This window comes from Suncus etruscus, chromosome 7 (genome assembly GCF_024139225.1).
Source record: "Suncus etruscus isolate mSunEtr1 chromosome 7, mSunEtr1.pri.cur, whole genome shotgun sequence".
Classification (NCBI taxonomy): domain Eukaryota; kingdom Metazoa; phylum Chordata; class Mammalia; order Eulipotyphla; family Soricidae; genus Suncus; species Suncus etruscus.
Genome location: NC_064854.1, coordinates 53,900,480 through 54,042,071, shown reverse-complemented (window position 1 = coordinate 54,042,071; position 141,592 = coordinate 53,900,480). Strand labels below are relative to the sequence as shown.

The 141,592-nt window shown below is 47.6% G+C and overlaps 5 protein-coding genes across 6 annotated transcripts in view; 1 reads left to right on the top strand and 4 right to left on the bottom strand.

Moving 5' to 3' along the window:
* Positions 1-8,844, bottom strand: part of GLUL (glutamate-ammonia ligase) — an 11,179-nt gene extending 2,335 nt beyond the window's left edge. The window contains exons 1-5 of the mRNA XM_049776536.1: positions 8,722-8,844; positions 5,177-5,355; positions 3,218-3,379; positions 1,585-1,731; positions 1,168-1,295 (exon numbers count right to left, since the gene is read on the bottom strand). Coding sequence (XP_049632493.1) covers positions 1,168-1,295; positions 1,585-1,731; positions 3,218-3,379; positions 5,177-5,342 — 603 coding nt within the window. The 5' untranslated portion in view covers positions 5,343-5,355; positions 8,722-8,844. The remainder of the gene's footprint in view (positions 1-1,167; positions 1,296-1,584; positions 1,732-3,217; positions 3,380-5,176; positions 5,356-8,721) is intronic.
* A 17,500-nt stretch (positions 8,845-26,344) lies between these two features.
* On the top strand, positions 26,345-63,575 carry RGSL1 (regulator of G protein signaling like 1). Its single transcript, XM_049777580.1, has 22 exons — positions 26,345-26,357; positions 28,810-28,892; positions 29,608-29,682; positions 30,702-30,831; positions 34,031-34,135; positions 35,579-35,740; positions 36,984-37,311; positions 37,342-37,999; positions 38,925-38,987; positions 39,729-39,951; positions 41,026-41,133; positions 52,814-52,922; positions 53,774-53,967; positions 54,068-54,185; positions 54,643-54,757; positions 56,867-56,996; positions 57,455-57,623; positions 59,281-59,419; positions 59,696-59,820; positions 60,866-60,972; positions 62,919-63,007; positions 63,417-63,575. The coding sequence occupies exons 1-22, from the start codon at positions 26,345-26,347 to the stop codon at positions 63,573-63,575; spliced, it is 3,402 nt and encodes a 1,133-aa protein (XP_049633537.1).
* Positions 63,576-66,259: 2,684 nt separating this feature from the next.
* RNASEL (ribonuclease L) lies at positions 66,260-82,087 on the bottom strand. Its single transcript, XM_049776463.1, has 6 exons — positions 80,626-82,087; positions 78,723-78,805; positions 77,751-77,956; positions 75,799-75,931; positions 67,598-67,734; positions 66,260-66,461 (listed from the first exon to the last, which is right to left on the bottom strand). Exons 1-6 carry the CDS (start codon positions 82,085-82,087, stop codon positions 66,269-66,271), a joined length of 2,214 nt encoding a protein of 737 aa, XP_049632420.1. The 3' UTR covers positions 66,260-66,268.
* A 9,592-nt stretch (positions 82,088-91,679) lies between these two features.
* On the bottom strand, positions 91,680-95,978 carry RGS16 (regulator of G protein signaling 16). Its single transcript, XM_049777579.1, is given in 7 exon segments — positions 91,680-91,718; positions 92,091-92,126; positions 92,128-92,244; positions 94,019-94,185; positions 94,380-94,441; positions 94,969-95,052; positions 95,851-95,978. Coding segments are annotated over 7 exon segments (549 nt in total). The 5' UTR covers positions 95,895-95,978.
* An 18,272-nt stretch (positions 95,979-114,250) lies between these two features.
* Positions 114,251-141,194, bottom strand: RGS8 (regulator of G protein signaling 8). Of its 2 annotated transcripts, XM_049776610.1 has the most exons (8): positions 140,981-141,194; positions 132,185-132,262; positions 130,933-131,020; positions 129,147-129,256; positions 128,045-128,146; positions 126,802-126,866; positions 116,884-117,050; positions 114,251-115,499 (listed from the first exon to the last, which is right to left on the bottom strand). In XM_049776610.1, exons 4-8 carry the CDS (start codon positions 129,170-129,172, stop codon positions 115,317-115,319), a joined length of 543 nt encoding a protein of 180 aa, XP_049632567.1. In that variant the 5' UTR covers positions 129,173-129,256; positions 130,933-131,020; positions 132,185-132,262; positions 140,981-141,194; the 3' UTR covers positions 114,251-115,316. The 2 variants fall into 2 exon arrangements, with proteins under 2 accessions (XP_049632567.1, XP_049632568.1); XM_049776611.1 differs by lacking the exons at positions 132,185-132,262; positions 140,981-141,194 and adding an exon at positions 131,377-131,502.
* Between the last annotated feature and the right edge of the window lie 398 nt (positions 141,195-141,592).

Sequence of the window (141,592 nt, the reverse complement as noted above, 5' to 3'; positions counted from 1 at the left end):
TCTGTGCTTGCCCCCCACCTAAGTGGAAGAAAAACACAAATATGAAAGGATGGAATCAGAAGCCAAGCAGTCTCAGGTACATAGGTGGCATTAAAAAAGGACAGAACTAGGGGCCAGAGAGATAGCATGGAGGTAGGGCGTTTACGCCTTGCATGCAGAAGGTTGGTGGTTCGAATCCCAGCATCCCATATGGTCCCCCAAGCCTGCCAGGAGCAATTTCTGAGAATAAAGCCAGGAGTAACCTGAGCACTGCCGGGGTGTGACTCAAACACCAAAAAAGAAAGAAAGAAAGAAAGAAAGAAAGAAGGAAGGAAGGAAGGAAGGAAGGAAGGAAGGAAGGAAGGAAGGAAGGAAGGAAGGAAGGAAGGAAGGAAGGAAGGAAGGAAGGAAGGAAGGAAGGAAGGAAGGAAGGAAGGAAGGAAGGAAGGAAGGAAGGAAGGAAGAAAGAAAGAAAGAAAGAAAGAAAGAAAGAAAGAAAGAAAGAAAGAAAGAAAGAAAGAAAGAAAGAAAGAAAGAAAGAAAGAAAGAAAGAAAGAAAGAAAGAAAGAAAGAAAGAAAGAACAGGACTAAATATTCATACCAAAGGCAACAATAGAATTGAAAGACCCAAACTTTAACAAACTTTAACTCCAACAACTTTAACAACTTAAAATGAGCCTGTTATACTGGCAGGTTGGGGAAGAGGGGAGGGGATGGTATGGGATGCATTTGGAGAACATTGATGGAGGGAAGTTGGCACTGGTGGTACTGTTGGCCCTGATTCACTGTATGTCTGAACCCCAACTATGAAGGACTTTGTAAATCACAATCATTTCAATAAAATAAAAATTTAAAAAATAAAGGAAATCTAAATTTAATAAAAAGCATAAAATAAAAAAAATAATAAAGAATGGGGCTGGAGTGATAGTACAGCGGTAGGGCATTTGCCTTGCATGCAGCTGACCCAGGACAAACCTAGGTTTAATCCCAGGCATCCCATATGGTCCACCAAGCAGGGGCAATTTCTGAGCGCATAGCCAGGCATAACCCCTCAGCATCACTGGGTGTGGCCCCAAAACCATCACAATAATAATAATATTAATAAAATAATAATAAAGAAGTTTGGTTTTAAAAACCCCATATGCTGTACCCAAAGTCTTCCACATGCTGGGGTGGGGGCAGGGTTACCTGAGCAGGCATCACTTCAGCATTGGTCCCCCCGATCTTGATGCCAGCATATAGGCAGGCCCGGTAATGAGCTTCCACAATGTCACGCCCATAGGCTTTGTCGGAACCTACACCGCAGTAGTAGGGACCTGTGGGGAGGGAGTAGAGAAGTCAAGTTGCGTAAGACAGAGAGGGATCCTGTAAGCTCCGGGACTGTGTCGGAGCAAGGTCTGGCAGGTGGGGCTCCCTCTGGACCCTAAAAGTCTTCAACACACTCCACCTCACCGTGACTACGACTCCCCGCACAGATTTCAAACTACACACACAGATTTGGGAGAGATGAAAGCTGGGTCAGCTAATGTGGGACATTCGCATAGATTTTCCCAGGCCTAGGGACTCTCCTTGCAAAGTTGAGAGGGTACGGGAGGGCAGCCTTACCTTGGGGCCCAGGGAAGCCATTGGAGGGCCAGCCGAAAGGGTGCCCATCTGTGCCCAAGAGCGTGTACTCCTGTTCCATCCCAAACCAAGGGTGCTGGTTGCTCACCATGTCCATGATGCGTTTACAGGTGTGTCTTAAATTGGTCTCTATTAGCAATGAGAAAAAAGTTATGTTAGGGAGAAGCCTGGAACAGCCAACAGTGCTCGAAGCTGACTTTGGAGCTGCATGAGTCAAGCCCCATTGTTAACCAGCCAGAGCGCCCCATCCAAGCAAGAGGGAGGCCAGGGAGACACTTGTGAGTAACCACTATGGAGGGTTGGAAGGACTCAGAAAATAAAAAACCATGATTCTAACTAAAGTGGGTCACAGCCATACTATGCCCAGTGGAGCCAGAACACAAAGCACAATCTCAACTAATCTGCAGGCCAGCCCCCTGCCCCCCACTGGGAGCAAAAGTCAGGGGCTTAACCCTTTTATTCACGGGACAGCTACGTCCAGGCAGCAGGATGGTCCCGAGGATCTCAGGCTTGTGTGCCAAAGCAACAGACAGTTGGTCCTGAGAATCCCATTTTTAGCAGTTTCCAGACTGAGTGCGGGGCTTTAAAATACCAGCTTGGGACAAAGAGAAACGTCTCCTTCCTGCTTAGCTCTTCTTGGCCTCCTCAGTTTAGGGTCAGAGCCAGACTCTAGCGTTGGTGTTCAGAAAACCATACAGTCAGTGTTGGGGAGAGGAGAGAACCCAGGGTCTCTGGCATGCAGAGCTCTTTAGGCAGTGCTCCTGTCTACAGAACTCTCTAGCTCCACCATGGGATTTAAAAAAATTAAAACCAATCTCAAGAACAGCCTAAGTGAGCGCTAGAAGTTTCCATTTGTACAAGCTGGAGAACTGGAGAACCTGTGAAATTGCTGGCATCCTAGGCTTCAGTGCTCTGACCTTTGCCACAGCATGACGTGACTTTCAACACACAGGCTTCTTGGAACTAGCTTGGAACCAGGCACTTGCTATTGCCAAAGTGGCACTGGCTGAGGACAGAAAGACATGCCAGGACACCGAACCACCATTGAGTTGCAATGGGTTGGCTTGGCTTTGGGAACAATGAAACAAAAGCCCCAGGCTGGGAGCATGGAGCAGGTGGGGGGTTGCACTGTGGGGCCTTGTGCTCAGATTTATGCCAATGGCTGATGAGAGAAAAAGACAATGGCCACATGCTGGAGACACAGCTGCCCAGGATGAATGGGCACATATGAATGCATGCAGTGAGCCAGACCAATGCATATGATGCGCTGATGCTTCCCACTGTAAACTTGGCCGATACAATCATTCCTTCTAGCAAGTTCAATGCCAGTGGGCCAACTCCACAACCAATACCCTCTTAGCCTTGGAGTGGGTAGAAGGAAATGTTGGGGGATTCTGGAAGAATCTGAGTGAGGCCATGCATAGACAGTAGCCAAAGATCATCCTGCTGTTGAGAAGGCAGGAAGCCCAGGAAGCTGTGGTTTCAAGCCTTGCACCCTCCCACCCCCAAAATCAGGCCTGACAATGCTCCTCCCCCACTTCTGGGTAATCCCTCCTCACCCCCCCCCCCCAAGCAGCAGTCCTGCTGCATCCCTGTCCCCAATTCCCATGCACACCTGCTGGTTTTCGGTTGTACTTAAAGACCTCACAGAAGATCAGTTTGTTGGGATCCTTGCGGAAAGGGTCCCGAAACATGGCAGCTGGGACGAGATACATGTCACTGTTGGAACCTTCAGACTGGAAAGTGCTGGAGCCATCAAAATTCCACTCAGGCAACTCTGTAGGGTGGGGGGACAGACAGACACACATGGGGGTGAGGCCAAGTGGGTGTGCATGGGAGCAGGGAGCTGGGCAGAATAGAGACATGACCAAGGCAGCCTCTTGTTTGTCATCCACAGCAGAGCCCCATGTCTGGGAGGCCAGATGCTGGGAACACTTCCTATCCGGGGACCCATCTTGCTGCCTTAGTCTCACAAAAACCTCAGTCTGGAGCAAAAACACAGCAGGGAAAGTGTTTTCCTTGCACCTGGCCAACCTGGGGTTGATTGGCATTCCCTGAGCTTACCAAGATTGATTTCTGAGTGCAAAGCCAAGAGTAACCCGAGCACCGCCGGGTGTGGCCCAAAAACAACAGTAACAACAAAACAAAACAAAAATAACAAAAAAATGTGGACAAAGGACAGCATCCCGGAAGATAGAGCCATTCAGACTTAAATACACTTGCCCTCTTTCTAGTCTAGAAGGCTGAAGAAAGTACACCAACGCATCATAACGGAAAACAACCAACCAAATTAGTCCACTGACAAACCAATTTCAGGGCTCAAAGGGAGAAGCCAAGGGTTGTGCACAGGCACACATGTGGACAGGGAGAGCCTTTCCCATCACTGGGGGCTGCAGGAGCACCTCTGAGGTAGCCCTGGAGGATTCCAGCAGGGCTGGGTAGAACCCCCACTCCCTGAAAAATTGAGGGCTAGAGAATCCAAGGGTTAACGACAAGTAACTTGCATGTCACCAGCTATTTATCTGTGGTTTCTGGCACATGTGCCCCCCTGAACTTTGCCAAATAATGGGCAAAACTGCGGATAAGCTGATCAGACAACAATTGGAATCTCAGGGCCAGAAAGATAGCTCAGCAGGTAGGACGTTTGCCTTGCATGCAGCTGACCTGGGTTCAATCTCCAGTATCCCATATGGTCCCTTGAGCCCACTAGGAGTAATTCCTGACTGTAGAACCAGGAGTTACCCCCTGGGTACTGCTGGGTGTGGGCCAAAATCCTAAATACCCTACCCCCACCCCCACCCCCCAAAAAAGGCTGGAGCAATAGCACAGTGGATATGGTGTTTGCCTTGCATGTGGCAGTCTGGGTTTGATTCCAGCATCCCATATGGTTCCCCAAGCCTACCAGGAGTAACCCCTGAGCACAGCAAGGTGTAGCCCAAAAGGCCAAAAAAAAAAAAAAAAAGAGGAAAAAAAAAGAATCCCCTTCTAGAAGCTTAGCTTTCCCTGCCTCTCCAAAGTCAAACAAAACAGAAACCACTTCAGGGCTTGTTTGCTTTGCATCCAGAACCCCAAAAGCAGTGAAATCTGCAATCCTAGTCCAAGAGTTCGCAAAGCAGATGGTCAGCCTAGCATAGTGGTTCCCAAACTGAGTTCCTGAGGGTGACTGGGGGATCCCCAGCAACTCTCCCACCCACCCACTCCTAATTTTGTCTTCACAGGACTGGCTGGATCACAGTGAAGGTTCATTTCGAGCAAGTATTTTTGGATTAGATTGGATTTTGGTTTTTGGCAGCATCCAGCAGTGCTCAGGGTTGACTCCTGGCTCTGCATTCAAGGATCACTCCTAGTGAGGCTTGGGGGACCCTATGGGATACCAGGGATGGAACCCGGTTTCTTGGTTGGCCCTGCATAAGGCCAGTCCCCTCCCCATTGTGCTATCACCTTGGCCCCCAAATAGGAGCTTCATTTCAATCAGGGTTCCCTGTTGCCCTGCTCTAAAGACAAGGAGATTGCAGGTGTGTGTGTGGGGGGGTGGTATAGGCTAAAGGAAGACACCCCCTTACCCCCCACTCACCTTCCACACTCTTGGGCTCGCAGTCAAGTGTCCGGGTCTTGCATCGCAGGCCCTCACCAGTGCCGTCAATCCAGATGTACATTGCTTGGACCTTCTCGCCTTGCGGCAGGGACATGTACATCTGCTTGATGCCTTTGTTCAGATGGGAGCTTGTGGAGGTTGCCATGCTGGAAGATGTTCTTGGGAGAAAAATAAAAACGCAGATGAAGCCCTTAGCACTCCCTAAGCCTAAGAAGGCCCTTGGCAAGGCCACAAAGCAGTGATTGTTTTGTTTTGGGAAGGGTGTTGAGCATTTTATTGATTATACCTGGAAGGGAATTCAAGATTTTTAAATTTGTTTGGGGCCACACTTGGTTTACTTCAGGTTCTGAACTCAGTAATCGGTCCTGGTGAGGCTTGAGGAACCTTGAGGTGCTAGAGATTGGACCCAGGTTTACCATGTGCAAGCAAACAACCTCCAACTGTACTATCTCTCTGAATCTCCAACCCTATTTGTTTATTTTGGTTTGGGGGGGGGGGTCCACACCCAACAGTGCTCATGGTTTAAGTCTGGCTCTGTGCTCAGGGGATCACTCCTAGCAGTGCTCAGGGAACCATATGGGGTGCTGAGAATAGAACCCCAATCTGCCACAATCAAGGCCAGAACCTTCCCCCTGTGATTGTTTTGGCATCTCAAGATTTTTATTTATTTTTTGTTTGTTTTTTGGCCACACCTAGTGACGCTCAGGGGTTACTCCTGGCTATGTGCTCAGAAATCACTCTTGGCTTGGGGGAACCATATGGGTCGCCGGGGGATCCAACCACAGTTCATCCTAGGCTAGTGCATGCAGGCAAAGGCAGACACCTTACCGATTTGCAGAACCGCTCTGGCCCCTCAAGATTTTTATTTTTATTTATTTATTTATTTTTGGTTTTTGGGTCACACCCAGCAGTGCTCAGGGGATCATATGGGATGCCAGGATTCGAACTGATGACCTTCTACATAAAAGGCAAATGCCTTACCTCCATGCTATCTCTCTGGCCCCAAGAATTTTATTTTTTTTTTTTTTTGGTTTTTGGGCCACACCCGGTGACGCTCAGGGGTTACTCCTGGCTATGCGCTCAGAAGTCGCTCCTGGCTTGGGGGACCATATGGGACGCCGGGGGATCGAACCGCGGTCCGTCTCCTAGGCTAGCGCAGGTAAGAATTTTATTTTTAACTAAAAATTCCATCCAAGCTTGAATCTACACGGGAGGCCTGAGCTTTAAGCTTTTGACATAGCTGGGAGGCAATTTCTTTGCTAAGAAATTTCTTTGCCATTTCTTTGTTAAGAGGAAGCCCAAGAAACCCAGAAGTTCAGAGTCAAAATTCCTGGAAGTAGGATCTGGGATCTGAGTTCTTGGAGGCAGCCTAGAAAGGGTTGGTGGTCAAGTTTTCTCCCTTAGTCTGAATCATTGTAGCTGATTCCTCAGGCCCCTAAAAACAAAAACTACAACCCACTTTGATGGTAAGGGAAAAGCAGGCAGCTAAAGAGATTTAAACACTGGAGTCTGGAGTAACAGTACAGTGGGGAAGGCACTTGTTTTGTACAAGACCAAACTGGGTTCCAACCCTGGGATCCCATATGATTCTCCAAGCACCACCAGGAGTGATCCCTGAGTTCAGAGCCAGGAGTAAGCCCTGAGCACGGCTCAGTTTGGCCCCTCCAAACTAAAAAAAAAAAAAAACAGTCTTCCTACTAGACATAAGAGATTTAAGCAAGGTTTAAATACCAAACTGCAATCCAGGAATACCCCCACCCCACGAAGTTTTAGCCCATAATTTCTAGAACCTGACCATTCCTGAGCCCCATGGGACCCACTTGGTAAAAAAAAAAAAAAAATACAAAAATCCCCACTTGGGCCGGAGCAACAGTACAGTGGGGAAGGCACTCGCCTTACATATAACAGACCCAGCCTCGACCCTTGGCATCCCATATGGTCCCCTAAGCCCCTGAGCACCACCAAGTGTGGCCCAAAAATCAAAAAGAAAAGAAGAAAAAAAAAAAAATCCCAATTTCTGAGAACAGAGAAGCTTCGCAGGGCACCAGCCCAACCTCACAGCTCTCAACCAAACACAAATCCCTGAGCCCCAAACCAGTTCCCCACAAGAGGAAACACCCTCCCCGTGCCTCCCCCTCCGGGTCCGGGGTGTCTGGGAAGGAACATACTGTCCTCCAATAACTTGGGCTAGTGTCGTTCTGAGGCGGTTTTTCATGGGCAAGTATCCATGTCTGGCTGGGTGAAAACAGAACCACAGGAGTATCCGGTTCTTCTCGGGCTGGGTCCAACTTACCCCTTCAAGGCAGACCAAGGCCGAGAAGAATCCATTCCTGACCCCCTCAAACTCCTATTTAAACCCATGAGGCCCCCCTCAAACCTAGAAAGTCCCTTATTCCCTGAATGCAATTTTGGCACCCGGCTGTTTCTGGGTAAGGGGAGGCGGAACAGTGGGGTCATGAGGTGCATCAGCAGAGAGCTGTCCAAGTTCACAGAGTGTGTGTGTGCGGTGGGGTGGGGTGGGGGGTCCCCCACTTCACACTCACCCCATCCACAGTACGTTAACCTCCCCCCTGTCCCTTCTGTGGTGCTTAGAATGATGTCGCCTCTCCAGCTTGGTGCTGTCGGCCTCCTCCTCCAGGAATGGGTGTGAGCATTTTCGGGGTGTAGGCGACTGGCACTGGGAGCGACAGGGCGAGGAGCAGTCAGAAAGTTCCTTGTGGGCCGGCGGCGGCGGCGGGTGCAAAATGCTGCAGGGTGCCAGCTGCTGCTGGCCTAGGCCGCGGGTCTTGCACGGGTTCCTCTCGCCCGGGCTCACGGCACCACCGGGGCTCATCCCGTAGGCCGCAAAGCCGTAGTAGTTGTGCGGCGGGGGGCCGGGGGGCTGCTGCGTGTCCCCGTCCAGCTGGGGGTCCCCATCCTCCTCTCCCAGCGGGGCTTTCGGCCAGACTTTACGGCAGGGGGGAGCGGGGACACCCCACTTCCCGCCCCGCGGTGGTGGGGAGCCCGGGTAATCCACCTTGATGATCGATCAAACCCCTTGGGAGGGAGGGGGCCCACTCCAACGTCCCCCCCGTGCGGATCTCAGGGACGAGCCCGCCGCCACGGGGCCATAATCCCTCCGAGGCGGGGACGGGACGGACGACGAGGCTAGGGCCGGTAGTGGGGCCTCCCTCCGGGCCGGCCATGCCAAGCCCCCGCGGGAGCCCCTTTGTTCGGTCACAGAGGGAGCCCCCCCTGGCACCCCGACTCATCCCGGGGGGCCACCCCACACACACATCTGCCTCTCCCAGGCCTCTCCAACGGGCGTCCACTAAGAGCTCCCGTCTGGCTCCATGCACCGAGCCGGGGCAGCCCTCGAAGCCCGGAGGAGGGTGCATGCATGCAGGACGCACCCCGCAGGCCGGCCGCCAGGGGCGACGCGAGTTGATCAAAACAAGCCCCCGCCCAAGCTCGGGAACCAGACCCGGGGCTTTGGGACTCAAGAGGGCCTCCAGGGCCGGTGTGCATCCCTGCGGGGCGCTTACCTGGAGAGCGAGCCGATTGCAAGAACAAGGGACGCAGGCGACGAGGACCAGGCACACGCAGGGCCGCGGGCAGAGAGAGAGAAGAAACGAGCAACCGGTCACTCCAAGCCCATCCTCCGCTCTGCACCGCCTGGCGCCGCCGCCGCCTTTTATAGGCCTCCCGGGCCGCGCCCCCTAGAGCTCTGATTGGCTCCTCGAGACCGGCGCGCGGCCTGAGCGCCGCGGCTATTGGTCGAGCGCAGCGAAGGGGCGGGCCAGCCTCTAGGGGAAGAAAGAAAGGGAAAGGGCCGCGGGGGAGGGGTGCTTGCCCCGCCCCCTGCCCTGCCCTGCCCTGTCCTGCCCCGTGCCACCCGGCCCTGCTTGCTTGCTGGCCTTTAGGGACCAGAGTTTTGCAGAAGCATCTTGGTTGCAGACCCCAGAGCGCCCCAGAGCTAGTGGGTGTTAGAACCCACTAGCGCTCATCTATCTTTAACTGTGCCTTTTGTTATTGGGGATCCTCCCCGTGCCCCCCCCCCTCCATCTTCTTGGCTCTGTTTGCTCCAGTGAAGTGGGCAGCGCTGGGCCTGGGCATTAACTAGAAGTCTTGGCTGAGACGATTCTTCTGCAGGGCCTTCTCACCTCCCTCAGCCCGCAGCCCTCAGCGGGATCACATCAGGGGTCTGATGTGAGTGAGGGGTTCTGCATGAGGGGGAACTGTTCCTGGAGGATATGATCTTTCTAGAGAGGTCTTGTGGGCTTTGGGGAGACGGTGTGGGGCTCTGTTTGATCCAGCCGGTTCCACCTGTAAGACTTTTCAACCTCTCTGCGCCGGTGTTTCTTCATCTGCAAATAAGGGGGTTCAAGGGTTTTTTTGGAGTTAGCCCACCAGATCTGAAATTCTGAGCACCAACCAACGGAGAAGCTGGAAAGCTTCACTTGCAAGCTGTCTGTGCAGTTCCAAAGTAGTGTCCCAAATGGTCCCTTAAAACTTTCTCCCTGGCTTTGCTCCTCAAATATTGAATGGCGTGTTCTTTTGAGTGTAGGAAAGGACAGGGGAAAAAAAAAGGTTGGAGCAATAGGACAGAATGACTGCCTTGCATGTAGCCTGTAGTGGTTTGATCCCTGGTACCCCATACGGTCCCCCCCCCAAAAAAAAAAAAAACCCTGAGTGCAGAGCCTGAGAACTCTGAAAAAGTAAAAGAGAAAATAAATTCCCACTTTCTTATCTCAGTCTTGTTTGAAACATGCCTATGTGAAAGACAAATTAAAGGGATCATGTATGTACCATGCAGGATCACATATATACCACGTGGGATCATATATATACTATGCACCACACAGACACAATTCACCTCCTGGTGGCCTTGCCTGCCTCTGCTTGTGTGGGTCACCTGCATTCTCTGATGGTGCCAAACCTAGATTGTATCTGCCAGGCACACCAGAATTAGAGATGTGGACATTTTTCTGGGGGAAGTCAAGCTGTCTTGCTTCCCAGTGCCTTTGGAAGAGGAAAGGAAGATGTTTGTTCTTCTGGTTAGTTTTGGGACCACAAATATGGCCAAAAGATGTTGCCTGTAATCACACACACACACACACACACACACACACACACACACACACACACAGTTGGCTTCTCTGCCAACATTCCTGGAAAAGTGGGACAGGAGATAGCATGGAGGTAGGGTGTGTGCCTTGCATGCAGAAGGACGGTGGTTCCAATCCCAGCATCCCATATGGTCCCCCAAGCCTGCCAGGAGCGATTTCTGAGCATAGAGCCAGGAGTAACCCCTGAGCGCTGTCGGATGTGACCCCCCCCCCCAAAAAAAATCAAAAAACATTCCTGGAAAAGTGAGTCAGTTTTTAGGTGATGCAGGTGACATTTCCTTGAGCTTTGGGAATGTCTCAGTCTGGGTGGCAGTTGGGCTAGGTAAGGCCTGGTGGGAGCTATTTGCTTTGTCAGCTTCCTCTGGATTCTTCAGACTGAAGGGAAAAAGTTGAGTTTCTGATCCATGTAACCAGAAACTTTCATCTGGACTCCAGATCTGACTATCTTTGTGTCAGCTTTTTAGGTAACAAGTTTGAAGCTTCAGTTTCCTGGACTGCTCACCCATTCTAGGGCCAAGATGATTTCTGCGAGGGTCAATACAAAATGGTCTATGAAAGAGCAATTAGGAGAGAGCCTGGAGCTCTATCCTGGAAGTGATCATTGTGATTCCCTAGAAGCTCTGAGGAAATAGAATTCTTCCTCTCCCCTCACACAGCCCAATCAATACAATTTGCTATTTCTATGGCAGATGCCACTGTGAATTAGAGGAAAAGAATGGTAGAAAAAGGCCAATTTCTCTCTCTCATTTTTTCCTCATACTGCCTTGAGTTCCAGCAGTGGCCAAGAAAAGGGTGTCGTTTTGAACAATGTTTCTAGAATCCCAGCTGCCTAAACACCAAAGTCTGCTCTGTGTGTCCTCACCAAGGCCCCAGGGGGGACTGCAGCCTTCCAAGAAAGTGTAAAAGTACAAGCAAGAGTACAGAGCCAACTGTTTTTTTTTTTTGGGGGGGGGTGGGGGTTACCCTGTGTTGCTGTGTGAGCACCCACTTGCCTGGCTGTACCCCTCTGCCCTCTGAAGCAAGGTATTCGTCCCTGTGCCCTCCAAGAGTACCCAGGGTGGTGTTCGATAACGGCTGTTTGTTGACCACACAAGAGTCTTGCGGCACCATCAAGAGAACAAATGCTTTGAGCTCTGATGATCAGCATGGAAGGAGATTTGCTTTGATCCAGTCATGTGACTAGGGGTGGCCCAAAAGGGGTCAAGCCTCTGCTTCTAACCCAAGAAGTTTTAGGTAACTGAAACCCACCAGAGAATCAGCCACTCCCACCCCCCAAGGAGCTCGAGGCCTAGAAAGGGAAGCTCAAAAGGGTGAAAAAAAAAAAGCAAAAGATCCTTCAAGTCTCTGCTCACCCCCAGATACTCATTCTGTACTTTTGGAGAAGTTTCAGAGAGCCAGGCCTATCCCGGCCAGTTTAACTCTACTGCCCTTAGCTCTCCCTCCTGCTTTTCCCCAAATTGCCAGCTGCCCCAATGTCTTCTGCCCCATCCATGAAAAAAAGAGCATTAGAGGGTCTGAGTTTGCCTTGCATGCGACTGTCCCAGATTTAGTCCTTAGCCTCCCATAAGGTCCCCTCTGAACCCACCAGGAATGCTCCCTGAGGGTAGAGCCAGAAATAACCTCTGAGCACTGCCCAGTATGGCCAAAATACAAAAGCACAAAGAGCATTAAAAGGCTTGAACCCACAAATTGTCTGGTTCAGGGTACAGGCTGTCTCTGAGCACAGGGCAGGAGGAGGTTCTAAGCTCTGAGGATGCTTTGAAGTTACATTTCTCTCCGGTAACACAATAACCATGTCCCAGAAGTGGGTGGTTGTGGGAGGGCAGAATTACAGGTGAGGTTGATTTCCCAATCTGCATGGGGTCTAAAAACAATTTCTTTTTTCTTTTTCATTTTGAATCACACCTGGCAATGGGATTACTTTGGGCTCTTCACTCATGAATCATTCTGGATGGTGCTTGAGAGACCATATGGGTTGTTGGGAATTGAACCTGTGTTAGCCACATGCCAAGGCAAATGTCCTCCCTGCTGTACTCTGGCCTCTCAATCTTCATCTCTTTTGTGGTTAGAAATAAAGACCTTGGTTGTTTGTCTTGTGTGTGGCAACCTGGGTTCAATCTGCAGCATCCCATATGGTTCCCTGAGCACCGCCAGGAGTAATTCCTGACTACAGAACCAAGAGTAATCCCTGAGCACTGCCAGGTATGCCCCCCCAAAAAAGAAAAAAAGAAAAGAAAGAAAGAACGAAAGAAAGAGAGAGAGAGAAAAAGAAAGAAAAAAGGCAGAAAGAGAAAGAGAGAAAGAAAGAAAGAGAAAGAAAAGAAAGAAAGAAAGAAAGAAAGAAAGAAAGAAAGAAAGAAAGAAAGAAAGAAAGAAGGAAGGAAGGAAGGAAGGAAAGAAAGAAGGAAGGAAGGAAGGAAGGAAGAAAGGAAGGAAGGAAGGAATGAAGGAAGGAAGAAAGAAAGAGAAAGAAAGAAAGAAAGAAAGAAAGAGAGAGAGAGAGAAAGAAAGAAAGAAAGAAAGAGAGAAAGAAAGAAAGAGAGAGAGAGAAAGAAAGAAAGAAGAGAGAGAAAGAGAAAGAAGAGAGAGAAGAGAGAGAAAGAAAGAAATGAAGGAGGGAAGGAAGAAAGAAGAAAGAAAAGAGAGGGGGGAAAGAAGCAAAGGAGGAAATTTGCTCAATTCAGTCCCCAGCCTGAACCCAGTGATGTTTCTTTATATCTTTCTAATTCTTTTTTTTTTTTACATCTTTCTAATTCTTGAGATGATCGGACTGATCATACCCGGGACTTCCATGTTCACATCTCAACTCGGGGACCCTGAAGAGAGCTTCGTAGTAGAGCACTTGGCTTGCAAGTGCAACTCAAGTTTGAGTCCTTGAGTTTAACCCTCAGCACTACCTTACATGCCTCTGGTATTCTCGTAGCCCAACACTGCTTTTGGGAATTCCTGGTACTACCACACAGTATGTGATCTTCAGGCATCCTCACTATCAAGTGACGGGACACACAGAACCAAGAAAATGGGACCCCCAAATAATTGCCACAACAACCACCAAAGAAAAGGAGTAGATTTGCCTTGCATGAGGTTGACCTGGGTTCAATCCCCAACCCTCCATTTGGCCCCCATACACTACATAGGATCCCAAGGATCAACTCAGGGCCACTACATGCAAGGCAAGTACCCTGCTTGCTGTACTATCACTCAGGCCCAGACAGGTAAATGTTTAAATTTTGCACTCCCAGCTTCATTGTTTTGTGAATCTCAGGTTTTTGTCCTTCAATTCTGCTTTTGTTTAGTTTGGGAACCACACCCAAGCCTTGCTCAGGGACTACCCTTCGGTGGGTGTAGGGCAGGAAATCTAGAGAGATGGGGTGGTGGATTATAGCTGGGATCGGTCACAGATGAGGATTAAATCAGGGCCTTTAAGTGGCCACAAATTTGGGGGTTTTGTGTCAGACACATGCCAGGTAAGCATATGCTCTGGCCCCCAAATTTTGGTTTTTATTGTCTGTGAATGGAGCTAACTGTGTCCTCTAGGTGGCTGGAACGATTATTACAGAATTTGTTGAAAAAAGTTTGGAGGGGCCAGAGCAGTGGTGAAAGCAGTAAGGCTTCTGCCTGGCCCTCGCTAGCCTAGGACTGACTTGCGGTTCGATACCCCGGGGTCCCATATGGCCCCCCAAGCCAGGAGCGATTTCTGAGCGCATAGCCAGGAATAACCCCTGAGCATCACCGGATGTGGCCCCAAAACAAAAAACAAAACAAACAAAAAAAGTTTGGAATTGTGCGCCGTGGTCAGAAACACACACAGATTATCCTAAAGTAGAGCCCTTTCCCTGCAGCCGCCCCCTAAGAAACTTGATCTGGAACCCCAGTCTCTCCACACCTATCCCAGTATATCTGAATCCTGGTGTATTTTCTGTAGGTTTCATATTCTCAAAGACAAATTGTAATGCAAACAAACAGACCCAGGCAGTGAGTTTGGAGACGTGGGCAGTCCTTGGACTCTTCTGGTTCTTTCCTACTTCCCTCACACCCGCTCTTGTTTACCAGTCTTGAACCTCAGGCGCATTTGTGTGGGTGCGTAGTGCCCCCTGCTGGAATTCTGTGAGGCAAATCAGATGGTTTCATGAAAGAGGCCCGACACCACCTCCTTTGGGGGGAAAGGGGGTCACATCCAGCAGTGCTTAGAGCTTACTCATGGCTCTGTCTGAGCTCAGGAATCAATCCTAGTGATGCTCTGGGAACCTATGGGATGCTGGGATAGAACCTGGGTCAGCCACATGCTAGGCAAGCACCCTCACCATGGTACTGTTGCCTGGGTCCTTAGTAAGTAATCTAATGTCAAGGCTCAGAATACACAGCGTGGCTGACAAGAAATATATAGTCTGGGTCACTGCAATGTCTTCTCATTTGTAGTCAATCTTCTCATTATTTCTAGCCTCCCCAATACTTCTCTTTTGGAAAGCATCTGCAAACCAGAGCTGGTTGCTAGGGAAACCAGCTTGTATCAAAAATGGAGGGGGAGAGTTCCTCCAGGGAGGAGAGAGGGAGATAGTCCATTTCTGACGACCAATGATTACATTGCTCACACCAAAGTAATGAGTTTCATAAAAATACAAGGGAGGGGCCAGAGAGATAGATAGGACATTGAGGAGCGCTCTCAGTTGATTTGGGCTTGATCCTTGGCATCTCATAGGGTCTTCTGAGCTCATCAGGAGTGATTCCTGAGCCAGAAATAAGCCCTGAGTACTATGATTTATCGCCCCCTCCACGCGCGCGCGCCACACACACACACACACACACACACACACACACACACACACACAAATAACCATGGGAAGAAGACTTTGGAAGAACTTAAGGTTGACAAACAAGGAAGATTTGAGGAGATGGAGGCATGAAATTTGGGTGCCTTTTCCTCTCCCCAGGCCTCCTTCCTATCTGGCAGTTCTTAAATAAATTGATGGTTTTCTGGACATCGGTTTCTTAGGTTCAAATGCCATTCTAACAAATTCACCAAATTTGAGGTTGTGCCCTGGGCATCTGCATTAAAGAGCCAATAGACCAGACGCACATGTAACAGGCTGGGCTTTAGGCTGGTGTCTCAGTCAAAGGTGGTCTTGGGATCCAATTTCTCCCGGAGAGAGGGAAGAAGAGCTCCAGACCCCGCTGCTGCACCTGGTTCAGGGGAAGTGTTCCATTAAATATTGGTCCTGGAGCCGGAGAGATAGCACAGCGGCGTTTGCCTTGCAAGCAGCTGATCCAGGACCTAAGGTGGTTGGTTCGAATCCTGTTGTCCCATATGGTCTCCAGTGCCTGCCAGGAGCTATTTCTGAGCAGATAGCCAGGAGTAACCCCTGGAGCACTGCCGGGTGTGGCAAAGAAAGAAAGAAAGAAAGAAAGAAAGAAAGAAAGAAAGAAAGAAAGAAAGAAAGAAAGAAAGAAAGAAAGAAAGAAAGAAAGAAAGAAAGAAAGAAAGAAAGAAAGAAAGAAAGAAAGAAAGAAAGAAAGAAAGAAAGAAAGAAAGAAAGAAAGAAAGAAAGAAAGAAGAAAGAAAGAAAGAAAGAAAGAAAGAAAGAAAGAAAGAAAGAGAGACAAAGAGAGAGAGAGAGAAAGAAAGAGAGACAAAGAGAGAGAGAGAGAAAGAAAGAAAGAAAGAAAGAAAGAAAGAAAGAAAGAAAGAAAGAAAGAAAGAAAGAAAGAAAGAAAGAAAGAAAGAAAGAAAGAAAGAAAGAAAGAAAGAAAGAAAGAAAGAAAGAAAGAATAAAGAAAGAAGAAAGAAACTGGTCCTAAGAAGTGTCTGATCAGGGATGGAATGATAGGACAATGTATAGGGCCTTGCCTTGCATGTAGCTGACCCAGGTTCGATCCACGACATCCCATATGGTCCCCCAAGCACCACCAGGAGTGAGTTCTGAGTGTAAAGCCAGGAGTAACCAACCCCTGAGCAATGCAGAGTGTGACCCCAAAACAAAAACAAAAACTAAAAAGAAGAAAGAAATGTCTAGCTTTAAGTGTACATGCAACCTCCATTGATTCCTAATAGTTTTGCACTAGCTGGAGGTTGCTTTGAAGAAACACTGGGGAAGATTAAAGAACTACAGTAAGGTGAGCAATTCAGAAACAGGTTCCATGATCCCAAAAACGAGGAAGACAGTAGATTACTGAGATCTGGAATCTGCCTTTAAGGTTCTTTGGTGTCTTCTGGAACATCTCAGATCTGTCCAGCATCACTTTTAGAAGGTTCTGGAAGCACAGGAGCTGGAAGCAGCTCCTAAGCACCAGGTATAGTCTTAAAACAAACACCCTGGGGCTGAAGCGATAGCACAGCAGATATGGCATTTGCCTTGCTCACAGCTGACCAGAATTCTATCCCAACATCCCATATGGTCCCCCAAGCCCTCCAGGAAGGAATACTGAGCACAGAGCCAGGAGTAAATCTGAGCAACACCGTATGTGGGCCCAACACAAAAACAAACACTATCTCCTCAAACACAACATCAACAACAGCGGCAGCTAAAACAGGGTAAAATGTGATGACTAATTTTATGGGAAGTCTCTGAGTGAAACGTATAAAGCATAGATGTGGTTAAAGTGCACATTAGAGGTGTAATAGATAATGTGGAATTGAAGCCAAAAAAAAAACAATGCAAAACTAGGGAGGTTCTGAGCTATTGCTAACAACACTTTAACAGCAAAACAGGAGGCATGAGAGTAAAAGTTTACCTCATTCTTAAGAATTGGAGATTAAAAAAAAAAAAAAAAAAAAAAAAGCCAAGGCCTGAAAGCTGGAAACTTGAGGGAGTGGATGAGAGGTCATAATTCCAACCAGGGAAAATTAAAGAACTATAGTAAGTGAGCAATTCAGAAACAGGTTCCATGATGCCAAGAACGAGGAAGACAGTATATTACTGAGACCTGGAATCATAATTGGTTGGAATCATAATTCCAACCATAATTCAGCTCAAAATCAGTCTTGGCTGCTTCTTTTGTGGCGCCCCCTGCAGGAGCAAATAGAAATGCACCTACTTTATAGAGTCAGCAAAAGCACAGTGGGCGACCCCTGAGCATCACTAGGTGTGGCCCCCCCAAAAAAATAAAATAAAAATATACCCTCTCTCCTTGATCCTGGGTGCATCCTTGGGCCCGGATGAGGCCGAGGTGCCATGTCTGTGTGCCCTTTGTCAAAGGAGCAGGTGTTAATAGAGTTCCTGGCTCTCTCAAGTAATGATCAAGAGAGAATTCACAGTGAGTCCTGACCTCCACAGGTAAGGAGACTTAAGGGGCCATGGTGGTGTTAATTAGGAAGAGGGGAGTCCTTGACTCTGCACCATGTAGAAGTTATTTCTTCTCTACTCCTAAAGAGCTTCAGAAACGAAGAGATAATAGCACAGTAGGGAGGATGCTGGCCTTGTATACAGCCAGCCAGGGTTTGAACTCCCTGTACCGCATATGGTCCCCCGAGTACTGCCAGGAATGAGCTCTGAGCACTGCTAAATTAATAAATAAAGACCTGCTGGATTCAAGCGGGTCTTCCCACACTCCCCCTGTCCTGTGATCCTTGGGGTTCTAGGACTCAGAGCACTGCAGCACTGACCCCACAGCCAGGTGAGGTGGGAGGTGGCTGGAACCAGGACAAACTGTTTCACTTCAGCCCCTCCTGGCCAGGCATCAAGGCTGCGAGTCATCCGTGCCAGTGGAACATGGTGATCCAAGGCTTTGAAGATGGACTCTCTGAGCTCCTGCCTTCCCCAGAAGATAGCCAAAGTGGTCAATGATTAGCACCCCTGGCAACCTGCTCTGTCTGGCTTGACCTTGGGATCCCCATGAGGCAACTTCTGGGTAAGATGCTCCTCAGCCTTCCTGGACACCCCACTAATGTCTAGATTAAATACCATTGTGAGCAAGAAAGTCATCAGCGACTGCAAGAATGTGTTTTGTGGGGCCAAAGTGATATCACAAGGGGGAAGGTGTTTGCCTCACACGTAGCTAACCCGGCTTCAATCCCTGGCACCCCATTTGGTTCCTGAGTCTGCCAGAAATAATTCTGAGTGTAGAGCCAGGATTAATGTCTGAGAGAAAAAAATGGAAAAGAGAAATATGTATTATTAGTGGGCCACACACCCAGCAATTCTCAGATGTTACTCCTGACCCAGCACTCAGGAATGACTCTTAGCTATGCTTGGGAGGACCCTATCGGATGCCAGGGATTGAGCCAGGGTCAGCTGTATGCAAGCCAAGCACCCTCCACATTGTGCTATTGCACCTACCTCAAGGCAGGCACCTTAACTAACCCGTGTTCTATCTCTCTGGCCCCATTGCTATGTTTTTATTTTTAAATTACTTATTTTAGCTTTGGGATACACCTGACAGAGATCAGGGGTTATTCCTGGCCTTGTACTCAGGGATTACTCCTGGAGGTGCTCTGGGGACCCTATGGGATGCTAAGGATTGGAAGCTGGGTTGGCCATGTATAAGACAAGTACCCTCTCCACTAGACTGTAATTTTGGCCCTGCAGAAATGTATTGAGTTCCTTCAGGGATCTGACCCTGCTCTCAAATGAACTCCTGGAGTGTCCACAGGTCTGACACACATGTAAGCCAAGTGAGTGGGCAGCGGTGCCAGCCTGTACCACTGAGTAGACTATGAAAGTCCTGCCGTAAAATGCATGGTGTGGATTTGAGATGTCAGTGGCAGGCATGGCTTGTAGGGGAGGTTGGAGGGAGTAAAAAACATCTTTTGGGAGATTCTAGAAATCTTCCAGAAGCCATGAGCAGGTTTCCTGGCAAATTCTTCCCAAAAAGACACTTTCAGCCTGTGTTCTCCCTGAACATGGGTCTTGTTGGCTTGTCCTATCTCTCTTTGCTTGCTTGCTCTTTCAAATTTGTTCTTTGTCTGTCTTTCCCTGTCTCTTTCTCAGTCTCAGTCTCTCTGTCTCTAATTGGGCCACGCCTGGAGAGGCTCAGGGGTTACACCTGACTCAGCACTCAGGAGTCACTCCTGGCAGGCTCAAGGTACCATAGAGGATGCAGGGATCTGGCATAGAGATCCCCATGCCATAGTGATCTGGCAGGTTGACCACATGCAAGACAAGTGCCCTACCTGCTGTGCTATTACTCTGGCCTAGCTCATGCTCTCTCTTAAATCCATATTCCTTTCCTTCTTTCACCTCACATTTTTCCAAGTATTATTAAATTAAAAACTATCTTGCAGGGCTGAAGTGATAGGACAGCGGGGAGGGCACTTGCCTTGCATGCAGACAACCTGGGTTTGATTCTCAGAATCCCATATAATCCACCAAGATCCTCCAGGATCCATCAAGATCCTGAGTGCTGAGCCAGCAGTAACCACTGAGCACTGCCAGGTGTGGAAACTGCCTCCCCAAAAGAAAAATGACTATCTTTACACACACATGCATGGACACACACGCCATGTACACCACTTAATTAACAGGTGCATCTTCTGAATGGTGTTCAGAAGGCCTGGAGCCCCCTCTTGGTGATTCGCAGCTAACCAGGTGGTGGTTCATTGTGGCCTGAAGATATGGTGCCACTTGGGTGCTGTGGTGCCTGTGATAATGTGATTCATCTCAGTAGTGCTAGGGATCCTCCAGGGCTGTACACTGCAATGCTCAGGACACCACATGGTACCAAGGATCAAACCAGGGTGGGTCACATCCAAGGCTTGTACCTTTATCCCTGTGCTATCTCTCTGGTCCCCCAAGCTAATTTTTAATTTAATTTTGTTGTCAATATTCTGAGGCCACACCTGGTAGTATTGAGGGTTTACTTCTGACTCTGCTCCCCACTTCTAAAGGTTCTCAGGGGATCATATTGGGTGCCAGAGATCAAGCCTTGGTTGGCGTATACAAGGCAAGGACCCTACTTGTACTATTATTCCCCCAACTTAATTTTGGGGGACACACAACTTAATTTTGGGGGACACACAGTTTACTCTGGCTCTACACTCAGGAATTACTCTTGGCAAGCTTGGGGGACTATATAGAACTTTAGGTATAAACCCAGGTCAGCTGCTTGCAAGACAAATACTCTCTACCTACGTCCTATCGCTCTGTCCCTGCAACCTAATGCTTTTTCATTTATTATAAATGAAATTTATAATTAAATTTATAATTTAAGCAATACATGGCCCTGGTGGAGGCTATTCTGGGCTCTGCCTGGGGTTAGTTATTTGTCATGTTCAGAGGTCCATGAGGTGCTGAACCTTAGAATCACTCAGGCAAAACAGAAAAAATGAAGAGGCTCTTTTGTGGGGTGGTGGTTTGTTTGCAGAGTTGGGGATCCAAGCCAGGTCACATGCATTCTTGAGAAGCAAATGTTGTCTGGGTGGCCGCTGAACCACTTGCTACTGCCCATTTCTTTTTTATTTATTTTTAATAAATGTCTTTAAGGACTATGATTTCAAGAATGTTTGTATTTGGGTTTAAATATATATATATATAAAGAATACCCCCATTTACCAGTGCAACATTCCTATCACGATCACCAATGTTCTCTATTCCTTCCTTCCCCATCCCCTGCCTATATTCAAGATAGACATTCTATTTCTCTCACTCACTACCATTGTCAGTCATGGTAATAGTCAATGTAGTTATTTCTCTAACTGAACTCACCATTCTTTGTGGTAAGCTTCATATTGTAGGCTGGACCTTCCAGCTTTCATCTCTATGGTCTCTATGTATTATTATAATAATGTCTTTTATTTTTCTTAAAACTCATAGATGAGTGAGACTATTCTGTGTCTATCTCTCTCCCTCTGACTTATTTCACTCAGCATAATAGTTTCCATATCCATTTATGTATAGGAAAATTTCATGACTTCATTTGTTTCTGATGGCTGCATAATATTCCATTGTGTATATGTACCAAAGTTTCTTCAGACTTTCATCTGTTATCAGGCATCTGGATTGTTTCCAGAGTCTGGCTATTGTAAATAGTGCTGCAATGAATATAGGTGTAGAAGGCCTTTTTGTTTGTGTTTTTGTGTTCCTAGGATATATACCTAGGAGTGATATAGCTGGATCATATGGAAACTCAATTTCCAGTTTTTTGAGGAATCTCCATATTGTTTTCCATAAAGGCTGAATAAGATGGCATTCCCACCAGCAGTGAATGAGATTTCCTTTTCCCCTATATCCCCGCCAACACTGATTGTTCTTATACTTTGTGATGTGTGCCAGTCTCTGTGGTGTGAGAAGGTACCTCATTGTTGTTTTGATTTGCATCTCCTTAATGAGTAACTATGTGGAGCATTTTTTTCGTGTCTTTTGGCAATTTGTATTTCTTCTTTCAAAAATTGTATGTTCATTTCTTCTCCCCATTTTTGATGGGATCAGATTTTTTTCTTGTTAAATTCTGTCAGTAACTTGTATATCTTAGATATTAACCCCTTATCTGATGGATATTGGGTGTATAGTTTCTCCCATTCTGTGTATCCTTATCACTATTGTATCCTTATCACTATTTCCTTTGAGGTGCAGAAACTTCTCAGCTTAATATAGTCCTGTCTGTTTATCTCTGTTTCCACTTGTTTGAAGAGTGATGTTTCCTCTTTGAAGATGCCTTTAGTCTCAATGTCATGGAGTGTTTTACCTACGTGTTCTTCTGTATTATGGTTCCAGGTCTGATATCAAGGTCTTTAATCCATTTGTATTTGCCCTTTGTGCATGGTGTTAGATATAGGTCTAAGTTTGCTTTTTGCACGTAGCTGACCAGTTATCCCAACACCACTTGCTGAAGAGGCTTTCCTTGCTTCATTTGGCATTTCTTGACCCTTTATCAAAGATTAATTAGTTGTATGTCTGGGGTACCACTGCCCATTTCTAGTGCTAAGACTCAGACACTCAGGAGAGAAGGCTTGGCAGTGGGCCAAGAGTACCCCTCAATTCCTTGCTACCCAAAAGAATGTCTTGGACTACATGCACCCTCAATTCCTTGCTACCCAAAAGAATGTCTTGGACTACATGCACCTACCAATACCAGGGGGCACTTGCTCAAAGAGACTGCGATACTTTGGAAGACACACAAATGGGGTCAGAAAATGTCAAAAGGATCAATTTTATGGGATGCTGTGGTCTGGCCTCAAATGGGGAGGGTGTCCCCTTTTCTGTTGACCCTCTGACCAGAGTTGCTTTCTTTAAAGAAACCTTGGTCCTGATGAGCCACCCAGACCTCTGTGTTCAAGTGACCCAAGTGACCTCAACTGGGCAAACAGCATCAGATCAAGAGAACCGCCGCAGGGACTTAGGGGCGCTTTGAAGCAGAAGCCAGGAGGAGGCAGACGCCCTTGGAGAGTGGCCAGCGTTTGCTTTGGAGGACAGCGAACCCTCAGATCTTACCCACCTGGGCTGCAAACAAGGGGCCTTGGTACCACCAATCCCTGAGATTTTCATCTTCTGCAAAATCTCTTGTTTTTCCTGAAAACACACAATGATGCTCTAGGGCAGCCAGAGAAACATTCCAAAAGACGATTCGTTTTTAGATGGTTTCTCTAATTGAGGGTTTGGGGACTGCTTCAGGTGTGCAGTGTCCTGTGTCTGTGACATAGCAAAGCACCAGTAGCCCAACCCCGCCATGCCCTGGGCAATTCGACATTCAGGACTGCATGTTCCAGAATAGCATGGTTGGCAGGAGGTCTGGGATCTCAGGGACCAGCCTTTTCAGACCAGCAAGTTCATGAGAGGTGGGTAAGCCGTGGGGTCCAGATGGGTGCTGACTTGTGCCTCAGCAGAAAAACCCCAAGAGTCTTCTGGAAATAGCACATTGTGTCTTTTCTCTCACTTCTCTCTCTGTTTCTATGGGGGAAGAGGTAACTCACTTGTTTGAGTCTTGGCTTCTGCCAAAGTAAAGGGGACCAGTTCTGAGAATAATGGTAAGGAAGACATAGCTTAGGCTGTCACATGAATGCTTCTGCCTCACCCATTGATTCTACTTATACTTTCTAGCTCAGGGGAATCCTGTGTTGTGTCTGGGATTAAACCTGGGTCAGCTGTGTGCAAAGCCAGTACCCTGTCCACTGCACTATCTCATTGGCTCCTGATCCTCCATTTCATACATATTGCCATGAAAAGGTTCATGGACTTGCCTTTGAAATAGTCATTGTCCTCATTTTCCTTCCTAAAGAACTCCATTTTAGTTGTGAGCCTTCCCTGGTTTTTTAGGGGAGTGGTTAGCATGGGGCCAGCATGATGCAAGAAATGAGATAGATAATGGCCTTAGGGGTAATTTGCTGCTGTTGGATTCAGATGTTAGCCTGAGATCCAAGGAAAGGTCATGGGGGGAGTTCTACAGGGTCCCTGGGTGCAGTCCCCCCATTCCTAAAAGAATATACATCTAGAATTCCAGCTCTGAGTGCTGATTGTGGCTCATATGGGCATTGGAACTTAATGCTCAACCCCCCAAACTTTGGTTTACATCAAAAGCAACACAATTTATTTTTTTAAAGGAATGTTCTAGAAACACAAACATGAAAAAGTGCTTCTGCTAGAGGAGAGCTCATCAGGGCTCTGAATGCTGGTGGGTGCTCAGGTTCAATTCCCAATATACTGTGTCTACCCCTCCCCGCCCAGCACACAGCTAGTCCTGAGCACAGCTAGACTCAAGGCCAGGGAGATCTTTAGGGGTCCAAGTACATCAGAGTCTGATTCCCACAATCACATGGTCCCCTTAGGTACTGCCACATTGAGCCCCAGAGATCACTAGCACTTTGCACCTAAGTACTGGTGCACCTGAGGCCCCTGAACAGTGCTTAGTAGTGGTCCCTAATATTAAAAGTTCTCCTCATCTCGAAGCCTCTGTTGAGGATCCATAGCATCTTGAAGCCATGATGTTGTTTAATGAGGACAAACCCTTTGAATTTAAAAGCAGTGAAACTAGCAGGGAGCAGACTCTGGGTCTAAGTGATCATAGAGTGGGGAGGCCTAAACTTGTGCCAGGTAGTCAATCCCCGTACCCAAGCATGGTGCATCATAAGGTAATAACAGTATCTTCAAGGTCAAAAATACTACTGTTACCCCCATCACTCCTTTGTAACCTTATCTGCTAGTAAGACCTGCCCATTTCTGGGAGGGGTCTTTGATAGGTAACAGAGAGGTTCCCGCAGGGGCAGGAGGGAGATTTGGAGGATGGATTGGGAGAGATTCAGGAAGGAAGGAAGAAGCAGAAGGAGAGAGAGCTGGCAGGATGGAGGTAGAAGAAACATGTTAAGATGAGAGGGCAGCTGGAATAGGCTGTTTAAATGGGTAGCCTAGGTGGCTTGGGCCTTGAATAAAACTGATGTCTCCTGAAACCTGACTGATGTGAGTCCTCCTCGAGGCTATCCTGAACCCTCAGTCCTGCCGGCTGAAGGGTGTTGCAGACACCTGGCCTGAGCTAGAGGAGAAAGACCCCTCCATCACCATCCAACCCCATCCAGGGCTGTTATTCAACAACTACAAGATTAGTGAATATCCATCTAATCATGAAGAATTTACTGGAGGCCTGTCACAAAGAAACAGTCAGGTCTGCTGCTCCGATGGGGCCTGTCTGCACATCCTGGCAGGCCTGCGCATTCCACAGTGATTCCATTTTCCGTGAGGTCTAAAACTTGCTGCGGGCCCGGAGAGATAGCACAGCGGCGTTTGCCTTGCAAGCAGCCGATCCAGGACCAAAGGTGGTTGGTTCGAATCCCGGTGTCCCATATGGTCCCCCGTGCCTGCCAGGAGCTATTTCTGAACAGACAGCCAGGAGTAACCCCTGAGCATCGCCGGGTGTGGCCCAAAAACAACAACAACAACAACAAAAAATAAAACTTGCTGCAGGAAACTCAAAAAAGCAAAAGCAACAGTTTATGGGTGAGAAGGAGGGTGATCTCACTGCCATCCACCAGAGGGCGGCCACCCCCACAGGCTCGCAGAAAAGGCATCTGCTGTGGGCCTGGCATTAACCATGAAATGGACAGAAGGCCAAGGAGAAGTTTTAGAGGTGTGGGAGAAGCAAGACCCAGAAACAGAGCTAAAGTCTGTGTGCTGCCTGTTAAACTTAGACATAGGGTCATGAGGGGAAAAAATCATAGGATTTGGGGCTGGAGCAATAGCACAGTGGGGAGAGCATTTGCTTTGCATGCTGCCAATCCGGGTTTGTTACCCCACCTCCCACATGGCCCCTGAGCATCACCAGGAGTAATTCCTGAGTCCAAAGCTAGGAGTAAGCCCTGAGCATCCCCGAGTATGGCCCCAAACCAAACCAACAACAACAAAGAAGCATAGAATTCGGAGGCTAGAGATATAGGATGAGTGAGACATCTGGCACTGGGTTCCAACTCTAATACCCTAAATCCCACTAGGAGAGAGCACCTGAACACAGAGCCTGAAGTGAACCCTGAGTATGGTGAGGAACAAATAAAAACGAACCAGGCCACGTTGTAGCATTAAATAATTAACGATGGTGGTGGATGGTGAAGGATGGATGGCGAGATCTTTCTTTGCCACCCCAGGCCACGTGGCTCCGCAACCCCCACTTAGCCGGCGGGTCCCAGGTTTAGGTGAACGGAATTAGACTCATCCAGAGACAGGCATCAGGAAGTATCAGCTTTATTCATCCCTATCCACCACATGTGTGGACTATATCATAACCTTTCAAGCATTCAGTCATTCTTAGCTAGCCCTGCCTCTTAACTCCTTTTAGCCATCTTCCCTTTGGGCTTCATGCTGGCCAAAGACCAGAAGCTCTCGAGAGCCAGCCAAAAGCCCTAATCCCTTCTGGTCCATACCTTATCTACCTTTTCCAAGACCCCTCCCAGGAATGGGCGGGGTCTTGCGGGTAAGGTCAAGTTACCTAGGGAGAAAGGGTGGGGGATGAGGCTTCACCACGTAGTGTGGATAAATGAAGGACCAGGCAGCTGTACAGTGTGTCCCCTGGGTGCTGACTAAGCCTCAGGGGGCATGAGTTGGGCACTTCCTGTGGAACCTGGAACCTCAGAACACCTGATCCTGTGTGTTCTCTGTATTGGTCACAGTTGTGGGAAGAGTATGGTAACATGAATAGCACAGGTGAGTTGGGGGGGAGGGTCCTTCCTGAGCCTCCCTCTTGTGGAAAGTTATTGGAGATCACACATATGGATTTGATGTCCTCCAGGCCATCTGCCCCCTACAAGGCTGCCATGTGTACAAGAGCATATAAAGGAAGATGCTCAATTTTAGGGTCACTGTAGGCCGGCCCCTCCTCTCCAGGAGAGGTGATAGTGAGTCATGAGGAGAAATTGTCTCCTAGGGCAACAGTACTCTAGGGGAGCAAGCTGAAATTGGGAAAAGAGAGAACTTGAGTTAGATCCTTCCTCTGGCCCCTACCTAGGGGGACAAATATGAACACTGTTGATGTGACCCCTCTATAAAAGGAAATCAGGGGATAGAGAGATAGCACAGTGTTAGGATTTTTGTCTTACACGCAGATGACCCAGGATGGACCTGGGTTCGATTCCCAGCATCCCATATGGTCCCCTGAGCCTGCCAGGAGTGATTTCTGAGCCTAGAGCCAGGAGTAACTCTTGAGTACCACTGGGTATGGCCAAAAACAACAACAACAAATAAAAACAAACAAACAAAAAAGGAAACCACAGCTGGCACCATAGTACAGCAGGGAGAGCATTTGCCTTTCAAATGCAGATCCAGGATCGATCTCCGGCATCCCATATGTTGTTGTCTTTCCCAGGAGTGATTCATGAGCACAGAATAATCAGCATTGCCATGTGCACCACCACTCCCCACAAAAAAAACCCCACAGAATTAATGTGTTAATCTTGCCCCAGTTCCCTGTTCCCTGGTATCTTTTACTTCCCACCTTCTTCCCTTCCTCCCCTTCTTCCTCTTCCTTCCTTTCTTGTTCTAATTTTTTTCATTCTTTTTTTCTCTCTTCCTCTTTTTTTTTTTTTTTTTTTTTGGTTTTTGGGCCACACCCGTTGACGCTCAGGGGTTACTCCTGGCTATTCGCTCAGAAGTTGCTCCTGGCTTGGGGGACCATATGGGACACCGGGGGATCGAACCGCGGTCCATCCAAGGCTAGTGCAGGCAAGGCAGGCACCTTACCTCTTGCGCCACCGCCCGGCCCCTATTTTTTTTTTTCAAAATTTTATTTAGAAATTTCGTTTTCTGGGACCGGAGAAATAGCATGGAGGTAAGGCATTTGCCTTGCATGTAAAAGGTTGGTGGTTCAAATCCCAGCATCCCATATGGTCCCCAAGCCTGCCAGGAGCGATTTTTGAGCATAGAGCCAGGAGTAACCTCTGAACACTGCCAGGTGTGACCCAAAAAACAAAAGAGAGAGAGAGAGAGAGAGAGAGAGAGAGAGAGAGAGAAAAGAAATTTTGTTTTCCTTTTCCCTCCCTTCCTCCCTCCCTCCATCCCTCCCTTCTTCCCTCCCTCCATCCCTCCCTTCTTCCCTCCCTCCCTCCTCCCCTCCCTCCCTCCCTCCCTCCCTTCTTCCCTCCCTCACTCCGTTCTTCCCTCCCTCCTTCCCTCCCTCCCTTCCTTCCTTCTTCCTTCCTTCCTCCCTCCCTCCCTCCCTCCCTTCCCTCCCTTCTTCCCTCCCTCACTCCGTTCTTCCCTCTCTCCTTCCCTCCCTCCCTTCCTTCTTCCTTCCTTCCTCCCTCCCTCCCTCCTTCCTTCCTTCCTTCCTTCCTTTCTTCCTTCTTTCCTTCCTTCTTTCCTTTCTTCCTTCCTTTCGATTCAGGGCCTCACAATACAAACTCAGCATCCTACCACTGGGCTTATGCAGGCCCCTTGGTGTTGCTGAATTCCCCTAGTTCCAAGCCCACTTCCTCGCCCTCCTCTCTCCTTCCCCAAGCACTTCCTGGACCATTTGACCCCTCACCCCTGTGGGCAAGCCCCCAAACCCACAAAGGTTCCCACCTTTATTCCTTGCCTCTCTTTGTAAATATCTAATGACTGGTCAGTCACGGGGCTTAGACAGTCCTGTGAACATTTTTCTTCGTTTCTTGGTTTATGTTTTTTCCTTCCTGGACCTCCCAAGTGGTGCTCAGGAATCCAGGGGTCTCTCCTTAGGCTTGTTAGCCAGAGGGTCCCATGCAAGGGCCCAAGGCTGTGGTGCTGAGCATGACCTAGACCCCCAATTATGCTCAGAAAACCCTGCAGTGCTGGGTTCTAACTGAGCTTGCTTGTACCTACACATGCAGGCCAAGTGCTTTCACCCCCATGCCAGCTCTCCGATCCCCACTTCTTTTTCTTTTCCTTTTTATTTATTTATTTATTATTTATTTATTTTTGGCCTTGGGTCATATCCCACAACACTCAGGCATTATTTCTGGCTCTGTGCTCAGAAATTACTCCTGGCGGTGCTCATGAGACCATATGAGATGCTGAGGATGGAACCTGATAAGTTGCATGCAAAGCAACCATCCTCCCTCTATGGGACTCTGGCCCCACCCACTTGCTTTTTTATCCTAACGCTATCCTGGTTCATGCTGGCATTTCTCCCCTTCCCATCTAGAGATCGTCGGTTCTACAAATCTTATTATTCTGCTAGAGGATGTCACCTTTGTTGACTTTTTCAACACGTTTCTTTCTCTCCCGGTAAGCATTTGCCAATGGTAATGCCAATGGCTTGAGCTAGCGTTGACTGGTGAATCTCGTGGAGCCTGATGCCAACTAGTTGTTTTGTTTTTTTTTTTGGTTTTTTTTTTTTTTTTTTTTGGTTTTTGGATCACATCCATTTGATGCTCAGGGGTTACTCCTGGCTATGTGCTCAGAAATCGCTCTTGGCTTGGGGGGACCATATGGGACACTGGGGATTGAACCTCGGTCCTTCCTTAGCTAGCGCTTGCAAGGCAGACACCTTACCTCTAGCGCCACCTCTCCAGCCCCTGGTTTGTTTTTAATCAAGGTCTTACCAAACTCAAAACATTAATTTGAGCCAATAAATATCCACCAGAATTGCCAAAAAGATAGTATGGCAGGAAGGGCATTTGCCTTGCATGTAGCAGACCTGGGTTTGATCCCTGGCATCCCCTTGTGTCCCAAGCACCACCAGGAATGATCTCTAAGCACAGAGCCAGGCATAACCCCTGAATATTGCTGGGTGTGACCCAAACACATTATTTTAAATTCAGAGTCCTAAGACAGATGAATGTGGCAGTGAAGGTTTGCGGTGGGGTGAACGTTCATTGTCTATGCATATCATATTGATTCCATGGAATACACGAAGAGTTCAGGTCCCCTGAGCCCTCCAATCTGTGGCCCCAAGAATTGCTCTTGCAGGGTTGTGGTTGTTTTCTTGATTGTTTCACAGGTTTTTGGTCAGATGCCATTTTACACTGTTGAGCTGGCTCAGTGGAGCCTATGGCCGGAAATCCCCCCCAACTTGGTAAGTAAGAGTGGTAGGCTGGGCTGTGAAGCTGAAGGGGGGTAGCGTGTGAATAGACATGGAAACAAGACCCAGAGGGCAGAGCCAAGGGCAGACGGTCAGGCACAGGTTTGGCCTTACTACCTGTGCCTACATGAGTAAATCTCATAGAGGAAAGATCCAGGAAGTATCCAGCGGGGGATGGATTTGCCTCCGATGGGGTGGCAGTTTCTATTGGTTTTTCTATTGGTTTATTGGTATTCTTTTTTGGAAGGGAGTTTGGTCCACACCCAGCAGTGCTCAGGAGTTACTTATGACTCTCTGCTCAGAATTATTTTTGGTGCTAAGGGGACCTTATGGGATGCCAGGGATCAAACCCAGGTCAGCCACTTATACCCATTGACTCTAGCCCCTTGTATATAGGTTTTCATCCACACATCTTCTTGGATCAAAGGCCCCAAACGTGAGGTTATGTCTTACCCCATGCCAAGCTGCATTTCTTGGCAGTTTGTGTTGTTTTAATATAAAATATTAAGTCTATAGTCCTAGTGTTGGGGTGAGGCCTTTCTCAGCACAGCGCCTTTTACCCCTCTGCCTGCGGTTCTGAAGATGCAGGACAACGGCATAGAAATTCGTGAGCAGTCAGTTAAAATTTCAGGAGTAAGCCAGCTTTATTTCACAGCCCTAACTGTCATGTGTGTTTCTTCACATGGCTTCTATGCTAAGCCTTTTCCAAGCAGCTTCTTGTCTGCTCCTCCTCTGGCTATATCTGCCTCTGTCTCCCAGAAGCTCTCTGTGCTTCCTTGCTGCTTTGCTTCCTTGCTGCCTCCTCCTCTCTCTGCCTCTCTCTGCCTCTCTCTCTCTCTCTCTCTCTCTCTCTCTCTCTCTCTCTCTCTCTCTGCCTCTCTCTCTCTCTGCCTCTCTCTCTCTGCCTCTCTCTCTCTCTCTCTCTCTCTCTCTCTCTCTCTTTCTCTCCCCCCCCAGGAAGTTGGGGGAGGGAATGCCCACAAAGTTGGGCTCCATTTTTATCTTCTCTCTAGATTGCAAAGTACAAAGGGCTGCTGATATGGTTGGAGAAGTACCGGCTGCCCCTTTTCTGCAAGACAGACTTGTGCTTCCATTACCTTCTCTGCCAGGAGCTCATCAGCTTCATCAAGTCCCCAGAAGGAGGTCAGCCTGCATATGTGTATGTGTGTTATGTGTGTTTGCATGTGTGTATCTGTGTATATGTGTATGTGATTGTGGGTTAAGTATTGTGTTATTTTGCATGCATGTTTGTGAGAGTGTGTGTGAATGTTTATATGACTATACATGTGTGATTCTGAGTGAGAATGTGTGATTATATGTATGTCTGAGTATATGTACATGTGTGGGTGCATGTATGTGAGTGTCCCTGTGTGTGTGTCTCTTTCTCTCACTTACAAGCTCCCCAATTTTTATTCTGCATCTGGAGGAATTTTGATTCTGCTTGTAGATGTACCTTGAATGCCCAACCTGGTACTTGGCAATTAGCAAGCAAGTAGTACACTGTTGATGAAAGATTGAAGGACTCTGGGCTGGAAAGTTAGCATAGCAGAGAGGGCTCTTGCTTTACAATGTCACTGATCAGTTTCAATCATCCCATAAGGCCCCTGAGCCCAACAGAGTGATTCCTGAGCACAAAGCCAGGAGTAAACTCTGATCACTGTCAGCTGTTGCTTAAAAAATAAAAGTATAAGAAAACACAATTTTCATGGAGGGTGGAGTTGATTTCTAGTTCAACTAGCCAAAAGAAATGAAGTTCTGCCCCAGGGAAGTTAAAAGGCAAGGATTCCATTCATTGCGAAGTCAACCATGCTCAGGGAGTCTGGACTATTACACAGCAGCTCAGCTAGGACCAAACACAGCCCACTCAATGCTCAGTGACTTCAATAACCCCATGGGAGATATAACACAATTACTATTTGTTGGCTCTTATTGATCTACATTTTGACTATTCCATTGGCTTTATATGAAGTAAATGTGTTTGTGCCTCCAAGGGGGCAGGCTCGGGTGGTGGTTGAGAGATTGGGGACACTAGTGAAGGGAAGGTCACATGATGGTTGGATGGGTGTTGGACCAGTTAATGCCTGGAATGACTGTAATTTGATAGATCAGTGTTATAATAAAAAACTTTTGTTTTTTGGTTTTTGGGCCACACCCGGTAACGCTCAGGGGTTACTCTTGGCTATGCACTCAGAAGTTGCTCCTGGCTTGGGGGACCATATGGGACGCTGGGGGATCAAACCATGGTCTGTCCAAGGCTAGTGCAGGCAAGGCAGGCGCCTTATCTCTAGCACCACCGCCCGGCCCCATAAAAAATTTTTAATGGAAAATAAATTCATAAATAGCACCTAGCTGTAATAGCAGTTGCTAACTGTAATAATGTTACAGTTAAGAGATTGTTGTTCATTTTAGATTCCTGAATGTTATATGTGACTTATCTCCTTTGTCTCAACAAGTGCATCATAAACTTAACATGAATAAAATGCTGTGTAAGTGGAAAAAAAATGAATCCTGGGGCCAGAGTAGTAGGTAGGGAGGGCACTTGTCTTATACACCACTGACCCAGGTTTGATCTCCAGCAATCCTGAGTCTACCAGAATTTACCCCTGAGTGCAGAACCAGAAGTAAGCCCTAAGAATTGCCAGGTGTGGCCCCAAAACAAAACAAATCCCATCATTGGAATTTTTAAATCAAATTCTGCCATACATAAATCCCTCCTCAATCTAATGGAAAAATTAGGGGGCACCCTCCTTCAGTGGACTGGGAAGACTGTTGAGATGAGAAGCTTTGAATGGAGAATGTCTATGCTTAGTGTGCAATGTGGAAAGCCCCCTGGAAAGGGCCTCATCATCTGGACCTAGTCTTCCTGTGTGTGTTTGTGTGTGTATGTGTGTTTACATTTTACTTATTTTATTTAAACTTTGTGGTTTACAAAGTTGGCATTTCATGTTCCAATATCAATCCCACCACTAGCATAACATTTTCTCCATAATTGTCCCTGGATTCCCAGCTAACCCCAAGTCTGCCCCTTTGGTAGGTATGAAATAATTTACCCTGTTTCCCCGAAAATAAGACAGTGTCTTATATTAATTTTTGCTTCCAAAGATGTACTAGGTCTTATTTTCAGAGAATATCTTATTTTTCCATGAAGAAGAATATGGTACATATTTATTGTTAAATGAAAATAAAGGAAATTCATTACCTGTATATGGTATGGTAGTACAGTAGTTGTCAACACAAACCAGACAAACTGTAAGTCCTACAGTAGCCATTTAGGGCAGCCCTAGCAACCAGTTTACGGTAAATTAATTTTCCTTCCAAGACAGAACCTAGGGGGGCCATATTTTTTGGGTGATGCCTTATATTTCACCCAGAAAGAAACCTGTATGTAGGCCTTATTTTCAGAGGATGTTTTGTTTTGGGGAAAACATGGTACTTTATATTGCTATATGCAACTAAGTGGTAATGGAATTATCAGGGGGAAAAACTTTAGCAAAAGAATATTTGTGAAAATTGTTATCTCTCTCAATGGGGTCATTAAGTCATTGTCTGAAGCTATTACTAAGCTGTTTGTTGCTGGTGGATCATTCTGTGTTATTGGTTTTGTTTGTTAACATTAGGTAGTTTCGGGCCTGGAGAGATAGCACAGCGGCGTTTGCCTTGCAAGCAGCCGATCCAGGACCAAAGGTAGTTGGTTCGAATCCCAGTGTACCATATGGTCCCCCGTGCCTGCCAGGAGCTATTTCTGAGCAGACAGCTAGGAGTAACCCCTGAGCACCGCCGGGTGTGGCCCAAAAATAAAAAAAAAAAAAAAAAAAAACATTAGGTAGTTTCTATGCTACTTTGCTACTTTGATGTAGCACTTTAATTTGGTGCCTTCCTACTGGGCTGTCAATATTGAAAAATTAGGAGGTGTCATGTAGACACATTTACAGCTGCACTCTCTAAGAATCCCCAGTTCTGTAGCTAACATGGCCTCAGCTGTGGGTCATACCTGTGACCAGGGCTTCTAGAAGTATGGAAAAGTGGGAGGAGTTGCCCTCATTCACCCTGAGAAGACCAAAAAAATCTTCACCCTCCCCAATACCAAAATACCTGGAGTTTTGGTCCTTTAAGCATCTCTGCAGAGATCAGTGATGAATTTGGGCCATTGGCATGGTGGTAATTGTGGGATGTGGATGCAGCTGCCAAGGCTTCAGCAGTGCAGGGACATGCCCCTCTCCTCTGAGAGCACCCCGGTAGGACCCAGTCCTTCTGTGGATTCCCGTTTTCCTACCCATTCCAGATGGAGGTCCAGATGTGAGCCTTCAATCAGGTTCACTTCCTCTCTCCCTTCTCCTGGCAGCCAGTATGATGAAGTGGAAGAAGGCTGACCAGTGGCTGCTCCAGAAATGCATCAGCAGTGTGCGAAACATGTGGCGCTTTTCCACCTACCTCAAGGGCAGCGCAGGTGGGTGCCTGGAGCTTATCCTGGGCTCCTGCTCAGTCTCACCCTTCCCAGAAGGCCCTGTGCTCTACAGATAGTGTGTAGAATCAAATAATTAAAGATGGATCTGGATGGAAGTGGATGGTGAAGGATGGATGCCTTTGTCCTTAGGCCCTGGCCACGTGGCTTCATCCCCCATCAACCGGCGGGTCTGGGGTTCAGGAAAGTGACGGGTATTGAACTCACTCACAGGCAGGCATCAGGAAGCATCAGCTTTATTTATACCCTATTCACCACATGTGTGTGGCCTACATCATAACCTTTCAAGCACTAGTTATTCTTAGCCCTGCATCTTAACTCCTTTCAGCCATCTCCCTTTGACCTCCATGCTGGTCAAAGACCAAAAGAGGCAAAGCCCAAAAGGGCAAAGACCATAATCCCCTGGGTCAAAGGCTTTATATAACCTTCCAAGACCACTCCCCGGAATGGGAGACCCCTCCCAGAAAAGGGCGGGTCTCAGGTATATACACCTAAATCCAGGGTGGAGTTACATTTCCCCCTTCTCTGAAATATAAAGACCCTTTTGTAATTCTGACTCCACCTTTAGCCAAAACCAGGGTGGAGTTACAATAGTGATGCATGTTCCCAGTGCCACAGAAAATGGCTCTAGAGGCTGGAGTTATAGTACAGCAGGGAAGGCACTTGCCTTCAATGTGACCTGGGTTCTATCCCTGGCATCCCATAAGATCCCCAAGCACCACCAGGAGTGAGCACTGTGTGCAGAGCCCCTGGAGACCTAAAAACATTTTAAAGCTTTATAATGCAATGTAGGTATCAGTTTTTTATTTGTTTTTGTTTGGGGGGGCACAGTCAGTGATCCTCATGGGTTCCTCCTGGCTACTAACTCGGAAATTACTCCTGGGACCAGCGTGATAGCACAGCAGTAGGGCTGGTGATGCTTAGGGGACCATTTGGGGTACCAGGGCTCAAACTTTTTTTTGGCTACGTACAAGACAAGTGCCTTAACTCCTGCATTCTCTCTCCAGTCCCTCAACTGATAGTTTTTTTTTTTTAACTGAAAAAAGGCCTAAAGACCCCTAGTCCTCCCTATCCAGACCAGGATAAGGCTTTTTTTTAAATTTCTGCAGATGATAATTTAACCCAGAGGAATGGCAGTGGAACTGGTTGGTGGGCAAGGGTAGGGGCAGGAACTAGCAACTATCCCAGAAGCAATCACTTTTGTTGCTTTTATTTTGGGCCCCAACTAGTCCTGTTTAGGGCCTTACTCCTAACTCTGTGCTCAAGGTAGTACTCAGGGGACCATATGTAGTGCCAGAGTTCAAACCCAGGTCAACCACATGCAAGACCAGTAGTACCTCCCCACCCCATACCATCTCTCAGCCCCAGACACCGCCCCCTCAGTGTCTGCAGATTTGATAACCCTGGTCCTACTTATCTGCCTCATAGGTGAAGAGTTGTTTGATTTCTGGATTCTTGCTGAGAAGATCCTGAGCATTGATGAGATGGATGTGGAAATGAAAGATCATTATCTGTCTCTCCTCCTTGTACTGAAGGCCACCCACCTGCAGGAGGGTTCCAGGGTGGTGACACTCTGCAACATGAACATCAGTAAGATACCCCCCCAAAAGCATCTTGGATATACCATCCTTCAGTCCAGGCACTGCCAGCCCAATCCCCTGGCTTTACTGGTCGCCCTCACCATGACTATGGATTGGTGATAGTGGTGGGGACTCCAGCCTTGAGCAAGAAGAGGTGGGTAGTAACCTGCTGTCCTTAGGCTTAAGGCTTACCTTAAGTCTATCCTTAAGGTGTGATTTTTCCAGGGATGTTTCTGGAATGATTCACCAACAAGCATGCAAACCAATTAGGATCCAGTTATTGGGCAATTGGCCCCATGTATATTTTTTTCTCTCTCCAGTTTTTGGGCCACACTCAGTGGCACTCACGACTTACTCCTGAGTGATACTCAGGTATCACTCCCTGGGGGGCTGAAGGGGCCATATGGGTTTCAAGGGATTGAACTCAAGTTGGCTGTATATAAGGCAAGCACCTGATGGCTTTGCTATCACTACAACCCAAATATTTTTCTCTCTGACATTAATCACCCTCTTCCTCTCTAATCATATAGACAACTGAGAGTTTGTGATTTTTTTTGGGGGGGGGCCACACTCGGCGGTGCTCAGGGGTTACTCCTGGCTGTCTGCTCAGAAATAGCTCCTGGCAGGCACGGGGGACCATATGGGATGCCGGGATTCAAACCAACTACCTTAGGTCCTAGATCGGCTGATTGCAAGGCAAACGCCGCTGTGCTATCTCTCCGGGCTTGAGTTTGTGATTTTTTAAAAGACCTAAAAACTCCCTCAGATGATTCCATTTATACTCCTCCTCCAGTCACATCCAATCCCAAGGAATCTTGTTGGGAGGCATCTATCTCACAAATACTGAAAAACATATAGAATCCTCCTTTCTAGAGGGAAAAAAGGAAGAAGTTCAAAGGGATTTCTGGAAGCTGTACCGACCATATAACTAAGCTCACTAGGGACCAGAGCAATAGCACAATAGGGAAGGCGTTTGCCTTGCACATGGCCAACCCATGTTCAATCTCCCACATCCCATATGGTCCCCCTAGCCTGCCAGGAATGATTTCTGAGTGCAGTGCCAGGAGTAACACCTGAGCAGCACCGGATATTGCCCAATAATCTCCCCCCCCCCAAAAAAAAACTCACTATACCCTCAGCCCAGCCCTGTCCCAGGGTTCCCCCTGAACAAAGTTGAGCTGACAGACATGAAACAACCAGTCCCTTGGCCTCGTCACTGTAGGCGCATGACCATGTTTCTGTCTCTGTTCCAGAGTCCCTCCTGAACCTCTCCATCTGGCACCCCAACCAGTCCACTACCAGGAGAGAGATCCTGAGCCACATGCAGAAAGTGGCACTCTTCAAGCTTCAGAGCTACTGGCTTCCCAACTTCTATATGCATGCCAAGATGGTCCTGGCCAGGGAGGAGCAGTGCCAGGGCCTCATGCAGGAGTATGACACCCGCACCTGCAGCATCTGCTACACGCATGATGCGGAGGTGCCTCTGAACATGAGTATCAAGACCAGCACTCACCCCCAGAGGCAGTACTCAAGCCAGAAGATGAAGAGGAAGATGTGGCAGATGATCAAAGAGGACTCGTGGTCTCAGAAGATGATCTCTGGTGCCAATAGGAGTATCCTGATGCCCTGGCAGCCGTGTGCCCTGAAGAAGGAGGAGGAAGAGGAAGAGGAGGAAAAGGAAGAGGAGGAGGAAGGAAGATATGCTTTGTCCCTGCCTCCTGCAAAAGTGCCCCTCACCAAGCAGAAGATGTTCAGTTTCCTAGACAGGGACCAGCTCTGCACTGGAAGAGCAGCCAATAGGAAGGACACCAAGCCCAGCCTGCAGATGGAAGGTCTTTTTGAGAAGAACTTCCACCTTCACTTACGCACCATCACCCCCATCATTTACCAGACATCTCACCTGACGGCTAGGAAGGCCCCAAAGCACAAATTCTCCCTGGAGTCCATCCGCTGGGCTCTGAGTGCCGATATCTATGCCGGTGGGCCTTTTCACACCCACCTGAAGAAGCGGGACCTCAAGGTGGAGATCAAGCTCTTGGAGCTATGGCAGGACCTGAACCATTTCCTCAGCGTCCTAATGCACAACCGCAACACTGGGAATGCTGTGTTCCTGCATGTGCTGGGCAACCGGATCTGTGAGCTCTACCTCAATGAGCAAACCAGCCCACCACTGCCCCTGAAGCAGAGGACCCTCCGGGGCTTGCGGGAGATGCTGCCTTCTGGGGATGTCAACCTCTGGGTCCCCAAAGCCCAGGAGGAGATCTGCAAGGTTGGTGTTTCCTGGCCTCTGAGGAAGGGATTTGTGTCTGGGAGGTGATCAGGTCAAATCTGGCCAAGCAAACAGAAAACTCCCCAGAGAAACCTTGATGTACCCAACAGAGCAAAAGGCGCTTGCCTTATCTGAAGCAGACCTTGATTCCATCCCTGGCACTGTATAGAGTTCTCTGTACACAGCCAGGAGTTAATCCCTGTGCACCACTGGTGTGGCTCCGAAGCAAAATAAAAGAACAAAGAATAAACAAGAAGAAGTTTAAGGTAGAGGTCACTAGAAATTCAGCATTTCTGCTTTGGGAGAATTGGTGAAAAGAATTAAAAGTCAGTACTTGCCTTGCATGTAGCAGGCCCAGGTTTAATTCCTGGAATCCCATATGGTGGTCTGAGCTCATCAGGAGTGATCCATGAGGGCAGAGCCAAGAGTAAGCCCTAAGCACTACGAGGTGTGGTAAAAATAATTTATAAAAAAAAATCATTAAAATTGGGTTAAAATTCTTTACACCCCTATGTTTATTGAATTTTTCTTTTTCTTTTGGGTCACACCAGGCAGTATTCAGGGCTTACTCCTGGCTCTGTGTTCAGCGATCACTTTGGCCAGGCTCAGCAGAGCATATGGGATGCTGAAAATCAAACCTAGGTCACCAGTGTGCAAGGCAAATTCCCCTCTGCAGTCCTGAAATGCTGTTCTTCATAATTTTGTTACTAAGCTGTGATGAGAGCAAGACTGTTCCACCTGCAGATGTCACTCAGGAAATTAAGCTTCTGGGGATTTGACTCATGCCTAATTTGGGATTCCATTCCCAAAGGTGGGAACCCCTCCTCTGTAATTCCAGCCCCTTTCTTTTGAGCACAGCAATTAGGGAAGCAGCAAGTGGAGGGAGCATCGCCTCTGTGTAACCTCAAGTCTGTTTTTGTTTCAGTTGCTCAGCCAATGGTATGCTGAATTTCTGAAAGAAGAGGACATTTCGTTTCTCAATTTCACCGTAGGAGGCACCTGGAGTTGGGGTGGGGCAATCATAGTGCTGGGGTGGGGGGAAAACAGGCTTTTAGGCTTTGAGTGTTTCAGTCAAGATTTTTAATTTCTCCCAGAAATAACTGGAGGTTGGTATCTAAAGATTAAATTTCCTGAGCAAAAAAAAGCTGCCTTGGAAAAAAAAAATCCCCTTAGCCTGGAATTTCTCCCCTAGAGCAAATGCATTTGATTATAGGAGAACAGGGTGGGTATAGAAGGAGCTTAGTTCTCAGCCAATGAGAAGCAAGAGGCCATAGTGCTTAGTCAATGGGAAGCAAGGGGCCATGGTTCTTGACCAATAGAAAGCAAGATTTCATGGTTCTTAGTCAATGAGAAGTAAGTCCCCATGGTGCTTAGCCAATGGGAAATAAAGGTCATGATTCTTAGCCAATAAGAAGCAAGATGTCATGGTTCTTGATCAATGGAAAGCAAGAGGCCATTGTGCTTAGCCAATGAGAAGCAAGAGATTATAGTGTTTAGCCAATGGGAAATAAAGGGTCATGGTTCTTAGCCAATAGGAAATAAGATATCATGGTTCTTGATCAACAGAAAGCAAGGGACCATTTGTTTTAGCCAATGGGAAACAAAATGTTATGGTTCTTAGCCAATAGCAGCAAAGTTCAGATACTCCTGAAGTGCAAGAGGACTGGGCTTTCTTCGGGGTCACCTCTTTCCAGCCAATGCAGTCTGCCCTCCACCTACTTTTTTTTAGACCCAGACCAAGTCGATCACCACTGAGTTTCAGAAAAAAGAGTCCATAAGCAAAGAGAAGAACGTTCTTCTTTATAAACGACTCCAGGAGTCACTAGAATTGAGCCAGGGCTTGGCTACCATGAAAGCAATGGATTCTCTGCAGTGGGAAAAAGTAGCCTTGGAGAACCTTGAGCAGGGTGGCTCTCTCCAGGTAGAACTGAAACCCCCTGTGTTTCTAGAAGGTAAGGTGTGCCCCCAGCTTTGGTTTTTACTTTGCTTCAGACCCTTCTATAAATGACTGGGAAATGTTAGTGTTCTGGTCTGGGATAGCAGACTTGCTATCCCTGTACAACTGAGACTGCCCTGTACAACACAATTATGATTTTCTCTCAATCAAAAAATGTTTGAGGTATGGCCCGGAGAGAACAATGAGCTCACCATCATGAGGAGGTGGTCAGGGGCACTTCATTTTATATCTCTGATCAGCCTGGCCTGCTCCATTTACGTCACCAAATTTTCACCAAGAATCACATCCAAAGCACTTCGAAGTGTATCTTTGTGTCTGTCTTTCCCTCTCCAAAATGAGAGAAACTGGTCCTTTGATGGGTTGGGGGTGGGGGACCCGCCCAGTGCAGATCCTGCTCTATCCCTGGCACTGCAAAGGGTCCCCTATGCACAGCCCAGTGTGACCCCCTCAAAAATAGTATTTTTTTTTTTTTTTTTTTTTTTTTTTTTTTTTGGTTTTTGGGCCACACCCTGTGACGCTCAGGGGTTACTCCTGGCTATGCGCTCAGAAGTTGCTCCTGGCTTCTTGGGGGACCATATGGGACGCCGGGGGATCGAACCGCGGTCCGTCCTAGGCTAGCGCAGGCAAGGCAGGCACCTTACCTCCAGCGCCACCGCCCGGCCCCTCAAAAATAGTATTTTGAAGTGCCACTTAGTACTGCCAGGTGTGAACCCAACTTCTTCCTCTGACGTAAATAAAACACTCACTAAAGAGCACTTTGTGAGAGTGGTTTGGGGCTACATGTCCAAAATAACATTTTGTATTTGGGTACCATTTCCTACAGTGCTCAGGGCTTACTCAGGGCTCTGTGTTCAGGGATCACTCCTGGTAGGTCCAGGGGACCCTATGGGACGTCGGATCAAAGCAAGGTCAGTCACATGCAAGGCAAGTGCCCTACCTGCTTTGCTATTGCTCCATTTCCATAGATAACATTTGAAAGTCTATATCTTCAACAGGGCAAAGGAATCCAGAGAGTAAATGAACTTTTAAGCCCACTTGCAGCCCTATCCTTGTTTGCCTCCCTTGATAGATGTGGAGAGAATGTCCTTTGAGGAACTCAGCTCTAAATATCCAAAAAAAGCCATAGAGAAGATCAGTGATGACTTCAAAATATATTCTGAAAAATCACCTACAATAGGTAAGAATGTATGTAGCTCAGGGGCTAATTAGATACAAACAGGTCAACTACCAGGAAAGCATTTGACATTCCCACCAGCCATGAGTGGTCTTGATTGTTCTATACTCAAGCAGTGATCCTATTTTAATTTTTTTTATTTTTTTTATTATTTTTTGTTTGTTTGTTTTTGTTTTGTTTTGTTTTTGGGTCACACCTGGTGGTGCTCAGGGCTTACTCCAGATTCTATACTTAGGAATCACTCACAGCAATGCTTGGGGCTGTGTGGGATCCTGGGGATCCAAATCAGGTCAGCTACATGCAAGGCAAGCATCCTCCCCACTATTCTATGGCTGTAACCCCAATATTTTTCTTTTCCTAACTATAGCTGTCTGCATGGATGTGAGGTGGCAGCCTGCTGTGGCTTTGCTCACATTTCCCTAATGTGATACTGGCAACTTTCTTGTGTTGGCTGACCTGGCTTCAAGTGCTTGGCCAATTTTTGGAAAATGAGTTTTGTTGTTGTGTGGCTGTGAGGGTTCTTAACACACTCTACATCCCTGACTTAAGCTTATTGGATCAGGGATCCACGAGGCCTTTCTCATTCTCTGTAACTGTTTTTCCCATTCTCCATTGTCCTTTGAGTCAAAAAAGATTTGATTTTTGGTTTTTAATTTTGATCTAGTATTTTTTTTCTTTTCTTTCTTTCTTTCTTTCTTTCTTTCTTTCTTTCTTTCTTTCTTTCTTTCTTTCTTTCTTTCTTTCTTTCTTTCTTTCTTTCTTTCTTTCTTTTTTTTTTTTCTGTGCTCTTCACAGTGCTATTTTGAGCCCCTAGCAATACTTTTTCTCCCTCCAGTGAGAATTTAACTGGACTTCTAGATTATGCAGTGATCAAAGACTGCTGAGAACCTTCTATGTTGAGAATGAATTGGTTTACAATGAGTTTTCCTGCTTCTGATGGAGGATCTATGATTGGTGTCCCTTACTCCTTTATGAAAAATGAGAATTATTTATCAGCTCTCCTTCATCTTTAAAGTTTTAAAATATTTTGCTCCCTTCTACTCAAGAATCTTCCAGAAGTTTTGCAATGTTGTTCCTTATGCTGCTATTGTTGTCAAAAGCTTTGATGCTAAAAGCTATGTTGTTTTTTTGTTTGTTTGCATTTTTACCCATTTTCTAAAAGTCTTTGGCTTTGATTTCTATTCCATAGCACCTTCAGCTGCCCTCCACCTAAGTAATGGTATTAGCTTATTTTTGGTTTTCACTACTCTTGCTATTACTTGTATTATTTTGTCTTACAAAATTATAATTGTTGTATTATTATTTTTATATTATGTATGTATTATGTATATTATGTATTATTGTATTATATCTTTCAAGCTTACTTATTAGCATAAAAGTATGCTTTCAAAAAATTTAATTACTTATTTTGGGGCCATATCTGGCAGTGTTCAATGCTTACTCCTGGTTCTGCACTCAGAGATCATTCCTGGCAAAGCTTATGAGACTATATGGGGTGCTAGAATTGAACCTGGGTCGGCTGTGTGCAAGGCAAGTGCCTTCCCTACCCAGTGAACTAGCAGCTTTCTGATCCCTATTTTTTTATTGTTTGTTTGTTTATGTGGGGCTATACATGACATAGGGTTTGTTCATGATTGTGCTCAGGAATCACTCCTGCAGAACCATATGGGGTGCTGAGGAACAGAGATAAAGTCACGGAAACAGATACTCAGCTGCTAAGACCAAGTTAGGAGCTCAAATGGGAGGGTAAAACTGACTGCTCACATATGCATGCACATGACCACACATACATGCATGTGACCACACACGTGCATATCCAGTAAATCCTAATCACCTTCACATGTTGCCCCAACTTATACTCCTTCTCTAAAAGAGTAAATTAACAAGGGATTTTTGAAAGAGATAGTATATATTAATATTCAGAGACAATAAAGATGAGAGCCAGGAGGATCAGTCCATGGTAGGAAGTTAGGGCAGAGAAGGGACAATGGCAGTTGGTAATGATCATTTTGGACACGAGCTGGGTGCCAAAAGGAGGAAAGTGTTGGGCATAATACCCCTTCACTATCAATCATAATATTCTTTCACAATATTGTAAACCACAGTGTCTAAGAGGGGGAAAGTGTGTGTGTGTGTGTGTGTGAGAGAGAGAGAGAGAGAGAGAGAAAGAGAGAAAGAGAGAGAGAGAGAGAAAGAGAGAGAGAGAGGGAGCAGATTATTATCCTCACTCAAGCTAATTGCCAGCCAGCTCCCAAAATGAAAAAATAGACTCTCAGCCTGAGAAGAAACGAAAACTCTGTGCCTATCCATCTATTATCAGTGGACCCCTATCCTCCACCTTCCTTCACTGGGTACCTGTGCTTGCTACCATAATCAGTTTCTGAGAAGCCCCCATTCAAAGACATTTTCTGATATGGGACTTCTGAGTTGTTTACAGACTTCAGATGGCCAAATCACAGACCAAAGTGGTGTCCCGGAATCAACACCCCCCCAACTATTTCTAAAACATAAAAGTGACATGTGTATCTCCTTTGTATATCTTAGATGTGTTCCCTTAACATCTATAACTCTTTTTGAATATCCTTTTATATAGGGACAATTTTGCCCACTGGTATTTTTGTTTGTTTGTTTGTTTTGTTTGCTTGCTTGCTTTTTCCTTTGGGATCTGTTCAATAAGCAATGCTGGTAGAAGAGTATCTCTATTTAGAATTCATGTTAGAGCCAAGTTACGGGGAATGTTAGACTTGTTCCCTTGGCCCCCAGATGCACCAACAATACCTTGTGGCATTGTTTCTCTTTTGCATAGGCACATTAAAATGTGAAAATATTACATATGCAAACAAGTTCTTACCTAATAGAAATGGGAACACAAATTTTGTAATGCAGTTAGGCCTTATACCCTGAACATTGGCATAATGATTTGGCTTAGGCCTCAGAAGAATAGGCATTGCCATACACCCCTGAACAATCATCGATGGAAACAACCACAATTGTCTATAACATTACCAAGAAGCAAACCTCTACCAGGGAAGACCCTACCACTGCTCTGGCATTGACTTACTCCAAAGAGCGCTCTCAACACCCAGATGATTTAGCAACAATCTGCTTGCAGGGCAGGTCTCTCCACATCTAATGGTGAGGTGAAACTAGAGGATGCTCCACATCAGCCTGACTTCGATGAAGGAAATGCACAGAATCCAGAATCTTTAAATACAGGAACCTGACACCAACAACAGCTAAAGTGTGAAAAAAGTTTCACCAGGACCACAGAAAATGACTCAGGGGTTGGGCAGACTGCTATGCCTGGAGCCCAGATTCGGTCTTATGCTAATAAACTTCAGGGATGAGGCCTTCTTGTAATCAGGCCAAGGATGTTTTTTCCATTTTCCCCATATTTTGCTGGGCCTATGCAAACAACGGCGATTGTCACTTCCACACCTTTACTACTGTATTTTTTTAACATGTATCCTTTAAGAAAGAAAGCAAAACAGCTTACTGAACTTAAAAAAATAACTATAGTAGAATGCCTGTCTCCTATACAGGCAGGGGATGGAAAGGAGGGAGGGGGACACTGGAGGTGGAAATGCTGCACTGGTGAAGGGGGTGTTCTGTTTATGACTGAAACCCAACTACAATCATGTTTGTAATCTGGTGCTTAAATAAAGAATTAAAAAATAAAACTGAGGTGCCCATACTAATATTAGACAACAGACTTTAAGCTTAAAAAGCTAATAAGAGATAAAGATGGACATTTTTGGGGATTTTGGGCCACACCCAGTGTTGCTCAGGGGTTACTCCTGACTATGCACTCAGAAATCAGTCCTGGCTTGGGGAATTATATGGGATGCTGAGGATCAAACCCAGGTCCATCCTGGGGCAGCCACATGCAAAGCAAATGTCCTACCACTGTGCTATTGCTTTGGCCCTATGCTGGACATTTCTTAATAATCAAAGGAAATAATCAAGAAGAAATCACACTCCTACACATATATGCACCCAATGAGGGGCCAGCAAAGTATTTAAAAACAATTACTGATAGATCTTTAAAAAGACATCAATAACAACACAATAATAGTAGAAGACTTCAACACCACCCGTTACCCCTTGATAGGTCAACCAGGCTGAAACTTAACAAGGATATATGGGATCTGAAGGAAAAGATGGAAGAGAGTGGCTTGGTAGACATATATATGGCTCTCCATCTACAAAAAGCTGAATACATGTTCTTATCTAATGCACATGGGACATTCTCCAAGATAGACCACATGTTGGTTCACAAAACATACCTCCATAGAACAAAGAGGATGCAAATTGAATCAACTACCTTTTCATATCATGGGTTGAAATTAGAAGTTAACTATAAACAGACACAGAAAAAGAATTTTAACACCTGGAAATTAAACAGCTCACTACTGAACAGTGAGTGGATTAGAGACAAAATCAAAGAGGAAATCAAAAGATTCCAGGAAACAAATGAGAATGAAACACGAATTATCAGAATTTGTGGGACATAGCAAAAGTGGTATTAAAAGAAAAATTTATAGCTTTGCAAGCATTCATCAGGAAGTAAGAGCCTGCATAAATAATTTAATGGCACAGCTTAAAAAATTGGAAAACTATCAACAAAATTAGCCAAAAATAGGCAGACAGAAGTAAATAACAAAGCTCAGAGAAGAAATCAATGAACTAAAAACCCGCAAAAGCAATCTGAAAGATCAATGAAAGCAAAAGTTGGTTCTTTGAAAAAATAGACAAAATCAATAAACCACTAGCAAGACTCACAAAGAAATAGAAACTTAATAAACCGAATTAAAAATAAAAAGGGGGAGGGACTGAAGAGATAGCATGGAGGTAGAGTGTTTGCCTTGCATGCAAAAGGACAACAGTTCAAATCCTGGCATCCCATATGGTCCCCCGAGCCTGTCAGGAGCGATTTCTGAGCATAGAGCCAGGAGTAACCCCTGAGCACTGCCAGGTGTGACCCAAAAACCAATAAATAAATAAATAAATAAATAAATAAATAAATAAATAAATAAATAAGGGGGAGAGTGGGATCAGAGAGATAGCATGAAGGTAGGGTGTTTGCCTTATATGTAGGATGGTGGTTCAAATCCTGGCATCCCATATGGTCCCCCAAGCCTGCCAGGAGCAATTTCTTTCTTTTTTTTTTTTTTTTTTTTTGGTTTTTAGGTCACACCTGGTAGTGCTCAGGGGTTACTCCTGGCTCTCTGCTCAGAAATCACTCCTGGCAGGCTCAGAGGACCATATGGGATGCCAGGATTCAAACCACCATCCTTCTGTATGCAAGGCAAACACCTTACCTCCATGCCATCTCTCTGGCCATCCAGGAGCCATTTCTGAGCATAGAGCCAGGAGTAACCCCTGAGCACTGCTGGGTGTGACCCCAAAAAAAATAAAATAGGGGGGATTAATACAGACATTACAGAAATTCAAAGGGTAATCAGAGACTACTTTGAGAAACTCTTTGCCAGAAAACAAGAGAATCTGGAAGAAATGGATAAATTCTATAACCTCCCAAGATTTAACCAAGATGATCTGGCTTATCGGAACAGACCTATCACTACTGAATAAATTAAAATGGTAATCAAAAGTCTTCCCAAAAACAAAAGCCCAGGCCCTGGTGGGTTCTTTAATGAATTCTTTCAAACCTTTCAAGAGGACTTACTGCCAATCTTGTTCAGGTTCTTCCAAGAAACTGAAGAAAATTATTCCCAAATAATTTTTACAAAGCTAACATCACCCTGATAACAAATGTAGACAGAGATGCCACTAAAAAGAGACCTACGGACCAATATCTTTGATGAACATAGATGCAAAGATCTTAACAAATCCTTGCAAATAGGATCTAATGGCTCATCAAGAATGTCATATACTGGACCCAGAGAGATAGCACAGCGGCATTTGCCTTGCAAGCAGCCGATCCAGGACCAAAGGTGGTTGGTACGAATCCCGGTGTTCCATATGGTCCCCTGTGCCTGCCAGGAGCTATTTCTGAGCAGACAGCCAGGAGTAACCCCTGAGCACCACCGGGTGTGACCCCCAAAAAAAACTAAAAAAAAAGAATGTCATATACTATGACCAAGTAGAGTTCATCCCACAGATACAAGGATGGTTACATTTGCAAGTCAATCAACATAATACATCATATGAACAACAGGAAAATAAAAACCATATAATTATATCAATATATGTGGAGAAAGCATTTGACAAGGTCCAATACCCATTTATGATATTAAAAAAAAAAAACTCAACAAGAAGGAACTATTCTCAAGGCTATATACCAAAAGTCATAGCAAATATTACACTCAATGAAAAAAAAACTAAAAGCCTTTTCTCTAAGATCTGGCAAAAGACAATGTTGCCTCCACTTACCATTTATATTCAACATAGTACCAGAAGTACTTGCCATAGCAATCAGGCAAGAAAAAGATATCAAGAGCATCCAGATAGGAAAAGAAGTCAAGCTCTCACTGTTTGTAGATGACATGATACTATATTTAGAAACACCTAAAACTCTACCAAAAGCTTTTAGAAACAATAGATTTGTATAGTAAAGTGGCAGGCTACAAAAGGGGGCCGGAGATATAGCATGGAGGTAAGGCGTTTGCCTTTCATGCAGGAGGTCATCGGTTCGAATCCCGGCACCCCATATGGTCCCCTGTGCCTGCCAGGAGCAATTTCTGAGCCTGGAGCCAGGAATAACCCCTGAGCACTGCCAGGTGTGACCCAAAAACCAAAAAAAAAAAAAATTAACACTCAAAATTTTATGGTGTTTTATATGCAAATAATGAAAGAGAAGAAAGAGACATTACAAAAACAGTCCCATTCACAATTGAGCCTCAGAAATTCAAGTACCTTGGAGTCTATTTAACTAAAAAGATGAAAGACCTATACAAAAAATGATAAAAACACTGCTTTAAGAAATAAAAGAGGGGGGGTGGATGGGGAAATAAAAACAAAAACAATAAAAGAGCAATAAAAGAGAGCATAAGGAATTGAAAATTTATACCCTGCTCATAAATTGGGAGGATTAACATTATTAAAATGTCAATACTTCCCAAAGCATTGTACAGACTTAATGCAATTCATCTAAGGATACCCATGCCATTTTTTGAAGAAGTGAATCAAACACTCCTGAAATTCATTTGGAACAGTAAATGCCCACAAATAACTAAAGCAATTCTTGGGAAAAAGAAGATGGGAGGTATCACTTTCCCCAACTTTAAATTGTACTATAAAGCAACAGTAATTAAAACAGCATGGAAGTGGAATAAAGACAGACAGACTCTCAGATCAGTGGAATAGATTTGCATATTCTGCGATTGACCCCCAGGTATATAACTAATTAATATTTGATAAAGGGGCAAAAAATACAAGATATAGCAAGGAAAGCCTATTCAATGAGTGGTGTTGGAAAAACTGGTCAATTATACATACAAAAAAGTGAACTCAGACCTCTCTTTAATACCATGCACAGACTCCAAACCAAAATGGATTAAAGATATTGATATCAGTCCTGAAACCATAAGGTACATAGAGGAAATACAGACAAAATGTCAAAACACTCCATGACATTGAAAATAAAGGCATCTTCAAGAAAGAAATACCACTGTCCAACCAAGTGGAAGCAGAGATAAACAAATGGGATAAAACTGATAAGCTTCTTCAATTCAAAGGAAACAGTAACTAGGATACAAGGGCTACCCATAGAATGGGAGAAGCTATTCACCTAGCACTCATCTGATAAAGGGCTGATGTATAAGATATATAAGGCACTGGTAGAATTGAACAAGAAAAACCATCTAAACCAGAGGTCTCAAACTCGCGGCCTGCAGGCCGTTTGTGGCCCTCCATATAACATTTTGTAGCCCGCGGCCAGCCTTTAAATATCGCAGTATTTGCGATTATTCGCTTACCAAATAATCGCAATAAAAATTGCATTAGCAAGAAAAAAATTGCATTAAACATTCGCATACCCCGAGCTGTTCTGTTCAGGGTATGCAAATGTTTAATGTGATTTTTTTGCGATTTTTTTTCTTACTAATGCGATTTTTTATTGCAAATATTCGGTAAGCGAATAATTGCAAATACTTTGCGCCTAGCGCAGACATCATTTCTGCTGCTCCTGCCCGCTGTCCCTTGCATTATCAGAGGCCTAAGGAAGAGAAGGGAGAGAAGTTTATTACAGAATTAGATTTTGTCATACCTTCATCATGACTTCATCAAAGTCTGCAGTGAAGAGAAAGATTGATGACGAACACAGACAATTTCAGGAAAGTGGGAGACGCAGTATTTCTTTGTTGAGCACAGGGGCATCCCCACATGTCTTATTTGCTCAAGGAAAGTTGCAGTGCACAAGGAATACAACTTGAAACGCCATAATTCAACTAAACATGCCAAGGAATGTGAAAATATCAAGGAAATGAGAGAGCCAAGCAGGTTGCCAGTCTTAAAGCATGTCTAATGAGGCAACAAGATTTCTTCAAGAAAGCAACCAAAAAGAATGTTGCATCAGTCGAAGCTAGTTACATGGTTAGTGAGATGATAGCTAAGGCAGGGAAACCATTCACAGAAGGAGAGTTTGTTAAAAAATGCACATTACAGGCTGCAAGTATTATCTGTCCAGAAAAGAAAGGTCAGTTTAGCAAAATCAGCCTTTCTGCCAACACTGTGGCAGAGTGCATTTCTGACATGTCAAGTGACATTTATCAACTGTGTGAGAAAGCCAAATGTTTTGATACATACTCAGTTGCTCTTGACGAGGGCACAAATATGACAGACACTGCGCAGCTCACAATTTATGTCCGTGGTGTTGATTGCAATTTTGAATTGACAGAGGAGCTGCTCACAATAATTCCAATGCATGGCCAGACCACTGCTAATGAGATATTTCGGCATCTGCCATTGAGAATGCAGATTTGCCATGGAAGAGTTTTGTTGGAATAATAACCGATGGAGCACCATTGATTACAGGGAAGAAAAATGGACTGGTGGCACTTGTTCAAAAAAAACTTGAAGAGGAGGGTATAAAGAAGGTCATTGCTCTTCACTGCATTATTCATCAGCAGGCCCTTTGCAGTAAATGCCTGCCGTATGACAATGTGATGTCTGTTGTTGTGAAATGCATCAACCAAATCAGATCCAGAGGCTTAAAGCACAGGAGGTTCTGTGCTTTTTTAGAGGAAATGGAGTCAGAATATGGAGATGTGCTCTATTTCACCAAAGTGTGTTGGCTCAGCAGGGGAAATGTCCTGAAAAGATTTTTTGAGTTGAGAGAAGAAGTGAAAGCCTTCATGGAGAAGGATGGGAATGCTGTTTCTGAGTTGAGTGATCACAAATGGCTCATGGACTTAGCTTTTCTTGTTGACATCACACATAAGCTGAATGTACTAAACAAGATGTTACAAGGCCCGGGGCAGCTTATCAGTGCTGCCTATGACAACGTGAGAGCATTCTTCACAAAACTTGTGTTATGGAAATCCCAGCTCTCTCAGACAAACCTTTGCCATTTCCCAGCATGAAAGAAACTTGTGGATGCAGGCATACCATTCAGAGGTGAGAAATATGTTAATGTATTTTTAAGCTGGAGAAGGAATTTGATCACAGATTTGCAGACTTCAAAAAGCACAGAGCCACTTTCCAAATTTTTGTGAACCCCTTTTCCTTTGATGTTCAAGATGCCCCTCCTGTGCTTCAAATGGAGCTCATTGACCTGCACTGCAACTCTGATCTCAAAGCCAAGTTCAGGGAGATTAGTGGAAAAGCAGACATGCATGGGCAATTTTTTAGAGAATTGCCCCCCAGCTTCCCTGAGCTTTCCCGAATGTTTAAGTGCACCATGTGCCTTTTTGGGAGCACATATTTGTGTGAAAAGTTATTCTCCACACTGAAATTCAATAAGTCTGGGGCCGGCAAGGTGGCACTAAAGGTAAGGTGTCTGCCTTGCAAGCGCTAGCCAAGGATCAGGACCACGGTTTGATCCCCCGTTGTCCCATATGGTCCTCCCAAGCCAGGGGCAATTTCTGAGCGCTTAGCCAGGAGTAAACCCTGAGCATCAAACGGGTGTAGCCCGAAAAACCAAAAAAAAAAAAAAAAAAAAAAAAAAAGAAAGAAAGAAATTCATTAAGTTAAAGTATAGGTCTAGACTTAATGATGATCATCTTCAAGCCATACGTACTGAGGGTCTAAACTGCTTCCTCTCTAAAGCCAAATGTGGTTCAGATTTGTGAGAAGATGTACTGTCAAGTCTCTGGCAGCAAGAAATAGGCAAAAGATGCCATGTCCAGAAGAACTGTTCATGATTTTCACTCAATGTTCTATTCATGTTCAGAAGAAATAATTAAAACTGTTAATAATGACGTTTGAGGACTTTTTTTTTTTGTGAAATCCCTTATGCATCCCTGCCTCACCCTGACTTTGCCTCCTGCGGCCCCCAGGTAAATTGAGTTTGAGACCCCTGACTTAAACCCATCAAAAAATGGGGAAAAGAAATAAACAGACATTTCCTCAAAAAAGAAATACAGATGGCCAAAAGGCACATGAAAAAATGCCCTACATCACTAATAATTAGGGAGGAGCAAATCAAAACAACAATGAAATATCAACTCACACCATGGAGAATGGCACAAATCACAAAGAACAACAATAATCAGTGCTGGTATAAATGTGTGGGGGGGGGAGGGACTCTCACTCTCTTCTGTTGGGAATGCCATCTAGTCCAGCCTTTCTGGAAAACAATATGGATATTCCTTAAAAAATTTATAATTGAGGGGCCGGAGCAGTGGCACAGCTGACCTATGATGGACCACGAGCCAGGAGCAATTTCTGAGTGCATAGCCAGGAGTAACCCCTGAGCATCACCGGTGTGGCCCAAAAACAAAAAAACAAACAAAAAAAAAACAACAACAAATTAAAATTGAGCTTCCTTATGATCAGCAATACCACTCCTAGGGATATACCTGACAAACACAACACAATACAAAAATGACCTCTGCACTCTTATGTTCATCGCAGCGCTATTTATAATAGCCAAAATCTGGAAGCAACCCAGGTGCCCAATAACAAATGAGTTGCCAAAAAAAAAACTGTGGTACGTCTATACAATGGATGCATATATTTATTAAAAATTTAAATTAATTAAGAATGTATTTATTAAAAATATCAAGATGACATGGAGAAGTTTGGAAGGTTTATTGATTAGCAGAGTGGGATTCCAGAGGGTGAGTGCTAGGGTGACACTATGAGGTAGCAAGTCTTGGGAGAACTGGCTCGGGGTAGATCTAAGGCAAAAATTCTCTTATCGGACACAGTCAGTATTTGGGGTCAGTTAGTGCAGTGGGGGAAGGAGCATGATGGTGGATTCTAATGACTCATAGATTGAAACAACCAGACTTGGACTGATGGCCAGAAACTCTCTTGGTTTCTTCTTCACACTGACAAGACTGGAGCAATAGGACAGCGGCTGACCTGGGTTGAATTCCCAGCATCCAAGGGAATAAGCCTTGAGCATAGTTTGGTGTGGCCCCCAAATAAAAAAATAATAAACCAGACTAAAACCTTTGTAGCAACTGTGATTTTTGCCCATGTGTTCAATACCCAAGAAATGTTTCTGCCTCTTTACAAAGTTCTTTATGACAACACTGTTGTTGCTTCCTCCTCTTAGACTTTAAAGTGGAAATCATAAGAGAGCCAAAGATACTTTCTTCAACCCAACAACGGAAGACATCTGTTTTCAAGAAGAATATTTTAAGGAAACCCTCTATAAAGCCCAGGTAGGCGACAGCCAGAGAAATGTCTTTAGGCATCAATTCTCCTTCATTTCAAGGTTTCTAGACTTTTCCCCCCATTCACCAGTTATACTACTACAGACATACTTTGTATTTTAAAATGTTCGTTTTGGAGCACATGTTCGTTTGGAGGATGTTTGCCTTATACTCGGCCAACCCAGGTTCAACCCCAGCATCCCATAGGGTTCCCTGAGCTCCGCCAGAAGTAGTCCCTAAGCATAGAGCCAGAAGTAAGCCCTGAACATTGCCAGGTATGGTCCCAAATGAAATGAAACAAAAAAATAATGATAAGAAAGCCTATTTTTCTTTTTAAGAGAATTTTGGGGAGGCTGATGGTGAGTAGTTCTGCTCTGTGCTTAGGAGTGACCTCTGGTGGTGCTTTGGGGAACCACATGTAGTGCTGGGAATATGAAATATTTGCTACAGGAACATGAGATTGGGACCCCCACACCTATCCCTAGATGGCATTAACTCACATCACTAATACTAGGACCTTCTCGTGCCCATTACCCCCACTAAGTTCTATGGGTATATTCTCACGGTCTGTGACTGAGAGCAAAGAAAACTTTTCAATACCAGCTGATCATTGTGACGAGCATTGTGAACATGTGTGGGTACATGTGTGTGGCTGTGCTTACATGCATTGATGAGTGTAGGTATATGGAAAGGGAATGCATGCAGTGTGTGCTTGTGATGTACCATGTTTATGAATACGTATATGGGGGTACTTATTTTTCACACAGCGATACCCAGTACCTTGGAGTTTTCTTTCCTGGGGCAAATCCAAGGTTACTAGGCCCATCCTTGCCACCCATAAGGCCTTTATTGTTTTCCAGAAACTTCGTTGAAGTCCTCCTAAATGCATCACACTTGGAATACTTCAAGGAATTCCTCAGAGAAAGGAAGTCAGAGACTCCGTTGCTTTTCCTTATTGCCATGCATAAGATGATCACGGAGACCAATGAAAAGATGTACAATACCCTCACAGAACATATATTCAAGACTTTCTTCCATAGCAAAATCCCTCCTCGTATGTGTCCTCTCCTCTTCCTCCCACAACTTCCTCCTCTGGTCCCAGGAGTCCTGTGATGGTGATGGCTGTCTGTGTCTCTTTTTGAACTTTTTTCCAGAAGAATTGCTCCAGTGTGACACCCCCTTCATCAGAGAATTAGGGGGGCTACGGCGCATCAGCACCACTGCCTTGATTCTGGTCCAGGGCCAAGTCACGAAAAGTTTGGAAGAAAAGTGGTGAGTCCACTCGGTACTTGTTGAGCTGCTTGCTGGATTGTTTTGTTTTGTTGTTTCTGGTGGTGCTCCCGAGCTACTCCTGGCCCTGTACACAGAAATTATTCCTGGCAAGCTCAGGGGACCTGGCAAGCTCAGGGGACCCAGCATCATGGGATGCTGGGGATCGAACCTGGGTCAGTCTCATGGAAGGTAAATGCCCTACCCTCGGTGCTATCGCTCCGGCTTCTGCATTTATTTATTTATTTATTTATTTATTTATTTATTTATTTATTTATTTATTTTAGAGCCAGTGTCCAAGGCTGACTCCTGGCTCTGCACTCAGGAATCACTCCTGGCAGGGTTTTGGGTGATTCTTTGTGGTGTTAGGGATTGAACCTGGGTCACCATTCATAAGGCAAGCACCCTCGACACTATAATGTCTCTCCAACCCCTGATCACTGATCTCTCTTCCCTGCAGGTTTAAAGAATACCAAGCGCTTTTCCAACCCCGAAATACAGAGGTGGAACAAGGAACAAAAACACCCCTGAAGAAGTCCTCAAAGCTGGCAGTGACTTACTTGCTGGAAAATTGGGTGAGTGGGGTAGGAGGGGAGGGAGGACACGAGGGAAGGGGGAACAACCCACCCCCACCCCAATCCTACCCAGAGGCTTCTATGGAATCACTCACACTTCTGCTCCCAGGGGCAAGTTGTTTTTCTAAGGAACATTCTGGGACTTAGGAAAATGATTCGGTGGGCATTAAAGGAAACCCCTTTTATCATGCTCCATGGTTATAACTAATCCCTGGGCTTATGTGCCTGGAAATCAAAGCATGGTTAATCCCCTCTCAGCACCCAAATTAACAAAAAATTGGGGGCGTATTCATGGGTTACTACTGGCTATGCAATCAAATTACTCCTGAAACACTCAGGACCATATGAGATGCCAGGGATCAAACCTGAATCAGCCACGTACAAGGCATGTGCCTTCCCCACTATTCTATTGCTCCAGCCCCACCATATTAAATTCCCTTTTTTGAGGAGCCAGAGTGGTGGTGCAGAGGTAGGGCATTTGCCTTGCACACAGCTAAACTAGGACAGACTGCAGTTTGATCCCGAGGTGTCCCATACGGTCCCCCAAGCCAGGAGCAATTTCTGAGTGAAGAGCCAGGTGTAACCCCTGAAAGTCATCGGGTGTGGCTCAAAACAAAAAACAAAAACAAAATATTTCCCTTTTTTCTTTTGTTTTGGGGCTACACCGAGTGGTATTTATAGGTTAGTCCTGGCTCTGCACTCAGGAATTACTTCTGGCAGGTTCAGAGGACTCTATAGGATACCAGGGATGGAACCCCACATTGGCCATGTGCAAGGCAAGCACCTTTCCCACTGTACTATCACTCCAGCCCACATAGATTATTTCTCTTTTTTGTAAAACCCAAGAAATCAACAGGGAGCTGTACCTGCCTTGAGCTGGACACTTTCAGTCACTGACCCTCTCCACGCCTTCAAAAATTATTGGTTTCACCTGGAGACATTGAGACACAGGTTAAGTCAATTATTGAATCCAGTTGATGCAAGGAGATGAGAGGTCCCACTTTACAGTGTCTGATCCCTAAACCAAATTATCTTAATTTACTTAGTTTTTACTTTTGGGGACCACACCTGGCTGTGCTCAGATCTTACTCCTGGCTAGTATTCAGGGTTCAGGAAAACCACCTGGGATCCTGGAGATAATATCCAGGTCAGCCACATGAAAGGCAACCTCCATCTCCACTGTACTATAACTCCGGTCCCCATAAACCATTGTTTTGTATATTTGTCAGCTGGTTCTCTGTAGAATCTGGCCTGGACTATTCTTCTATAGAATGAGATGGTTGAATTTTCTGGTGTGTGTGTGTGTGTGTGTGTGTGTGTGTGTGTGTGTGTGTGTGTGTGTGTGTGTGTGTGTAGTATATGAGTTTATGCAGGTAATTATATACTTTTAACACTTGGCAATGGTTTTACTCTTATATATCCTTTTGTCCTTTTTTTTGGTTTTTGGTTTTTGGGCCACACTGGTGATGCTCAGGGTTACTCCTGACTCTGCGCTCAGAAATCACTCCTGGCTTGGGTGGCCATATAGTATGACAGGGAATAGAACCATGGTCTGTCCTAAGTCAGCTGTTATTTTATCCTTTTTTTTTTTTTTTTTTTTTGAGGGGGGCAAACCTGGCAGTGCTCAGAGGTCATTCCTCAGGGGTGGTGCTCAGGGGACAATATGGGGTGCCGGAGATAAAACCTGGATTGACCGCATGCAAGGCAAGCACCCTCCCCACTGTGCTATAATTCCTGCTTCTACTCCTATTCTTTTTATCTTCCACATTTCCAATAGGATTCAGCCACTATTCCCTTCATGTGGGATCCTTGACCCCCGAGCTCTTTTTATCCTGTTTGTTTATTATTGTTGTATTACTAGGTTCTTTTGTTTGTTTCTTTTTTCTTCTCCCATCTCACTGTCTCACAAGCACACTTCTCCAGAACCTTCGACCCTAAAGGGAAGTAAGCCTCAGAGTCTCTGCTCCAATTTCCTTCCCTTCCCGTGGTACCTAAGGTTCATTCCTTTACAGAAGTGCTTTCTGACTCAGCGCAGTCAACACCAAGGTGATCAACCCCTGGCGATGCTGATTTCTCTGCCTTTCCCGGCTTCTCTCTACCCTTTCCCAGCATTCAGGCTGTTCCAAAATGCTGGCCCTCATCAGAAGCTTCTGTAAGTACCGCAGGTTCATGTCAGACCCCAAGAAGCGCCAGGAATATGAGGACTTTCTCCGCCTGGAGCTCTACAACACAAAGGAAAGTGAGTCACTTACTCCATGCCTCTCCTCCTCTGGCCTCTCTTGTACAGAACCTGTCTTTTATGTCTGTCTTGTACCTGCCTTATATCTGGGGCCTTGGCTAAGTCCACTAGGCCTGGAGAAGAAGCAGCTTTTCGCCTGGAAACCAACAAGGAGAGTGAATGTTTCAAATATTTCACTAAGCTCTTTCCTTGAGTCTCTTTAACAGTCTCTTTGTGGGTTCGGGGGCTATGTCCTGAGCATTAAAGGTGCTCAGGGCTTCCTTTCTGGCTCTACGCTCAGGGATTACTCTGAGGTGCTTTGAGGGACCCCAAGGGATGCTGGAGATTGAACCTACTTACTTCTCTTCTTCCTCCTCCCCTGAATCCCACCCCCCACTCCCCACCCCCTGCCAGTTGCAATTTCCCTTGCAAATTCAGGGTCTGAAGTGCTGCCTCTGAGCCTCATTCCCACCTCTTAGATTTCTCCCCCAGTACATCCAGCCGGACCCCTGCCAACCATCAGAACCCAAGGAACTCAGGCTCTGAGAATGGGGATCTTGTACTCGTGAAACGCCGAATCCTTGGCAATCGCATCATCATCGTCAACTTCGCCATGAACGATAATTATTTCTTCTCAGAAATTGGGAAGTAAGTGCCCATCCCCCCCACACACACACACCTGGCTTTCTGCCTTTAGGACTTCCAGAGAAGAGAGAAGAGATACCCTAAATGCAGAATTCCCCCTGACAGTCACACTGGAAACTGTCCAGAAGTTGTCCATGTTCACTCTCTTCTCTTTGCACCCTGGAAATAAGCCTATACCCCCCACATCCCCAATATCGAACTATGCTTTGCACTCCCTAGTGAAGTGCTTGCTTTTTGAAGATGTAAGATGAAAAGATTTTTCCTGCAGCACCCCAAGTTGAATCCAAAGTTTTTTAGTTAAAACAAGGAATTCTAAACAAATTTCACATCTGGGAGCTGAAGTGACAGCACAGCTGGTAGGGCGTTTGCCTTGCATGAGGCCAACCTGGGTTTGATTCCCAGGTTCCAGTCCCCCGAGCCTGCCAGGAGTGATTTCTGAGCGAAGAGCCAGGAGTAACCCCTGAACAAAGCCAGATGTGACCCCAAAACAAACAAAAAACAAATGAAGAAAACATTTCACATCTGGCAGGTGTTTCTAAAATCAATGTACCTTTACTTTACTAGCAAGATCTTGACATAAAGCTAAAGCCATTCCTGTTATTTGAGTGACATGGTTTATTTTTTTAAGCTTTTTAAAACAATTTTTGGTCACACCCAGTGATTTCCAGAGGTTACTCTTGGTGGTGCTCAGAGAACTACATGAGTTGCTGAGGACTGAAACTGGGTTGGCTATGTGCAAGACAAACACCCAATCCACTCTGGCCTGCTGACCCAAGTTGACCCGAGTTTGATCTCTGGCACTCCATATGGTCTCTTGAGCACTACCAGATGTCTATCCCTGATCGAAGAGCCAAGAGTAACCCTTGATTACTGCTGGGTGCGGCTCCAACTCCTACTTGTCACAACTGGTTAAGTTGGTAAATCATGTATCTTAAAATATATCTTAACATGATTTTTAAAAATTGAAGAAAAGTAAGATATGACTTCCAAGGGTCCCTTTAGAAGGAGAAAGAAGGGGAAGGAAGGGAAACCATAGTACACCAGGGAGGGAACTTGGCTTTGCTCTAGGCCAACCCAGGTTCAATACCCAGAATCCCATATGGTCTTCCAAGCCCACCAAGAATGATCCCTGAGGACAGCCAGGTGTGGTCCAAAAAAAAAACAAAAAAACAAAAAAAAACAAAAAAAAAAGGGAGGGGGAGGACTGGCACCATATCACAGCAGAGAGGACATTTGCCTTGCATGCAATTGACAGGCCTTCAATCCTTGGCATCCATATGGTCCCCAGAGCCTGCCAGGTTTAATCCTTGCACTCAGAGCCAGGATAAAGTCCTGAGTATTGCTCCGTGTGACCTAAAGAGTGGGTAGAGGAGAGGAGGGAGACTAAGACAGCTTTAGTTCTTGAAGTGTCAGAGGGAAACTTGTGTCAGGTCTGGTGAGGAAAAAACAGAGTAAGAGTTAAACCAGAGGCTCTGTGAGGAAACACTCAGAAGAAACCCAAGGTGTGTTCCTGTCGGGCTCTGTCTGCTCTTGGATATCTTTTTCCAGATCTAATGAAATCACACCATGGCCCAGGAAGGCTTTGGACTTCTGGGTGTTGGAGGATTGAGGACCTGCCCTCATGGATCCCCATCTTCTCTCACTTCTATTCCCTCCTTAGATTTAATGATCTGGTGTCTTCTGCCCAAGTGCTTCAAATCAACCGAACTTATAACTTCAACGACCTCATCCTCATGAAGGCCAAGATCAACATCATGCTGAGGCTCTACCTCTGCTCTGATCTGCCTCCAAAGCTCCGAGTAAGGGGCTTTCCCCCATCTCTGAGGCCTTTCTCCAGAATAGCAGCCCCAAAGGTTGCAGGCCTCGCTTCCTATCCACAGCTGCCTTCTAGGCTCTGGTGGTGCTTGGGGAACCAGATGGGATGCTGGGAAATCAAACCAGGTCAGCCATTTGTAAGGCCAGCAGCCCTCCCTGCTGTCCTATCACTCTGGCCCTGCATCTGCTCTCTGGAGACTTGGGGACCAAGAAAAGTAGAATCTTCCTGAAGCATGTCATAGGCTCCCACTTTGTGGCAGGTGAACATCTCCGAGTCCCTAAAGGATTCCATCGTCGCCGCTATTGCTGAAGGCCACTTGAACCGAACCATCTTCTTTGGAGCCATTATGTCCCTCTTTCCTGTCATCATGTACTTCTGGAAGAGGTACTGACATTTCCACTTTCCTGAATGAGGTCACAAGTGTACGTACTTTTTTTGGTTGGTTGGTTTTTGGGGTCATTCCCAGAAGTGCTCAGGGCTTACTCCTAGCTTTGCACTCAGGAATAACTTCTAGCAGGGGTAGGGGACCCTATGGGTTGCTGGGGATCAAACCTGGGTCAATTGCATGCAAGGCAAGTGTCCTCCCAACTATACTATCTCTGGCCCCAGTTGGGCACTTTTCATCCTGCCTTTCCCCCTCTGGCTGGTCTCTGGTTTTGTGGGAATTGTGACGGAATATTCTCTCCTCTCTGCTCATACATACCCTCCTGTCTCTCACCACTGATCAAGGTATAGAAGATCGAGTGGGATGTGGGGTGTGGGGCTTGCTTTGCATGTAGCAGACCCAGATTTGATCCCCACCACCCCATTTGGTCCCCTGAGCACCTTTGGGAGTGATTCCTGAGTGCAGAACTAAACACTGCTGAGAATGGCTCTAAAACAAAACAGAACAAAACAAAAATGAACAGGTCCTAAATGGCAAAGTTCGAAGCAGAAGAGAGCAATGAAACAAGTCTACTCAGAACTTCTGATCAGGAACAGGGATAACAGAAAAAGTTAGGAAATGTCTGCATGGAGCTACAAAGAATTGTGGCCCTCTCTGACTGTGCCCCTAATTGTTGATGCCAGTCAGCACAGCACTGTGCACGTTAAATGAGAAATATCTCCCCAGGGGCCAGAGTGATAGCACAGAGGAGAGAACATTTGCTTAGCATTCTATACTGCTGACCCAAGCTTGATCACTGTCATCCCAGAGGGTCCCCTAAGTCTGCCAAGAGTGACTGCTGAGAGCAGAGCCAGGAATAACCCCTGAGTGTTGCTGAGTGGGGCCCAAAAACCAGAAAGAAAAAAAGAAGAAGAAAAAGAAAAATGTACCAACTCTTTGTAATCTGTATTTGGGACTTAACCTTTGGGGCCATAACCAGATCTAGCCCATGTGCATAAATAAACTAGATGGGTTTCCTGATGACCCAGTGCTCCTGTCCCACAGATATTGCACCTGGAAGGTGCTTCGTGCTTATGGAACCCACCAAGAGAAGTTCAAGGAGAAAAGAAGCCCTTCCAAGCCCATCTCCAAGGTCTTGCCTTTGATCCCAGGTATGTGCCCCCTCCTGCTCCTTGGAATGATACGTCCCACTTTAGCAAACCAGAATGGGGGGGAGAAGCCAGACCAGAAGGATCCAGGTGAGCACTTCATGGAAGGGGCAAGGGTTCTCTCCTGACCCCCTCCTAGAAAGGAGTGCTGATATGGTGGTGAGTTTCTGGGTGCATCCCCTTGCCTGCCAGTGATAGGCACCTTTGTCAGGGTGAAGCAAGAGATGGCTGAGGGTGTGCAGAGGGGTGGCTTGGACATGGCATCAGTGGGGAGTTCTCAGTGACTCTTAAGGACAGAGTACCCAGTGTGGCTGGCTAGCCAACTGTTCTCATTTTATTGTATTTATTTAGCTAGCTTGGTTTGGGGGCCACATCTGGCAGTGCTCAGGGCTCAGGGATGACTCCTGGCTCTGATAAGCTCAGGGGTCACTTCTATGGGGTGCCAAGGATTGAACCAGGTCAGGTGGGTGCAAAGACTGTGCCCTCACTGTAGCACTGTGTTTCAGTTCCCAAAGGATCATGGTTACATAAGCATGAGGATGAATTTTCAAATTAGGCATGAATTGAATTACCTCTGGGTGGTGTGATCAAGAGAACTCTGTCATCAATATTTTTAATTTTTATATATTTATAATAAAAATATGTAATATAAGTATATAAGTATATTTATATATTTTATTTATATAAATATATTTATATTTATTTTGTTTTTATATTTGTTTTGGGATCACACCCCACAATGCTTAGGGGTTACTCCTGGCACTGCACTCAGGGATCAATCCTGACCTGGCTTGGGTGACCATATGGAGTTCCAGGTTGGCCACATGAAAGGCAAAGGTCTTACCCTCTATACTATTTCTGTAGTCCTTTGCAGAGTTTTTAGTAGCAGAGTTCTGGGCTTCAATGTTCCATCTCCAAAGCCACTACCAGGGTCAACACCTCTTCACTGACAAGAGGGATTTTAAAAAAAAGGAAAGAGGGACTGGAGCTATAGCACAGTGGGTTGGGTGCTTGCCTTGCACAAAGCAGACCTAAGTTCGATCTCCGGCATTCCATAGGGTACCCTAAGCACCGCCAAGAGTGATCCCTGATCCCTGAGCACCACCAAGAATGGCCAAAGAAACAAAATAAAGTAAAACAAACAAGGAGAGGAAGGAGGGTGGCCAGAAATGCATGGTAGGCCCAGAGTTGGAGTGTCTGCAGTGGGAAGTTCTAGAGGATTTTAGAGCCTTTGACTCAAAAACCAATCAGTTCAAACCTCATAACAAAATATGGAGTGAGGTTTCAAAATGGAACTAAGCTTCCTGCTGTGCCTGGTTCTCACCTCAGTCTGCCCAGACCCCCTCACAAACAGATACCCTACCTCTTGAGACCTCAATGCAAATGTGGGGAACCTCTTGGGTTAGCTCTAGAGAGACTAACCCCCCCAAAAAGGATTAACTAGGCCCCTGGTCAGTGCTCACCTCCTTGTGAAATTGAGTTCACTATCTTGTGACTTTGTCCAACCAGCAGAGTCATCCCAGTATGCAAAAGGTACTTATGGCTACAAGGGCTCATGGTGGTGGTGGGGGGGGGGGGAAGGGGGAAGTAGAGGAGAGAAAGGGAACAGAAAGAGGGAAATGAGGAAGAAGCGACTGCAGAATCCAGAGCAAAGCTCATGCCCCAGGCCTGGACTCCAGGAAAGGCAATTGCCAAAAATTTCAGGTGTCCCAAGTGACAAAAGGCTGCAGGATGGTTTAAATATATAGATCTGGGTCACTTGGGTTGCAGACTTGGAAAGTTCCATGTCTGTCCCTGTGAGGCTGCTGAACTCTGAAAGTCTCATGGCCTCAGACTCAGATCTTCAGGGTGGGGTTTGGTCCACGCTGCCTTCCTGGCTTTGGTCATTTTGCCATATGTGGTCACAAATATTTCTGATATTTGCTCCCCTTTTCTGTCCCACCCTTTAGTAGAACAACCCATGCTAAAGTTCACTTTGCTGAGGGGGATCGAATGGTTTTATCCTCAACAGAATGTATCGCAGATTCCCTCCAAAACGGTGAGTCAGAGGTAGCACAGCAGGAAGGGTGTTTGCCTTGCATGCAGCCAATCCAAGTTCAATCCCTAGCATCCTATATGGTCCCAAGCCTGCCAGGAGTAATCCCTGAGTGCTGCCAGGTGTGGCCCAAAAACAAAAACAAAAACTGAGTTGCAGTAAGTCCAGAAGGAAGTCCACAAGGTATTAAGAAGGTGGCACAGAGGCCAGCAGTGCCAGGCTTCTGTAGGAGCAGGGGGTGATTGACCCCCCAAAGATGGGGAGTCATTTGCTCTGCAGCTCCTAGATGGTCATCCAGGCTCTCCTTGTTTCCATTCTGGACTTAATTCCTCTTAAATGCAGATATCGTGAGCACCTCCCATCTCTGCGGTGACATGGTTATGCCACCTCAATGGTTACCCTCCTCTCCAAGAAGGGCACCTGCTGTCCTGAATTGACTCCCAGTGGCCCAAATTCTGCCTTCGCCTCCTACCTTGGGGAGTGTGGGGAGGTCATGCCAGAATCTTGTTCATTCCACTCACCAGTACCAAATCTGCCTTGGTCTTCATGTGCCTGCCTAGACCAATGGTAAGGCTCATCCAAACAAGGATGGTGCTTCCTCCCTCTCTAGGGTATGCAATGCCAGCCTGCCAGGACTGCTTTCTTACCTAATATCCCCTCCTGGCTTTGTCCAAGCAGCCACTCTGGGATTATTCATGGTCCCTGCCATCCACACAGTTCTAAACTCTTGGGGCCTTACTATTCCTTTGTCCTCCTCTCCCTAAAGTTCTGTTCTCTCTCTCTTGCTCACTGTTCTCTCACTTGCTCTGTTCTCTCTCCTCTCTATCTCCCTCTCCCTCTTTTTATATTAGGAAACTCTGATAAACCTTTCTGAGGCATGATGGTGCAAAAAAGACAGAAGATGGAGCAAGCAGTAGACCTGTTGTCTCCCTTCAGAAGCCTTCTCTGTCCCCCGCATCCAGGGGGACAACAATTCCCTCTGGGCACAGAAGGATGAAAACACCTCCAGGTCATGCCTTGAGTGTCTCTTGTCCAGCTAAGGCTCAGTGCTGCAGAGGAGCTTCTTGGGGCCCCAGTCTTCACCCCTCCACCGCCATCAGCACTGTATACCATTAGCTAAAATAAAGAGTATATAGTCATAGCCCATGGAGCCTCTTGTCTTTGTTTGTTTGGGGACCACACCTGGTGATGCTCAGGGGGTTGCTCCTAGCTCTGAGTTCAGAGCTCTGGCAGGCTCAGGGAATCATCTGGGATGCGGAGAATAGAACCTGAGTCCATCCTGGGTCTGTTGTTTGTAAGGCAAGCACCCTAGTGCTATGCAATCTCTCTGGCCCTACCTCTTGTCTTCTTAAAAAAGAATGGGGGGGGGGAGGGCAAAGATAAAGTACAGTGAGTAGAGTTCTTGTTTTGCATGTACTCAACCCAGGTTTGAGTCCCCAGCACGCCATATGTTCCCCTGAACAAACTACCAAGTGATCCCTGTGCATAGAGACAGGAATAAGCCCTGAGCACCACTGGGCATGGCCTAAAATCAAAGGTAAAACAAAAGAAAAATCCATTTGGAAATTGTAAAGGATCATAATTTATTTATTACAACATGATTCACAATGGTAAACAAAGGGTCTACTTACAGATCATAAAGCACTATATAAAGGCAGGCCATATTCATTCCTGAGAAGGAGGCTACTCTGCCAACATGTTTGTTATTTGATGACTTGATTGATCATTACCATGAAACATAATTTTCTAGAAATGACCGAGCACATTCAAATTACACCATTTGGGGGCAAGAGCAACAACACAGCAGGTAGGACATTTGTCTTGCACACAGCTGACCTAGATTGGATCCCTGGCACCACATATGGTCCTCAGAATCTACAGCATCCAGGAGAAGCCCTGAGTGCTGCCAGGTATAGAACCAACCAAAATCTACGTACCATAAGCCCCCCGAGCTTAGACTGCAGTGAGCAAAGAGCGCTCTCAAGTGAAGGTCACTGATCGCACAGCTGTGGGTGGCACAAAGGGAGACTGAGACTTGAAATCTTCTGGAGAAGTGGCTTTGCAAATCCAACTGGACCACAAAGGAAGAAAAAGAGAACCCGGGCTGTTCCTCCTCCATGGGACTGTCCTGGGCCCCAGAGCCAGAAACAAGTACAACCATTCTCTTTTGCTCCCAAGTTCGATGCCCCTCCTAGTAGCTTGGATAAGCCAATGTTAGGTATTGTCTGGCTGCAGCCCTGAGCTCCATTCCTGTGTGTGGTAGAGCTTCTGGTGGCCTCCAACCTCTGTTAAGACTCTCTAGACCAGGAAGTACCCCAGTTCTGACAGCTAAAGCACAACCAGGCACTGCCAACTTCTGCCTAATCTGAGCAAATGGTCTCAGATAATGCAGACCTTCTCTAAGGATCAGAAACCAGTATAGTGAATAGAAAACCTACAATTACACTAGATCTCAGTCAACACTGAGTGGGAGAATGGAGTGAAGAAGCGAATAAACCTGCTTATCTTACTTTTTTTTTCGGGGCAGGTCCTATCCAGATGTTCCCTGGACTGGTCATTAAGTTCTAAGTCCCCAAGTCATAAAACAGAAATTCAACCTTTTATACCAGACTCTGAGCTGGGGTTGAAATTCTTTGTTGCTGTTTTTTGGCCACACCCAGTGGTACTCAAGGTTAGGACATAGTTGGCTCTATGTCCAAGAATCAATCCTGAAAAGCTCAGGAGATCATACGGAACGTTTGAAAATTTTTTTCCCAACTTTATTGATTTGTTGGCTTTTGGGCCACACCTAGTGGCACTCAAGACTTCATACTCCTGGCTCTACACTCGGAAATCGCCCCTGGCAGGCTGGGGGACCATATGGAATACTGGGAATCGAACCAGGTCCCTCCTGGGCTAGCTGCATGCAAGGCAAATGCCCTACCACTGTGCTATCTCTTGGCCCTGAAATTCTTTAGCTTCAAAGTTCTGCAGTTCAAGAAGGCAACATAAACCCTGACTTGTAAGGCTTCAGTTGGGATGTCATAAATGACAGATACTAAACCAGGGCCCCCTAGGGTTGCTTGGTGCACTGACCAGCAGAGTCTCTGCAAGCAGCCCTTATATATACTGTCACTCAGAGCTTACTTGTCATAAGGTTAAAAGGAATCTAATTGTATTTGTCATCAAATGGAGTGGGTAGGTCTGTACCAAGAAGAGACGCACCAGGTCACTCTCCACGAGAACTCTGGCATCTTAAGAGGCAGAGACAGGGGGAACCCTTGCTCACGACAACTCCCCACATTCCATCTGGCTCCCCACAGTCCTCTCCATCCCATGCCCACAGAGACTTGCTGGTGAGTTTTTCTGAAAGTGATGTGCATAGTCTGTGTTTTTCAGCCTCTGATAGACATACAGGAACAGACTCGGGAATTTCTCCTGGAAATACTGAGAAGGTTCTCCCATAATGGATTTCATGCTGGAAGAAAACGGAAATAGTTAGTTGCTCCTACCAGCTCCCACCTGCTTGTTTTACTGTGGCCCTGGGCCCAGAGATCTCTTCCCCTCCTCTATCTCTAAAGAATGGATCATGGGTGGGGAGGGGAGGCTTTTTGAGCCACACCAGGTGACTTTCAGGGGTTACTCCTGGCTATGCACTCAGAAATCGCCCCTGGCTTGGGGGACCAAATGGGATGTCGGGGATCGAACCAAAGTCCATCGTGGGTTAGGCACGTGCAAGGCAAATGCCCTACCACTGAATCATTGCTCTGGCCCCAGCACTAATATTTTTTGACTAGCAAATACTGAATCAATGGAGCCAGAATGAAAGTACAATGGGGAGGGCACTTGCCTTGCACACAATAGACCTGAATTGAATCCCTGGTACCATATATGGCACCCCCCCCCCAAATCCTCCCACTGTGATTCCTGAGTGTAGAGCCAGGAGACCAGGTATGGCTCAAAATAGACAAAAGAAAATGCTGAATTAGTAACTATATATGGCTTCCTTCACTTGGTGGGGCTGCCCAGAATCTCAAATTGCTTTTACAACTGCAGGGTCTTCACTCCCTGACTCAGTGTCCAATGACTCAGCAGACAATAATCAGGAACTTAAAGAGTCAGCTATGCTGCTCTTTGGCTCATTCCGAAGACCCCTCATTCTGGCCCATTCCCAAACATAGTCAAATAATGATTTTTCTTTCATCAAAATACATCTTTGGGGACCAAAGAGATAGTTCAGGGGTCAAGGCTCTTGCCTCATACACAGCAAAGTCCAGTTTTTTTGAGGATTTTTTTTTTTTGAGTCGCACCCGGCAGAGTTCATGGGTTACTCCTGGCTCTACACTCAGAAATTGTTCCTGGCAGGCTCGGGGAACCATATGGGATGCTGGAATTCGAACTACCATCCTTCTGCATGCAAGGCAAACACCCAGCCTCCATGCTATTTCTCCAGCCCCTGAACACAGAATCATGAGTAGCCCCTAAATTTGACAGGGTGTGGCTCAAACCCCCACTCCCAAAATAATTTTTCCTTTTCTCTTCCTTCTCATCAAATAGCAGGCACATTTATAATTGGCTCTCTTAATCCTTTATTGGTAGGAAAATAATACATACGATTTATTCTTCTTTTCACTGATGTGCTCTCCTATATTACGTATGAACTTCAGCAGATCAGTCACATTGTCTTGATAACCGGAACGGCCCTTCCGTTCATAAAAGTTATTCATTTTCTTCATAATATTTCCATCAATCTAAACAATAAAACATTATACAAATGCATGAAGAACCAATGGTTTTTATAAAGAATTATAACAAATAAAGTACATATCATATACATATTTTGTTTATTTTTGTTTGGGAGATATACTGGCCAATGCTCAGGGCTTACTCCTAACAGGGATGGGGATACGTATGGGATACTGGGGATGAAACCTGGTTTGGCTCTGTGCAAGGCAAGTGCCCTATCTCTCCGCCCCTATAGTTTTACATTTTACTTATTCTCTTAATGAAGCAAGATAGTTTCCATTGAAATTTTCTTACAGGTTTGTGACATCAGGCTGAGAAAATCCTCGAAACTACGCCTGCCCAGTGGGGCCTGACTGAAAAACTGTGAGTGCTGCCTGTGTGTGTCTGTCTACTATCCTGTTGCGTGAACCTCTTGGGAGTGGGCCAAAAAGAGGCTCCAGAAAACTTGCTCTCCCAGAGGACAATTCCAGGGCAGGACTCCATAACGTGAAAACCAGTTATGCTTTGCAGAAGCCGGGTCCCCTGTTTGTGACGTCAGGCTGGGAAAATCCACGAAACTACACCTGCCCAGTAGGGCCCCACTGTGAAAAACTGTGAGTGCTGCCTGTATGTGTCTGTCTACTATCCTGTTGCGTGAACCTCTTGGGAGTGGGCCGAAAAGAGGCTCCAGCAGAGCACTTTGGCTCCGCTTCGCTACGCGGCCGTGCGCTCTTTCTAAGAAAAGAACACCATCGCAGCAAGAAGAAAAAATCACACTAAGAACTGTGCTGGATCACAGAAGCAAGCATTTCTCTCCAGACTGTCTTCTCTGCTGCGTGCTCGGGCCTAAGATTTGATCCTGTGTGAGGCTTCATCCACGGAGGACTCCCCTCCCTTAGAGGCAAGTCGGCCCATCCAAAAAGGGCGGAGCCAGAGGAGTGTGCTGCCTGCATCATTTAACCAATGAATACCACCACAACACGTAGAAAAACCCACAATACAAGTGTGACAATGGGGAAACAACGCAGGCCAGCATCCAGACAGAGAATGAAGAGGACAATTCTGATGACCAGATAATGACCAGCCAACTAATCAACCTCTCAGATAAGGATTTTAGACTAGCAATATGGAAGATGCTCAACGAACTCAAAGAAACTATGGATCGAGTTGAACAGAACACTAATAAGAACCAAGAAAATATGAAGACAGAAATCACAAAACTCCAAACTGAAATAACATGTCATAGTTGAAATAACATGTCATAGTTTTCAGGCCTGAAAAACTCAGTAAACGAAGTGAACAACAAAATGGATAAGCTCTGGGACAGGGTATCAGAAGCTGAGAATAGACTTGGTGCTGTGGAAGATGAGATACATAACAATTCCATACATCAGGAGAGATTGGAAAAAAACTTAAAGCAAATGAGCAGACAATGGAAAAATTAGTCAAAGAATGGGAACAGATGAAAATAGAAGTCTATGATAAGCTCAACAGAAACAACTTAAGAATCATTGGAGTCCCAGAGACCCAGGAAGAAAATTTCCAGGAAGAATCAACGGTCAAGAACATCATTAAAGAGAAACTTCCAGAGCTAAAGAATATATGTGATCAAATCCTGCATGCCCGAAGAGTACCAACCAAAAGAGACCCCAGAAAAACCACCCCAAGACACATCCTAGTCACAATGACGAATCCCACAGATAGAGACAAAATTCTGAAAACAGCAAGATCAAAAGGGGAAATTACGTTCAAGCGAGCATCCTTGAGATTTACAGCAGACCTGTCACCAGAAACACTCAATACCAGAAAGCAGTGGTGGGAAATTGTGACAAGACTGAATGAAATGAATGCTTCACCTAGAATACTGTACCCAGCAAAACTCACTCAAAACCAGTCTTAAGAGAAAAACTGAAAGACCAAATTTAAGACAAGACTAACCAAAAGACACACCAAATTTCGATATAAAGATGGCATTAAATCCCAGGACAATTCTTTCTCTCAATGTCAATGGACTAAATGTACCAGTTAAGAGACACAGAGTGGCTAAATGGATCAAAAAACTCAATCCAACCTTCTGCTGCCTACAAGAAACATACCTGAATGGTCAGAACAAACATAGACTCAAAATAAAAGGCTGGAGAAAAATTATCCAAGCAAACAACAACCATAAAAAAGCTGGAGTGGCCATACTAATATCAGATAATGCAAACTTTATACTCAGGAAGGTTGTAAGGAACAAAGATGGACATTTTATATTAATCAAGGGGTATGTAGAGCAGGAAGAAATAACTCTCCTAAACATATATGCACTGAATGAGGGGCCAGCAAAATATTTAATACAACTGTTGACAAATCTGAAAAATAATATCAATAACAACACAATAATTGTGGGGGACCTCAACACGGCTTTGTCAACACTGGATAGGTCAACCAGACTGAAACCCAACAAGAATATACTAGACCTGAGGAGAGAAATGGAAGAAAGAGGCCTAGTGGATATATATAGGACACTCCATCCCCAGAAATCTGGATACACATTCTTTTCCAATGTACATGGGACATTCTCCAGGATAGACTATATGCTGGCACATAAAACATACCTCCATAATATCAAGAGGATATAAATTTTGCAGACTACCTTCTCTGACCACAAGGCTCTGAAATTATTTGTGAATTCCAAAGGGACTCAGAAGAAAAACTTTAACACCTGGAAGTTAAACAGCCTCATACTGAATAACCAGTGGGTCCGAGATGAAATCAAGGAGGAAATCAAAAGGTTCCTGGAAACAAATGACAATAAAGACACAAACTATCAGAACTTATGGGACACAGCAAAAGCAGTACTGAGAGGAAAATTTATAGCTTTGCAAGCACACATCAGGAAGGAAGAAGGAGCTTACCTGAGTAGCTTAATGACACAGCTATAGAACTAGAAAGTGCTCAACAAAGGACCCAAAAATAGGGAGACAGAAGGAAATAACAAAGCTGAGAGCAGAAATCAACGAAGTGGAAACCCAAAAAACAATCCGAAAGATCAACAAAAGCAGAAGTTGGTTCTTTAAAAAAATAAACAAGATTGATAGACCACTGGCAAACCTAACAAAGAAAGAGAGAGAGAGAAACTTGATAACTCGTATTAGGAATGAAAAAGGAGGGCCCGGAGAGATAGCACAGCGGTGTTTGCCCTGCAAGCAGCCGATCCAGGACCAAAGGTGGTTGGTTCGAATCCCGGTGTCCCATATGGTCCCCTGTGTCTGCCAGGAGCTATTTCTGAGCAGACAGCAAGGAGTAACCCCTGAGCAACAACGGGTGTGGCCCAAAAACCAAAAAAAAAAAAAAAAAAGGAATGAAAAAGGAGAGATCACTACTGATATGACAGAGATTCAAAGGGTAATCAGAAACTACTTTGAGAAACTCTACGCCATTAAAAATGAGAACCTGGAAGAAATGGATAAATTCTTGGACTCTTATAATCTTCCACGGTTGAAGGAATAGGATGTAGCATATCTAAACACCCACATCACTATTGATGAAATTAAAACGGTAATCAAATGTCTGCCCAAAAACAAAAGCCCAGGCCCAGATGGATTCACTAATGAATTCTTTCAAACTTTCCAAGAGGAACTACTACCAATCCTGGCAAGACTCTTTCATGAAATTGAACAAATGGAAACACTTCCAAATAGCTTTTATGAAGCCAACATCACCTTGATACCTAAACCAGACAGAGATGCTATGAAAAAAGAAAATTACAGACCAATATCGCTGATGAATGCAGATACAAAGATCCTCAACAAAATCCTGGCAAATAGGATTCAATGCCTCATTAAGAAGATCATCCACTACGATCAAGTAGGTTTCATCCCAGGAATGCAAGGATGGTTTAACATCCGCAAATCTATCAACATAATACACAACATCAACAACAAGAAAAATAAAAACCACATGATCATATCAATAGATGCAGAGAAAGCATTTGATAAGGTCCAACACCCATTTTTGATCAAAACTCTCAGCAAGATGGGAATGGAAGGAACCTTTCTCAATATAGTTAAGGCCATCTACCACAAGCCAGTGGCAAATATTATCCTCAATGGAGAAAAACTAAAAGCTTTCCCTCTAAATTCTGGCACAAGACAAGGCTGTCCTCTCTCACCACTCCTATTCAACATAGCACTGGAAGTACTTGCTATAGCGATTAGGCAAGAAAAAGATATCAAGGGAATCCAGATAAGAAAGAAAGAAGTCAAGCTCTCACTGTTGGCAGATGACATGATATTCTACTTAGAAAACCCTAAAGACTCTACCAAAAAGCTTCTAGAAACAATAGTCTCATATAGCAAGGTGGCAGGCTACAAAATTAACACGCAAAAATCAATGGCCTTTCTATACACCAATAATAATAAGGAAGAAATGGACATTAAGAAAACAACCCCATTCACAATAGTGCCACACAAACTCAAATATTTTGGAATCAACTTGACTAAAAATATGAAGGACCTATACAAAGAAAACTATAAAACTCTGCTCCAAGGAATAAGAGAGGATACGCGGAAATGGAAACACATACCCTGCTCATGGACTGGCAGGATTAACATCATCAAAATGGCAATACTCCCCAAGGCATTATACAGATTTAATGCTATCCCTCTAAAGATACCCATGACATTCTTCAAAGAAGTGGATCAGGCACTTTTGAAATTCGTTTGGAACAATAAACACCCTAGAATAGCTAAAGCAATCATTGGGGAAAAGAATATGGGAGGAATTACTTTCCCCAACTTTAAACTTTACTACAAAGCAATAGTTATCAAAACAGCATGATATTGGAATAAGGACAGGCCCTCAGATCAGTGGAATAGGCTTGAATACTCAGAAAATGTTCCCCAGACATTCAATCACCTAATTTTTGATAAAGGAGCAGGAAATCCTAAATGGAGCAGGGAAAGCCTCTTCAACAAGTGGTGTTGGCACAACTGGATAGCCACTTGCAAAAAATTGAACTTAGACCCCCAGCTAACATCATGTACAAAGGTAAAATCCAAACGGATTAAAGACCTAGATATCAGACCCAAAACCATAAGATATATAGATCAACACATAGGCAAAACACTCCAGGACATTGAGACTACAGGCATATTCAAGGAGGAAACTGCACTCTCCAAGCAAGTGAAAGCAGAGATTAATAGATGGGAATATATTAAGCTGAGAAGCTTCTGCACCTCAAAGGAAATAGTGCCCAGGATACAAGAGCCACCCACTGAGTGGGAGAAACTATTCACCCAATACCCATCAGATAAGGGGCTAATCTCCAAAATATACAAGGCACTGACAGAACTTTACAAGAAAAAAACATCTAATCCCATCAAAAAATGGAGAGAAGAAATGAACAGACACTTTGACAAAGAAGAAATACAAATGGCCAAAAGACACCTAAAAAATGCTCCACTAATCATCAGGGAGATGCAAATCAAAACAACGATGATATACCACCTCACACCACAGAGAATGGCACACATCACAAAGAATGAGAATAAACAGTGTTGGCGGGGATGTGGAGAGAAAGGAACTCTTATCCACTGCTGGTAGGAATGCCGTCTAGTTCAACCTTTATGGAAAGTGATATGGAGATTCCTCCAAAAACTGGAAATCGAGCTCCCATATGATCCAGCTATACCACTCCTAGGAATATACCCTAGGAACACAAAAATACAATACAAAAACCCCTTCCTTACACCTATATTCATTGCAGCACTATTTACCATAGCAAGACTCTGGAAACAACCAAGATGCCCTTCAACAGATGAATGGCTAAAGAAACTGTGGTACATATACACAATGGAATATTATGCAGCTGTCAGGAGAGATGAAGTCATGAAATTTTCCTATACATGGATGTACACGGAATCTATTATGCTGAGTGAAATAAGTCAGAGAGAGAGAGAAAAACACAGAATGGTCTCACTCATCTATGGGTTTTAAGAAAAATGAAAGACATTCTTGCAATAATAATTTTCAGACACAAAAGAGAAAAGAGCTGGAAGTTCCAGCTCACCTCAGGAAGCTCACCACAAAGAGTGATGAGTTTAGTTAGAGAAATAACTACATTTTGAACTGTCCTAATAATGAGAATATATGAGGGAAATGGAGAGTCTGTTTAGAGTACAGGTGGGGGTCGGGTGGGGAGGAGGGAGATTTGGGACATTGGTGATGGGAATGTTGCACTGGTGATGGGTGATGTTCTTTACATGACTGAAACCCAAACACAATCATGTATGTAATCAAGGTGTTTAAATAAAATAAAAATAAATAAAAAAATAAATGGCTAAAAAAAAAAAAGAAAATTTCTTACAAAGATGTAAGGAGAAAAATAGAGAAGTATATATTTAAGAGAATCTGAGCTTCTCCAGAGTGGAAAACAAACAAACAAACAAACAAACAAAGACATAGTCCAGCAAGTGATAAACGTGTTGAAGGAAAACATGGGCTTGAAGGGCAAACCTATTTCCTAATTTTAAACTTTTTTGGTATGGGGCCACTCCCAACAGTGCTCAGGGCCACTCCTGGCTCTGTGCTCAAGGATTATTCCTGGCAGTGCTTGGGAGATCAGAGGTGGTGCCAGGATTTGAACCAGGGAGGCAGCCTCTGGCCCCAGAGAGTATTAAGTTTCTGTCTTTTCCTGCCATGCTGCCATGTCAAGTAGCATTTTATTCTGTTAAAAATTCTGTTTTCCAAGGCTCAAAGTGAATAGTACATTGGGGCGGGAGCTTGCCTTGCATATGGCTGACTCAGGTTCAATCCCCAACACTCCATGGGGTCCCCTAAGCCCTACCAGGAATGACCTCTGAGCACAGAGCCAGGAGTAAGCCCTGAGCATTGCCAGATGTGGCCTAAAAACCAATCAATTAACTTTTTAAAATCTGTTTCCCCAAGATTGCAGTCATAGCACGGCAGGGAGGGTGCTTGCTTTGCACAGGGCTAACCCAGGTTTGATCCTCAGCAACGCACAGGGTCCCAGGAGTACTGCCAGGAGTGATCCTTGTGAGTAGAGCCAGGAATCAGCCCTGAACATTGCCAGGTATGGCCACCCAACTCCCCTCCCCCAAAGAAAACTTCTGTTTCCCATAAGTAACACAGTTTCCCTGGCCCCTGTGTATCTCAGGACAGTAGTTTCTAGATGGATGTTCCTGGATCCCCTCCATGGATTTTGGATTTGGGTGTGTGAGTGTGAGTGTGTGTGTGTGTGTGTGTGTGTGTGTGTGTGTATATGTGCATCTTGTATTTTGAGTGGGTGTGTGTATGGGAGGGGTGTGTGTTTTGTATTTTGAGCCATGGGTTTGGGATTTGGGATGTGTGTGTGTGTGTGTGTGTGTGTGTGTGTGTGTGTGTTGCATTTTGAGCCAGACCCAGTAGTGCTCAGGAGTTATTTCTGGCTGTGTGTGTGTGTGTGTGTGTGTGTGTGTGTGTGTGTGTGTTGTATTTTGGGCCATACCCAGCAGTACTCAGGAGTTACTCCTGGCTCTGCAGTCAGGAATCTCTCCTGTTGAGGATGGAACTCAGGTCAACTGCATGCAAGGTAAATGCCCTCCCCGCTGTACTATTGCTCTGGCCCCTGACACACTCCAGTAGAGACACCCCTGCAAATTTTCCAGGGCATCAGTCATGCAAGAGGGGCCACAGACAGACAATAAGAAGTGTCTGTGTCTGTCCCATCATGCACCAGGCCCACAGCACACTTTTCCCAAGTCTTACACAGCCCGCAGTGGGTCCAGCATCCCCGTCCCGGGTTTGCATCATCTCAGTGGCTCTCACAGGACCTTGCTGGGCCCCTTTCTGTAGACAAGGATAGAGGGAAAAGGGAAACGGCTAGGAGCTTGGGGCCAGGTCTGTCCTAATGAGTCTGCACAGTGTCTGTCCATGGAACCAACTTCAGAGAGGGGAGACTAGCTGGGGAGACTAGACTTGGACCAGAGACAGACCCCTGGTCCAAGTCCTCCCTGGGCCAGGTCAAGAGGAAGATCAAAGTGAGGCAAGAGAGTAGACACCATTGTACCAACCCCTCTCCCAGCCCTACCTGGAGAAGCTCTTACCTTGCTTGTCCACTGGGTGAAATCTCTTGAATGCCCAGCCGGGTCAGTGTTCAAGATCTGCACGAGTTTACCGTTGCTGTTTGGGGTTTTGATATCCGATTCATTTCCCACATCACGAAGAGCACGGTAGCGTCTGAGAACAGAGAAGGCACAAATGCATGTTACAGCCTTTGTTATAGCCTCAGAAACTTGACACAGTTAGGCTTGGGTATGCCCTCAAAATCATGTCTCTTAAAAACTTGAAAAGCCAGAGAAAAGGGGCCAGAGAGAAAGCACAGCGGTAAGGCATTTGCCTTGCATGTGGCAGACCCGGGACAAACCCTGTTCGATTTCTGTCATCCAAAATGGTCCCCCGAGCTTACCAGGAGTTATTTATGAGCACAGAGCCAGGAGTAACCCTGAGCATCGCTGGATATGGCCCAAAAACCAATCAATTAATAAATAAATAAACTACTTAAAAAACAAAAGCCAGGGCCCGGAGAGATAGCACAGCGGCATTTGCCTTGCAAGCAGCCAATCCAGGACCAAAGGTGGTTGGTTCGAATCCCAGTGTCCCATGTGGTCCCCCGTGCCTGCCAGGAGCTATTTCTGAGCAGACAGCCAGGAGTAACCCCTGAGCACCGCTGGGTGTGGCCCAAAAACCAAAAAAAAAAGCCAAAGACAAGGTCCAGCAGGTAAGGGGTTTACCTAGTATATGGACAACCCTAATTTGATTCCCCAACACCACATGGTTGCTTGAGCACCACTGAGAGGACCCCCAAAGCACAGAGCCAGGAGTAATCCCTGAGCACTGTCAAGTGTAGATCCCCAACCCCCCCAAAAAAAATAGCAAATAAATAAAAATGACCAGGAGAGAACTGGAGCAATAGGACAGCAGGGTGCCTGTTTTGCAGGTGGCCAGTTCAGATTCAATCACCAGCATCCCATAGGGTCCCCCAGCCCACTAGTAGTGATTCCTGAGTGCAAAGCCAAGAGTAACATCTGAGAAAAAATGGGTGTGTGTCCCTCTAAAAATAAAACAAACTTGCAAGAGTAGGGTCTGATGTGTGAGCACACTGTTCCAAAAAGAAACACAGAAATTTGAGAGGTCAAGACACTCCTAATGCTAAGCAAAGAGAAAATTCTGATCTCCAGAAAACCCATGAGACCCTGGCCCATGCCACATCAGAGTGACAGAAAGTTTACATGTTGCCTTGCATGGCCTAGGAAGGTCAGGGTTAAATACTACTATGAGTGTGTCCATAAGGTGCCATTACACCAGCTTCCCATTTGAGTCAGGCACTCAGTACAGCAGACCCCTTGCCATGAGGTATGGGCATCTTGAAATCCTTTGGGGTCACTTGGACCCCAAAAGGCTGGTTTCCTCTGGACCTCCACCTTGCAGAGGGCAGGTAAGTGGTGGTGAAGGGGAACAACTTTCTTTGCTTCTGTATTGCCTCATCCATTTCCTGGTTAAAAGTAAAAAAAAAACAAAACAAAACAAAAAAAACCCTCATGGGGTTTTTCTGGGATTTGGCAATATGGGGCTGGGATCACACCTGGCAATTCTCAGGGCTTACTCCTTGATCTGAGCTCAGGGATCATCCTGAAGGCTCAGGATTCTATATGGGATGCCAGGAATCAAACCCAGTTCAACCTTGTGCAAAGCCAATACCTTCCCTGCTATACTATGACTCCAACTCCAAGACCCTTATGATTTTCTATCTCAGGTAGGTCCATATGGGGTGCTGGGATCAAACCTAAATCAATCGCATGCAAAGCAAGTGCCCCCTCCATTGTCCTATCGCTCTGGCTTCAATATGTCCTCTATAGTATACTGTCAATACGATGAATAGATGATTAAGATGAGTGAAATCTACCCCTGTATATCATCTCTTTGTGCTGCCTCTCACAAGACCCTTGATTATTGTACCTTTGGCAGCACTGGGATCCACAGCCTGGCTGGCACTTACTTCTCTGAACTCCAGAAGAAGGGGTGCCCCAGCAGTTCTGGCAAGAGGCCCTGGGGCTTGTCCCCTGGGCAGAACAGGCACTGGAGGAGGTCCTGAGTCTCTTCATCTGGGCAAAGCTTCTTCCCCTCCTCTTCACTCTTAGCCTTCAGTTTCTCCCAGGAGATGTCACCCTTCTGAGCCACATACAGAACCAGCAGCCCCAGGGCCTAGGAAGGACACAGGCAGAGCAAAGGTGCTTCTCAGCATTCACCTTGGTAAGGAAGAGAAGACAGTGCCAGGCATAGATCTTCAGGGGTTTGTCTAAATAAGTCTCTGCCATGGACATTTCCAAGAAGCAAAATTCCAGAGGCTGCCAGGAAACGCTGCTTATGATTTGAACTGGATCCTAAAGTGCTGAAATCATGTATAGGAATTCTGAAGGAACTGGGGGGAATGGTATAGGAGAAGAACCACCCAATCAAATCTATTGGAAGGTTTTCATTTATGGAGAAAGTGCGAGATGCAGAGACAAAGGAAGGGGCTATAGCAGAAAATATGGTAATTAGTGCCCTCCATCGGCTGCTGGAAATTCGGTAATGAGCATCCTCCACCAGGCAGCAGAAAATATGGTAATGAGAGCCCTCTACTGGGCAGTAACGAGCACCCATATCAGGCAATAGGAAAATATGGTAATGATGCCCTCCACTAGGCTGCATGATATGGTTATTAGCGCCCTCCACCATGTGGCAGAAAAATGGTAATGAGCAACTCCACCAGGCTACAGGAAATATGGTAATAAGCGCCCTCCACCAGGCTGCTGAATACTGCAATGAGCACCATACACAGGGCTTCAGGAAATACAGTAATAAGATCCTCCACCAGGCTTCAGGAAATAAGGTAATGAGCAACCTCCATTTTCCAGGCACTGGGAAATATGTAACGAGTAAAAAGAGAGGCTAGACTTTGGAGAAAGGAGCCTCCTATGGAAATTACCTTCAGATCTGTCTTGATTTCCTCATCTCCCGCCTTATCGGTGCTCTTGTCAAAATCAGCCAGCCACACAGCATTCTTGGAATCTAAGGGAAAGATGGTGGAGGGGCCTTAAAAGGCTCATTTCTGTGGAGTGAGTCATAAGCTTAAATACACCAGCCCCAGGGCCCTTGCCAGCCTCTTACAAGAAAGCGAAACTGGAGCCTGCCTCTGCTTTGCTCTGTGCACCTCAAAGCCCTGTAAAACTAAATGAGATGGCAACTTGCTTGAAGTCTGCCAAGAGTAGCACTTCCGTTAGTTTTTTCCAGGCCAGAGGCTAGAGGAGGATGGGAATATAATCAACATCCTAGGTGGGCAATGCCTGAACCAGGAGCATAGAGTTCAAAGAACCCAGCCAATAAGTCTGCTACTGTCCTTTAAAGGGTGAAGACATCAGTTACGAGAATCCCTGTAACTGCAATGGAGGACAGTTGGGACTGGAGTATATATAGCCAGAGCCTGCCTGCTGGTCAGAGAGAGTCTGCTGGCCTGGGAGTCCAGGGGGTTATAGCCAGCTATGACTGACCTACTGGCCTTCCTGCCAGCCTGAGCGGCAGTGAATCAAGTCCAGAGAGAGGCTGCCTCCCTGCTTGCCTCCGTGCTTGACCATGTTCTTGCTGTAACTGTTACTCCTGTGTCCCAGGATTGTGTGGTGTCTCATTACATTGTGTCTCTTGGTACAGTCTCTCTGTCTCTGTCTCTGTCTCTCTCTCTCTCTCTCTCTCTCTCTCTCTCTCTTTCTCTCTCTCTCTCTCTCTCTCTCTCTCTCTCACTCACTCACTGTCTCTGTCTCTGTCTCTCTCAGGAATGAAGAAGGGAAGGTGCATTCACGGCAACTGCTTAACACAGCTTCAGTCCAAATATAGAATTGCACAGAAACCAACTAATCCCAGCATTCTGGTTCCCAGTGGCAACCAGGACTAGTGGCACACTGCCTTCCTAATGCACTTTTTCTTCGGGGTTTGACCTGGGGAAGATTGGGGCCACATCCAACAATGCTCAGGGCTCACTCCTGGCTGGCTTCAGGAGACCAGTGCCGGGAACAAACCTAGGTTGGCTGTGTGCAAGACAAGTACCTGACCTACTCACCAGAACCTCCTCACCCTCTTTTGAGTCTTTCTGGGTCCACAGAAAGTGTGGTAGATGACCGAGAGAGCTCAGAACGAAACAAAAAGCATAGAACCCGTATCCATTCTCTACCAGCAAAGTTCTGGACAAGAATCTGATGAGGAAGACGCTGGCCAATAAGACGAGCAATCCCAACCATGAGCTTCTCAAACCCCTTCATCCTGATTGTGGGCTCAGCGATAAAGAAAAATGAATGCGTCAGAAAAACGAATGATTCCACAAAAAGCATTATACGTGGAAAAGGCGGTAAAGAAGGGGACCCCAGTCTGGCCTAAGTTTTGTGACTAGTCAAGGAGCTGGGCACAGGGCTCAGTGCCCAGATGGAGCTGAGCTGAGCCACATTTGGAAAATGCCCGCGTGGGGCCTGTGGTTTTCCGAAGGTGATTTGCAAGCGCTACACTGGGTAGCACAGTGGGGAGGGCGTTTGCCTTGTACAAGGCAGATCTGATCTGTAACCCTGGCATCCCATCTGAAAGCCCAGGAGTAACTCCTGAGCACCACTGAGTGTGAACAAAAATCCCTCCAGAGCTGTATCTTCCGGGACCCCATTACGTGTCAGCATATTCCCCCAGCATCCAGGCGGATGGAAGAGAGGGATTCCCTCATCCCTCTGAGCACATCTCCTATAGCCTGGATGAACTAAACCACATCACGATTCCCTAGGCTTGCTTCCATCTCCATGCAACACCCTCTTTCCCGCAGTGGCCCAAGAAAAAGCTCAGGTTCTCAAGGGCTGCACCTATCAAAACATTGCGCGGCTGCAGGTCCTGATGCGCGCAGCCGCTGCGATGCAACTTGTCCAAGGCCTCGAAGAGCGAGGAGCACACGGACTGAGCGAAGTCATCTTCCTGCGAGCTCTTCTTGCTCCTGGCAGCTGCCCGGGCTCCCTGCAGGAGCTGTTCCTCCAGGTTGCGCTCGCACAGCGCCAGGCACACGAACAAGCAGCCGCTGTGCTTTTCGCAGCCGTAGAGGGTCAGGAGGTGCCCTTGCTGGCGGTGCTTCTGCAGGCAGGCCAGCTCCTTCTGGCCGGGCTCGCTGCCCTCGTGGAAGCGCTTCACGGCCACCTCCTGCCCTTCGTAGAAGCCCAGGTACACGCCGCCTTCTGAGGTGTCGGCCACCTTGTACTCGGGGTCGATGAAGATCTTGAGGCGGCCCAGCATGGGGCGGTAGGTGTCTCGGAGGTGCATCAGGGCGCGGCCCCAGCGGGGACTCTGCACCTTCCAGGGGGTCGCGGGGGCCTGCAGGTGGTCGCGGGCTCCGTGCTGTCGAAGCAGCTGCACCAAGGCCCGGTTGTAGCTGCGCCGGGCCATCATCACCAGGTCCCCGCAGTCGGTGCTGGCGCCCCGGAGACACAGTCGCTGGGCCGCGTCGTTGAGGCCTAATTGCACAGCCACCTGCAGCGCCGTGCTCAGCTCGCGGTCCGTGGCGTCCACGTCGAGCTGCTCCTGCTCCAGAAGCAGCCGCGCCACGTCTTCGTGCCGCCGCTCCAGGGCCAGCATCAAGGGCGTCTTGTGGCGCTCGCACCGCACGCGCACGTCCACGCCGTGGGCCAGCAGCAGGCGCGCCACGGCCTCCGCGCTCTTCTCGCGAGAGTTCCACAGCGCGTAGATGAGCGCGTTGCGGCCGCAGTTGTCCCGGATGTTCACTTCCGCCCCCAGTTCCAGCAGCGCTTTCACCACTGCCGGGTGGCCGTACTCCGCCGCGCGCATGAGCGCCGTCGCGCCGCCTTTCCGCAGCCGCGCCTGCTCCTTCCGGGCCGGCTGCCGCAGGTTCACTTCCGCCCCGTTCGCGTGCAGGAACCTCGCGGCGGCCTCGTGGCCGTACATGGCGGCCTCCATGAGCGCCGTGAAGCCGTTGTGGTCGCACTCGTCCACCCGGGCGCCCTTGGAGAGGAAAAGCTCCAGCAGGCCGACGTGGCCCATGATGCCCGCGATGATGAAGGGGGTGGCCCCGTTCCTCTTCCTCAGCAGAGGGTCGGCGCCGTGCTCCAGCAGAAGAGACACCAGGTCCTCGCGGCAGTTCTGCACGGCTGCATGCAAGGGGGCCCAGCCGCCTTCCTCCTCCTGAGCATTCACACAGGCGCCGGTCTCCAGCAGCGACTGGACTTGCTCCATGTCCTCCCTCAACACCGCGTTGAACAGAAGATGCTTTTCCCGATCATTGCTGCAGGCCCCGGCCTGGCTGGGGCTGTTGCTCTGCATGACCCAGCTGCAAATTTCCACCCAAAAGCACACGACAGAAGGAATCTGTCAGGAATCTACAGCATTAAGGAGCCTCCATGAAGTCTCTGGTTATGCATATGGCATTGGAAACGGCGATTTGCTCGTCCTTTTGGACCTTGGGGGTTCTGCCTGTGGAGGAGATGGAGTATATGATTGTGTTGTTGTATTTGTAGTTTCCATTTGCAGTGTTTGGGATTGCAACCAGATCTTGCATACGCACAAGGCATGCTCTGCCACTGAATCCCAAGACCCACCCCCCAGAATTCTGTCCCTTCAGAATGAGGAGGAAACTGTGAAGGAAGAGAAATTGGTTCTCCGAGCAACTATTTTGAAAGGCATCAGTTGCAGAATATATGTATATTTAAGAATAAGAGAGGACTGGAGAGATAGTACAATGGGGAGGGTGCTTGTCTTTTATGTGGCTGACCTGGGTTTAATCCCTGGTAACCCAGGTGGCCCCCTGAGCCCTGCTAGGAGAGATCCCTGGGTGCAGAGTGGAATAAATCTTAATCATTGTTGAGTGAACTTCAAAATCCAAAATAACTTATCCTAAGTTCTGGCCCCCACCCCCCCGGATCCTCTACCAGTGGTCCTCAAACTTTTTAAACAGGTGGCCAGTTCACTGTCCCTCAGACCATTGGAGGGCTGGACTATATAGCAAAAACAAAAATTATGAACAAATTCCAGTGGACACTTCATATCACATCTTATTTTGAAGTAAAAAACAAAATAGGGGCCGGGCGGTGGCGCTAATGGTAAGGTGCCTGCCTTGCCTGCTCTAGCCTCGGACAGACCGCGGTTCGATCCCCCGGCGTCCCATATGGTCCCCCAAGCCAGGAGCGACTTCTGAGCGCATAGCCAGGAGTAACCCCTGAGCATTACCGGGTGTGGCCCAAAAACCAAAAAAAAAAAAAAAAAAAAATAGGAATAAATACAATATGTGGCCTGTGAGCCATAGTTTGAAGACCACTGCGCATCTTCACCACGAATTGGCCCTCTACCAGTATGGACCCTAGATCTGTACCGACTGGGCACAGCCTGGGCTCTTTTATCAACATCAGAAAAGTTTTGAAGATCAGAGTCTCTCCCAAACCCTAAGAAGGATGGGACCCCTCCTATCAGGAGACACTCCTACGGAGAATGAAAGGCCCAAAGCCACCTTCCAGCTCATCATTTTGACTTGACCCTCACATCTTTTCATTGGCTAAGTCTATGTAATCCTGATGTTACAGGGAGACCATAAAGGCAGAGTAGCCTAGGGAAATTGGAGATTGTCTAGACATGTATGAAACTATCTTGGCACATACTTGCCCCAGGGTGGGCTAACATGCTAACCTGACAGTGAAAACTATGATTGAGGAGAACCTTTCCTGGAACTCGAAGAAAGACATTGGGGGTAGACAAATTAGTATGCCTGGAGCCTGTAGATGGTCTTAGGGCAGGATGCTTTGTGGGTATGGATACCCTGTTTTTAGGCCAAAAGTTTTTTCTTTATATTTTCCCAACTTTTGCTGCACCTATGCAAAATATTGCCAACCTTTATCTTTATCTTTAGAGGCATCCGCCCTTTATTTAGAACAGTGGTTCTCAAATAGTGGGGCGCACCCCTCATGGGGGGTGTGAAGCTCCATAAAGGGGGCCACATTTGACCTCAGCAAACACTTCATAACAAGCTAAGCCCTGTGTTTATGTCTCTGTATGTCTCTGGAACTGAGAATTGCTGTGTCCTGCTTCAAATCCCGTTTTGAAAAGCTATGCATTGCGGGGCCGGGCGGTGGCGCTGGAGGTAAGGTGCCTGCCTTGCCTGCTAGCCTAGGACAGACCGCGGTTCGATCCCCCGGCGTCCCATATGGTCCCCCAAGAAGCCAGGAGCAACTTCTGAGCGCATAGCCAGGAGTAACCCCTGAGCGTCACAGGGTGTGGCCCAAAAAAACAAAAAAAAAAAAAAGAAAAGAAAAGCTATGCATTGCAAAATGTGCTCATTGTAGCCATTAATCCAGACATTATCTCATTAAAAAATCAGCTTAAATTATTTTATATATTTTTGTTTTGCAGGTTAAAGTTTTTTTTTTTTTAATAAAGATGCTATTTACAGGGCCCAGAGAGATAGCACAGCGGCGTTTGCCTTGCAAGCAGCCGATCCAGGACCAAAGGTGGTTGGTTCGAATCCCGGTGTCCCATATGGTCCCCCGTGCCTGCCAGGAGCTATTTCTGAGCAGACAGCCAGGAGTAACCCCTGAGCATCACCGGGTGTGCCCCCCCCAAAAAAAAGATGCTATTTACAGTCGCTTAGGGGGTGCGAAAAATGTTTTCTTCTTCCTAGGGGGTTATGACAGAAAATAATTGAGAAGCACTGACTTAGAACCATGGGATGTGAATTACTTTGTTTTTCTCTAAAGTCAATTAGGGGGAGATGTTGGATTACGATTCAACCCTAATCAGTATTCATACTCCACCCTAGGTGTGATCTGGTGATGGGATTACTGGATCACTCCCTACTTGGTATACCTTTCCACCCTAGGGTGTGGCCTGGTTTTTGCAAATAAAAGCCTGGGTTTCAGTGAAGAAGATTCTCATTCTTAGGTCTTTCTCCACTAAACTGCTATTTTTCTTGGGAGCAGAAGTCTTGTGTGGTGAGATTCCTGACGAGTGTCAGAATTTCTGAACCTGTTCTTGCACCTTTCGCCAAAAAAAAAAATTTTTTTTTTCCTTTCTCTTCTGCTTTCCAATAAACCTTTCTGAAAGGTGGCAGAACAGAAGAGGCCTTGGGCGGGGGGGCGGGGGGTTGCACTCCTGGGTGAGATCTGACAGTCTCCAAAGAGGCTGCCAGAGTCACACCCACCTACAGCCTGTAGTGGGATTATATAGCTACATCTAGTGGGGAAAAGTATAAGGGCTGAAAAAAAAAAGGGATGTTCTAAATGTTCTCGGTTAGGTTGTAAATTCTCTATTGATCCAGCAAACAGGTGAGGGAGGGTCTCGCCATGGTCAGTCCTTATGATTATCTGGTCTGGGCTGATATTCCTGCTATTCTCCTGCAGTTAGTCCTATGACTTGAATTCTGAAGCAAACATCCGGTTTCTTTTTCCCAGCTCTAACCTTATCTGGTATATTCAGTCATGACTGGGCCCTTCTCTTGGTGGGCTTGGGAACTGCCTGAATTTTAACCCTTGCAAGCCTTACACTTTCTGTTTCCTAAAAGAAAAAAAAAAATTACAATACCATTGCAAAGAAACAGGCATTCCTAACTGTTTAGTGTATTCCTGGGGTGGGAAACAGCCAGCAGTGCTTGAGACTGTTCCCAGCTATGTGCTCACTCCTTGCAGTGCTCTGCCCCAAACTTGAATTGTGTTCTGGTTCCTCTGATCATTCTTACCAGATCTTTTTTTTTTTTTTTTAACTTTGTACTGTTTGTGTGTTTCTGTGAGTCTTGTCTATAATAAAGGCAAACTTTTGGGAGGAAAAAAATGCAGTGCCAGAGATTAAACTGACGTCAGCTGTGCACAAAGCTGGAGCCTTAACCCCAACTTCTCTGTCAGGCCTCTAGATTTTTTTTCTTTTTTTTCTTATATTTTTTAGGAAGGGAGGAAAGGAAGGAAGGAGAAAAGGGAGGAAAGAAGGAAGAATGGAAGAAGGGAAGGGAGGAAAGTAAAGAGGGAAGGGAGAAAAAGGGGGAAGGGGAAGGGGAAGCAGAAGGTAAAGAGGAAAGGCGCAGGCCTCTAGATTTTTACAAAGTAATTGGTATCATACTAGGTAAGCAACTTTATACTTTGCCTGCTTTTATTTAAAGCCCTGGTAGGGGGGCAGAGAAATAAGCCAGGGGTAAGGCACTTGCCTTGCATACAGCAGACCCATCTGATTCCAAGGATTGAATATGGTCTTTAGCATCATCAGGAGTGATCCCTGAGCACTACTGTGAGGCCAAACTCTCTCTCTCTCTCTCTCTCTCTCTCTCTCTCTCTCTCTCTCTCTCTCTCTCTCTCTCCAATCTCCCTCTCCCTTCCCCCCAACTTAAATTTATTGCCTATTTTTTGTATTTATATTTGCTTTTGTGGTGCTGGGGAGAGGAATCCTGCACGGAAGACTGGAGTGACTTTTAAAACCTTTTTTAAGAATTTCTCAGTTCAAATTTTCAAGCAATTCTAAATAATGCGACCAATTAAGCTTACTGGTGTTTGTTGTCAGAGGCTGCAGTTTATAATTGATTTCTTAGGATCGATTTCAAAGGTCCCAGAGTATGACTGCTTTTAGGACTCTAGACCTATATTAACAAACTGCTTTTCCCCTACTCTCTCAGCATTTCTGAATAGAAGCCCAAAAGTAAACTAAAGCTGGGCCTCCCATGGTTCAGTGGCACAGGTGGGGCAGGAAGGAGGCTCTTGCAAGCTTGAGGTTGTGGTTTTAACCTTAGCATCTTCCACATAACAAATATGATCCTGGGGACACTGCTGGTTTGAGGTCCTTCATACCACAGTGATGTCTGTGGCCGCCAGTACTCACCCTCAAGTTGCAACAACAACAAAAAGCGAAGGACAGAAGCCAACCCCATCCTGCATTTATGAGGACAGAGGAACAGAATGGTTTGTTGTTGTTGTCTGCATTTCCTGGCCAGGCGATTTTCTCAGTGTGTTTGCTCTTTTCTGGCCAACGGTGGAGGTCCCAGGCTTAAACTGTTCGCTCCACCAAGATCCCTTTGAGCTGCTAGTTATGCAAGCATTATGCAAGAGTTATACAAACGGCCCCTTCCTTCCTTCCTTCCTTTCTTCCTTCCCTCCTTCCTTTCCTTCTTTCTTTTCTTTCTTTCCTCTTTCCTTTCTCTTTCTCTTCTTTTTCTTTTTTTCTCTTTCTTTCCTTTCTCTTTCTTTTCCTTTCAAACCGAGGTCCATCCTGGGTTAGATGCATGCAAGGCAAACCCCCTACCACTTTGCTATCGCTTCAGCCCCACAAACAGTCTTTTCAACAAGTGCCTTTGGGGCTCCTGTGAAGAAGCAGCAGAAGAAATAATAGAGAAGTGGTTTGTGGCGCTGAGCACAGGCTCTGCAAGTAGGAGACCCCAGGTCTATCTCTGACCACACATGATGGTCCCCTGAGCACTGAGATGTCAGAAGCCATTGAGCAATGCCAGGTACGAACTCAAAACCAAACAGGGGCCAGTGAAATGGTACAGCTCGTAGCATGTTTGCTGAGTTCAATCCCGGAAACCTCTGAGCTTATCAGGATAAATCCCTGAACTCAGGGCCAAGAGCCAGCCCTGAGCATCGCTGCATGTAACCCAAAAACCAAAACAAAACAAAACAAAACCAACAAACCAACAAAGAAAAGAATAGAAAATTTGGGCCCGGAGAGATAGCATAGCGGCGTTTGCCTTGCAAGCAGCCGATCCAGGACCAAAGGTGGTTGGTTCGAATCCCGGTGTCCCATATGGTCCCCCGTGCCTGCCGGGAGCTATTTCTGAGCAGACAGCCAGGAGAAAGCCCTGAGCACCGCCGGGTGTGGCCCAAAAACCAAAAAAAAAAAAAAAAAAAAAAAGAATAGAAAATTTTTCTAGAAGGCGAAGGAGACAGTCCAGGAAAAGTACAGCAACTGCCAGGAGCTGTTTTCAGTTTCAGTTTCATTTCCTGGAAGTGCCAGATTCTCAGAAGCACCAATCACCAAGCTACTGGTGGTTTTCGGGATTCTGGCAGAAATTTGAGGGGCACAGATTAGAAACACGGTGTCTCAAGGCTGGCTTTTGGCTCTGCGACCTTGGCTCTTCCCTCTGCCTAGCTTCCACTCCCAGATCCTTCACCCCCTTCGGTCCCCAGTCCCTGCAAAATCTGCGGAACTGGGCACAACCTTGCATGAACCTCTCAGCTTTCTCCATCCCCAACTTACCACCTCAGCTCCGGCGACAGCTTCGGGGACTTATTGTTTAACTTCTGCAGAGTCAGCTGCCAGCTGGAAGCGCCTACGGAGCCAGCGGGCGGAGTCAAGAGAGGGCAGGGCAGGGTGTCTGGGCGCTGGTGGCCAGACTGGAGAGGTACCGCCTGGGCAAAGGGCACCTGCACAGTTTCTCCTGGGGTAACAGGGCTGAATTATCTCTGTCTGCTAATTCTCAGCATCCAGCCCTCCTTTATCCATGCAACACCATCCCCAATTCTCTAAATCTCAAGAGCACTGAGCAGTGAATCAACTGGGATTGTGGCCCCTGGGGGTGAAAGGGACAAGAAGTTTTTGCTTTTTATAAATGCGTATTGTTTAAGTTTGAAGTTTCCCTAAGCTTACAAGGCGTCCTGTTTCATGACCTTCAGAGCCACAGGCTAGCATTGGCCGAAAGAGATAAGAACCTGGTTCTACTCAAGGAGGGCAGTATACGCCCAATTTACTCATGCTTTCTGTTATCTTTGCTTGCAAACTTTTAGTAAGGTGGAGTAAGGCGGCCACCCCCACCTCCAGCCTTTAAGGTAAAGAAATGTAACCTTAAGTTTAATATTTTTCTGTAGGATAAAAATGTAACTTTTAGTGGTGGTCTGTTAAGTTTTAGCAATTGTCTCTTTGTGTAACTTTTAGTGATGGTCTGTTAGGTTTTAACGATTGTTTCTTTGTTTGCTAAATATCTCTTTCCTTTAACTGAGTTGTGCTGTATTCCTAAGTAATATGTAACAAACGGAATACTATTCCGTGACATATGCTGTCCCTTTGGAAAAGTGCTCTATAAAAACACTGCTTAAGTGATGGTTCAGGGTCTTTGTTCTGGGACTCATCCCTGGGCACTGGCCCTGGTGTCACCCTGGCACCAGAAAATAAATCACCCTTTGCAGATTTGCATGCTTCCGACTCTCCTTGAAACGCTCAAGATGCCGCTCGAGGGGGGGAGGGCTGATCCCCGACCCCAACAGGGGTGGTGGTGCTTCATTTCATGAGGGTGGTACTAGCGGTGTAATCAGCTCTGGGAAGCTGAGTAAGCCTTCAGACAGTAGCCCTTTTGCATCTAGGACTCACTACTCCTCAGTGTTCTGGGCAGCTAGTGTGCATGTCAATGTAGACGCCAGTTCTTCCTTTAGCAGGGTTCCACCACAACTTTCTCTCTCTCTCTCTCTCTCTCTCTCTCTCTCTCTCTCTCTCTCTCTCTCTCTCTCTCTCTCTCTCTCTCTCTTTCTTTCCTTTCTTTCTTCCTCTCTTCCTTTCTTTCTCTTCCTTTCTTTCTTCCTCTCTTCCTTTTTCTCTTCCTTTCTTTTTTCTTTCTCTTCCTTTCTTTCTTCCTTTCCTTTTCTCTCTTCCTTTCTTTATCTTTCTCTCTTCCTTCTCTCCTTCTCTCTTTCCTTCCTTCCTTCCTCCTTCCTTCCTTCCTTCCTTCCTTCCTTCCTTCCTTCCTTCCTTCCTTCATTTTCTTTCCTTTCCTTTTCTTTCCTTGCCACACCTGGCAGCGCTCAGGGGTTAATCTTAGATCTGCGCTCAGAAATCACTCTTAGCATGCTCAGGGGACCATGTGGGATGCTAGGAATTGGATCCAGGCAGCATGCAAAGTAAATGCTCTACCACTGTGTGATCACTCCACACAGTGGAGTGATAATAAATTAATTTATTAATTTGTTTTGGTAGCACACCCAGTGACTCTCAGGGCTTATTCCTGTCTCTGCACTCAGGGATCACACCCAGTAGGGCTCAGAGGACCCAATGGGGGTGGTGAGGTTAAATCCAGCTTGGCCGTATGCAAGACAGGCACCTTCTCTACTGTACTATGTCTCAGCACTAGAAGAAATTTGGGGGGAGGTGACAAAGAAGTTTATTCAGTTTCCCCTCCTGACAGCAGATGTGGACGTGGGAAATGGCAAAACCCCAAAACAAGAGAACTTGGTGGGTCTCTCCCCACGATAGACTTCCCATTTCTGTTGCTTTTTTTAACTCCTGCAATTGGGGGATGAAGGCTACAATCTTTGCAACTTCTGCCTGGGCTGTAAGATCCACCTCTTGGGGGGGGTCACATCCGGCAGCACTCGGGTTCCTCCTGGCTCTATGCTCAGACATCATTCCTGGCAGGCTCGGGGGACCAATGGAATGCCGGGATTCGAACCACCGTCCTTCTGCGTGAAAGGCAAACGCCTTACCTCCATGCTATCTCTCCGGCCAAGATCCACCTCTTTCTGAGAAACCAGGAATGCAGCTCATAGCTTGGAAATTGTTCTGTTGCTTTTGTTTTGGGGCCACACCCGGCTATGCTCAGAGTTTACTCTTGGCTGTGCTCCCCAAAATCACTCTCGGAGGAGAGGCTCGTGAGACCATCTGGGGTGCCAGAGAAATGCAACGCAAGTGCATGTAGACAACATGTGTGTGGGCTGGTACACATGTGCGCCTCCTTTTTTCCAAGTTGACTTTCATAGGGTTTATCCAGCCTTCTTCTCAGCGGTTGCTAGGGTGGTTGCCAGGGGTAGTTTGACGGTCTCCTTCCTGTTTTTGGTCCCAGGGGCAGCTTCTCCCAGTCAGGGGCCTCTAGCTTTCTCTGGGCCTGCCTGGTGCCTGGTGAGATTTTTATCAATGACGAAGTGACTTCTCCAAATCCTCTTTTGGTTTTACTACATCTCTATAATTCACTGACCTGGGCGGGGACACCCTTCCCTACTTACCTGCCTGACAGGTCATTTTATCTACACTTTTTTCCTGCTGACTTTGAGTTAGTGGCTAACAGTCAGACACTAACTAGGTGAGCTCTTACTCAGGATCACTCCTGGTGGTGTAGAAGCCCTCTTCCACCACTAGGAGGTGCCTAGTGCCACACCTAGTTCTGCTCAGGTCTTACTCCTGGCTCTGCTCAGGGGATCCTATGAGGTGCCAGAAGTGTAACCTGTCTGCCATGAGCAAGGCAAGGTAGAGAGGGTGTGTGTCTGTGTGTGTGTGTGTGTGTGTGTGTGTGTGCGCATCACGCAAAGCAAGGGCCTTCTCTGGGTGTGTGTGTATCCAGCCCCACCTTCCAAGGATCAAAAGCCTTGGAAATGGACCTCAAACCCACATCCTTCCAGATGCCCCTCCCCTTCCCAGTGTTCCTCTCGGCGCAATCCACAAGAACTCCTGTTGAGGTTTTCATTTTTATTTTACAAGAATAAAACAAGTACACGGTGGCCAGGAAACCAGCTCCAGGTGGCGACAATAAATAAGGGTGGGAAGGCGATTGAGAGTCCAGGTACCCACAGAGGTAGTGAGGGTCAGGTTGGGGGCCCAAGGTCCCTCCCATCGGCTCTTCCAGAGAAACTGATCATTAATAGTAGAAACTGACCATTGATAAATAGAAGAAACTGATCATTGATAAATAACTGCACAACCAAAATAATCATGACCCAAGCCAATAATGCCATACTCAAGTCACTCTCTCAGAGGAACCCCCTTTCCAGGAGACAATAATTAATTTCCCAAGGGGCCTGAAGAGGGAGCACACATGGACTATCCACCAATCACAGAAGTGTCACCTGAGATGTCCATCCAGTGGAGGGACGGTGGGCAGGTTCTGGATTGCCCACACTCCCTCATGGGCCCCTCTAGTTTGTAGGGAAGAAATCTAAGCCTCACCCTACCAAGGGCACCTCTTTCCAAAACAGCCTCAGGGTCGGGAGCAGCACAGGACTCCCATCCCCTTGGCCTTCAGAGGGGAGGGGGCAGTACATAGCACGAACAAGGGGTGCAGGGCCAGCTCAGACTTCACAAGTGACACTGCCCATAGCTGGTCCTCACTTGCCCTGCTTGTCTCCATCACAGTATCTCTGATCCACGTGTGTCCCCCCAATAGGTACAGAGGAGGCCCTCTCATAACCCAGAAGTCCTGGACAACTCATGCCACCATCTTCCCCTACCATGAGCTCTCCCAGCCCCAAAGGGGGACCCCCTCAGGCTTGGAACTCGGTCCTGGCCTCTGAGGAACAGGTGTCCATCACTAAGAAAGGGTAGCAGCACCCTCACAACAAATTCAGGGCAGCTTAGCTATGCATAGGCCACGGGGACAGGTGCATGTCACCAGATCCCTGTAGGCAGGGGAGCGTAGGAATCGGGGGGTATGAGTCCTTCTCCATCAGAGTGCGGGTCTTGAACTGTGCAGCATCAAAGCAACTGCGGGGGGTAGCCTGCAGGCCTGCCCGGGTCAGCTCACGGGTCTCGTGGTCCAGGTTCACCTGGGGAGCAAGGGAACACAGAGGGAGTGAGTAAGGGGCCCCTCACTTCATAAGAGACTCAGCATGCAGGCAGGTAGGAGGTGAGACCAGCTTTAATGGGGGAGCTACATCAAAGGAATATGCTAGTCCCAAATATGCTAGTCCCAAAGCCCCCCTAGTCCCAAAGCCTGATCCTCCCCAAAACCTTTTGTCCAGTCACCCTCTGGACTTGCAGGTCTTGGGATGTTCCTGGGTTTTTTTGTTTGGTTGCTTGTTTGGGGGGAGATTGGGCCATACCTGGTGGTGCTCTCAGGGTTCTATACTCCTGTTTCTACACTCAAGGAATCTCTTCTGGCAGTTCTCAGGGGGCAGTGCTCAGGGACCCATATGGGATGCCAGGGATCAAACCACTGTTGGCCACGTGCAAGGCAAGCACCCTCCCAACTGTGCTATCCCTAGGGCTCATTATCTCAGAATGCTCTTTCCTTCCCTCATTCTGCATCTCTAGAACCAAGCCCAGCCTCAACCTCCCTGTCTGCAGGGGATGCTTGTCCCCTTTCAGCCTACGATTCCCTCTCTGTCCTGGCCCTCAGCATGTACATATCTGGCGGCATGGGGTTCCAGCAGAGCCCTTGGGGTTACAGCTACTGCCCCCAGGACCTCTCTCATGGAACTAAAGAACTAAAGTTCGCTCTCTGAACTAAAGGCATCCAATGGCACTACCACGTGATTGCCACTGGGTGGCGCCATGTACCTGGTCACGGGCAAAAGCCCAATAAGCCAGGCCACACAGACTCCTCAGTTATGTATTTTGAGTCTCTTTAAAAAAAAAGGGGGGGGGGGGCCGGAGTGATAGCACAGAGGTAGGACATTTGCCTTGTACGCGGATGACCCTTGATGGACCCGGGTTTAATCCTGGGCATTACATATGGTCCTCCTAGCCTGCCAAGATGATTTCTGAGCACAGAGCCAGAAGTAACCCCTGAGGGTCACAGGGTGTGGCGCCAAAAAAAAAAAAAAAAAAAAACCCGAAAAGGGCTAGTGGTAGGGTGTTTGCTTTGCATGCAGAAGACCCATGCCAGACCCAGGTTCAATCCCTGGCATCCCTGAGCCTGCCAGGAGCAACTTCTGAGTGCTGAGCTAGGAATAACCCCTGAGGACTGCTGGGTGTGGCCCCCAAAGATAGACAAAATACAAAAACAAAAAAAGAGCATCTGTACAGTCAGAGAGATAGGGGTTGGGGGGTGGGGAGAAGAGGGAGGCATTTGCCTTGCCAGAAGTGGAGCCCTGGGCATCGCTGGGTTAGACCCAAAACTAAAATAATAATAGGGGCCTGAGTGGTGGTGCAAGCAGTAGGGCATTTGCCTTGCATGTGCTAACATAGGAGGGACCGCAGTTCGATCCCCTGGCTTCCCATATGGTCCCCTAAACCAGGAGCAATTTCTGAGGGCATAGCCAGGAGTAACCCCTGAGTGTCACCGGGTGTGGCCCAAACACCAAAATAAAATAAAATAATAGTAATAATAATAATAATAATAATAATAATAATAATAATAATAATAATAATATAAGGGCATAGCTTGGAGTTACTCCAGTCTGCTGGCTGAGTTGAGAGTAACAGCAGAGCAGTGATTACAACAGTCTCAGACACAACTCTCTCCCCACCAGCTTAATAAAGATATCTGCTCCCAAAGCCAGGGGGTCTACCTGCTGCCCAACCCTGCCCCCCCCCAGTCCTTGGTGGGGTCAAGGGGAAAAAGCAGGGGGTGGGGAGAAGGGGGTCTTGGTTTCTGACCTCCTTGGGGGCTTCGCAGCACACAAACTCCTCGAAGATCCGGCGAGCCTGGGCCTCCAGCTTGGATGCTGAACGGATCTTCTTAAACTCCTCGCACGCCAGCCAGAAGTCCAGGTTTTCCTCGCTAAACTCGGTCTTCAAAAAGGCACGGAAGGCAGCTATCCCATCTGGGGTTGGGTAGAAGGAGGAAATGAGGATCAGGTGGAGGCAGGGGCACTTCATAGGGTGATTTTAAGGGTGTGATTTCCTTTAAGGAGCACCTGCCTGCCACTGTGCTGCATGCAAATGCAAGCACTCTAGGGGACCCTCTGATGACTAGGAATGGGAGACACCCTCAGATCCAAAGCACTTGGATACTCACTTGGGCTGCTCAGCAGTGCATCGAAGGATTCTTTCCATCCCTGTACATCCTCTGAGATGGTCCTGTCAAAGATTAACAAGACAAGATTTAGGTGTGTTGGTTTATCTTGCTCAAAAAAAAAAAAAAAAAAGAGAGAAAGAAACAGACAAGCCAAGATCCAGCCCCAATCTGTACCCAAGAACCAGCTCAGTGGTTAAAAACACCCATGGATTACCCATCAAGGGACCCAAGTGTTCAAATTCAAGGTGGGGACAACCACGTGGGTTTTTGTTGTTGTTTGGTTTCAAAGGGGAGTAATTTAGAAAGTAACCAGTTTTGTGGCCTGGAGCAATAGTACAGTGGGGAGGGTATTTGCCTTGCACATGCTGAAATAAATTTGATCCCCCCCCCCTGCATAAGAGTTACCAGAGCATCACCAGAAATGATCCCTGAGTGCAGAGCTGGGAAGTGCCCCCAAGCATCACCAGGTGTGGCTCCCAAATAAAAGGGGGGCGGAGTTTCATATGCTTCCTGAGGCCAAGAAAGCCTTCCCTGAAGGTCTGCACCCTACCCTCCTACCCCACCCCCAGCCCTGGACCACAGCACTCACCTCTCTTGTTTTCCACTCCTATAAGCTTTTCTTTGGTCTGGCTTGTGGAGCAGAGTGCTCAGGCGGGACTTGAGCTCCTTAGCTCTGGAAGACAAATAACAACAGGTCACCAATCCTGCCACAGGGATCACATTCCACCTTCTTTCCCATGCTCAGCCAGGCCAGAGACGGCTGAAGGGGCACAGAAGAACTTTGGTGTCCATGCCCCAGCCCAGTCTCTGGATGCTTTTCCCAGTTTGCTTCTCTGGGGGCCCCACACCAGACCAGGAAAAGAGGTAGCTCGGAAAAGTAGAGCAGAGCCCACTGCATGGGGGTGTCTCTGTATATGCCTCAGTCCCCTCCTCGCCTTGCCTGTCTCTGACCCATGGGGTAGGAGCCGGGTTCTCAACTCTGGACCCAAGAAGCAGCAGCTGCAGAGGCCCCCCTCCCAGCTGTACATAAGGCACTTAAAAAACAGGAGGTGATAAAGGGAGCTCAGCTCTGCCTGGTGAGGGCGACCCTGCTGTCTCCCAGCTTGGAGAGATGCAATTGTTTGACGGGAGAACGAGAGAAATCAGGGACCCCATTCCCCGCTAGTCTCAACCACTCTGCCCCGCGCGCCCCTCCCACACTTTTGAAAACTCAAGTATCTGAGACCTGGTACCAAGTTCATCACTGCCTGTCAATCGTCAGCATCCCATCTTCCCACCCAGCAGGCGCCCCGACCAACCCTGCCCGCTCTCCTCCTTTAAAGGCATCTGCTATAACTGAAACCCAACTACAATTATGTTTATAATCACGGTGTTTAAATAATTTAATTAAAAATAAAGAAAAACCGGTAACCCAATAAAATAAATAAATAAAAACATCTGGTTTCTGGGCACCCACCCAGCTCATACTGACCTTTCCAAGCAGGTGGTGGGGAAGCCGGTGAGGGTCCGACACATGGCTGCGGGCGCAGGGCAGAACGTGGTGGGGAGGTAGGAGGCAGGCAGAGAAAACGAGCGGCACAGGCAGGTAGCAGCCAAGTAGCAGCCAACTAGTTCCAAAGAAGCAAGCGCCAAGTTTCCAATGCTGCTCCCAGGCACAGACGGCGACTTTTATGTCCTCTGCCGGGGGGCGTGGCGGAGCTGCGCGCCGTCGACCAATGAGAAAGCGAGAAAGACGGTAAGGGCGGGGTCTGGAGCGTGACGGGGCGTGGTTTCGGGGCGAGGCCCCGCCCCGTTCTCACGCGACTTTCCCACCTGGGGCGCCACGTGGGGCCGTCTGCTGCAGCGGTGCGTGTAGGTGTAGGGGCGGCCCTGGCTTCACAGCGGAAAAAGCCAGTGTTTTCTGCTGAACCTGGTCCCGCGCTCATTAGGGGCAACTGGGCTTGCAAGAGTAGGAAACCGGGGTTACAGGGTAGATTCCCACCCCAAAGTTCTTTTCTGGAGAGCCACCGCCGTCTCTCACCGTCTCCTCTGCATCTATACAGCGGGGAGAGATGGAGTCTGATAGTTTCATAGGCCTCCAGAATATTCTAGAATGTTCAGAGATCTGTTCAAGCCCCCAAAGGGAAGAGGATGGGGAGGGGGCCTTTATTGAACATCTAATATGTGCCAGGCATTTGTGCTAGGTATCTGTGCTGTTAGCTCTGGTACCAGAAACTCAATTCAACTGAGTGTATTGTGAGTTTTTTGGTTTTGTTGTTGTTTTTAACTATAGGTTGCTTTTCAGCAAGGCACTACCCAGAGGAGCTTCCTACATTACAGCAGAGGACGGATTGCAGAGTCAGAGCCTCCTCCAGAAGAGGGTCTGTGAGTATCTAGCACCCAAAATACACAGAAGCTGCTAGAATAGCATTAACGTGAAGCTTGGGAGCAACATGGCAGGTCAGCAAGGGAAGGAGACAGTTTCTCAGGAAGTTTAGGTTTCAGAGTTTGTCTTCTTAAGCAAAGCCTCCATGGAAGGAAAGGTTTGAAAAAAGGGCCAAGAGATTCTCCCAAACTCCCCTGAAGGAATTTAGGGAGAAATGCAGGAATAGGGGTCGAAGAAGTAGCACAGCTGTAGGGCATTTATTTACCTTGCAGGCGGCAGACCCAGGAGGGACCTGGTTTGATTTCTTGCATCCTATATAATCCCTCAACCTACCAGGGGCAATTTATGAGTGCAGAGCCAGAAGTAACCCCCTGAGTGCTGCTGGATGTGGCCTAAAAACCAAGTATTCAATTAATAAATAAAGTGTAAAAATTAAAAAAAAAAGAAATGCAAGAACAGCTGATCTAGGATCAAAGGAGGAAAATATTAGGGCAGGTGGGGGTCAGGGGCTGAATCAAAACAATGGGAAGGGGGTCATGGATTAGATACGAGGGAGGAGAGGATATAGTTCTCCCTCGAGTTCCAAGTTACCTACCAGCTCCTCAAAGTTCCAAGTTATATCCTGGGCATCTGCTCTTCTTGGACCCCCAAGCTGGGCTGGAGGGGGCAAGGAAGTGGAAGGACTGAGGGGCTTTCAGTATAGTAACCCCATAATGGCATACACCCCAAGTCCCACTGGCTCCAGCAATACCTGCCATCCTGTACAGCTGTGGGGGCAGAAGGAAGATTACTTCTAGTCACCGAGATTGAACATGGGAAGAAGGAACTCCTCTGTCCTGATCTCAGCAGCCCTGAGATCAGCCAGAACTCAGCTTAGGGTAAATGAGATTAGACAAGATCCTGTGCATTCCTGAGAAAGGCCCTCAGAATTTTCCTCTCCAGCTTTGACAATTCCCTGATGATGCTGAAAGAACAGTTGGGACCCCTGGCTTGAGCCATACCAGGCAGTGCTTGGGGGTTACTCCTGGCTCTACACTCAGAGCCCAGGGGACCATATGAGATGCCAGGGATCAAACTCAGGTGTGCAATGAGACAAGTGCTCTCGTGGCTGGGAAACCACTCCAGCCCTCTGGAACACACACACACACACACACACACACAGCTAGGGCTGAAAATTGCACACTAGGCGCCAACTCCCATTCAACAAAGGAAGCAGAAAAGCCAGAGTCAGGAAAGAGCCTGTCCCAGCAGAAGCTGGCTCTGGGCTCCACCTGCCTCCCGGTTGCCAGGGTTACCGCTGCCGGTTTCCAGGAATAAAGTTTTTGAAGTTCACCCTGTTTATCCCAACTTCCCACCCCCTCAGATAGATGGGCTTGGAGCTGCTATTTCAGTGAAACCTCCAAGGCATCTGCAGATCCTGAATCCCAATGGCTGTTTTATTGAGCATCCATCCCACTGGCTTCCACAAAATCCAACTTCAATTTCTATCTCACACACTAAGGGGGGACAGGGACCATGGAGGCCCCGGAGGCTCAGCTTCAAGATCTTCTACAGAGGGGCTTAGTGACTGGAGAGATAGAACAGTGGAGAAAGTATTTGCCTTGTTGCAGACTTGGATTCAATCCCATAGGGTCCCCTAGCACTGCCAGGAAGAAAATATTGGGGCAGGCAGGAGTCAGGGGTTGAATCAGAACAATGGGGAGGGAATCATGGATCAGATAAGGAGAGGAGAGGAAATAGCTCCCCCCCAAGTTCCAAGTTACTTATCAGCTCCCCAAAGTTCCAAGTTTCATCCCCCAAGCTGGATCCAGGAGCACCACTGAGTCTGGCCCACAAAAGCAAAATAAAACAAAAGTGCAAAGACGCTGAGGGCAGGGCTCTGTGTTGGGGTAAGCACTGCAGGTAGTGCAGGCAATGATCCGGGTACATGTCCCAGGGTGTCCCCATGAGGTAACTTTGCACTGCTTTTGACCCTTCTGAATCCTCTGCACCCTTGATAGGATATTTTTGGTTTGGTTTTGGGGTCACACGCAGCGATGCTCAGAGCTTTCTCCTGGCTCTGCACTCAGGTCACTCCTGGAGGTGCTCAGAAGATCATAGGGAGTACAGGATTCCTGCTAAACTGCAGTAGGAGAAGTAGAAATATTGATTCCTCTGTGAACCCCAGGATCATAGCTTTGATCATCTCCCCTCTTCCTGGCCACATGCTCCTGGCCTATTTGGAACAACTACTTATACCCAGCAGCAGTCACCCCAATCATCATCAGTTCCCATAGTGACCCCCCCCAAGGCAGGTGCCATTTTGTCATTATTGTACATTTGGATAAGTAAAGCTTAGAACTACCAGCTGGGTAGAACTTTCTGTTGTCTACACTGGCAACTTTGGGGGCAGGGTAGAGGGTTTACTCCTGGCCGGACTCAGGGGATGTATGATGCTTGAGACTGAACTTGGGTTGGCCTAGTACAAGGCAAGCTCTCTTCCTCCAGTGTTATCTCTCCAGTTTCTGAACCAAATTTTCTAGATCTCAGACCATGAGTATAATGAGTAGAGCAAAGCAAACTGGGCAGTGGGGGGCAGTTGTTTTCTGAGCTAGCCTGACTTCCCCTCCTTTATGTTTCTCCCATCTAATCCTCTCTCGGAACCCTCACTTTGCTCTCAGCATTTGTCCTAAGCGGTAGCTCTGTTAGGGCCTGTCTGCTCTCCGGGTGTCCTTGCACATGGGTTTCCCCAGGGCAGCTGCTCCCAATCGCCCTCTGAGTCTTTGGTGGAAAATCCCAAGTTCAAGGGTTTTTTCTATGAACTAGCCCATTTCCCATTGTGCCTCATACCCCGCTTTGTTCACCGTGACCTGGTTCTCAGCTGGAAGAAGCCTCTGAGGTCTCTGAGGATGTGTGGGGATCCCAGGGACTTTGGCTAACTCTCATTCTCTTGGGACCTGCCTGCTATGAGGGATCTAGATGGCTGTGAGGAAATGGTCTAGACAGAGACTATGGAGCAGTGAGTTTATTTTTTGTTTGTTTGCTTGGGGGTTCACACCTGAGAGTGCTTAGGGCTCTACACCTAGGGATCACCTCTGGCAGGCTCAGGTGACCCTGTGGGATGCTAAGGATTCAACCCAGGTCAGCCAAGTGTAAGGCAAATATCCTTGCTGTTATGCTATGCCTCTGACAATGCAGTGACAGTTATTTTCACTGACCCCAAACTACCCTACACCAAGGCATGGGGACCCCTGTTCCCAGCTGAATCTGGGAACAAGGGAACCCACCTGTGCCTGTGATATTGGGGACTTCTCTGGTGCTTAGGTGTGAGCAGAAGCCCCATAGCTTTGTACTTAGGGGTGACCCCAGGGCCTCCTACACGATGAGTGTCTTATCCAATGAGCTCTCTTCATGACTGGGACCTCAAAAGCTAAACCAGCTCCCCTTGTCCTCTGCACAGGACCCCAGGATCCAGCACGGCACTTCCCAAGACTGCTCTGAGTCCCAGTCCCAGACCCCCAAGTCCTTGCAGGCCAAGGAGCAGCAGGCATGGTGGGGCCAGAGCAGATATGTCCACCTAATCAGGCTACTCTGTACCCTGAGACTCCTTCTCGAGGATTTTGGGGAGTCCCTGGCTGCCATGTCGGATCCCCTTCATCCTGACCCAGTTAGTGGTTTCAAGAAGCTTCCATGGAGGGACACAGGCAGGGCTGTAGGGTTGGTGGGGCTCAGCCAAGCCAACACATGGCTACCAGTGTGGGGACAACGTGTCACATACCTGAATGGGGTGAGCTCTAAGCTCGTGCATGGCTGTGTGAATGCGGAGGCCGGGAGATAGGAGGCCCTTTCAGGAGCTCGGCTGCCATTCCCCCCCACTGAGCTGCTGTCCTAGAAACAGGCAGAGTGGGGCAGGTGGGGAGCAGTGCTGGAGGGTGCAGGATGTTTGGCAGAGGAAGAAAAGCATCAGGGACACACGCGGCTAGCAGTGTGATGAGCCACTGCCACTCTGTGCGCCTGCCAGCCCAGCCACAGAGGTTTGTGCCTCATCTGGCCATGCTTCGGGCTGACTTCTGGCTCTGTGCTCAGGGTGGACCTTGGGTCTGTGCTTAGAGCTCACTCCTGGCTCTGCACACAGAGATCACTTCTGGCTGTACTCAGGGCTTACTGCTAGCCCTGTGCTTAGGAATCACTCCTGAAAAATCGAACTGGGTTGTCCACATGCAAGGCAAAGCCCTCCCTGCTGTCCTCACTCTTGCCCCAGAAATTTATGGATGCAACCCCAGGCTTCCTATCCCCCATCTTCAATAGGAGCTTTTTCTTTCTTCCTTTGACTTTTTTGGGGCCACACCTGGTGATGCTCAGGGGTTACTCTTGCCTCTGCACTTAAGGATCACTCCTGGCGGTGATTACTCAGGGGAATCCTTTGGGATGCTGGGGATCAAACCTAAGTTGGCAGCATGTAAGACAAATGCCCTCCCTGCTTCCCTACAGATCCAATCCTCCAGTCTGTCTTTTAATGGTACCTCTCAGTACTGCCAGGTGTGGCCCTGAAGACCCTCGGACCAGGCATGGAGCCGGACAGGCCATGCGACCACCAGGCACTCCACCCTCTGCACCCTGCATCTCTGCCGAGGCTTTTGAGCAAGTCTGAGTCATTCTGCAGGGCTTCTAAGAAGATGGACCGCCACGGCATGTGAATGGGAATTTCCATTGGCAACGGCCCCCTTGCTCCTCCTATTCTCCTTTTCATCCTCTGACCAAATGGCAGCTGCTGGGAATCAGGCGCAACTGGATCTTAAAATAGAGCCCAGTCAGTGGGTCCCCACACACCCCAGGTCACTGCTTTGTAACGGACCCCGGATAGTGCTGGACACGCAGGCACAGCCCAGTCATGGAAAAAGCCTGCGGGCTTCTCAGAACCATCATACGGGAAAGCTTTGTTTGGGTTGGCCTCAGCATGGCCTCATGGGAATGGGGGGAATGTTCCCTCCCCCCATTCCTCATCATTCAAAGCCTTGGGCTCCTGGAAGGAGCAGAAATTCCTGGAAGCAGCCAGCAGGGTTGAAGAAAGGGCAATGATAGAGATGGAAGATCACTGTCTTAGGGGTATCCTCCTGAGGAGCTGGATCTTCCAGCTTGGTGTGACGAGGTTCACATGGTTCTGGACTCAAACTCAGCACCATCTCAAGGGCCATATTCCCCCAATTGGGGAAATTTTCAGCCTGACCAGAAGGGATGGGGGATACCTCAGATGCCACCAGATGGTCATCAGCTGTCTTGAAACCATCGGGAGCCCCAAGCTCATTCATGCACAAACTCGGAGACGTATCTGCCCCCTTTAAGTTCCAACTGCGTGAGAGTGGAGGCCATCTCTCCTGGGAGAACCTGAAAAGATAATGAGGTGAAGGTCTTTGAGACATGAAGAAAGAAGAGTTGCATTAAATCAGGGGCTGTGGGAGCTGAAGCAAAAAAGGCTCTTGCCTTGCACCCACTGACAGGGCTTCAATCCCCAGCATCCTCTGTTTCCCTTAGCACTACCACGGATGATCCCTGATTGCAGAGCCAGTAATAACCTCTGAGCAGCATTAAGTGTTGACCCCCCAAATTAGAGTCTTTGGGAGCCAGCATTCCCAAACCCCTATGTCTGTAGCTAAGAACTAAAATGCTTTCTTCAATTTTTTTTTTATTTTTTAGGCCACACCCATTTGATGCTCAGGGGTTACTCCTGGCTACGCGCTCAGAAATTGCCCCTGGCTTGTGGGGACCATATGGGATGCCGGGGGATCGAACCGAGGTCCTTCCTTGGCTAGCGCTTGCAAGGCAGACACCTTACCTCGTCGGCCCTGCTTTCTCCAATTTAAACGAAAACAGGAACTCATATCAGGGAGATTTGGGGTACCCACAAGGTTTTTATGCTCAGAAAAAAAGATCACTTTTTTTTTTTTTTTGGTTTTTGGTTTTTGGTTTTTGGTCACACCCGGCAGTGCTCAGGGGTTACTCCTGGCTCTATGCTCAGAAATCGCCCCTGGCAAGCACAGGGGACCATATGAGATGCCGGGATTCGGACCACCGTCCTTCTGTATGAAAGGCAAACGCCTTACCTCCATGCCATCTCTCTGGCAAGAGATCCCACAAGGTTTTTAGACAGAGGGAGATGCAGCAGCTAGTCAACCCCTGCCCCAACCCAAAGGTGCCTGATGAGGGCTGCCTCCTCTCCTGCTCCATAGCTACCCTGTGACCTCCTGGTCCCCCAAATTCTGGACCCCAGAACCCAGGAACCGCTGTCATCCACCCCAAAGCAGATTCTCTACCTCCCCTGCTGGGCATCCCCCTTTCCTGTTTCCAGGAGGCTGCAGCACACTGGGCTTTTTCTGATGACCAGTTCTCTGCTGGACTGGACATCAGTCAGAGGTGACTTTGGGTGCCGACTCCCCCATAAATCAATGAGCAGAAGAGCCTGGGGGAGCCTGGGCTTATGGGGCAGTGCTAAGTCTCTCCATAGTTTTGTTTTTTTTTTTAGGGGAGGGGAGGTAGAGCCAGGTATCTAATCAGGGCCTTATGTGTGCAAGTATTCTAGATATGGATTTTACTCATGTACTCTGTTCAGCCTCTATCTTCTGAGTAGGAATTTGGGCACTTTATGGTTTGGTTTATTTTGGGAGATCCACACCGGGAGATGCTCAGGGTTGATTCCTGGCTCTGCATCTAGGGATCACACCTGGCAGGACTCGGGGGACACTATGGGAAGCTGGGTATTGAATCCAGGTTGGCCCCACGCAAAGCAAATGACCCCTGTGCTTTCTGTCCAGCCACAAAATTTGAGCTCTTCCATCAAAACAAGAGCAACTCATATGGAGGATTTCTTCTTGGACATCCTCCCTCCACATCTTCTCTTAGGGCTTCCCACCCCCTAAAAGGGCCCCCTTCTCTGTTCCTTCAGAGCTAGAACTAAGGCTCAGGGACATGATGAAGGAATGCTGGGCTCTGACTGGGATGTAACTGAGCCCAAATTTGCAGGTCTGCATAACTCATGGGGAAAGACACTTTTTCTCCCAGGGACTTAACCACAGGGACCTTTTCAGCTTGGAGGTGACCTCCACTCCTAAATCCCAGCTGCAAAACACAGTGAGGGGACAGAGCGGTGAGACAGTCCATTCCACCCAGATTCAGGATCAATCAGTCAGAACTAGCTGATTCGAATCCTGAGCATTCAGCTGAGATGTCTGGTTCCTTTTTCATTCCGGTTCTTCATCGCTGTGACAACCAGGGCTGGACATTCTTCCCTGGACACTGTTCAGACATCCCAGGGCCTCTGCTGTGACTTCTACCCAGCCAGGCTATAACTTCACAATGTCAGGGACCTCCCCAGCACCTGAAGAATACTAATGACCTTCAGGGCTGCTCCGGGTAATGCTCCAGGGACCATGTGGCACTAGAAATTGAATCTAGATTGGGTACATGCCCACAACTCCCGCTCTATCTCTGGCCCCTGGTAGAACTCTTTGAACATTGAACTCATCCAAGTTCTCAAACATCCTTCATCAGGGGGCTCATGGAGGATCACACACTTGGGGGGGGGGGGGCTCGCATATGCCTGTCCATGCACAAGAAATTACATATGCTGTTGCATTGCCTGGGGAAATTCCAGAAAGTAGACATGGAGTTTGTGCTCAGCCCATATTAGAGGCACTGGGGATCCAACTGAAGACCTTGTGTTTCAGGAAAACTGCCTCACCCAGGAGTCCCCAGAGAGACTGTGTGGGTGCTACACTTATAGAATGTGCTGGATGTACACAGCTGAGGGTGGGATATACTTTCAGAAAAAGCACATGGTTCCAAGTGGAGTTAGAATCTCGTTTTTAGGATTCCATTTTATGTCCTCCAGAACCCCTATCCTTGTAGGATTTGCTCATCTACATGTGCTCTTCAGCTTGGCTGCTTGGGGCCTCCGTAGAGAGGCCATTTTACTTGTTATCCCCATTTTGCTTGTCAAGCAAAGTCAGCATTTATATGCATCGGGGCATTCACCAGTAATGAGCTCCTGATCGCAGAAGGATAACAAAAAATGGTTCCTTGGAGCTGGAGTGATAGCACAGTAGGGAAGGTGACCTGGGTTCAACCTGGCATCCCATATGGTCCCCCGAGCCTGCCAGGAGTAATTTCTGAGTGCAGAGTCAGGAGTAACCCGAGTGCAGCTGCATGTGTCCCCCAAATTAAAAAAAAATTGATTCCTTGATCAGAAAAGGGGTGTTCCTGGTAGGTGGATCATATCACGAATAATCAGTACTTTCAAGTGGTGGGGAGTCTGAACTCAGACTGGGGAGATGGGTCAAAGGGCATCTGTTTTGCATGAGGAAGCCAGAGCGCATTTCTCTCTCTCTCTCTCTCTCTCTCTCTTTCTCTCTCTCTCTCTCTCTCTCTCTCTCTCTCTCTCTCTCTCTCTCTCTCTCTCTCTCTCTCTCTCTCTCTCTCTCTCTTTCGGTTTGGTTTTTGGGTCACACCTGGCAACACTCAGGAGTTACTCCTGGCTCTACACTCAGAAATCACTCCTGGCAGGCTCTGGGGACCATATGGGATGCCAGGACTGGAACTACCATCCTTCTGTATGCAAGGCAAATGCCCTACCTCCATGTTATCTCTCTGAACCCTAATCGCATCTCTGAACACTGCCAGTAGATCCTCCAAGCAGTGAGACCAGAAGAGGCCCCAGGCATTGTCTAGAGTATCCCTACACCCCCCACCAAAAGCTTATAATCACATGAGTGTTTTGGTTCTAGATAAGAGAGAGATGAGAAAGAGGGAGAGAGAAAGAAAGAGAGAGATACTTGGATTTCAGGATCTTTCTGTCATGGGTTCACCAGTTACGGGCCAACTAACAGGACTCAGTTTTCCTCTGTAAATGACAAATATCACCAGCTTTTTTGCTTGTTTTGTTGTTGTTGTTGTTGTTTTGATGTTGGTGCCATACCCAGCGTTGCTCAGGGATAACTCCTGTCAGTGTTTGGGGAATCAGAGGCAGTGCCATGGATCAAACCCAGGTCAGCTGAGTGCAAGTCAAGTGCACGTTTTTCCTGCTGTCACATCTTGCTGCCCCTTACCATTCTGTATTTTTCTCCCGGTGTTTAGGGACTTTTTTCATGAGGCTCTTGGGACTGCAGGCTTTTGGGAATCAGCACCCAAGTGTTGTTTGAATTCCCTAGGCCTTTCTGGGTCTCAGAACCTGGCTCTGGGGACGAGAAAGCTGCTGATTCTGCTGGCTTAGCCCTCCCCACACTTCTGCCTTCCCTGAGTGCCTATGTGGAGCGAATCCTCCTGGGCCTAGCTATGTCATTCACACTTCCCCCCCCCCACACACACACACACCAGGCTCACCACCACAACACAAGGCAGCCTGGATGCCATAGAGCATTCCCAGCAGCCGCAGAGGCCGCCAGCACCAGCGTCAGACAGCTGCGTGTGAGTGTGAATCAAACACACAAACCCTTTGAGATTTGTCTTTAGCATCTTCAAGACACAATGTTAGGAGAATTGCTCCAAATATCGTGATGCTTTGCCTAAGTGCAGGTGCTCCAGGGAAAAGAGGCCATCAAATGTGAAAGCTCAGGAAAAAATAGAATGACACCATTGAGGACCTTTGAGATCAGAACAACAAACGTGATTCCATGGAACCATGGAACTATGCCTGGTGACATTCAGACAGAACACAGATGGACCAAAAGTACCATAGCATCCTCAGAGCTGGACTCAGGTGTGCTCACAGGCCTTGTGGGGCTGGACTCAATCACCACAGACATGCACTTCACCCTGTGCCTGGAACAGGGGTCTCTTAGCAACCTTTCCTGTTGGCCTGATTGTCCAAAGGGACAGGAGAGAAGCACTACGGAGTTAGAATAATAGACACGCTGGCTTGCGTGTTCACCAAGGCAGACACTCTGCATGCTGGGGGAACAGCGCCCCAACCAGGAGACAGATGAATGCATCCTTTGTGATCTGAGAAAAGCAGCCCAAAACCAGAGATTGCGTAACCATTGATGAGCTTTCAGGGCTTTTGTGCCTGGGATAAAAATAATGTCAGGCACAAAGGGGGCTGGGAGGACAAGTTTCCCAACTAAATTCAGCAAAAGCGCTAGCCAAGCTCTGAAAACATCAAAAGCTGTTTCCATGATGGGGTGGGGGTGGGGGTCCTTAATTGAGAAAGCAGGCAGCTGACAAACCTTAGTAACTGACTTTCATACACACACTCCCAATGTAGTAAGTTAAGTCTCTGGACCACAAAAGTATATATTCTTTTTTTTTTTGGTTTTTGGGCCACACCCGGTAACGCTCAGGGGTTACTCCTGGCTATGTGCTCAGAAGTTGCTCCTGGCTTGGGGGACCATATGGGACACCGGGGGATCGAACCGAGGTCCGTCCAAGGCTAGCGCAGGCAAGGCAGGCACCTTACCTTTAGCGCCACCGCCCGGCCCCTCTTTTTTTTTTTTTTTTTTTTTTTTTTTTTTTTACTTTAGTTCTAAGGGCTGACTCCTGGCTCTGAGTTCAGGGATCAATCCTGGCAATGCTCAGGGGAGCATAGGATGCTAGGAATTGAACCTGCACCAATTGCATGCAAGATAAGTTCCCTTCCCAATGTACTATCTCTCTGGCCCTTGGAAGGGCTATGTTTTGGTTTTGGTTTGGGGGGCATACCTGGCAGCACTCAGGAGTTACTCCTGGCATTGCACTTAGATACTCCTGGCAGGCTCAGAAGACCATATGGGATGCCAGAGATTGAACCCATGCCGGCCATGTGAAAGGCAAGCTTCACCTTGCTGTCCTATTTCTCTGGCCCCCCTCATTCTTTTGAGACGTGTCTAAATTTTTGGACCAAGTTTCAAATCTGTTTTGTTGTTGTTGTTGTTGTTGTTGTTGTTGTTCATCTTCTCATCTAACTATATTTGCTCCTGACATTATTTTGGTCCAAGCTCATTGAAAGTCATTGCAAATATCTGTTCTGCAACTAGCTTCCCTCTTAATTTTCCAATAACATTTGATGAGCAGAAGGTTTAGATTGTGCTACAAAGTGCCCCTAAGTTAACCGGCACTCTTGTCTCAGTAATGATATTTAAGTCATTGCCATCTCTTGCCACACTTCCCGCCAGGAAAGTTCCCTCCTGTTTTCTTTGAAGAAGCCTAAGGAAATGCTTCCCTTTATGCACCGATCTCTGAGAAACCCTTGAAAGCTTCCAAAGGAATTGGTGAGTCCAACCTCCATGAACCCATGACTTTTCTCATCCTGTCCTCTCCACTAATCAAAACATTGGTACCTCAATCAAAGCTGCCCCCTCCTCGTAGCATGAATTTCATGTATTGGGATTTTACTTTTGTTGTTGTTGTTGTTGTTATTAATTTTGCTCTTGGGGGATCTCACCTGACATTCTCAGGGTTTCCTTCTGGCTCTGCACTCAAGTTACTCCCAGAGATGCACTGGGACCATATGGAGTGCTAGGAATCGAACCTGGGTTGGCTGTGTGCAAGGCAAGCATCCTACCTGCTGTACTATCTCTCCAGCCATGTATTGGTATTTTAACTAGATATTGATTTAACTGAAAGATGTCTTATTGTCCCTTTAGGGGGGCTATGGGATCCCACCCCGGCAATACTCAGGGCTTACTCCTGACTTCGTGTTTAGGGATCACTCCTGGTAGTGTTGAGGGACCCTCTTTGCTGTCTCTCATTATCTCATTAGTTTTCTATTTGAGTGCAGCCTCTCCACTCACTTGTTTCTTGAAAGCAGATAATCAAGGTCCTTCATCTATATTCTGTATATCCAAGACTCTCATATACAGAAAGTCTTGCCCCTCAGCCATGCCAGTTCTGTAGTATCTGAGCACAATGGAAAGAAACCAGGTTGGGACTGAGAAGGGATGGGTCCAGGCAGTGGGATCATACAAAAGGCGTGTGCCTTGTGGCTGCTAATTGGGTCAAGGCTCTGAGGAAGGGGAGAGACTGCCTCTAAGAAGAGACCAAAGTTTGATGCTGAAGGCTCTGTGGGAAGCTTCCAGAAAGCCTGCCTCTCTTTTCCTCGGCTTCTATTTCTCCAATCTTCCCAGGTACCTTCTCTTCCCACCCCACATCCTACCCTTACTGAGGCTTTTTCAGATCTCAAAGGCAGCAGCTGCTCTGACTTTGAAGAAGAAGAGAGGGAGACCACTTCTCTTTGTACTGAGGGTCCCTTCCAATTCTTCCCAGTGGCCATTCTCTCCTGGGGGAGTCCAGGGTTCCGGGGAAGGCTCTGAGTGTGGCCAAGGGTGGATCGCAGCCCCCTGGGACTCTGTCCTCACCTCTGGGTTGTGTCTGGCTCACACCATTTTCTGATGAGCAGGAGGCATCATCTCCCATGGTGGCAGAGACCTCTATCCATTCCCAAATACATAAACTTAGACACCCTAGCTGACCCCTCCCTTCTCTGGGTCACAAACAGGAAGCAGTGACCCCATGAAGTGCACTCAGTCTCCCCATTTGGGTTTGGTTGTCATGTGGGGAGCTCAGGGACAGGCGCTTTCTCTGGGACAGACAAATGGGAGCCAGGGCAGGTGTGTGGAAACAAAAAGACTCTGGGTGAGTCAGCTGTCAGTATGCTAAGGGGGGATCTATTTGGAGGTGGCAGGTGTCTAGGCCCCAGGGTGCCCAGGCTCACCTCCAGAAGCCAGACAGGCAGCAATGAAGGAGCCTTTATTCAGCATTCTTTATTTCAGAGCACCCCCCCCACTCTGAAAAGGGGGCTCATCCTCCTCAAAGGGGGCTTAACCTGGATGCCGAGCAGCTGCTTCCTCCACAGAGCAAGGCCCTTCAGCAGCTGCAGAGGTCAGGAGAAAGTCTGCATTGGCCCTCTAGAGGGCTGGATGCGAGAGGGAGGGGGGTGAGTCCCCTACCCTCCAGCTGTACCAATCACTCCTTTTGCAAGTCCTTTTAAATTCAACTAAGACTCCCCCCAACATCCCCCTAAACCAAGAATGCATATATGGCTGCCCCCCTATCTGCAGGAAACAGCCTTTTCTGCATGTACTTAACCTCTAACCCCCAGTCACAGCCAGCTGGTGTGAGCACAGTGACCCAGTGGGCCAAGGGCACCAAGAGCCCCACCTCATGCCAGGGAGGAAGCAGATGTGCCCTAATCCAGCCAGCTGCAGGCTTCTGAGATTTAGATGGGGTCAGGGTACAGAAAAGCCCTTCCACATTGCTCATGCCTTCCTGCTCTTTTCCCAGGAGACACAGGTCCTGCCAAGTTTCCAATTTGAATCGACCTGTTTGTAGGAACATTTCATGTTGGGGAAGTTGATTTGGGGTCCCCAAAGAGTCTGGCATATACCCCTTGAGGTGTGGGACCCAAGAGAGCTATGTCTGTGTCCAGCCTGCCCTGCTTGTTGGCCAGTCCACAAAGCAAAGATTTGGGGGTGATTAGAGGCATCATGAAAATCTTCTTCAGCCAGTGTATGTTTTGAATGCAGGAGCCCCAGGTCTAATCCCAGACACCCAGTCCACAGACTCTCAGCACTCCTGGGAATAACCCCTTGACACCACTGGATTGTCTTCTTAAATCAGATTGCTTTCCTTGAGAGAAACTTCTGCTTTCCTTTCTGTTTGCTTGCTTTGGGGGCCACACCTGGTAGAGCTTAGTCATCATTCCTGGTGATTCTCAATGGATTATATGGGATACTGGGGTCAAAACCGGGTCTGCTATGTGCAAGACAAACCTTCCCCACTGTATTATCATTCTGGCCCCAATTCACTTTTCTTTAAATATAATCTTCACAGGTGCATTTTTATTATTTAAGACTGTGAGGAGGGGCCGGAGAGATAGCATGGAGGTAAGGCGTTTGCTTTTCATGCAGAAGGTCATTGGTTCAAATCTCGGTGTCCCATATGATTCTCCCATGCCTTCCAGGGGCTATTTCTGAGCAGATAGCCAGGAGTAACCCCTGAGCACCGCCGGGTGTGGCCCAAAAACAAAAACAAACAAACAAAAAAAGACAGTGGGGAGATCTCACTGAAACCCAAGATCAAATTCTTCTGGTGATGATGGCTCTCTCCTCATTATCCAGGAAACCCCATCCCCAGGGTGCCCAAACATTACAGGGACTTCTTAGGGTCATGCCCAGATGCAGTCAGAAATAAGCAGGAATAGCCATCTTACCCACACCCTAACTGTTCAATCATGCCAGCACCCCATTTCTTTTGCATTCTGCCTTTACCAGCAGCAGGGCATCTCCGTAAAAAAAAACACCTGTTCCTGTTTGTCTTGTGCCTTATGGTGTTGTGAGAACCAAAGCCCCCTGGGCCTATGACGGAGGTAGTCCCACGCCCCCAGTAAAGCCACTATAAAATATTTTTCCACTCTATAACTTCCCGCAAAATATACCCTGTAAAGAGCAGGAACCTTCCTGTTCAGCTGATATAAAGGAACCAGGTGGGTCCGAATGTTCCATCAGACAAGAACCCCTGACACAAAGTTGAGTCAGCAATAAGTTGGGACATTAATCCTATATGATTTCTGTTCAAGTGGCTGAAATGCTTGCATTATTGTATTAACCAACAAAATGCTTGAGTTGTTGAAGCCTATAACTATATAAACTGCTAGAAGATTGAACTCGGGCACTGGTCACCTCCACTGATTGCATGTTACTGGGACCTTGGCTAGCTGAATAAACTCCCTTTTGCATCTTGAATTATCAGAGGTGATCTCTGACTCTCAGCGCCACCTTGGGTGGTCAACTCAGAACTTAACAGTCTCAAAACTCTCCTTAGTCCTTGGTCATCCTTCTCCACCCACTGCCCAAGTCCTTCCTATCTTCAGAATTCACCTACCACTTCGGGCTCCACCCACCACAACAGGACCTACCTACCCACTGCTGTAGGCTCCACCCATCAAAACCGGCCCTACCCACACCTATAGACTCCACTAGGAGCCATTTACAACTACGAGCTCCACCCATTATGACAGGCTCCACTTATCAATGTAGGCTCCACCCATCATGTGCTGTTGTGTGTGTTATGAATGACCAGAAACGCATCTGAGAGCCCAGGGCAGCATTGAGGTGGTTTAATAGGTTCACAGCCTTGTGGAGAGTACAGCTGAGAGATTGTCTCTCTGTGCGGAGGTCACAGCTCAGGAGTGCCATCAGCCAGGGCATCGAGGACAGAAGAGCTGTCACCAGCCTGTTCATCTACTCCCCTTCTTCCATAATCTCTACTCTGTCCCCAGCTCTCAGTCCCTTTGGGGCTTCATACATTTTCTCCCGGACCTAGGGCATCCTAATTTGGTCCTGCTAAGGAGAGGCGCAGGGGCAGCACTGTGCAAAACCCAGCTTTGGTTGGCTCTGCGCAGCAGAGACTGGGGGGCGGGGGGTGGGGGCACCAGGGAATGACAGCCACGAGGAGCTTCCAGCCTGGCAGACTGAGACCCGAAGCAAGGAAGGGGAAGAGTGTAGTGCCCTGCAGTGCTGGGAAGACCCAGTCCTGACTTTCCTGAATGTCCCCTGCCCCTCTTGCTCCCTCCCTGAGAGCATGAGAACTCCTGCGCTCTTGCCATCTCTGTGATTCCCACACAAGACCTCTCGCCGCATTACCTGAATTCCAGTCACCTTGTGGCAGGGCAGGGAAATAGAAGGGGAAGGCCAGGGACACTATGAGGTGGCACTACGAGGAGCAGGCCAGGGAGAGACCAGGACAGGCCAGAGAGTCTGCTAGACTGAGATGAATCAGGGCAGCACCCCCAGAATTGAAGCTAGGAGGTACCCCTGATTACCTGGATATTAGGCTTTCTGGAAAATGGGGGCTTACCTCACACAGATGCCGAGGTTCCCCACCCATCATTCTAACTCCTCATGGGGTGCCACAGAGGGAAACAGCCACCATCTCAGGCAACCGCTGGGCAAAATGGGATGCATACCCCCAGAACTTAAAAATGCAGGTTTCTGGAGACCAACCCCCACCCCACTGAGTCTCTTGGTTTGTGCAAGGCTTTCTGAGGATTATAAGTGTCCAATATTCAAGAAATCCCTCTTCACCTGCCACCTGGAGATTTCCTGAACTGGGATGGGGGTTCCCAAAATACCTTCTATGGGATGGCAGAATGTTACAGGAAATCTCGTGGTCTGGGGGTGTGGACGTGGCTTTCTTGGATCTGGAGTGAGAATACTTGAGCCCAGAGAGAGGATCAAGGTGAGTATGGGGAACCCTGGGTAAGGTTCTGGGGTAGCAGTATAGTGAGGGGCGGGGTGCTCACGTGGGAAATAGAGCAGGACTGCAGACATGGGGCGCTGGGGATGAGGTATGCTTGGCTATTGCTCTAGATGTTGTAAACATTTCTCTTTGTTTCACAGACCAAATCGGGAGGGGGCGAAAGTTGGGTTCAAAGTAGAGGTCTCTGTGCCATCAGAGATGCAGGGAGGGGACTACCTGTCGACCCCCCCAAGGAAGCCCATGTTTGGGGTGTACCCATGTATGCACCCTGGTGTCTCCCACTCCTTTCGCACTCACACACAGGCCACAAAAGCAGCATGATTGTGGCTAGCTTTCACCAGCCCCTCACTGAGCAGCAAGATCTGGGACCCCCCAGGCCCAACAGTCACAGTCCCTGGGATGTGGGGGGAATCCCAAGGTGCCGGAATATCACTTCCACCTGGAGGAGAGATCTAAGTATACGCACAGAAGCCTTGGCTTCTGAGCCTGCCCCTGAGCATTCCACATCTTGGGGTCTCAGTGAAGCTCTGACGTCCTCCTTGCACTGGCCATCTCGTGGCTGAAGCACAGCGAGTATGCCTGTGTAAACAGTGTTTCTAATATTCTATTCCAGGTGTGCTCATTCGGTGAATATGGGCAGCTTCAGCTCTGGGTACTTCAGTAGGGTTGTATGTGAAGTGGTGCGGTGCAGAGGAATACTACTTGATCTACCTAGGAGTGCCCCTGTGATGCTGCAGAGACCCCCTTTTCCAAAGCCAAGGGAGCATGTCATCTTCCAGAGGGTGAGAAATGACTTGCCAGCTCTGATTCAGATGCTACACGCAGCTCGGGGATCTCAAACACAGATGGGACACGAGGTACCTTTGTGCTGTCTACACTGTGGCCGGGAAGAAAGATGTCCACTGCACTGTTGGTCAGGGAGGCAGGTGCCCCAACAGCAAAATGCTTTAGTATGAGGATCATCCTGTCTCTTGCAGCTTTTCTTAGTCAAACCAAATATGTTGGAGATTCGCCAGAAATCACAGTCCATGGACTTCCAGTGTGAACCCCAAGTTCATGAACTGAGTATGACCCCTTAAAACCTCCAGTCAGACCTCAGTTACTTGTTGTCTTGGAGTCCCCCATCTTCTTGTCTCTGCCTCCACTTATGGGTCTGGCTGCCACCACTGGGTCTCCCTGACCCCACCATCTGGTGTCCAAGCTGGTGTCTTTCCTGGGGTCAGCTGTGTGGACTTGGCGCCTCTCAGTCAGCCTCCAGGAGCAGCCCTGGGCCCCACCAACATCTGAGGAAGACCCTCCATATCTAGATGTTTACTCAGACCTTTACTTCAGTTCTGGGTCCAAGTTCCCAAAGTTTGGAGATAAAGAAAAGAGAAACTGGAGATCCAATATGGAGCCGGAAATGAACTAGGAAGTTCTGGCCAGGTTCCTGCTCTCCTCTGACTGCCTCCCTTGTCATTACATGACCTGAATGGAAGGGGTTATGGGAGAGACTGAGGACATTATAGGCCCCTGAGAGCAGCTGCTGCAAAGGAGATTCACCTTCTTCCTCATTGTCTACTGTTCTTGGAGTCTGGCAATGGGAGGTGACAGCAGAGAGGATATAAAGTAGCAGAGAGCCCTAGGGATCTCCCTCCGCAAGTGCCCACAGTCATGCCACTTCCAGAAAGCTTCTTGATAGAACAGAGGAATTCTGGAACCCTCTGGCCTCCACAGTGGCTCCACCTCAAAAAGACCAGGAGGATCTCACTGGAGAACTTTCTAGTCCAGCCAAAATGGTCTGGAATATCTGCTAGGATAACGTGGCCTTTGTCCCCTGACTCAAAGGGAAGGAAAGGAGCAGATTTATGGGATCCTCATCTCTTCTTCCAGATGGTCTCTTTCATAATGGCCCAGAATCTCCTCCCTCGACATGAATTTCTCTGCACCCTCCTGGGCCCTTTGGGAGCCAATGGCAGTGGTGAATACCACCGAACACCAGCACCAGGGTGTTCCTGGTGGGGTGCAGAGGACACTGTTTAAGGGTCAGTCTTCTGACCACATGGTCTCAGGCAGAATTGCAGGGGTGCTATATACAGATGGGCTCAGTGCCTTCTCCATGGAGAGGACCCAAGACATGATGGAGGGGAGTGGCTGACCTGGAGGAGGGTTTAGCAGCAAGGCGCTACCACTAACCAAAACATGTAGGGACATGGGCCCAGAGGATGAGTCTGAGCTCTAGAAGCTGGATTCAGCTGGGAAGTGACCCTCCATGCTCCACTCACCCCTAGCTACCCAGACCTACTCACTGTCCTGGGGGAGCCCCATCCCTATGACCAGTCATGTTAAAATATGGTTCTGGCCACCAGGGAAGCAGGAGCCCCCTCTGAGGTCTAACTCAGCCGCCTCTGGCTTTGGGACAGCAAATCTAAGTACATTTTGGACCTCAGGAATCTGGGGTAAGAGTCTTTCTCCATGAGACTGTGCACTTTGCCCTGCGCTTGGTCAAAGCAGGTGGGTGATGGCTCTTGCATGTTCTTCCTGGTGTTTTCTCGGGTTTGGAAGTCTATGTTCACCTAGAGACACAAACAGAGAGCAGAGTTACAGGTCCTTCCAGCTCTCTCACTACTGTGGAGAACAGAGTGTTGTTGAGGAAATGTGCTTCCTGTGAGAATCTAGGGAAAGCTGAACACCAGCAATTCCCCATCCTGGTGTCTAATAAAAAACATACTGATCTAGAGGGCCAGGAAGATATCTAGGCCTTGTACTAGGCCTAGTGCCTCAGGCCTTGCACTCCTGAGGATGTAGGTTGGATCCCTAGCACCCCTGCTGTGTCCCTAAAAGTCCCTGGCAAAGCTTGTCCAAGCAACACTGAATCCCAGTGCCCTACTGGAAACTGTTTGGCCCCATGAGCAAGTACCCCAGAGTCCCACCACTTAAGAAGTAGCTCCCCATCATAAAAGCTGGTTTATAGGGCCCGGAGAGATAGCTCAGCGGCGTTTGCCTTGCAAGCAGCCGATCCAGGACCAAAGGTGGTTGGTTCGAATCCCGGTGTCCCATATGGTCCCCCGTGCCTGCCAGGAGCTATTTCTGAGCAGACAGCCAGGAGTAACCCCTGAGCACCGCCGGGTGTGGCCCAAAAACCAAAAAAAAAAAAAAAAAAAGCTGGTTTATAATATGAGCAAAGGCAAAGACTCAAATCATCTAATTCCTCATTTGGGTGTGTCTGCAAAGGGAGGCAGAGGGTGACCCAGTGTGAAGTCAGGAGCCCCATGAAGCCTGTGCAATGTGACTCTCTAGAGCTCGAAGGAAAGCTGAGGCCCCAGGAGAGAGAATCTGTGTAGACCAAGCCTCTCTGGTCTCTCCCAGAGCATCTGTACCCCAAAGCCGAATGGGAGAGCTATGTAGAGCACACGAAAGCAAATTTTTCCCTTCTGCAAATAAATTCCTTCCACCTTGACTCCAGACTTCTAATTCAGAATGGCAGTGCATGTGCCTTGATTTGGGGGCATGAATAATGATGATGAATGATTAGGCAGCGCCATCCCTAAGGGTGATGACTCTCTGTGAGCCATGTCAGCTAATCAGGAAGGTTCTCATGGGCTGGAAAAGTTGGTGATTTCATGATGAGCCTCAACTGGGGATTTGAGGGAGTGGAGAGCTGCGAGGGACTGGAGCAGAGCTAATACAGGTTCCCCAGGGGTTGCCTGCCCACCCCTGGGACCCGCTACTGGGTTACAGGGAGCTGCATCCTGCTGCTACTTATTTAACACAACCCTGAAGGAGCCTAGAGAGAAGCTGCCTTTGGCCCAGAACACAATTTCCTATTCCTGGGACCCTGGGTGATATGGCCACACTCAGAAGCTCCCCAAGTTGGACAGCCTTAATTCCCCCTCCCAATCCCCCCTCCCTAGGAAGAGACACGGGGAACCAACAGTGCCAGGTCAGGCCAGGCCCCACCTCGCGTGGAGCCTGCACGTCCACAAACTCCTCGAAGATCCGGTGGGCCCTGGTGGCTAGCTTGGCAGTCGAGCGGATCTTCTTAAATTCCTCACAAGCCAGCCAGAACTCCAGGTTCTCCTCGCTGAACTCCGTCTTCAGGAAGGCACGAAAGGCGGCCACGCCATCTGCAAGGAGGGGGTGTGGGAGAGAGAGAGAGACAGAGAGAGACACACAGAGAGAGAAAGAGACAGAGACAGAGATAGGGAGAGAGAGTCAGAGAGAGAAGAGGAGGGGGAGAGAGGAGTGGAGAGAAAGGGGAAGGAGAGAGAAGAGGAGAGAGAAGTGAGAGGAGTGATGAGAAGAAAGAGAGGAGAGAAGAGGGAGATGATTGAACTGAGATCCAATCCTCACCCACCCTCTCCTCTTCCTTCTCTTGAGGGTCAACCCCACAGCTTTTCTCCAGGTCTTTTGTTGTTGTTTTATTTGGGGGTAGCCTCACCCTATAGTGCTCAGGTTTTACTCCTGGTTTTGCACTCAGGAATCACTCCTGGTACTCTGTGGGATGCCGGGGAGCAAACCCTGGTTTGATGTGTGCAAGGCATGCACCCTCCATGCTGTCCTATGGCTCTGGCCCTCAATAGATACATTTCTAATCAGACCTTCCCACTGCCACTGAGAGACTAAGTGTTGGAAAAGATTTGGATAGAGATGTGTTGTAGCAATAGCACAGCTCTAGGGCATTTGCCTTGCATGCTTTGACCTGGTACGGACACGGGTTCAATCCCTGGCATCTCATATGGTCCCCCAAGCCTGCCAGGAGTGATTTCTGAGTGCAGAGCCAGGAATAACCCCTGAGCACTGCCAGGTATGGCCCAAAAAACAGAAGAAGAAGAAGAAGAAAGAAGAAGAAGAAGAAGAAGAAGAAGAAGAAGAAGAAGAAGAAGAAGAAGAAGAAGAAGAAGAAGAAGAAGAAGAAGAAGAAGAAGAAGAGGAGGAGGAGGAGGAGGAGGAGGAGGAGGAGGAGGAGGAGAAAAAGGAGAAGAAGAAGAAGAAGAAGAAGAAGAAGAAGAAGAAAAGAAAAGAAAAGAAAAGAAAAGAAAAGAAAAGAAAAGAAAAGAAAAGAAAAGAAAAGAAATATTTGGATAGGGAGGGGCCGGGCGGTGGCGCTGGAGGTAAGGTGCCTGCCTTGCCTGCGCTAACCTAGGACGGACCGCGGTTCGATCCCCCGGCGTCCCATATGGTCCCCCAAGAAGCCAGGAGCAACTTCTGAGCGCATAGCCAGGAGGAACCCCTGAGCGTCACAGGGTGTGGCCCAAAAAAAAAAAAAAAAAAAAATATTAAAAAAAAAAAAAAAAAAAGAAATATTTGGATAGGGAGAGGCCAGAGCCATAGCACAGTTGGGAGGGTGTTTGCCTTGCACATGGCCAACATGAACCCAGGCATTCCATATATTTCCCCAAAAATCTGCTAGGAGTAATTTCTGAGTGCAGAGCCAGAAGTAATGCCTGAGCACTATCGAGTGTGGCCCCTTCATCCCCATCCTCAGGGAGCATCTCTGCAGAGTCTGTGCATCCTATTACTGTTTGCATTTTAAAATGTTTGTCAACTATTTTCACTCAGAATGGATTCCCCCTCCAGTCAGAGAATAACTCTGACTTTCTGCAAATGAACTTTAGGGCAAGATCACAGAGCTGCCTGGCATCAAGTCCCGTATGGGTCACCAGTGACTCTGGTGCACGTCATGTCTCTGTCTCTCCTAAAATGCATTTTAGAAGACAATGCACATAGATTTAAATTCTATTTGGGGAGACCAAATAGGTGCAGGCACTGACTATTCCTCCAGGAAGACCCTCAAGGTTAAAAAAAAAAAATTGCCTTGAATGGAGCTGAATAGCACAGAAGGGAAGGTGTTTGCCTTGTACCTGGCCTGCCCAGGTTCAGTCCCCAGCATGCCATATGGTCCTCCAAACCTGCCAGGAGTGATTTCTGAGCACAGAGCCAGGAGTAACTCCTGAGTGCCACTGGGTGTGGTCCAAAAGGGAAAAAAAAAAAAAGCCTTAGTTTACCCAACAGATGTTTTGTTTTTTTTCTGCTCATTCTTGGTTGGTACTTGGAGGGTTAAGGTACCTTCTCACTATTGTCAGAAAGGAAAGGGGTGAGGGGCCCCCAAATACAATGCATTAGTCTCAAAGAGCGAAGACTCAGCATTGAATCCCCAGCATGGTTGACCAAGAATCTCTAGGGGAAGGGGATTCCTAGGATTTTCTGAGCACTGGTCAGAAATCCCCAATCTCCCTCCTGAAGAAGACATGAAGGAGGGAGTCCAGAGGAGGGAGGGGAGGCTTTGGGGGAGCAAAGGCTTCTAGGGTGAGCTGGAAAGTAGAGAAGGAAGGGAAGTGAGTCCCAGAAGAGTGGAGGGAAGAGAATTGCAGGAAAGAGTGATTGTAAGAGCCCAGACAAAGTTGGTTTGGGTTTAGGGTTGGGGTTGAATAATAAGGGCCAGGGGACAGTGACAGCAGCTAAGAGGAGGCCCATTGAAGGTGTGAAAACTGCCAGATTCACGGCCAAGATCTGGCTACAATAGGCAGGAAAAAGCATCTTTGTATGTGGCTGTGGGAGTAAGCATTAGGGTGAGGGAGACCGGTTCCTGGAGAGGGTGTCATGCACTGATCCTGTGGGATTGAGTGGGGTAGGAATACTGAGGGGTTTCAGGGCTGGATTGTGAAAAAGTGAGAAGGCAGAAGGTCCATGCTCCAGGGCCCCACAGGTGCAATGCAAGAAGGCAAAAAGGCAAGTTTTCTGGAAGTTTCTTTAACCCACCAGAAAAGTGAGACTTAGAGAGCTCAGAATAACTGTGGTCACCTGCGGTGGCAGGCCTCACATGGCCTTTTCCTCCAAAGGAGAGGAGACAAGACCGCTCCCCCCAAAATCAGAGAGGTGCCCCACAAGGACCCACAGCACCTTTGGGGTCTCTGAACTGGAGGATCACAGCCACCAGGCTTGATCCCCAGACAAATTTCCCAGACACCAAAAATCTGCAAGTTCTCATAGACACCCCCGCACCCCCCAGATGCCGAGGATTTCAGCTAAATAACAAACATGGGTCCTCACTGTTCCCCGGAAGCTGACCCCAAGCCCTGCTAAATGACAGTTTGCAGGGTCTAGCAGAGGTTTTACCCCGAAAGACAGTGCCAGGAATTTGCAGGAGAGGAACCAAGAGGAGTCATGGGATATGGGGTGGGGTACAGCTCGTGTCTCCTTCAAGGCAGGATCTGGGCTGAGAAGCAACAGCTACAGAACAGACCCTATTAGGACACCCCCCACCCCAAAGCTCACAAAGTCCTCCAGACAGCCCTTCTCACACCCCTGAGCTCCGCCCCCTCTCCTGATCCTAGACCAGCTGCAGGGAGAATTTACCATGAACAATGGTTGCCGGAAGAGGGTAAAAGCTCCCCCTTTCTCCCCTCCACCCAACACCCTCTGCCTGCCAGAGCAGATGGTAGGTCCCTACCCACTGTTCCACCTTCCCTACTCTGGGCAGAGAAACTGTTGAACCCTAAGCCTGTCCCCTCACTTCCTGTTTGCCCTGACAGGAAATACAGGCAACTGGTTTATTTCCCAAAAGGTGTATCTCTGGGTGCGTCCTGGTGGATTCCTCTGGACAGGAGGCTGGGTAGGACCCAAACCTCACTCCATTTCCCACATCCAGGCTCTGCTGGAGTTCCCACCCACCCCCCTTCCAGAAATTCCCCTTTCCAGAATGTTCTCTCTGCTCCACAAAGTCTGGTTGCAAAGACATGGCCTGACTCAGATAGACACAGACTCAGGACATAACCTTGGGCACCATGCCAAGCCTCTGCTGAACCCGGAAAGGAAGGTTCACCTGGGAGCAGAGGAGAGGAGGCAAGTTGCCATGCACCCGGATGGCAGTGGGTGGTGAATAGTTCAGGGAAGGGAGAGAAGAAGCACAGGTGGGTCTTGCTTCCTAGCACCTGTATATTCCTCTTACATGGGGGTTCTTTGCTAGGATGCTGCACCCCCTGTTTTGAGAGCACTGGCTTCCTGGAGCCCTGGATGTGCCTGATTCTCCTAAAACACAGACCTTTGGTGCCCCATAGGGTGGCTTCACCCGTAGTCTTCAATGCAGTGCTTATATAAGCCAGAAATCTGGGTCACTATGAATGAGCAATGCAGCCGGCGCTGTTAGTTAGATAACAAATAGTTCAAGGTCCGGGAGATGATCGAGCCAGTCGCCAGAGTGGGTTTGAGGCCTTTTTCCAGCCCTAAATCAAACAGCACCACCAGAAAGAAAGATGCTGGCTTTGTGTGTTGGGGCCGATGGTTTTGAGCTCTGGCTGACCACTGAACTATTGCTCTCTTAGCTCGAATCCTTCTTTCTCAGCATCCATTAGAAAGAGTCAGATGGATTCCAAGATCAGAGATCTGCGAGGAAGAGCCCATCTGAAAGAAAAGCTAGAGTCCCATCTGCCACGAAATCAAAGCTTTTCATTCAGCACCGAATTCACTCATTTGAAGGCGGTGATGAAAACAACATTGGATCAAAGCCATCCTTTTGTACAGCCTGCAAAAGAAAGGGTTTGCGGCAAAACAGCTCTGGCCAGGCCAGATTTGGGGGAGTTGGGCAGGGTGGGGGGAGTCAGGTTTCTCCGTAGAACAAATTATTTCTACTTGGTGATATTTGCAGACAAGCAACTGGCATGTCCCAGGAACTCAGCATTTTTCTTCTTGGACCTCCATGTGGCTCGTTTGCCTGAAATAATGCTAGAAAGAGCCCCTTGATTTTTAGCTGCTGGTTCGAGGACTGGGAGCTGGTCCTCAGAAATTTCCTGCCAGGAGGCCAGAGCAGTGGCACAAGCGGTAAGGCATCTGCCTCGCCCACACTAGCCTAGGATGAATCATGGTTCGATCCCCCGGCATCCCATATGGTCCCCAAAAGCCAGGAGTGATTTCTGAGCACACAGCCAGGAGTAACCCCTGAGTGCCATCAACTATGACCCAAAAAAAACAAACAAAAAAAAAAAATGAAGAAATTAACTGCTAGGCCACAGAAAAGTTATTGCGGCTTAGCATGGGGCATACAAGGTCCACATCATACCACTATTTACAGCTTGTAAAACAGTACAATTTGTGAGATGGTCTGCAGGAGTCAGAAGGTTGAAAAACACTAAACTGGAAAGCTCACAGGACTTGAGGCTTTGTTTGAGACATTGAGCCAGAAAGGGTGGATGGAGAGATCTGAGGGCCAAGTGTGATAGGGGACACCCAGGCACAGAAGACACAGAGTGTCCCTGGCTTTATAATTTGGGGGGTCACACATGGCAGTGCTTAGGGGTGCTGGGGATTAAATCTGGGTCAGCCGCATGTATGGCAATTGCCCTCCTTGCTGTACTATTGCTCTAGTTTCACTATACTAATTTTGTGTGTGTGTGTATGTGTGTGTGTGTGTGTGTGTGTGTGTGTGTGTGTGTGTGTTTTGGTTTGGGGACACACCCAGTGATGTCCAGGAGTTACTCCTGGCTCTGCACTCAGGAATTCCTCTTGGCATGACTCAACGGACTCTGTGAGATACTGGGGATTGAACCCAGGTTGACCTTGTACAAGGCAAGTGCCTTCCCTGCTGTCCTATCACTCTGGCCCTGCCTCTTTACTTTTGAGTACACTTTTGGATCTTAACTGCAGCCTTACTCATCTCAGGAACCCTTGTCTTTTCTAAGACACTGACCTGGCAATCTCTTTGAAAAAGCTTATCATCCCTATTTAAATCACAATCCTAATCCAGATTAATTAGATTTTGAACAAGTTGTCAATACTTTTTTGTTTTGTTTTGGGGCCACTCTGCACTCAGAAATCATTCCTGGCAGGCTCGGGAAACCATATGAGATGCCAGAATCAAATCCGGGTCTATCCCAGGTCGGTCACGAGCAAGGCAAACACCTTACCGCTAATCTATCTCTCCAGCCCCATGTTGTCAACACTTCTTAAGGTAATTCTTTAGCCAGCACAGAGACTCAGAGTTCAAGTCCTCCAATCTTGAACTGTTGCTGGAGACCTGAATAAAGATCCTTTCTTTGGGGCTGAAGCAATAGTATAGCAGGTAGGAGGCTTGCTTTGCATGCAGCTGACAGCGTCCCATAGGGTTTCTCAAGCAGAGTCAGGAGTAAGCCCTGAACAAAAATCAGGTATGGCCCCAAAAACCAAAACTCTAATTGTAAAACCATTATGCTATTGGTTTTTGTTTTTTTTTTTTTTTTTTCAAAAAAAAATGGTTTGGGGGTCACACCTAGCAGTACTCATGACTTACTCTTGGCTTTGTGCTCAGAGATCACTTCTGGTGGGCTGAGGGAACAATAAGGAATACCTAGGATCAAACCTAGGTTGGCCATATGTGAGGTAAATGCCTGCCCCACCGTACTATCTCTCTTGCCCTGCAATTGGCTTATTGAACTTCAGCTGAGAGATATAAACTGCATCTCAACCACAAGAAAGATCACAGAACTTCCAAAGGGCAATTCCTATCATGCTTTTAAGCAAACAACCCAGTGTTAACTGGTACCACAAAACCCCTCCTGTCTCAAAAAGAAGTGTTATTTCAGCTTCCCCAGAAAGAAGAAGCAGCCCTGAGATATACAGATCTCAATATCGCTGGTTCCAAACACCAGTAAAATAGGGACCAGAACGATAGCACAGCGCAGAGAGCATTTGTTTGCCTTGTGCATGGCCAATCCAGGTTCAATCCCTGGCATTCCATATGATCCACTGAGCACTGAATAATCAATCCCTGAGAACAGAGCCAGGATTTACCCTGAGCACTAAAAAAATAAATAAATCACAACAAAAGCAAACCAACAACAACAACAAAAAATGAGCAAAACAACATAAAATCAGGCCTGTTGACCTTCTGATCTAGCCATTGCATTCAAGCTGTGAGCTAAAACTTCAATGCCCAAAACTATGCCCATAAAAATTTAGCATTAGAAGGGTCAGAGCAATAGCACAGCAGGTTGGGCATTTGCCTTGCACATCGCTAACCCAGATCCAATCGTCGGCATCCCATATGGTCCCCTGAGCCTGCCAGAAGTGATTTCTGAGCACAGAGCCAAGAGTAACCCCTGAGTGTCACTGGGTGTAGCAAAAAAATAAATAAAAAGTTTAGTATTTGTCATTGGCCTTGAAACGGGCAAGCTTCTTCAAGACCCATATATTACACATCTGAGAAGCCTCATTTCTCACCACCACTGCCACCTTCTGACGAAACACCTTTAAGTCGGGAGCCCCTAGTTACCAGTGAGAGGTGTCCTCTAGGAGAAGCCTGCTTCCCATTTTAGAAGGAGCAACCAGCCTTAGGGACCCGAACTGTGCCAGTCCTCAGGCAGAAATAGAAACCCAACTTCAGGGTAACCTTGTATCCGAGTCAGTCAGAAAAGAAGGTGCAAATTGAAAGTGACATCAATATAGCTGAGGGTGGCTGGGAAACTAAATCAGAGTGATTGAGCTTCAGAAGCACAACGAAAAGAATATTTACTGGCATCTGAAGCCTCATCAGACCCATGGCATTAGCCTGGCAGACTCCCCCGAAATGAGTGCTATTTGGGAAGAACCAGCTGGACTCTAAGCTGGATCAATACTAGCTCCCCCTCCTTATGAACTGGGGTCTTAACAGCACCTCGTCTTAGGTGCTGGAGTGATAATACAGCAAGGAAGGGGGGTGCTTGGCTTGCATGCGGTCAACCCGGATTTGATCCTCGGCATCCCATAAGGTCCCCTGAGTACTACCAGGAGTTGTAGCAGGGCAATTCCTGAATGTAGAGCCAGGAGTAAGCCTTAAGTACTGTCAGTTGTGACCACAAAACAACAACAAAATACCTCACCCAATTACATGTTCCCACTCTTACATTTCATTGCAAAGTCTAGTCAAAAGCACTGCTCAGTTTGCTTTTAGGATGGGGGCAGAATTGGAGGGAATTGCTCATCCAGTTGAAGAAAGAAGCACCTTAAAAGAAGCATCTACACCCTGGTTGGTGTTGAAATATTAGATGCCTAAAACACAACTAACAATATCTTTGTAAATTATGTTTTATAATTAAAGAAAATAATCTATGGGCCCGGAGAGATAGCACAGTGGTGTTTGCCTTGCAAGCAGCCGATCCAGGACCTAAGGTGGTTAGTTCGAATCCTGGTGTACCATATGGTCCCCCATGCCTGCCAGGAGCTATTTCTGAGCAGACAGCCAGGAGTAACCCCTGAGCACCGCCGGGTGTGGCCCAAAAACCAAAAAAAAAGAAAAAAGAAAGAAAGAAAAGAAAAGAATCTATTAGATGGGAATGAGGGGTTTCACACGAGCTTCCTCCATTTTCTAGAGAAAAGTAGGGCCAAGATCAAAGGACCAAAGAGATAACATAGTGAATAGGGCACTTGCCTCGCACATGGCTGACCTGGATTTCATCTCTGGTATGCCATACAACCCCCAAACCTGGCAGGACTAATTCCTGAGTGCAGAGCCAGGAGTAAGCCCTGAACATAGCTAGTGTGCCCCCACACTAAAATTCAAACAAACAAACAAAAAAGATTAAGAACAAGGAACTGGGAGAAGGGGGTGAGTAAGTACTCAATAGTCTGACCACATGTTTTGTGAGTGGGAGCCTTGGCTTGATTCCCCAGTTTGTGGTAGCACAGTGGGGAGGGCATTGGCCTTGCATGGCCTATGGGGTTCAATCCATATGGTCCCCTGAGCCTGCCTTGAGTGCTTTCTGAGCGCAGAGCTAGGAATAACCCCTGAGGGCTTCTGGATGTGACCCCATTACAAACACAAAAGCAAAAAAAAAAAAAGGGGGGGGGACTCTTCCCAAATCAAAACAAACAAGAAAGATAACCTCTGATCCCACATGCACATCAAAAACCTATGGAAATCTTACATGACAGCTAAGGGACCCGAGGCTGTAGCAGAGAAGCTTGGAGACAAGATGGTTAATTTCATACCCAAGGGCTGTGGGCTGGGTGGGAGCACAGTATAAGGAGAAGACCTAAAGTGTTCCTGACCAGGGACTCAGTTTCCACACAGACCTCTGAGCACTGACAGATGGAATCCTGGAGGCCCACTGTGGTGGTTCCTGGTATCCTGGCACCTTGTGTCTGAGCAACGCCACCAAAAGTTTCTGAGTCAAGACCCAGATTTTTCTCTTTCTCCACTGGGCTCATCTCTCCAGCTCTTGGAGCTAAAGTTTCTATCTCCGAAGTTGCTGAGGACATGAAGGCTTTCTGAGACCAGAGTTGCCATCAAGGAAACAGAAAAGCTGGGGCTGGAGAGAAAGCGCAGTGGTAGGGCGCTTGCTTTGCAAGTGGCTGACCCAGGACCAATGGTGGTTCAAATCCCGGCATCCCATATGGTCCCCCGAGCCTGCCAGGGGCGATTTCTGAGCTCAGAGCCAGGAGTAACTTCTGAGCATGGTCAGGTGTGACCAAAAACAAACAATAAAAAAAAAAAAAAAAAAAAAAACAGAAAAGCAGGGCTGGAGCAATAGCAGCTGGTAGGATGTTTGCCTTGCATGGGGCAGACCTGAGTTCAGTCCCCGGCATCCTATATAGTCCCAAGCCTGCCAGGAAAATAATCTGAGGTCAGAAGTAACCCCTGAGTGCTGCTGGGTGTGGCCCAAAAAAACCCAAACTAACTGAACCAAACAAACAAACAAACAAACAAAAGGCAGAAAAGGTAATGTTCTACACACTGCATTTAAAATTGATTTTCTTACCCACAGACCCCTCTCAGCAGGAAGTTGGGGAGGTCAAGGATGGAACTGTCTAGAACTGTCTGGAACTCTCTGGAACTGTCTGGAACCCGAACTTAGGACCCTGAAAGATTGTGATGCATCTGCTTCATGGAAGATTTACCAAGAATGAAGTGGCCTAGCGGCTACTTACACTTATGAGCAAGAAGCACATCAAACGAATCCGCCCACCTTGTAGCTTCCTCTGTGGATAACCTCCTGGAAGAGAAGAAACAGCTTTTGGAGCTTCCAAAAATGCCCTTCCTGGGATAGGAGAAATAGTACAACAGGGAGGGTGTTTGCCTTGCACACAGCCAGTCAGGATTAGATCCCTAGCATCCCATAGATGCCGAAGTGATTCCTGAGTGCAGATCTAGGAGTAACTCCTGAGCATTACTAGGTGTGGCCCCAAAACAAAAAATTTAAATATATATAAATATATATAAATTTATAAATTTATAAAGAAATATATATAAATATAAATATATAAAGAAATTTCTCTCATTCTTCTGCTCCCACTAAGAAGAACCAGCCAGAACAAAGGGGGAGCCAAGATAGATGGTACTTGAATTCTTTCAAGTCTGTCTCAGGAAATAGGTACATTTGTAAATCCTGCATGGGGTACAGTGAGTGGTAAACAAGCGGGGGCTGGAGAGCAGGACAGGGTTCAATGTTTGCCTAATATGCATCAGATCTAAGATGCCAAAAATATTGTGCCAAGAGGCATCTACCAGGGTGACCCCTGAGTTCAGAGCCAAGAGTAAGCCCTGAGCACCTCTGGATGTGGCTCACCTCAACTCCCCCAAAGAAATAGAGTGAAGTAAGTTAAAGACCATCCCCATCATCATGGCACCACATTGAGATCTTGGCATCAGCAAAGTGGGGCTGAGCTTCTGATTTCATCTCTTGCTGCCCCCCCTACACCTTGGGAATGGGGAAAGAGGGTGCAGAGCTCAGCAGGGTAGGGTAGTGGAGCCCCATCTGTGACATCACTCAACCTGGTGCCTGGGAGTGGGAAGGGGGAAGAAGCAGGCTCTGGTCCTTGTTGTCTAAGTGAATCGAAATAGAGTTTGAAGTTTGTTGCCCCAAAAGGCTCCTACAAGCTGCTGAGTAGAGCTAAGAAGTGTCCTTCACTGAGCTTGCTAAAAGAGATGGGTAACACACTTTGCTTAGGAATAAAAGTAGGGTGCCTGTGCATCCATTCTGATGAGAAAGAGAAATCTACATTCCTTCACATTCAGTAATGGAAGAGAAGCTGCTGGAAAACCAACCACCACTCGGATATCTGGTCAACCATTCAATAGCAATGAATGCGCCCAATAGTCTGACACTTGCGGGGGACTCCCATGGTGAGCATCCCTCGACACCCCTGGATGCCAAGTGCCCCTATTACTCACTTGAGGGCCCGGTTGGGTTTGTCGGGAAGGATAGCTGTGAAGTCACTACAGGAATCTGACTTGTGAGACAGGCAGCCCAGTCGCGTCCTCATGCCTTTGTTCCTGCAAGGATCCAAGGTATGGGCCCAGAAGCTGGGTCAGTCCTGGAAGCTGGAATACAAAAGGCCTCTCCCTCCCTGCCTAAATATGACATGAGGGGATTCAGAATGATAGTACTGGGGGAGGGTGTTTGCCTTGCATGTGGTTGACCCCACTTCCACCCTTAGCATCGCGTAGGGTCCCCAAGCCTGCCAGGGGTGATCCCTGAGTACAGAGCCAGGAGTCAGCCTTGAGCACTACCAGTGTGACCCAATCCCACTCCCACCCAAATAAAAATAAGAGGGCCGGAACAAAAGCATAACAGATAAGGCATTTGCCTCACACGGGTTCGAATTGACCCGGGTTCAATTCCTGGCCACCCATATGGTTCCCTGAGCCTACCAGGGATAATGTCTTACTGCAGAGTCAGGAGTAAGCCCTGAGCACCACTAGGTGTAGAAAAAATAATAATAATAATAATAAAATTAAAAATAAAAATATGCGTGCCGGAGAGTTAGCATGGAGATAAGGCGTTTGCTTTGCATGCAGAAGGATGGTAGTTCGATTCCCGGCATCCCATATGGTTTCCCGAGCCTGCCAGGAGCAATTTTTGAGTGAAGAGCCAGGAGTAACCCCTGAGCACTGCCAGGTGTGACCCAAAAACCAAATAAATAAATAAATAAAAATATGCTAGTGCCATAGTACAGTGGGGAGGGCATTTGCCTTGCATGAAGCCAATCTCTGACATCCCATAGGGTCCTCCAAGCACCCACAAAAGTGGAGTAGCCCTGAGCACTGTGGGGTGTGGCCCCCAAACAAACAAGTCATCTTCCTTGCCTGTGCTGCAGGTGACAGGGGTCCCAAGATACTTCAGCACATGCACAGTTGTGCCCCATAATCCCAACAGGTAGTAAAAGGAAGGATAGAGCAGAGGAGGGGGTCAAAAATTTGGCCACTTTCATGGACCCAGACCTCAGGGACAGGCATAGATGGGATGAGCAAGGGACAGCAGCATGGCGCTCACCTGCGTGGCATCAGTAGCGCGGCCATGCAGGGTCCGCTGACGGCTGCCCTTGGGCCGATGCTCTGGAATCAGGCAGGCGGGATGGGAGCTGAAGAGCCAGTCCCACTTACCTAGAATCAAAGAACCTTCTAGAAGAGATGCCACCCACCCTGCCTTCCTAGGCCCTCCCAAGGGCATGCCGGCAATAAACCCCCAAGGAGCCCCCCTCAGCCTTCGAGCAAGGGCTTCCCACCCCACTTACAAGCAAGAACAAACTCTGAGGGGCTCCCTGTGCTGTCTGGTAGCCCCAAGACACTATGCCATTTGCAGGGGAATGAGATCTGCTTGTGTGTCTGTTCTGGGCTCAGATGTGCCCAGTCCCTCTTTGAAGGATGCCCCCTTCCCAGAGCCAGTCCAAGAGGCCGGATGGTGGATCCTGAGTATGAGGAGGAGAAAGGATGGAGAATGTCCCTCCCCCAACACAGCCACCTCTCAGGAAGAATTCACAGAAAGGGGCCACCCAGATGACTTTTCCGGGCCCTGAGCAAAGAGGTCTCTGGAAAAAAGGGGTGGAGAGGTGGAGGGGTGTGCTCCCAGTGGGGTCTCCAGCCCAACAGAAGACCGAAGGGAGAAAGATGCAGGAGGGAACTTCCAGCCTTAAAAGGGTCGTATGAGGGCACTGACATGGAGCTGGAGAGAGTCATATTTGACAGAGGGACCCACAACATACAAGCACACACACAAGCACGCATGCACAAAGCCACACAAAGATCCAGCATCTCCTGACGTGTCACAGATACTTTCCTAATAGCCCCTCTGGTAAATTTGGATCCAGAGCACCCAGAAAACAAAACACAATCCTCGGGCTTGGTGCACCAGCCACAGGGTGCTGATTCCATTCAGCCTGAATGTATCTCAATCCCAGCTGGGGAAACCCTTGGCAGCATGAAGAACCTGAGGGGTCATTATTTGGAGCATCCAGCCCTCCTGGATAGGACCTTGGAGAGACCATTGCCAGGGGCCCCATTCTCTGGAGCTTAAAGCCTTTGGGGGTGGCCGGAGCAATTACACAGCAGTAGGATGTTTGCCTTGCATACTGTGGACCTGGGACGAACCTGGGTTTGATTCCCTGTATCCCATATGGTCCCCCGAGCCTGCCAGGAGCTATTTCTGAGAGCAGAGCCAGGAGTAACCCCTGAGCACCACTGGGTGTGGCCCCAAAACAAACAAAAACAATAATAATAAAGCCTTTTGGAGAGCAAAGGCAAGATCAAGGGTGTCACCCTTGCAGCAAGGAGACACCTCCCTCTTCTCCCCCAAACCAGCACTGCCTGGGATCCCCCTCAGACCTTCTATGCATGTGCTCAGCCTCTTATCATTTGAGTTTTCTCAATGCCCTGAGTCCCCCACTCCCCACAGGGCTCTCCTTCCTTATTAGCCCCCAACTTCTAAGGCAAAGTTGGAGATGTTTACCCTGACCCCAAAAATGGCCAATTGCATCCCCTTGGAGGACATTGAATTACAGATGCCTGAAAATGGGGCAGAAGGGACAAGGGAAAGAGGATATTCAGGGATGGGATGGTGTGGAAAATGAAGATGAAGAGCAAAAGCAAAAAGAAAATAAAACAGTCAAGATTTCTAGATTTCTAAAAGGGGAAGAAGTGAAGCACAGGGAGGCTGGGTCACTCAATACAAGTCATGCAATAAGGACCACACGCGAGCGCACACACACACACACACACACACACACACACACACACACACCAGCAGAAGGAGGAGGCAAGCTCAGAGCCAATGCAACACTTACTGTGCAGGAGAAATATTCATGGTCCGCGGGTCCCTGCTCTCTGCACAGTTGGCCAGCTGGGCTAAGGGGTGGGTCGGGGGAAGGCACCCTTGGGAAGAGAGAGGTGCCTTTTCTTAGCAGAAGAATCCTTGGCTGGTAAAGAGAGGTGTGCTTGAACGTACACACACACACACACACACACACACACACACACACACACACACGCTCACGTCCGCCTGCTCACACTGTCCCCTTCATTCCCCGGCAGCCAAATGCTCTTCTCTCAGCTGGCAATGCTGGGGAAATTCCGAAGCAGTGCCACGCAGCGGAATGCAGGCATGATCTACCATGGCACCCCCCAACAAGTGGACCTCCTCTTCCCGCCACCCCCAGCCTCAGCAACCTGCTTCCCTGCTTTTAACCAGGAAACAGCCCTGTCCTCAGCCACCCAAAACTGCCTCCCACCTGCCATCCTAAGGAGCTAGGCATTAACCCTTTCCTGCACCATGGATGGAGAGTCGGGGTGGGGGGATCCTCTAAAGCACGGCAGAAGTCTGACTGCTGCTCTGAGGAGCAGAAAGATGTCGCCCCAGACAGTTGCTGGCACCAGGAACCAAATCAAATCTCCTAATGAGCCAGGAGAAAAGGCGGAGGGCGTCTTACTGGGTGTAACGTGATGTCATAAATGCAGAGAGCAAGAGGGCGATGGGACAACTCACATCTAAATTCCACCCCCTGGCTCCCGAGCCCCATTGTGCAGTAGGACCAAAGCACCCAGCCAGGAAATTACCCTCTATCCCCTGCCGTGGTCTCTCAGGACCTTAGAGAGAGAGGACAGGATGGTCAGAAGTATGCATTCCCCCCCCCCCCACTCTCTCCAGCCCTTCTGGGCTCAAAGCAACCACCTAGACCCAGTTCCTCAGCTGCTAATGAGACATTTCCACCCCCTCTGCCTCCCTGAATGTGCACGGGTTTCACCTGGTGTTTCCGACAGTGGCAAGTCACTTCTCCCTTCTCCTCCATCACCTAGCAACTCCCCCCCCCACCCTGCAACTTGCATGCGTTATGAGGGATTCTTCCCTCCCCTCAGTCCCATCCTCCCACGAGCCCTGATTTTTGTCTCCCTCAAGGTGTGTGTGTGTGTGTGTGTGTGTGTGTGTGTGTGTGTGTGTGTGTGTGTGTGTGTGTGTGTGTGTGTGTGTGTGTGTGTGGTGTGTGAGTGCACGCACATGTACGTGTTTTACCCAGCCATCTTACCCACTTTGGTCCTCACCCAGCCCAAGTCTGCTCCAGAATGAGGGCTCTGCCTACCAGCTCATGCCCCAGGACTGGACAGCTGCACCAGTGTCACCTGGGAACGTGTTAGAAATACACAGTCAGGCCCCACCCCCGGACCTAGGGAATCAGAGACTTTTTCTGAGATACAGCTCCGCCTCTCAGGTGCCTCTGGTCCCAGCCTCCAGCCCCCTGAAGTTGGCAAAAGCCTGCTGGCGAGAAAGTACCCCCTTTCTTTTCATGCCAGGCTCGAAGGCTGTACCAGAGGGCACCCCACTTTAGCTGGTCCCCACATCTAGCCCCCTGAAGTTGATGAAAGCCTACTGGAGAAAAAGTGCCCCCCTTTCTTTCCATGCCAGGCTCTAAGGCTGTACCAGTGGGCACCCCACTTTAGCTAAGAAGTAATAGAAACTCCCCATAAAAACCCAATTTTGTTGTTCTTGCTCTTTGGGTTTGGGGGTTATACCTTGTGACACTCAGGGGTCACTTCTTGCTCTGAGCTCAGAAATCACTCCTGGTAGGGCTCAAGGGGCCCTATGGAATGCCAGACAATAAACCCTGGGTTGGTTTGAGTGCGAGGCAAGCACCCTAACGCTGTACTATTGCTCTGAACCAGAACAATAGTGATTTTGAAATATTTTGAAATAAAGTCTTGGTGTTCGAGGCAAACACTGGTCCAAAGTGGAAATCACGCTGGTGCCCGGCCCCTCAGAATCCCTCAGGCGTAGGCAGCAATAGTACCATTAACCCCATGTTCCAGATGAGAAAACTTAGGGCTTTTTAGTAAAAGAGGTATCAGCCACAGAGAAAGTAGAGTCACAGAGCATGTAGCTATGAATCCAAGGACAAAGAATTGCCCATTACATCCCCACAGGGCCTCACCCTTCTTGGGGTGGAAGGGTTCCTCTAGTGAGGAACCTGGCAAGTGCCCCTTACTCAATGCCCAATGATCCCCCCCCAGTCCCCACATGACTCAATGTCACAAAATAGAATGCAAAAAAGAACATGTTTTTTTGTTTTATTTTAGTTTTAGACCACACCCAGTAATGTCAGGGGTTACTCCTGGCTCTGCGCTTAGGTGTCATTCCTGGTGGTGTTCAAGGGACCATGTGGGATGCTGGAGATAGTATCTGGGTCAGCTCCATGCTAAGTAAACACCCTCCCCCTTGTGCTAACACTCCAGCCCAAAAGCATGGTTTCTTGTCTGCACATCCCCAGTCCAGAAGCCCCTTGAGAAAAGAAAGCTGGGGATTAAATTTAAATGTCAAAAAAATATCCTTCACTACTGGGCATTTCCCTAGTGCTCTGAGTCCTAATACAAAAAGATAGGTATAGGGCCCGGAGAGATAGCACAGCGGCGTTTGCCTTGCAAGCAGCCGATCCAGGACCAAAGGTGATTGGTTCGAATCCCAGTGTCCCATATGGTCCCCCGTACCTGCCAGGAGCTATTTCTGAGCAGACAGCCAGGAGTAACCCCTGAGCACCACCTGGTGTGGCCCAAAAACCAAAAAAAAAAAAAAAGATAGGTATAAACATATAAGTTCATTGATTTGGGATTTTTTTATTTTCAGTTTGGGGGCCACACTCAGCTCACTCCTGATTCTGTGTTCAGGGATTACTCATGGTTGGCTCAGGGAACCAATGGGGATTAAACTCAGGTGTGAGAAACAAGCTCTTTACCTCCTGTGCTATCTCTCCAACCCTAAAATGGTTAATTGGATTTTGAATCCAGTGAGTCAGTTCACTGAAAAACATTTTATTCTCTTTTCTTTTCTTTTTTATTGCATCACCATGAGATACAGAGTTAAAAAGCTGTTAATGGGTGAGTTTCATAGAATGAGTTTCTAACACCCATCCTGATATGCCAATGGACTTTCAGGTGCCACCCTACCTCAGTCTGCCACCCTGGAGAAAGGACGAGGCCTTCTCTGTGGAGATGGTATAATATTGCTCTTGATCCCAGGCAAGATCAGAATGGAGGGAACTTTAAAGACAAAAGCAGCATTTCAAGAGCCAAGGGACTTGGTGTGTGGACAAACATGTAGAAAGAGAGCAAAGGAAACAGAAAAGACTGGCCCCTATTTATCTCTTTGGGCCAAAACCTTCCTCAACACCAAGGCCTGAGAGATTTCTTCAGACACTCTCAGGTTCCCAGAAGGAACATGGTCTGGCCTCAGCTAGTGTTCACAGAATTCCAGGAGGGCTTTTGAATGAACCTCAAGTGCTGATGAGAAGGCACCTGCCTTGTTTGGATTCTGCAGGATGGCAATGCCTGCATTCGTCTCTATGGACTGCTTCCAAGATGACGCTCCTGAGATAGTGCTCCTGGATGGTGCTCATGAGACAGTGCTCCCAAGAGCACCCTTCTATTCATGCTCTGTTCATCTCCCTGAAGTCAGACTGTGCCCAGCCTCCAGATCCCATGGCTCCAACTGCCTCAGATTAACCCCACTTTCCCTTGACACACACTTTCCCCACCACCACCTGCTTGATCTCACTACTTCCTAGTCTCCCCAGCTGATGAGCAGATGAACTTGTGCTGCTTTTCCTTGATGAGTTAATTGGATTTGGCGTGTTAGAGGAATCACATCTGGCAGTGCTTCTGGGTCATTTCCAGTGTGGTGTATGGGATTTCCTTCTGGTGCTGCTCAGAGGACCCTATGATGCCTGAGAGTGGACTTGAGGTTCCTGAATGCAAAGGGCCTTTTGAGCCCTTGCCCAGCCCTGACTTAGTGTTTGCACTTGTCCATTGAATCTAGAATGTTCTCCTACCCCAGCCCCTCCTACCTAATGGCAGTGCTCCTAGAGGATTGGTTGGCTCCTAGCATCTAGCAGGGTGGAGTATCTGATGCCCTCCCACAGTCACCCATAGAGTAGATGCCCTGGAACAGGTCACATATGTGGCATGAGTGGCACCAGCAGCTCATTCTCCCCCCAAAAACCCAATATTTGGTGCCATATATCTTAGCACCCATATCATCACTGCATGGTGCAATGTATGTTTATGCACAGGCATGTGTGTCCATGCAACACATATGCATACCCTGACCTATGCATTTCTACACACACCTGCATGCACTCAAATGTGCATGTGTGTTCATTCATAGTCCTTGATTGTGGGCACACATGCTAATGCATGAGCACATTGGCATACACACTTGTCCCTCTTTCTAGTGTTTGCCTTGGACCTCCCAGATCTTTCTGGAACCCAGGAAGCCACCAGCCCTTTTCCCCAGCTGGTGCCAGAGTCCTGGGGCAGTTACCCAACACTAGCACTTCACCCCCCCCACATGGCAGCCCCTCGAATGGGGAGTCATCCAGACCTCCACCAGCAACTGTGCCCGCAAAGCCAGACTTTACGCCTCTCGACTACCTTGCTTGACAACCCTGCCTGGTGCCAAGCCGTGCTTGAATAAATGTCAGCTGAATGTGATTTGAGCTCATGGGAAAAATCTAAAGAAAGAAAAAAAAAAAAAACTTGAGCGTTCCTCCTTCTGACAGAACCAGACTGGCTGTGAGCTATCGGCAGGTCAGGACTCAAGTTCATTAGTGCTAGGGACAAGGACAGTCCTGCGGCCACCTAGGACATTTGCAAATACTGTTCCCAGTGACAATATACAGCCAGGCTGCCAATCAGAGTTAGTCCAATGCTATTAAATTGCATATTAAAGAGAAATCGAGTCTGCCCAACAGCATTTTTGGAAAGATTCTAAAAGCACCCAGCTTGCTCAAGGCTTGCTCCTGGCATGTACTTGGGGATCAGTCTTAGCGGGAGGGGATGAGGCACCGTATGCAACGCTGCGAATCAAACCTAGCGCCTTAACCTCCGTCCTCTCTCCCCAGTCCCTGACCTAAGAGGACACTTTTCAAAACCCTGTGGAAGAGTGGAGGAGGAAACGGAGGCTTATTGTCAAATGGCTCCCCCTGCGTGTTTATTTAATCAAAATACTGCCTCAAATAATGCCACATGAAGAGCTTTTAATGAGCCACTCATTCAACTGGGAGATTTGAAGCCAGGCTCTTCAACCAAGCTTTCCAAAACCATTTCCACATTGTAGCTTCCTAGTAACAGTAAAAAAGAAAGAGAGGGGAAAAAAAACATGAATCAACATATGTGCCATTGATTTGGGGAGTTTCCATGGAAACTGGAAGGACACGGGGAAGGACAGGATGGAAAAGGTCCATTGGCCCAATATTTCTACGCAAGTATGGTCTCTGCCTTCCTCTTGGTACTAGCAGCAACATTTCTTTCAAGCATTCAGATACTTCATTTGTGACAAGTTGGCTTGGCTGCTCATGAGGAACCACACAGGAGCCTGTGAGATTTGCAGACTCAATGCACCCGGATGTGGATGCAGGGGGTCCATTGGGACACTAACCAGCCCTCATGAGCAATCTGATGGCTCCCACACAAACCACTGTGCTTTGTCTGTCTCTTTGCAAGACACCTGCCCCATCTATTTTCTCAAAGCAGTTAGAAGAAAAATGACAAAGCTGGTGGGAAGGGAAATAAATGCCTGGCACATTCTCACACCCTGCTATTATATTTGGGGATGTATGCTGAACTTCCCTGGAAGAGAAAGTTTTCTTTTGGTATGGGGGACAGTGGCTAAATATATGCCCCCCCCCAAAAAAAAGATCTCTGATTTCGTGGGGGGGGGGGGTTTGCTGACCTGAAAAGGATAAATTGTGGCTTGACAGTCCTAAGCTCCTTCCAGCCAGTCTGGAAAATTTTTCTCCTCACTAAGGGTCGTTTCTGCATCGAGGAAAGGAAAAGAATGACTCAGTGAGTGGGCTTGTTCTAGGGCTGAGTGGGGTCCCATGATTAGGGGTTTTGTACAATGCAAATGGGACAAGTTTGTTGTGAGCAACTGTTCCTTTTGGATCCGTGACTTGTTCCACCTGTGAAATGGGCTCATGCCTCATCCTACTTCCTCTTTCATGGAGGAGGGTGGGAAGCACGTCTGCTCAGCTCTTGGCTAGGTGTTTCTTGGGGAAACACCAACTAAACAGAATATAGGTGAAAAATAGGGGCCGGAGAGATAGCATGGAGCGATTTCTGAGCGTGGAGCCAGGAGTAACACCCCAGAGAGCTGCCGGATGTGACCCAGCCCCCCCCAAAAAAAAAGAATATAGGTGAAAAATGTATGCACAATACCTGCTCCTCTAAATAATTTTTTAATGTGGAATTAGAGGGATAGCAACAGCAGGTAAGGCATTTGCCTTGCATATGACTAATCTGGGTTCTATCTCCAGCATCCCATCTGATTCCCCCAAGCCTACCAGCAATTATTTCTGAGCATAGAGCCAGGAGTAACCCCTGAGCACCGCCATGTGTGACACCACCCCCACTGCCCCAAAAAAGAAGTGTTGTGCTCACATTGATGAGGATTGAAGTTCTTTTGTGGATAGTGAGTCCTGAATGAATATTTTGGTTTGTTTGTTTTTTGGGTTTGTTGGTTTGTTGGTTTTGGGTTTGTTGGTTTTTTTTTTTTTTTTTTGGTTTTTGGTTTTTGGGTCACACCCGGCAGTGCTCAGGGGTTACTCCTGGCTCTATGCTCAGAAATTGCTCCTGGCAGGCTTGGGAGACCATGTGGGATGCCAGGATTTGAACCACCGACCTTCTGCATGCAAGGCAAACACTTTACCTCCATGCTATCTCTCCGGCCCCTGAATGGATTTTTTTTCCCCTATCATTTTCTTTCCTTCCTCTTCCTCTTTGCTTCTTGCCTCCCATCCACTACAGTCTCTACTTCATTCCCTACACTTCTGCTTTCTCATGCATCTAGAAGAAATTTTTCATGACACTCAGATGGCTTTGGGCCCTGAAGTGTGGTGCTATGGGAGATTATTGTCTAGCAGTGAGAGCCTCGAGTTTGATCCCAGTCCTGCCCCACATATGATGCTGTCATTTGAGGTCGCCAACATGCTTCCAATCATTACAACCTGTTGTGTGATCCCAGATATTGTAAAAGCTGCAAAGATCAAAAGGGAAAGGATGGGAGGGTGGTCAAAGTGAAACATTAAGCAAAACAACTCTGGAGACTTTGGGGTGATGTTAGGTATAACAAGAAATCAAGAGACACAACCAGGTGGTGCTCAAGTGGCTCTGTGGGGTGCTGTGGATTGAACCCAGGTCGGCCACAGGCAAGGCAAGCGCCCTCCCTGAGGTCCTATCCATTGCTCTGGCCCTCAGACTCATCATTTCTAATGATTTACCCCCATTTTGCTCCAACTCTGGCCCCTTCATTAAGCAAACAAATTCCTGGAGGCCCATAACCTCCGGATATACTGAAGGCGATGAAAACGCAAATCATTCTACAAATTGAGCACAGCTGTCCTCCTCTGTTTCCTGACCCACTTTATCCTTCCCTCCAGCCACCTCCCCCAGGCTCCCACCTACATACGAACTGTGGCTTCCTCTGGAACCCCCAGCCTATTTCTGGCCCTATCTAAGTGCTAGTGCTGCCCAAAGCAGGTCGGTCATTAGAGACAATGATTCTCTCTCCTCGCAGATCCTAATAGCTTCTCCTTCCTAGATTTCAGACAGGCCTCCTCTCTATCCATCCTGGAGAACTGCCATTCTGCTGTACATTCACAGAGGGCTTCTGGTCTTGGGGCTCCCCCTAAAGTCAATACCATTTGGCTGCTAGGGTCACCAACTTAAGTCACAATTAGGGACCATGGTCCCTTCTGCTTTCAACCTCATTGGCCCAAGACCAAGTTTTCAAGCTTCAATAAAGATCCAGGGAGCAGAAATTAATGCAGTGGTTGGGCCAACCCAGTCAATGAGGGTTAACTTCCATCCTCGCAGTGCATTTGGGATCAATAATGTTTTCCCCCAGCTGATGATATCAGTTCTAAATTCTCTGAAAGTCTGAGGCTTTTTGTCATTCCCATTTTCCAGATGCCAAAATGAAGGCAATTCACAGGTTGGAGCAAAAAGGACCCAAGGAAAATCCATCATGGGCCTTGAAGAGACTTGACCTCAGAAAACCTGACTCTTTTTTCCACCCTTTGTGACATCTCTACATGCCCAGCAGCATATTGCCACCTTGGGAGAGTCTTGACATGGGCACAGAATTGCCCACCCCATCTCTGGCCCTAGGGGAGAGCCCAACATCAATGACAGAGAATCCAGAGTTCTGGTCAAATTAATCTGCCACCAGGAAAGAAATTTAAGCTTCCAGAATTGGTTGAATGCAACAAAGACACGAGTAAAGTTCGCAGATTCTCGTATGTATTCAACACTATGATGGTGTCCTCAGACACTGGCAGCTTCTGAGACCACCCAGCTCCTTCGTCATCTTCTAGGAAAACTCTAAGAACGAGCAGTGAACACAGCACATAGGACTAGTTTAGGGGCTGCCAGAGCCCCCCTGGGACTGTCCAGAGAGTCCATGTCACTATTCACACAAAGCCACATCACAACACGTTTAATGCATGACCCTTTGCCTGGAACTCACAGGATCTCAAAGCTGTCATCTCCCTCCCCAATGTGCCTGCATTCCTCCATTACCCCAAAATCTACAGTCACCAAGAAGCCAACAGCAATCTCAGCTGGTAGGTTTTTCTCTTTGTTTGATGAGATTTGAGGGTACCCCAGGTTTAAGATCTCTCAAGGCTCAAGGGTGCAGTGAAAGAAAGAGTGGCCTGGTGTGGCTGCAATCTGGGATAAATAAATAAAATTGGGGCCAGAGTGATAGTACAGTGGTTAAGGTATTTGCCTTGCTTGCGGCCAACCCAGATCCAGTCCTCAGCATCTCATATGCTCCCCAGGAGTGATTCCTGAGTGCCAAGCCAGGAGTAAGCCCTGAGCACCACTAGGTGTGACCCAAAAAACAAAATAAAAAGAAAGAAAGAAAACTCTTCCTCCTCACCCTCAATATTACTATCCCAATATCCCTGAGAAGGACACAGGTGGCAGGACCCTGGTCTGGCCCAGGAGTGACAAGTGGGCCCCAACCATTGTCAAGCAACCATGGACTTGTCACCAAAAATCACAACCATGAGCGTGGGTACCCTGAAGTATAGTCAGGGAGGCGATCATGTATCGTATCATGCCTGAAACAGAACCAAATCTACTTCCATATTGCCTCCAACAAAAGCTGAGACACGCCTGCCCCCTGCCCGGCAAAGAAGCCCCAGCACAGAGCTGAGCCATCACAAGGCCACAGTGGCATCAGGGTGGGGTGGAATCCAGAGAGAACCATTGCAAGGGGCCATATCCGTGCCCTCCCCCCCGGGCTGGGTCTCAGCTAGCCGGCAGTTTTGGGGCCCACCCCATGTGGTGCCCTTAGAACCAGAGGAGGAAAACAACACAAGAGACAGGAGGATTTGCACGGTTCCTGTCTCCCTGCAGCTCATTATCTAGATCATCGGTTCTTCTGCATCGGAATGTGTCACTGGAGTTAGACACCATCTCCCTGGGAACCTCAAGCCCTGTGCAAAGCTGACTGAGCCAACGGCAGGGAAAAGACCTGAATGAAAGTGAAGGTAGCGCCATCCCACGGGATTGGAGCGGGCCAGATGCTTCTCTTTGAGACCAGAAAGCAGCTCTGTGAGTGCAAAGATTCGGGATATAGCAAGAGAACTAAAACAGCATGTGTGGCTCAGAGCGTGTCCCTCCTCCGATCCCTGTTGCAGAAGGAAAGAGATCCCGCTGGCTAGACAGAGCCTGTTTGCCCTCAGCTGTTATGCCTCACTCTAAGGGGTTCAGGGAGTAACCAAGCCAAGCACCCCCTTCCACCTTCACTCCACTCAACCCACAGAGAGAATTCTTCCTCTCTCCTACCTGCATGGCCTTGGACAGGCGGCTGGCAAGGTGCAGCTGGTGTGGGACCCAGCTGGGCACAGTTCCGTGAGGCCCTCAGGGATGCAGCGGCCACCTGCTGGCACCTGGGAGCTGTGCCACTCAGCCTGTCTCAGAGCCCCATTAGCAGGGCGGTGCCAACAGGCTGCTCCAGCCAGCACGGCTCCCCTCCTGGCTCTGCATCCTCATGCATCACCGGCAGGGAAGGAGCGAGTGGAGCAGAGCAGAGAAGCGAGCTGCAGGGGAGGGCGCAGGAAGCAGAGTGGAGGGAGGGGCCCCCCTGAGATCGATGGAGCTGAGGGCCCCTCAGACTGGCAGGGTGGCATCATCGATGAGGCTCTCGAGCTGGCAGGAATTCAAGGAGAATCAGAGGATACCAGGGAGGGACAGAGGGACCCCCACCCCAGATTGCCCAGCAGTGGGGTGTAAGGTGAAGGACCCTTGGGGGAGAGAGCACAGCCCAGCTGGGAAAGAGCCTTCAGTAGCCCCTTTGAGTGTTGGGACCAGCCCTAGCCCTTTACTACTAACCTGTCTGCCACCTTTCCCTCACCGAGGAATGAAGCCACTGAGCACTGTGTTTAGTGTGACAAGCAA

Bases quoted from the DNA above. Each gene is read 5' to 3' on its own strand.
- RGSL1 (XM_049777580.1), top strand. The intron at 37,312-37,341 runs GTCTCAGAAGAT...TGGTGCCAATAG, and splicing joins ATGATCAAAGAGGACTCGTG to GAGTATCCTGATGCCCTGGC. The intron at 60,973-62,918 runs GTATGTGCCCCC...CCCACCCTTTAG, and splicing joins GGTCTTGCCTTTGATCCCAG to TAGAACAACCCATGCTAAAG.
- RNASEL (XM_049776463.1), bottom strand. From the start codon at position 82,087: ATGCAGAGCAACAGCCCCAGCCAGGCCGGGGCCTGCAGCAATGATCGG. The intron at 78,806-80,625 runs GTGCAGCCCTTG...TCTTTCCCTTAG, and splicing joins GCCGCGCAATGTTTTGATAG to ATTCCAAGAATGCTGTGTGG. The intron at 77,957-78,722 runs GTAATTTCCATA...TGTCCTTCCTAG, and splicing joins AAATCAAGACAGATCTGAAG to GCCCTGGGGCTGCTGGTTCT.
- RGS8 (XM_049776610.1), bottom strand. From the start codon at position 129,172: ATGGCCGCGCTACTGATGCCACGCAG. The intron at 126,867-128,044 runs GTGAGTAATAGG...CTTCTCTTCCAG, and splicing joins AAACCCAACCGGGCCCTCAA to GAGGTTATCCACAGAGGAAG. The intron at 117,051-126,801 runs GTAAGTAGCCGC...CCCTCCTTGCAG, and splicing joins TGTGCTTCTTGCTCATAAGT to ATGGCGTGGCCGCCTTTCGT.